At 45.9% G+C, this 144,179-nt stretch overlaps 1 protein-coding gene and 1 pseudogene across 2 annotated transcripts; both read right to left on the bottom strand.

The window, feature by feature from the left end:
• Window positions 1-85,816: 85,816 nt before the first annotated feature.
• On the bottom strand, window positions 85,817-121,519 carry INTS14 (integrator complex subunit 14). Of its 2 annotated transcripts, XM_063925594.1 has the most exons (13): window positions 121,408-121,519; window positions 120,633-120,765; window positions 114,750-115,010; window positions 105,144-105,251; window positions 104,803-104,958; window positions 104,108-104,226; window positions 103,782-103,924; window positions 103,206-103,298; window positions 102,981-103,125; window positions 102,726-102,859; window positions 89,247-89,365; window positions 86,843-86,908; window positions 85,817-86,405 (listed from the first exon to the last, which is right to left on the bottom strand). In XM_063925594.1, the coding sequence occupies exons 3-13, from the start codon at window positions 114,969-114,971 to the stop codon at window positions 86,154-86,156; spliced, it is 1,557 nt and encodes a 518-aa protein (XP_063781664.1). In that variant the 5' UTR covers window positions 114,972-115,010; window positions 120,633-120,765; window positions 121,408-121,519; the 3' UTR covers window positions 85,817-86,153. The 2 variants fall into 2 exon arrangements, with proteins under 2 accessions (XP_063781664.1, XP_063781665.1); XM_063925595.1 differs by lacking the exon at window positions 120,633-120,765.
• Window positions 121,520-131,019: 9,500 nt separating this feature from the next.
• LOC134937228 (5S ribosomal RNA) lies at window positions 131,020-131,138 on the bottom strand (annotated as a pseudogene).
• Window positions 131,139-144,179: the final 13,041 nt, after the last annotated feature.

Genomic DNA, 144,179 nt, shown 5'->3' with positions numbered 1-144,179 from the left:
TGTTGGTGCCTCTGGATCAAGATCCACTCTACACCCCGATGTTTCCCTGTGGAAACCTGTGTACCCTGCTGCAGAAAAAAAAGTACATGGACAGAGAGGACAGTGACAGTATTAACTACCATATACTTTCAAGATAATTAGAATTGGGAAGCCAATATTGTCACCTGAGACCCGGTAACCAAGTATGGTGCCACCTTTATGAATAAGTTTGCCAAACTACTGACCTGCTGAGCGTTTACAGACATTGCCTTCCTGGCTATAATTCAAGGGGTCAGGTTAATGTTCCAGTCACAGAGTTCCAGTTTATTATATCTGGGTTGTGGCAGTAATCGGATACCTGCGTCAGCCTTGATGTTGTGACACAAGCTTTTTTGTGTGGTTTTTTTTTCTTAAAGTGTGTCCATCAGGCTATCTTGCATGCCTGAAAGCAGGTCCACAGGATCTGCAACAATTATACCCAGTAGTGTTTACTCCACTAGTGTCTGGTGGACCACTGTCCTTTCTTGTACAAGGACATTATAAAAACTTTAGCACCCGTTGCGTAAAGATACAAGGGCCAAACATTTGAGACCCTGGATTTATTTCACTTTTTTGCAGGGTTACACTTTTATTCATCATTCTTTTGTCATCTGATTCCATCACAAGATCTAAATTAAGTACTTAAGAAATTGCATTCTGAGCACTTTCAGCCACTAATTATATTCCCTTATCTCTTTCTTGGAAGGTGACATTTATCCTGACCTTTACCTCAACTTGGACATTCTCAGAGCCAACAGTACTTTCTCAACTTCCGCTGCTCCTATTAAACTACCAAAGAAGACTCTCTCCTACATTGCCAGGCTACAGTACCCTGTCTTTGATAGATGCTGCGGGTGTGAACGGTACAATTGGACTTGATGAATACCCAAAACAGAGTTGTGGCCCTCTGACTGGGTTTCCAATGTATGGGCTGGAAGTTATGAAGGAACTAAAGCAGAGAGCGAGACTGGTCGCCGTGGGGTGATCTTGAGCATAGAATAGGACAGAACTAGACAGGCGTGGTTAGGTCAGAGGAATAGCCAAGGTCAAAGCATTGAAGTTACTAGAAGTGGTATCAAGGGAGCAGGAGAAGAGAAGAGTCAGACAAATTGGATCAAACACTGAGCATCACACTAGAAATTCAGACTTAGAACATAGAGCCCAGAACTCCAGGGAGGAGATTTTAAACAGAGCGTCATGTGCATCCCTATGGGAGCCACTCTGCACCAGCACCAAGAGCAGAGAGAGACGCAGGCTGCCCCTGCAACAGCCAGGAATGGAGAACTGACAGCAGAGGGGAATGGACACCAGCACCCACCTGCTACAGCCACTCAGAGAGACCCAGCACCGCCCAGCCCGTTAAGAAAGAGAGCCGGGCTCAGACGCTGTGACATACCCTACATGTATACATCAATAAAATGTTTTTCAGCATTCTAATTATCTTTGTTTATTTTTCTGTCCTAAGGGTCTAATGAAGGTCAAAACTACTTCCAACAAGTCCAGTTCATGCTGGGCACAGTATCAAATGGCCCTAAATGGTAGCTGGCAAGTCCATTCCCTCCTAGGCATTTAGTCTCTGCAGAGCAGCTCTACACAGCTGGTACCTGGTCTTCTGTACATGTATAATAAGTTTTACTGTTAACACAAGTAAAAAAATGGGCTTTTTAAAGTCAAAACTGAAGTACTTTGCACCATGGGATGTAGATAGGAAGGAGGCAGCCCACAAAGAAATTTAGTGTGCAGATTGTGCCTGCTCCTGTAAGAGTGCCCTCTCCACCCTATGGCATTCCAGTGTCCTCCAGCACTTAAAGACTTGAATTGCACTTCTTCAAATGTCCACAGTAGTTCTGATCTACCATCTCTAGAAAATATCCGCACTCATAAACAGATTGATAAGAATTGGGATGGATGGATGGATGGATTTGTTTTCCTTTGTAAACTGAACTGTAAATTGGCAGAATCTGCTTGGTTGCGAAATGCTAGGGAACATATATTCTATTTCACCTGCTCCATAATGTCTGCAGAAATTCTAATTAAATATTAGCTGTCAATAAAATGTTTTGAATTCCCAGTTACTGTCTAGTATTTGGGGAATGTCGATATCCTGACAACAGGAAAAAAAGTCTAATACTCTCCTGTTGTTAAGGAAAACTTGTTGAGAGCTCTTTGTTGAGTACTAAGGACCAAGTGCCGAACGAATAACTATGCAAGTAGATTCCAACATAATTATTGCAGGACTGTGCGTGTCCAACCTGTCCTCTTACTGTACAAGAGCATTCCACTGAGTAAGTGGAGACACATACCCCATCCTGCCCGCCCCCTTCATTACACACCTCTCGTAGAGTAAAACGTTACACTGTCCATACCAATCAATCAAGGAATCATAAAGGCTGATATTAAAGTAACAAACATCCACTTGATTTGGCTTTTTCAATGGGCATACTACTGAAACATTATTTAACTAAAAATCATTACATGTTTTATAAAGCTCTCATACTCGCTAAACAGAAGTATCCTAAGTCTGACAGAAACCTTTGTTCAAATATTACAGCTGATAGAGAAATTGATTTAAAAAAAAACCAAAACACTTGGCTCTGTCATGCAATCTAGGGGACACTTGTTTGTGGGCTGCAACCTCCCCATATACATGTCATAGTGCTAAGTTTGTGTTTTTGTGTCCAAACACTGGGCACCATTTGCTGAGGACTGTCAGTACTTTCATTTTCCTTTTAATTTCAGCAGCTTTGTTTAGCTACTGTGGAGTTGTGTAGTGAACTTTGCTGGTGGGGGCAGTTTAGGAGCACCGCACCTATCTCCTAGGCTCTTGAAGAGGAGGTCAACATTCCAGTGAGTGAATGAGGTGCTACATGCTACTTCGCACTGATCTTGGGTGCCAGGACCGCAGCTACTTACAGGCGGCCAACAGACAAACAGGGCAACTGCGCTGTAGTGCTTCAGCTGCTAAATCTACTTTAAAAAAAAAAAGTTTTGTATTTCCTGATCTTGTCCTTCTTTTAGTCTACACTCACTTTGTCTATTTTGTTCTGAGAATTGGTGCCACTTGTGTTTCTTTTCTATTCTTATTTATTTTATGTCTGAAATGAAATCTTCCTCCAGGCCGATGATAGAATAGTTGGTGTCCGGATAAACTAAGAACAAACTGGTTAAGAAGGCTCTAAACTAGAGATGAGCGGGTTCGGTTTTACTCGGTTCTCAAAACGGCATCTTATTGGCTCACGGATGTCACGTGTTTGGATAGCCCATAAGAAAAATTCGGATAAAACCGAACTGGCGTTAATTCTGGCGTTACATCCGAACCCGCTCATCTCTTCTCTAAACCAGTTGGCTGCTGCATGGCCTGCGTCACAAGGCACCCCGTCTGGAGAGGCGTTAGCCAATATAGAGGAACCCATCTGGGTGAAGAATATTATATAATTTTAAATCATTATGATGTCTGGCGCTTGATATGTTATAATTATGTGCTGTATGAAATATGTGTTGAATCTATCTCTGTGGCATGTCTGTGAAAATGCGTATGTTACCATATATTGCTGTGCTTGCTGCACGTATTAGCAAGCTTAGCGACTGATATGTGTGGAGTCTGTATGTTCTCTCTATGTAATATTTTTGACTTCGACAACACACACACACACTCAAAACTTACTGACACAGATATCACTTACTGACAGACACTACTTATTGACACACACACACACACACACACACACACACACACACACACACACACACACACACACACACACACACACACCTTACTGACACAGACATCACTTAAATGGGAGGAGAGGAGACCCCAGGGACTGGTGTGTGCTGCAACTCACCAGGTTTTGCATGACCCCTCCATTCTGGGTCTGACATCCACGGACCCAGCTCTCCTAAAAGACAGCAGCCTCCTCCCCCAGACCCTTCTCTTTCATGAGGACTGACTGACGGTAAGCATAAGAATTTATTTTGAATGGGCAAGGGAGTGGAGCCTCGGTTGGTAAGGGGGTGGGGCCTAAGATGGGTCTGGGGCAGAGCTTTGTAGATTCAGGTGATGGCGGGTAGTGCAGTTTCAGTCCGTGCCTGCGTGTGGTGGTCAGCACATTGTCTGCTTTGTGGTGAGGCTGAATGGGCTGCCTGGAGAAGTGAGTAAGCTGCTGTGTGTGGTGACAGGAAATTTTTTTTTCCTGTCAACACTGGCTACACAAGCAGACAAACAATTTGGAAGCTGCTCAATCATGCCTGGAGATAATTATATATCAGGTGCTGGAAGGGGGAGGGGTCACAGACAAACAAACAAAGAGGAAGGGGGGTGCAAATCCCCACCCCCAAATTCCCTTCCGCACACTGAAAATTACCTGTAACCATCCCTGAATCTATCTGGTAATAAAATTCAGAGAATTCGTCACAAATGTTTGCAAACACATGTTTAGCTGCTGGCCACTTCACGGCTTCTCTGATACAGCAGTCCTAACTACTTGATAGCAGTGCCCACATTGGGCCATGTAATTTGTCACAGTACGCCTCATAATAAAGGCCATTACTAAAACAGTTCCAGACTGAGAGCTAACTTACCAGGGAGCCACCCCCAGGATCTCCCATTGGCACTACAAGGAACAGCATGCCTTCCAAATGCTGCTCCCATTCAATGCCTCATGCACACAAGCAGACAAACAATTTGGAAGCTGCTCAATCATACCTGGAGATAATTATATATCAGGTGCTGGAAGGGGGAGGGGTCACAGACAAACAAACAAAGAGGAAGGGGGGTGCAAATCCCCACCCCAAATTCCCTTCCGCACACTGAAAATTACCTGTAACCATCCCTGAATCTATCTGGTAATAAAATTCAGAGAATTCGTCACAAATGTTTGCAAACACATGTTTAGCTGCTGGCCACTTCACGGCTTCTCTGATACAGCAGTCCTAACTACTTGATAGCAGTGCCCACATTGGGCCATGTAATTTGTCACAGTACGCCTCATAATAGAGGCCATTACTAAAACAGTTCCAGACTGAGAGCTAACTTACCAGGGAGCCACCCCCAGGATCTCCCATTGGCACTACAAGGAACAGCATGCCTTCCAAATGCTGCTCCCATTCAATGCCTCATGCACACAAGCAGACAAACCATTTGGAAGCTGCTCAATCATACCTGTAGATAATTATATATCAGGTGCTGGAAGGGGGAGGGGTCACAGACAAACAAACAAAGAGGAAGGGGGGTGCAAATCCCCACCCCCAAATTCTCTTCCGCACACTGAAAATTACCTGGAACCATCCCTGAATCTATCTGGTAATAAAATTCAGAGAATTCGTCACAAATGTTTGCAAACACATGTTTAGCTGCTGGCCACTTCACGGCTTCTCTGATACAGCAGTCCTAACTACTTGATAGCAGTGCCCACATTGGGCCATGTAATTTGTCACAGTACGTTTCATAATAAAGGCCATTACTAAAACAGTTCCAGACTGAGAGCTAACTTACCAGGGAGCCACCCCCAGGATCTCCCATTGGCACTACAAGGAACAGCATGCCTTCCAAATGCTGCTCCCATTCAATGCCTCATGCACACAAGCAGACAAACAATTTGGAAGCTGCTCAATCATACCTGGAGATAATTATATATCAGGTGCTGGAAGGGGGAGGGGTCACAGACAAACAAACAAAGAGGAAGGGGGGTGCAAATCCCCACCCCAAATTCCCTTCCGCACACTGAAAATTACCTGTAACCATCGCTGAATCTATCTGGTAATAAAATTCAGAGAATTCGTCACAAATGTTTGCAAACACATGTTTAGCTGCTGGCCACTTCACGGCTTCTCTGATACAGCAGTCCTAACTACTTGATAGCAGTGCCCACATTGGGCCATGTAATTTGTCACAGTACGCCTCATAATAAAGGCCATTACTAAAACAGTTCCAGACTGAGAGCTAACTTACCAGGGAGCCACCCACAGGATCTCCCATTGGCACTACAAGGAACAGCATGCCTTCCAAATGCTGCTCCCATTCAATGCCTCATGCACACAAGCAGACAAACCATTTGGAAGCTGCTCAATCATACCTGGAGATCAGGGACGTGCGGTGAGCTAAATGGCTCAGGAGGCACTGGCTAACCCCAGAGCCAGAATTCCATGCAATATATGAACCGAAGGGTACATCTGGGCATTATACAAAGGTACAGCAGTATAAACCCCTAGAAATTTGGTGAGGTTTGATCAGAGATGTGCAGAAAAGATAAGCAGGTGAGGCACTGCCTCACCTGCCATAGACTTTTTACTCCAGAGTTTGGGCTATAAAAATTATTAGAATAATGCAAAGAAGATATTTCAAACAAATTATTAGTATTTTTCATATACTTTGTTCAGACAAAATTCTGGTTTAAACGTAAGTATGACAGGAAAGTCTCTGCCTCACCTGCCTCACCCCACTGCACGTCACTTCTGGAGATAATTATATATCAGGTGCTGGAAGGGGGAGGGGTCACAGACAAACAAACAAAGAGGAAGGGGGGTGCAAATCCCCACCCCCAAATTCCCTTCCGCACACTGAAAATTACCTGTAACCATCCCTGAATCTATCTGGCAATAAAATTCAGAGAATTCGTCACAAATGTTTGCAAACACGTTTAGCTGCTGGCCACTTCACGGCTTCTCTGATACAGCAGTCCTAACTACTTGATAGCAGTGCCCACATTGGGCCATGTAATTTGTCACAGTTCGCCTCATAATAAAGGCCATTACTCAAACAGTTCCAGACTGAGAGCTAACTTACCAGGGAGCCACCCCCAGGATCTTTAGTAATGGCCTTTATTATGAGGTGGCCAGCAGCTAAACATGTGTTTGCAAACATTTGTGACGAATTCTCTAAATTTTATTACCAGATAGATTCAGGGATGGTTACAGGTAATTTTCAGTGTGCGGAAGGGAATTTGGGGTGGGGATTTGCACCCCCCTTCCTCTTTGTTTGTTTGTCTGTGACCCCTCCCCCTTCCAGCACCTGATATATAATTATCTCCAGGTATGATTGAGCAGCTTCCAAATTGTTTGTCTGCTTGTGTGCATGAGGCATTGAATGGGGGCAGCATTTGGAAGGCATGCTGTTCCTTGTAGTGCTAATGGGAGATCCTGGGGGTGGCTCCCTGGTAAGTTAGCTCTCAGTCTGGAACTGTTTTAGTAATGGCCTTTATTATGAGGTGTACTGTGACAAATTACATGGCCCAATGTGGGCACTGCTATCAAGTAGTTAGGACTGCTGTATCAGAGAAGCCGTGAAGTGGCCAGCAGCTAAACATGTGTTTGCAAACATTTGTGATGAATTCTCTGAATTTTATTACCAGATAGATTCAGGGATGGTTACAGGTAATTTTCAGTGTGCGGAAGGGAATTTGGGGGTGGGGATTTGCACCCCCCTTCCTCTTTGTTTGTAACACTGGCTACACTGCAGAGACCCTGTGGGCCTATTTTCAATGGGGGGCCTGGAGCTGCAGCTCCATCCACCCCATTGTTAATCCACCCTGCATAATGTGACTGTAACACAGTAGAATATACTTATATAGATAAATACTGTGTAAACTATATTATAAGACCCAGATGCACCTAGCCCAGGGTACAGAATATAGTGAAAGTTACTGTACATTTGGGACACACTGAGAGTGAAACCACACAGCAGATACAGGCACATAGTCACAGGCAATGCAGAAATTATCACAATAAAGCTGCACTGGACTATAATATATTTGTATATATCACAGCGCGGTCAGTGACCGGAGGATATATCAGAATACTCGTACAATATATTCTGTAAGGTACATTTTTTCTCAACTAACGCTGTCTCAAGACATGTAGGATACTCAAGTGATTGCAAAGTCTCAGCACTGTATACAGGCGGCTTTACAAGGGAGACCTTGCCCTGCAATCCCGGAGACCTGCTGTAGCTATGCTGTGAAGATGGCACCCAGCGTCTCAGTCAGGGAGTGAGGGAGAGTGTGAGGCAGCTCCAAGGCGGGAAATCTGCGTGGAGATGGCGCCCTGGGCCGGGGCTACAGGTCAAGTGACGCCTCCCCAATGCTGGACTTCCACCCCAGGTACTACTGAGCCTTATTAAATGGGGCGCTAGTATACCCGACCTGTGCTCCAATGCCCTGGTGGTTTAGTGGGGTCCCTGCCCAGTGATAGTGTCCACACCAGCGCCGCGGTCCGTCTCCCCAGACCGCGGATGGAACGGGATTTAGTGGCGGGTCCTACCGGGGTACCCTCTTACCTTCTCCCCGTAGCAGACACACGAACCAGGAGAGCAGTCTGCGACTCTGTGCCTAAGCCGTGACACCTCCGTCGCAAGTACGCGGGAACCAGGCCAGCGGGAGTATGCAACTCCGCTTGGGAGGTGATGTAGCTGCAGCGCTGAATATCACTCTGACATACAGCGCTGACAGACCAGCCAGAGAAGTAAGGAAATCTTCTTAGGAAAGCTTTTCTGGGTTGCCCAGTGCAGCCCTCCTGTCAGGTGACCTGCTGCTGCAGGCACCAACTCGAAACTGAGCTCTCAGTGCCTGGAGGCGAGGTTAAAGAGGAGACCCCTATGTATCCTGGGAAAGCTAAAGCTTTAACCTGTTGGTGCCTCTGGATCAAGATCCACTCTACACCCCGATGTTTCCCTGTGGAAACCTGTGTACCCTGCTGCAGAAAAAAAAGTACATGGACAGAGAGGACAGTGACAGTATTAACTACCATATACTTTCAAGATAATTAGAATTGGGAAGCCAATATTGTCACCTGAGACCCGGTAACCAAGTATGGTGCCACCTTTATGAATAAGTTTGCCAAACTACTGACCTGCTGAGCGTTTACAGACATTGCCTTCCTGGCTATAATTCAAGGGGTCAGGTTAATATTCCAGTCACAGAGTTCCAGTTTATTATATCTGGGTTGTGGCAGTAATCGGATACCTGCGTCAGCCTTGATGTTGTGACACAAGCTTTTTTGTGTGGTTTTTTTTCTTAAAGTGTGTCCATCAGACTATCTTGCATGCCTGAAAGCAGGTCCACAGGATCTGCAACAATTATACCCAGTAGTGTTTACTCCACTAGTGTCTGGTGGACCACTGTCCTTTCTTGTACAAGGACATTATAAAAACTTTAGCACCCGTTGCGTAAAGATACAAGGGCCAAACATTTGAGACCCTGGATTTATTTCACTTTTTTGCAGGGTTACACTTTTATTCATCATTCTTTTGTCATCTGATTCCATCACAAGATCTAAATTAAGTACTTAAGAAATTGCATTCTGAGCACTTTCAGCCACTAATTATATTCCCTTATCTCTTTCTTGGAAGGTGACATTTATCCTGACCTTTACCTCAACTTGGACATTCTCAGAGCCAACAGTACTTTCTCAACTTCCGCTGCTCCTATTAAACTACCAAAGAAGACTCTCTCCTACATTGCCAGGCTACAGTACCCTGTCTTTGATAGATGCTGCGGGTGCGAACGGTACAATTGGACTTGATGAATACCCAAAACAGAGTTGTGGCCCTCTGACTGGGTTTCCAATGTATGGGCTGGAAGTTATGAAGGAACTAAAGCAGAGAGCGAGACTGGTCGCCGTGGGGTGATCTTGAGCATAGAATAGGACAGAACTAGACAGGCGTGGTTAGGTCAGAGGAATAGCCAAGGTCAAAGCATTGAAGTTACTAGAAGTGGTATCAAGGGAGCAGGAGAAGAGAAGAGTCAGACAAATTGGATCAAACACTGAGCATCACACTAGAAATTCAGACTTAGAACATGGAGCCCAGAACTCCAGGGAGGAGATTTTAAACAGAGCGTCATGTGCATCCCTATGGGAGCCACTCTGCACCAGCACCAAGAGCAGAGAGAGACGCAGGCTGCCCCTGCAACAGCCAGGAATGGAGAACTGACAGCAGAGGGGAATGGACACCAGCACCCACCTGCTACAGCCACTCAGAGAGACCCAGCACCGCCCAGCCCGTTAAGAAAGAGCCGGGCTCAGACGCTGTGACATACCCTACATGTATACATCAGTAAAATGTTTTTCAGCATTCTAATTATCTTTGTTTATTTTTCTGTCCTAAGGGTCTAATGAAGGTCAAAACTACTTCCAACAAGTCCAGTTCATGCTGGGCACAGTATCAAATGGCCCTAAATGGTAGCTGGCAAGTCCATTCCCTCCTAGGCATTTAGTCTCTGCAGAGCAGCTCTACACAGCTGGTACCTGGTCTTCTGTACATGTATAATAAGTTTTACTGTTAACACAAGTTAAAAAATGGGCTTTTTAAAGTCAAAACTGAAGTACTTTGCACCATGGGATGTAGATAGGAAGGAGGCAGCCCACAAAGAAATTTAGTGTGCAGATTGTGCCTGCTCCTGTAAGAGTGCCCTCTCCACCCTATGGCATTCCAGTGTCCTCCAGCACTTAAAGACTTGAATTGCACTTCTTCAAATGTCCACAGTAGTTCTGATCTACCATCTCTAGAAAATATCCGCACTCATAAACAGATTGATAAGAATTGTGATGGATGGATGGATGGATTTGTTTTCCTTTGTAAACTGAACTGTAAATTGGCAGAATCTGCTTGGTTGCGAAATGCTAGGGAACATATATTCTATTTCACCTGCTCCATAATGTCTGCAGAAATTCTAATTAAATATTAGCTGTCAATAAAATGTTTTGAATTCCCAGTTACTGTCTAGTATTTGGGGAATGTCGATATCCTGACAACAGGAAAAAAAGTCTAATACTCTCCTGTTGTTAAGGAAAACTTGTTGAGAGCTCTTTGTTGAGTACTAAGTACCAAGTGCCGAACGAATAACTATGCAAGTAGATTCCAACATAATTATTGCAGGACTGTGCGTGTCCAACCTGTCCTCTTACTGTACAAGAGCATTCCACTGAGTAAGTGGAGACACATACCCCATCCTGCCCGCCCCCTTCATTACACACCTCTCGTAGAGTAAAACGTTACACTGTCCATACCAATCAATCAAGGAATCATAAAGGCTGATATTAAAGTAACAAACATCCACTTGATTTGGCTTTTTCAATGGGCATACTACTGAAACATTATTTAACTAAAAATCATTACATGTTTTATAAAGCTCTCATACTCGCTAAACAGAAGTATCCTAAGTCTGACAGAAACCTTTGTTCAAATATTACAGCTGATAGAGAAATTGATTTAAAAAAAACCCAAAACACTTGGCTCTGTCATGCAATCTAGGGGACACTTGTTTGTGGGCTGCAACCTCCCCATATACATGTCATAGTGCTAAGTTTGTGTTTTTGTGTCCAAACACTGGGCACCATTTGCTGAGGACTGTCAGTACTTTCATTTTCCTTTTAATTTCAGCAGCTTTGTTTAGCTACTGTGGAGTTGTGTAGTGAACTTTGCTGGTGGGGGCAGTTTAGGAGCACCGCACCTATCTCCTAGGCTCTTGAAGAGGAGGTCAACATTCCAGTGAGTGAATGAGGTGCTACATGCTACTTCGCACTGATCTTGGGTGCCAGGACCGCAGCTACTTACAGGCGGCCAACAGACAAACAGGGCAACTGCGCTGTAGTGCTTCAGCTGCTAAATCTACTTTAAAAAAAAAAAGTTTTGTATTTCCTGATCTTGTCCTTCTTTTAGTCTACACTCACTTTGTCTATTTTGTTCTGAGAATTGGTGCCACTTGTGTTTCTTTTCTATTCTTATTTATTTTATGTCTGAAAAGAAATCTTCCTCCAGGCCGATGATAGAATAGTTGGTGTCAGGATAAACTAAGAACAAACTGGTTAAGAAGGCTCTAAACTAGAGATGAGCGGGTTCGGTTTTACTCGGTTCTCAAAACGGCATCTTATTGGCTCACGGATGTCACGTGTTTGGATAGCCCATAAGAAAAATTCGGATAAAACCGAACTGGCGTTAATTCTGGCGTTACATCCGAACCCGCTCATCTCTTCTCTAAACCAGTTGGCTGCTGCATGGCCTGCGTCACAATGCACCCCGTCTGTGGAGGCGTTAGCCAATATAGAGGAACCCATCTGGGTGAAGATATTGGGGTGCTCCATCGCGGAACTTGCTCAGGACAGGTCAGACTGTCAAGCACCTGTGAATGACCTGTACTTCCCCCATCCCCTTCCCTGTTGCAGCCCCACTTCTCATATTTTACCCCTGTACCACAATTCACAGGCATCAGGCTTCCTCCTGAGTAAGTTCCATGTAGCAGATGATGCTTTGGTGCTGGACAGGCTTAGAGAGGATTGTTGTCAGGCCATCCTCGCAAATGTCAGAGCTCTATGGGCGTCCAGTTTCCAGAGGAATCTGATTTGGAGGCGGGAAAGGTTGGCAGAGACTCAGATCTTGAGGAACAGCTACATGTAAAGGAGATTCCACCAACTAAGAAGGGGTAGAGGATTTGGTTTTGGAAATCCGCCCGTGTTGTATTTCCAGGATCCAGAGGACAGTATTGTCGGCCCTTTCATGTCTCCCTAGAAGTATTCAAGAATCATCACCACAAGGTTATTTTGCAGATAATCGTGGTGGCTACCAAGGAGGTGTCCCTCTCCAAAGCTTGATGAAAAGCAGTCAGCATTATGGGACTCTTCCCCTCTTGGACTAGTAGGTGGTGGGGGCCCATCTGCTGTGCAGCTGCAATCAGTGGGCAGCATCACACACCAGGGTCCCACAGTCTGCGTTACCGGGTCCGGTAGTGTCACACCAAAGCCATCAAATGTCCCTCCTGGCCACAGATGGCATTCCTCAGAAATCTATTTGCCAACCAGCATGGTGGTGGGCATTCTCTCTAGATTCATTCCTTGCATTTGCTGAGCATGAGCACTGGCATCTTGGTTTCAATCACTTGACTGCATTAACCAACTGAAATCCAGCAACATTGGTCACCAGCTCCACTCAGCTTACTTACATTCAGAGTGCACTATTTAAACCTGGACTTCCACTGAGATCATTGCCAGAACAACTCTTCCCTGATGATCAGACTCCTGTTGCTATACAGCATTCAGAGACTCAGTCATTAGTCTGCTTTCATTGTGCACAGCACTCAGCTTCAAACATCATCTGCAGCCTGCTTCATTTGTTCAAAGCACTCAATTGCTATACTATCTGCAGTCTCCCTCCATGATGCATAGCACCAACTCCTATACCAGCAGCAGCCTGCTTCGACTGTACTATGTATAGTCCAGCTCTCTTGCATATTGGCATGGTCGTATTTGCGGCACTCCCCCTAGTATCACTCAGTCTGCTATCACTTCAGAATATCCAGATACCAATCTTTGCTCAGTATTCTATATATCATACATACCTCTTGCTCCCGTGACTTGCATACTATGCATCATCAGGCCCTCATGCTTCATACATTCTCCCACTCGTAATAGTTGGCCCCAGGGGTTCCAATCGAACCACCAAAACTCCAGTGATACGACAGGTGGTTACTTCCTTAGATCAGTGGGTGGGTGGCATACACAAAATTAGGTTATTTCCTGGACCTCTTCTGTCCTACACCTATGTGTTTTTCTTAATGCTGCTTCCATGGAATGACACCCAACATGTTGCTTTTCAAGTATCAATCTAATCCCTTCTAATGTCTGGGATGATTGTTCCTGTTCGTCAGAACAAGCAGGGCTATCCCCAGCCCTGCTTGTTCTGACGAACAGGAACAATGTTGTTGGTTTCAAAACAGGTACTCTCACCTGTTGTTGGTTCCAAAACCGCACTTATCCTTTCGACGCAACTTGAATCTCAAGACTCTCAACTTCATCTTGAATTTGGCAACTTGCAGATGTAAGTCAATCCGTAGTGTCAACAATTCCATGGAGCGGAACGTGTTCCTTGCTTCCACGGTTATAAAAGATGCATCCTTGCATACCCAAATCTGGAAGGAGCGTCATAGCTTTCTCAAATGTGATGTGGGCAATGCCAATTACTAGATCTGGGCTCTCCTCTTCAGTCTAGCCACAGTGCCAAGGTCATGATGGTGCATTTAAGGTCCATGGGAGTGATGATCATGCCATATTGGACGTTATCCTCATCAAGGGATAGTATCTTCCTTTGAAGCCATTCTGTTCACACACTCCCACTCATGGACTTTCCTGATGCAACTTCTCTCACCATTCTCAAACTAGTCCTACTTTGAGAATCAAGTAATAGTTGGCCCCAGTTGCCACGGACGATCTGTCAGTCCCTGTTCTGGTGGCTCAGCAGAAATAACCTGGAACAGGATAGATTTCTATCAAACTGGAAGTGGACCATATTGACCACAGATACCTATCTACAGGGCTGAGGCAAGGTAATGCTGGGTCCTTGTCTACAGGTGTTTTGGATTTAGGCACATGCAAGACTTATTTTATTTATTAACAATATCTTATATAACAAAACTGGGTAATAACAAACAGTCATACAGGTAGGAAGGCCCTGCTCGCAAGCTTACAATCTATAGGGAAATAGGCATGGATACACAAGGATAGGTGCTATCTATTGCATAGTTGTCCACCAGATTGCAAAGGTTCTTGGTGGGCTGTATGATATGGTTACACAGCAATGATGAACCGGGTCAGGAGGAAGGGAAAGTGAAGAATGAAAACACATGTGAGGATATGTGTGGACTGTGCAGAGTGGATGCAATTTGATAGGAAAGTTTATGAAACTTATGTGGGCGGTTTTGGAATTTGATACGCTTGCCTGAAGAGGTGAGTTTTCAGGGAACGCTTGAAGGTTTGGAGACTAGAGTAGAGTCTTATTGTGCATGGTAGGGCATTCCACAGAGTGGATGCAGCCTGAAGAAAGCCCTGCAATTGTGAGTGGGAGCGAGTAATGAGTGTGGATGAGAGACGCAGATCTTGTGAAGAGCGACAAGGTCGGGTTGGGAGATATTTTGCGATAAGTGAAGTGATGTACATTGGTGTAGTTTGGTTAATGGCCCTGTGTGTGAGTAAAAGTATTTTATATTGAATACGGCAGGATACAGGTAACCAATGGAGGGACTGACAGAGTGGATCTGAAGACGATGAACGTCTAGCGAGGAAGATTAGCTTCGCAGCTGCATTTAGAATGTATTGTAGTGGTGAGAGTCTCGTTTTGGGAAGACCAGTTAGGAGACTATTGCAATAATCATTGTGGGAGATAATGAGAGCATGGATTAGAGTTTTAGCAGTGTCTTGTGTAAGGTATGGTCATATTTTGGATATGTTTTTTAGATGCATGTAACATGATTTTGAGACAGATTGAATGTACGGAACAAAGGACAGATCAGAGTCAAGGATGACACCTAGGCAGCGAGCTTGTGGGGTAGGGTTGATTGTTGAGTTTTCAACAGTGATATAGATATCAGGTTGGTACCTACTATTGGCTGGTGAAAATATAATTAACTCTGTTTGTGAAATAATAGGTTTGAAGTGGCAAGGTGTCATCCAAGATGAAATGGCAGAAAGGGATTCAGTGACACGGCCTAGTACAGATAGAGACAAATCAGGGGAGGATAGGTAGATTTGAGTATCATCTGCGTGCAGATGATACTGAAATCCAAAAGAGCTGATTAGTTTACCAAGAGATGAGGTATAGATTGAGAAAAGCAGAGGACCTAAGACTGAGCTTTGTGGTACTCCAACTGAAAGAGGTAGCGAAGAGGAGGTAGATTCAGAGAAGCGAACACTGAAGGAGCGATTAGATAGGTAGGATAGGAACTAAGAAAGGGCTGTGTCTTTAAGACCTAGGGATTGTAATGTTTGTACGAGAAGAGAGTGGTCAACAGTGTCAAAGGCAGCAGATAGAGCTAGAAGAATAAGAAGTTAATGGCCTGTAGACTTCGTAGTGATCAAATCATTAACCACTTTAGTCAGTGCTGTCTCTGTGTAGTGTTGGAAACGGAAGCCTGACTGAAGTGGGTCCAGTAAGTTGTGAGAGTTAAGAAAGTGTGCGAGTCGAGTGTAGGCACGGGCAGTTATAGGTAAAACAGTGCCCAAAGGAGAAAGGACATACTTGAGAGAAGGAACATAACAACGAGTGGTGAGATTTATACACCAGCACACCACTAATATAAAACAACCAGCAACGGCTGGTAGCAAAACAGCAACAGCTAAACAGGTAATCTGAAAAGAGAACCTGCAGAAAAGTCAACGTACTGAGGTGGGCGCCCAATATCCCTTATGGACTACGAGAAAAGGATTTACCAGTAGGTAATTAAAAACCTATTTTCTCCAGCATCCATAAGAAATATTGGGGAGACTTCGTACGATGGGGATGTCCCAAAGCTTCCAGATCGGGTGGGAATGTGCGGAGACTTCTGCAGCACCGCCTGCCCAAACTGGGTATCCTCTTTGGCCAGGATATCAAACTTGTAGAATTTTACAAAGGTGTTCTTCCCCGACCAGGTAGCAGCTCGACATAGTTGCAAGGCCGAGACTCCACGGGCAGCCGCCCAGGAAGAGCCCACCGATCTTGTAGAGTGGGCCTTCAGAGACTTAGGAACAGGTAAGGCTGCCGACACATAGGCCTGCTTTATAGCAACATAGAAAATAGAGAGCGCAAACAGACTAAAGTATCACCGGATAATATATTTAATATTTAAACTAAAAACTTCCACAGACAGATGAAACACTTAGGGGGTCATTCCGAGTTGTTCGCTCGCAAGCTGCTTTTAGCAGCTTTGCACACGCTAAGCCGCCGCCTACTGGGAGTGAATCTTAGCTTATCAAAATTGCGAACGAAAGATTAGCAAAATTGTGAATAGACACTTCTTAGCAGTTTCTGAGTAGCTCCAAACTTACTCGGCATCTGCGATCAGTTCAGTGCTTGTCGTTCCTGGTTTGACGTCACAAACACACCCAGCGTTCGCCCAGACACTCCTCTGTTTCTCCAGCCACTCCCGCGTTTTTCCCAGAAACGGTAGCGTTTTTTCACACACTCCCATAAAACGGCCAGTTTCCGCCCAGAAACACCCACTTCCTGTCAATCACATTACGATCACCAGAACGAAGAAAAAACCTCGTAATGCCGTGAGTAAAATACCTAACTGCATAGCAAATTTACTTGGCGCAGTCGCAGTGCGGACATTGCGCATGCGCAGTAGCGACTAATCGCTCCGTTGCGAGAAAAAAATAACGAGCGAGCAACTCGGAATGACCCCCTTAGTGTTTGACACATTTATCACCAGTTAAATTAATTAGCAAAATACACAATAAAAAATAACCAATAAAAAACATTACAATATTATATTTGATTGAACGAAGTCCTCCAGGTTATAATTCATCTAATTGTTCCATAGAACTGAATATAACCAAATACAAAAAGTACCCATTTGGTTGTAATGTTTCTTTTGTTTGATGTTAGAACAAAAAGTTCCTCAAATAAAAAGTAAACAGTAAAAGTAAAAGTTGTAACAAATAGTTATATTTCTCCAGAAAATATTTTTTACTCCATACTCCGTACACAGGTATTTAGCATGATCAATTTAAATTTGTTGAGGATACTTGCCCTTCAATCAGTAGAGAAACCAAAGTGCTGGCACCTTAAGACGCTGGGATGTGACACTGGTGACCGGGGCATCTTTTATTGTTCGATCCTCTTACACACTTTTAAACAATGTATTGAGCTTTGAACTGCCGCTGTGTGTGTAACCGTCTTGAGGGAGCGTCTGGAGTAACTGCGGCTTACCGCTTCCAGAGAAGTCCAGACAGGCAGCACTGATGGTAGCCATGAATGGCTAGCTGTGCCGCTTGTGCTCGCTGGTTTAAATATATCTTTAATAGCCATGGTCTCCGTCTTGCAGGGAAAACCAATGCAGGTGGCTCCAGGCTGAGCAGAATGGACAGCTCGATGATGAAGTAATGTCTGTAGGACAAGTCCAAGTCCTGACGCGTTTCTCGACCGATAGGGACTGGTCGTTTCTTCAGAGGAAAAATAACTTTTTCCATAAATATTAAATATATTATCCAGTGATACTTTAGTCTGTTTGCGCTCTCTATTTTTTCTGTTGTTGTACTGTTACAGGGTTTGCTAATACCCTGTTTCTGTGAGAACAGCGAACAGCATATCAACATAGGTTTTTTACAGGCGCTTTTATTCCCAGTGGACTGTTGGATAGCAAGCTGAAGCCAATGAGCAATGGACTGCTTTAAAAGCAGGGCAACCCTTTTTCTGTACATCATAAAGGGGAGAGATTCTACACTGCACTTGGACTCTGCGTCCGCTATCGAATGACGCAACCACAAGGCCCTGCGCGCTGACACTGCCATGGCTGAGGTCCTAGCATTGATATTGCCTATTTCCTTGAGAGTGTCACACAGGATGCGTGCAGTGTCCTGAATGTGCTTCAGGAGAGTTACCGTAGTGAATTTGAGTAGCCCATGTATGAATGGCATGGGTCATCCAGCAACCTGCTATGACTGGCCTTTGCGATATACCTGCTACTGTGTAGACTTTAATGTAGTCTATATATTTCCGTCCCCAGGGTTCTTCATGGTAAAGGTGCCCGGGGCAGGCAGCACTACCTTTTTAGACAGTTGAGAGACTGATACATCAACCCCCGGGGGTTCTTCCCAGAATTTCCTACCTTCAGGAGCAAATGGGAATGTGAACAAAAATCTTTTTGACACTTGATATTTTTTGTCTGGATTTTTCCAGGCAAACTTAAATAGGTCATCTAACTCTGCAGAATCAGGGAAAGTGACATTAGGCTTGTTCTGTGTAAAGAAAAATGACTGCTGTGGTGCAGCGTCCTCTAGAGGGAGTTTTAACACATCCCGTATAGCCAGAATGAGGGGTTCAATACCCTGAGCAGAAGTGGAATCCCCACTAACGGGATCCAAGTCCTCCCATCCTCCTGTATTTCTTCATCTGAGTCAGAGAGTAAGGCAGGTAAACCACAAAAGCTGAGTTAGAGGGGAAGGGGGGGGGGGGGTTGTGTAACATCAGCCCTGACAGCCAGGTCTGCAACAGGCTGCTGTAGTAGCTGAGTTTTTTGAGCATTAGCAGTGAGTTGTGGTGACATATCAGACATCATATTTTTAATGGCACCTAGCCAGGAAGGCTCTTGACTCTCTCCCCCAGCCCCCTCACTAAGTTGTGAATATTGACTGCATTGTTCACATGATACAGAATCAGTTTATAAGGGAGAGAGTCTGGTGTGGCATACACTGCACAGTTTGTGCTTACCCATGTTCACAGTAAATCACAGTTACATACACACAGACAGTAATACTCAGCAAGCCTGCCCCTACTGTATGTGAGAGGGAGATAGAAAGAGAGAGAGGAGACCAGCACACCCCAGCTACACAGCCCCAGTGAGGCAGTCAGCTTGTTATATCACAGTGAAAACCTATGATTACTGTCCTTTATTTGACACAGATTGTGTACAATAGCGGCTCTCCCACTTTGCTACATCCTGTACCAGTTTTCCAGAGTGTCTTGAGTGTCAGGAGGAGCTGTGTGTGCTTGCTGCTGCTGCTGCTGCAGTAAGCATAGGAAGGCGCCAAAATGCCGCTGGTCCCGCTCTGAAGTAGCTCCGCCCCCCAATGGCGCCGGAGCTACAGAGTTTATTTATACTGCCAATGTCTCCCAAAGTGCTTAAAAATATCACACAACTGCTAGTTTAAACCATTGCTAGCCAGTTTACACAGGGGGCTATAGCGGGTCCCCCCAGGAGGGTCCTGTATTCCTCCCGTGTGTTAGCCGCACTTTGAAACAGGGGACCCCCCTAGGGGGGCCCAAAGTTTGTACTCACCACTGTCGTCACCTTCAGGCAAATGTTAGGGGTGTGCGGCGTGCTGCGATTGCGACAGCTAAGGCGCAGTGCCCCGCTGAACAACCAACCTCTCAGGACGGCAGTCTTGCAGCAGGGAAATGGCTCTGACACCTCGCAAGGACGGTGACCGATCCCCCCCAACTCCCGCGGTGAAGGTATGCTGTTGCCCAAACAGCATACTGAAAATAACAAAGATTTAAAATAAACAGAAGAAAACTCTCTGGAGCTGCAGAGATGTGCATCCTCTCCTAAGGGCACTTTTTACTAAACTGCCTGTGGGAGGGGGCATAGAGGGGAGGAGCCAGCACACCCGGTGAAGAAATTGAAAGTGCACCGGCTCCTTTAGTCTATACCCCATTGTACTAAGTCTCCCCAATATCCCTTATGGATGCTAGAGAAACTTTGATGTTCTGACGGACGTCATGAGATCTATCTCCGGTAACCCCCATTGTCTACCAGAGTTTGTAAGACCTTGGGATGTAAAGGCCTTTCATGCATGAATGGCGTGTCTACTGAGAAACTCCGCTTCCCAGTTTAGGACTCCAGGAATGAATACGGCGGACAAGGCTGGATAATGAAGTTCTGTCCACCTTAACGTGTGACTTACCTTCTTCATGGTGTTTTTGTCTGATAATTCCTCCCTGATGGTTTAGGTACGCTTCTGCCATTGCATTGTCCGAGCGGATTTGAACTGGTTTCCCCTGAAGGATGTTCTTTGCCTGAATAAATGCCAAATATATGGCCCGAAGTTACAATATATTTATTGTCAGGTAACTTTCTTCCTTGGTCCTCTGCCCCTGGAAACAACTCCTTCCTGACACTGCTCCCCAGCCCTGAGGCTGGCATCTGTTGTCAGAGTTTCCCAATCTGATATCCAAAAGGAGTCTCCCTTTGTCCAGATAGGACGTCTGTAGCCACCAGGCTATTGACCTCCTTACTTCCAGAGGAAAGACCATAATCTGCGCTCTTATTGTCTGATGAAAACCATTCCACTTGGAAAAGATCAGGTGTTGCAGATGTCTCGAGTGGAACTGAGTATACTTCATGATGCCGAATATCTACACTATCAATCCCATCACACGCATTGCCGCGTAAATGACTATTTGACTGTTGCAACTCTTGAATGAATTTAGGATATTTTGTTCAGAGGTAAAATTACTCTCTGAATACCTGATTTCAACACAGCCAAGTGAGTCATCCATTGTGACGGAACCAGAGACAACTTTGCCCAATTTATGAGCCAATCGTGTCACTGCAAACAAGCTATTGTCTGTTGCAAACGACACTGAAGCCATTCCTGAGACTGTGCCAGGATTATTAAGTCGTTAAAGTATGGAAAAATCCTTATCCCCTGCTGACGGAGATAAGATGCCCTTACCACCATCATTTTGATGAATACTCTGGGAGCTGTGGCCAGTTCAAATGTTAGGACCTGAACTGAAAAATGCTGCTGGAGGATAGCCACTTAATATAGCGCTGCTATAACAGTGCTATAAGCACATGTAGGTAAGCCTCCATAAAATCCTCCAGCTCCATGGCCAAAATAATGGAACGTTAAGTCTCCATATGAACCCGAGGCACCCCAACGTATTAGTTCAGCACTTTGAGATTGAGTATGGGCCGGAACGACCCACTTGGCTTCTGGACTAGAACCAGGCTGTAAATAGGATTTTAGTTACCTACCGGTAAATCCTTTTCTCGTAGTCCGTAGAGGATGCTGGGGTCCACATTAGTACCATGGGGTATAGACGGGTCCACCAGGATCCATTGGCACTTTAAGAGTTTGAGAGTGTGGGCTGGCTCCTCCCTCTATGCCCCTCCTACCAGACTCAGTCTAGAAACTGTGCCCGAGGAGACGGACATCTTCGAGAGAAGGATTATACACAGATAGTGGTGAGATTCATACCAGCTCACACATACAAGGCACGTCAAGCCAACGAAGCTTGAACACTCAGCAACTGCTGAAACATTACTTACCAAGTAACAATGCAGTACTCAACTAAAACGAAGTTGTACTGAACCAAATAACGTTTGCAGGAAAATGAAGCGCTGGGCGGGTGCCCAGCATCCTCTACAGACTACGAGAAAATAATTTACCGGTAGGTAACCAAAATCCTATTTTCTCTTATGTCCTAGAGAATGCTGGGGTCCACATTAGTACCATGGGGATGTACCAAAGCTCCCAGAACGGGAGGGAGAGCACGGAGGCTCCTGCAAAACTGATTTACTGAACTTCAGATCATCAGAGGCCAAAGTATCGAACTTGTAGAACTTTGCAAACGTGTTCGACCCAGACCAAGTTGCAGCTCAGCAAAGTTGTAACGCCGTGACACCCCGGGCAGCCGCCCAGGAAGACCCCACCTTACGAGTAGAGTGGGGCCTTAACAGATTTTGGGCACGGCAGTTCTGCCGTAGAATAAGCGTGCTGGATAGTGAACCTAATCCATCGAGAAATAGTCTGCTTAGAAGCAGGACACCCAATTTTCTTGGGATCATATAGGACAAACCGAGAGTCCGACTTTCTGTGACGAGAAGTTCTCTTCACATATATCTTCAGAGCCCTTACAACATCCAAGGACTTTGATGTATATGAGGAGTCAGTAGCCACTGGCACCACAATAGGTTGGTTGATATGAAATGCTGACACAACCTTTGGAAGAAACTGCTGACGTGTCCGGAGCTCAGCTCTATCTTCGTGGAAGATCAAGTAAGGGCTTTTACAGGATAAAGCCCCCAATTCGGACACACGTCTAGGCCAACAACGTGACTGCCTTCCATGTAAGAAATTTGACCTCACCCTCCTGTAGAGGCTCAAACCAATCCGACTGGAGGAACTGCAACACCATATTAAGGTCCCAAGGCACCGTAGGCGGTACAAAGGGAGGTTTGATGTGCAGAACTCCCTTCAAAACATTCTGAACCTCAGGGAGGGCAGCCAATTGTTTCTGAAAGAAAATGGACAGGGCCGAAATCTGGACCTTTCACAGACCCTAACCTCAGGCCCATATCCACACCTGCTTGCAGGAAAAGGAGAAAACGTCTGAGTTGAAACTCCACCGTAGGAAACTTCTTAAATTCACACCAAGAGACATATTTCTTCCAAATACGATGGTAATGTTTAGACGTTACCCCTTTCCTAGCCTGTATCAGGGTAGGAATGACCTTCTTCGGAATTCCCTTCCGAGCAAGTATCAGGCGCTCAACTTCCATGCCGTCAAACGTAGCCGTGGTAAGTCTTGATAGGCAAACAGCCCCTGTTGCAGCAGGTCCTCCCGAAGAGGAAAAGGCCTCGGATCTTCTTGCAGTAGATTCAGAAGGTCCGCGTACCAAGCCCTTCTAGGCCAGTCTGGGGCAATAAGGATCGCTTGAACCCTTGTTCTCCTTATGGATTCTTGGGATGAGTGGGAGTGGTGGAAACATGTACACTGACTGGAACACCCACAGAGACACCAGGGCGTCCACTGCCACTGCCTGTGGGTCCCTCGACCTGGAACAATAACGCAGAAGCTTCTGGTTGAGACGAGAGGCCATCATATCTATTTGGGGTAATCCCCAAAGACGTGTTATTTCCTTGAACACCTCCGGATGGAGACCCCACTCCCCTGGATGTAGATCATGTCTGCTGAGGAAGTCTGCCTCCCAGTTGTCTACTCCCGGAATGAAGATGGCTGATAGCGCCAACGCGTGCTTCTCTGTCCAGAGGAGTATTCTTGTCACCTCTGACATTGCCGCTCTGCTCTTTGTTCCGCCTTGTCGGTTTATGTAAGCCAGGGTTGTTACGTTGTCCGACTGCACTTGAATGGCCCGACTTCTTAGAAGAGGGGCCGCCTGAAGACCGTTGTAGACGGCTCTTAGTTCGAGGATGTTGATGGGCAGGCCGGCATCCAGGCTTGACCACTGTCCTTGGAAGGTCACTCCTTGAGTGACTGCTCCCCAGCCCCGAAGGCTCGCATTCGTGGTTAGAAGGACCCAGTCCTGAATTCCGAACCTGCGGCCCACCAGAAGGTGAGGCAATTGGAGCCACCAAAGGAGTGAAATCCTGGCCTTTGGCGACAGACGAATTCTCTGGTGCATGTGGAGATGAGATCCTGACCACTTGTACAGGAGATCCAGTTGGAAGGTCCGAGCGTGGTACCTCCCGTACTGGAGAGCCTCATAAGAGGCCACCATCTTTCCCAATAGGCGAATGCATTGATGAACCGACACCCGGGCTGGCTTCAGGACATCCCGGACCATAGCTTGTATCACCAACGCCTTTTCCTGCGGAAGAAACACCTTCTGCACTTCTGTATCCAGGATCATTCCCAGAAAGGACAACCTCTGGGTTGGTTCCAAATGTGACTTTGGAAGGTTCAGAATCCAACCATGACTCCTGAGGAGGCGTGTTGTGAGAACAATGGATTGCAGCAGCTTCTCCCTGGACGATGCCTTTATCAGCAGATCGTCCAGATATGGAATGATGTTCACACCCTGTTTGCTGCGGAGAACCATAATTTCTGCCATCACCTTGGTAAACACCCTTGGTGCTGTGGATAGGGCGAATGGCAGGGCCTGGAACTGGAAATGACAGTCCAGCAATGAAAAACGTAGATAAGCCTGATGTGGCAGCCAGATCGGAATGTAGAGGTACACATCCTTGATAACCAGTGATACCAGGAATTTCCCCTCTTCCAGACCTGATATCACCGCCCTGAGAGACTCCATCTTGAACTTGAACTCCTTTAGAATGGGGTTCATGGATTTTAGGTTCAGAATGGGCCTGACCGAACCATCCGGTTTTGGTACCACAAAAAGGTTTGAATAGTAACCTTTGTCCTGCATGTGAGGTGGTACTGGCACAATGACCTGTGCCTCCACCAGTTTTTGGACAGCGTCTTGTAGTACAGTGCTGTCTGCCAACAGAGCTGGCAAGCCTGATTTGAAAAAGCGATGAGGAGGGAGACTTTGAAATTCCAGCCTGTATCCCTGGGATGCAATATCTATCACCCAGGGATCCAGACTGAAGTGTCTGAGTCTCATTCCCACTGGCCCCACCTCCAGGCCACACGGTCCACTGTCATGCAGAGGACTTTGGCGTACCTGAAGCAGGCTTTTGATCCTGGGAACCTGCAGCTGCAGGTTTCTTGGACTTAACTCGACCTCCCTTAAAGAAGGTATTGGACGTTCTGGCCTTTCTAGGCTTGTTAGGCCGAAAGGACTGAGTTGCAGATGAAGAGAAGGATTTCTTCGGAGCATGTGCTGCTGAGGGAAGAAACAGAGACTTACCCACTGTAGCCGTGGATAGCCACGCGTCTAGAGCTTCCCCAAAGAGAGCCTGACCTGTATAGGGTAGGGACTCCACACTTTTTCTGGATTCCGCGTCGGCCGACCACTGGCGCAGCCACAGTCCCCGACGAGCTGAAACAGACATAGAAGATATTCCCGCAGTCATGGAACCCAGGTCTTTCATGGATTCTACCATAAAACCTGCTGAATCATGTATATTGCGTAAATATAATGCAACATCATCCCTATCCATCGTATCCAAATCCTCAAGTAAGGTAGCTGATCACTTTACTATTGCCTTTGCAATCCATGCGGTAGCAATAGTGGGACGTAATATGGTCCCTGAAGCAGTGTACATTGATTTAAGCGTGTTATCAATTTTTCTATCAGCCGGCTCCTTTAAGGCGGTAGATCCTGGAACAGGCAAAACCACCTTCTTTGAGAGTCTGGACACAGATGCGTCAACAATCGGCGGGTTTTCCCATTTTTTCCTATCCTCCTCAGGGAAAGGAAACGCCACCTGGACCCTTTTAGGGACCTGGAATTTTTTTCAGGGTTTACCCATGCTTTCTTTTTCATCCACTAGGGGTCACTGGAGTACTCTAGGGATATGGACGGTTCCACAGGAATTAGGCACTGAATAGTTAAACTTTGACTATACCTCCCCTCCATATCCCAGAGTACCTCAGTGTTTTTTCGGTGCTCACCGAGACTAGGCTTGTGGAAGTTGATCCACAATTACTGAATTTTTTTATTATTTTTTTTGGAATCCCTTTCCCCCTTCCAAGAAGGCGAGGGTCTGGGATAGGAAAGCTGCTGAAGCAGCTGTGGGTGTCGGACCTCTCTAGAAGAGCTCCCTCACTACCACGTGCAGGTCACCTGCAGTAAAAGGCTGACAGTGCTTACAGAGAAGCCCCGTCATTGCCCTCACCACAGGGTCCAGGTATGTTGAACGGGGCGGTCAGCTCACGCTGCCGCCCTGCTGTGTGGGACACTGTGTGTGTGTGTGTGGCCGCTGGCCGCTGCCTTCAGCCGCCCGCCGCCGCTTCCAGCGCTGCTGTTTATGCTGTGTCCCCTGCCGCTCTGAGCCGCGCCGGCCACGTTGATTTATGCATAGGCCGCTCCACAGCTCTATGCAGCGCGCTCCCCGGCCCTCGATGCCGCTTCCGGCTCCCTCTCCACCATAGCCCGGCTCCATGTATACACGGAGCACGGGGGGGGGGGGGGGCACACAAATGTGAGTAACTTTGATGCCACAGTGATGTTCCCTGCACACAGAAATGTCAGGGTCACTGGATAAAATCTCATGATTCAACTCTTGTTGATAAAAGAAGTATGTTTACTAGAATACAGCAGCGCTGCATATGTATTACAATGGGCTATTAAGTCTTTGTTAAACAGGATACATGTTGCTCATATATGTGCAGGGTTGAATGCAACATAGTATGTTTATTAAATCTGCTTACATAATTATAAGTCTGCATATTTAACCATTTTTCCTGTTGTTTTTCCAGAATTTCCTGTATTACATCTCTCCTCCATTGAAGGCGCAGGGGTGTTAAGGGGAATTTGGAACCAGGCATATTGCTGACGTGTACTGCACTTGGACAGATATATATTTGTAAAGACACCTTAGTGCTATTTACTGAGTCGCGCAAGTTGTATTTTGTATTGTCTGTCGGTATAATGAGTAAGACACCAGCAAAGACTATTATTCTTATCATAACTGTTTATAATGATATTATCCCAAAGACTGCAAATTTGAATCATGGCTGTGGTCAGCCAAATACTGGCTTTGTTCACTGTTGTAAAGTAAGATGTGTTATACAATTGGTCAGCACATGGTGATTATAAAACAGTATCTGTGGAGCACTGCAAGCATTGTGAGTTCAGGCTCACCTGCAGCAGCTTTGCTTAATTCACTTAGCCACACCACAATTGGATACGCCCGATCTCATCTGATCTTGGAGGCTGAGCAGTGTTGGGCCTGGTTAGCCACCTGGGAATACAAGGTGCTGTAGGTATTTTTAAATCTACAGCCACACCACACTGGATTCGGGACCCATTAACTAAGCTGCGGTTAAGCAGCAGACTTCTCAGGTCTTTAAGCCTGTGAGTGGTCACATTTAGTTTCAGACTTCTAAGAATTATTATACTTCTGAATCAGGATATATCTGGATATATGTATATGGGTATATAATATATATGTGTGTATGTATGCATCTATGAAATATATATATATATTTATAAGGTCTGAGTATGTGTGAATATACATGGTTGTATATGTGTATATATGTATATATATAATATGCTGACATTAAAAATCTATTTTGGCAAGACTACAGTGGCGCAATTGGTCGGCACACAGTGCTTATTAAACAGTATCTGTTGAGCACTGCAAACATTGTGAGTTCAGGCCTCACCTCCCCAGATCCCCAGTGGCCTAATGGATAGGACACTGCCCTCCTAAACCAGGGATTGTGGGTTCAGGTACCATCTGGATTGCAAGTCACTACAGCAACCATTTCATCACCAGAGTTGATGTTTAAACAGCAGCTTTTGCTTATTATTTTTACAGGTGGCTCTGTAGCCAAGGGGTTAGGCTTCCCGCCCACAGTGAACATTGTGATTGCATGGACACTGGTTCAGATCCTGGTTTAACAGGTGTAATATATATATATATATATATATAATAAAAAATAAAAAAAAACATGGTAGGACACCATTTATTTATTTTTTACGTTACTTCCTGGGTCTTTGCTGGAGGTTGCTGCCCTACAACACTCAGCCTCTGGGGGAGCGGGGGGTTGTTAGGAATTTAATTTATTAATTGTTTTTGACAGCATGTCTCTACAGGAAGATTCACTATTGCTGGAAACCACATGCACGGTAATGCAGGCTTATACACAGATTACTTCCGTGGTGTACTTACTGGTCGGGGTACATGATCACTAAGTCGAATGCATAATCAAACAAGCAGCTTCGCTGCAGAGTCGGTCACACAGTGTGTCGGACAAATTCGACTGCGCAGACAGACCCTTACCGGTCCTCTTTGGGGGGAATGCGGGCGCATGTACTGCCTGAGAGGGAAAAATTTACTGTTTCAGCTAGATTGTTGCGGTCGATTCGCCGCCAGCCCTCATAGCACCAGGCCAGTACGTCAGGTTCTCAGCGAAGGCTGAACAATTTCCAATGAGAGACAATTGCAATTATTGGGCGTTTAACTACCTATCGGAGTGTACCCTACACAGCAGTAGGGCTGTTGCTTCGCCCTGCTTTGGTAAAGGTTTGAGGTAACAAGGCTGTAGTGGCAGGGCGCTCCAGTTCAGGTTTGCCCTAAATAAAGACCACCTTACACTTATTGCTGCCTACAGCTTCTGTGAAGTTGGCAGTTGGTTCTTGCGTCTCAGCTTCGTTAGTGGCGCACAACGTCCACTTTGGCTACGTTCCAAACGAGAATAGATCGCAGACCGAGTGGGGGGGGAAATCTGATTTCCTACCATTGTCTACGCGAATTCCTGAATGATTCCGTCTCAACGATTTCAAGCCTCGCACAGTCTCGGTTCATTTGTACATTCGCCTATTAGACACAATTGTGGCGGCTTTTGAAGCGCTTCAGTTCGGAAGACTTCACTCACGTCCTTTTTAACTGGATGTACTCGCAATGGTTGGCTGTGGCCTAACGAGTACAGTGTCTGCCTGCAATGCATGCCAAAAACAATGGTCGGGCTCGCTTCTGCAGATTCACCGCAGCGTGAAGTGGTCTCCAAGGGCCAGGGTGTCTCTACTCTGGTGGCTCAAAGTACATTATCTAACCGCAGGGAAACGGTTCGGCGCCTGGAATTGGATAATTCTCACGGCGGACGTGAGTCTCAGAGGTTGGGGAGCTGTAGTTCAAAATTTTCAGCTCCAGGGTCTCTGGGCGGATCACGAAAGATTGCTGCCTATAAATGTCCTGGAACTCCGGGCAATTTACAATGCGCTACGACAAGCAGTGCACATGCTGCAGGCTCAGGCTGTTCAGGTGCAGTCAGACAATGCGACGGTGGTCGCATACATCAACAAACAAGGAGGAACGAAAAGCCGCATGGCAATGCGGGAAGTAGTTCGAGTCCTCAATTGGGCCGAGGTGATTTTGTTGGCAGTATTCATTCCGGGAGTGGACAACTGAGATGCGGATTATCTCAGCTGCCGGGATTTTTATCCAGGATGTGCATTAAATCCAGAAGTGTTTCACATGCTGGTCCAGAAGTAGGGTTACCCGCAAGTGGACCTGATGGCATCTCGCCACAATTATCAAATGCCCCAGTACGTGTCCAGAACGAGAGATCCAAAGGCAGTGGCGGTGGATGCTCTCACAATCAAGTGGCCATACAGTCTCGTGTATCTGTTTCCACCGTTTTCCGCTGCTCCCTCTGTTGCTAATACGGATCAAAAGAGAGTCCGTCACAGTCATACTAGTGGCGCCTCATTGGCCTCGGAGAGCTTGGTTTTCGGATCTCCGCGGTCTACTCGCGGACGTTACTTGGCAGCTCCCACTGCGTCCGGACCTGTTACAACAGGGTCCGTTCTTTTTCTCCGATTTAGCGCGGCTGCGTTTGATGGAGTGGCTGTTGAGACAGCCCTCTTAAAAAGAGAGGGCATTCCAGAATATGTTATACCAACCATGTTACGAGCTAGGAAGCCTGTTACGGCAGCTCATTATTACAGAATTTGGCGTGCCTATATAGGTTGGTATGAAGTTCGGAAGTTTCCGACATCATCTTTCAAGTTATCCCGTCTTTTGTTATGTCTACAGATGGGGTTAGATGGAGGTCGGCGTTTATCCACACTAAAGGTGCAGATATCTGCGTTGTCAATTTATTTTCAAAGAAGATTGGCTCTATTGCCGTCGGTACACACCTTTATGCAGGGTGTCCTCAAAGTACAGCCTCCATTTCACTCCACTTACTGCGCCATGGGACTTGAATCTGGGTTTAGATTTCTTATAGTCTTTTTGTTTCGAACCCTTACAACAAGTGGATATTAAGTTTCTCACTTGGGAAACAATTTCTCTCCTAGCCTTAGCTTCGGCAGGGCGGGTTTCAGTTTTGGGTGCCTTGTCATGCAAGCCACCGTATTTAGTGTTTCATAATGACAGAACGGAATTTTAGACGAATCCCGCTTTCCTGCCAAAAGTAGGGTCCTCTTTTCACATCAATCATCCAATAGTAGTTCCTGTGTTAACAGGAGATTCTGGAATTTTGGTTGTGGTACGCACATTACGAGTTTATGTATTCCGAATGTCTACAGTTCCTAAGACGTATACGTTGTTATTCTCTATGATGCGGCCAAGATGGGTTGGCCACCTTCTAAGCAGACCCTATCCAGATGGATAAAACTGACCATACGTCAGGCTTACCTTCATGTTAGGTTACAGCCGCCTACATCAGTAACAGCTCATTCCACACGTTCTCCGGGAATGTCATGGGCAGCTGGTCGTGGAGTTCTACGACACAGCTTTGCAGTGCAGCTACATGGTCTTCAGTGCACATGTTTGTGCGCTTTTACAGGTTTGATACTTTTGCGGCATCAGCATCTAGCTTTGGCCGTCTAGTGTTACAAGTGCCAGACCGCTCTCCCGCCCAGGGGGGAAACTTTGGTACGTCCCTAGAGTACTCCAGTGACCCCTAGTGGATGAAAAAGAAAATAGGATTTTGGTACTTACCAGGTAAATCCTTTTCTTTGAATCCATAGGGGGCACTGGACGCCCACCCAGAGCAGTTGTTTACTTGGTTGTGGTAAGTGCAGGGAATTTTATGGTAACACACTCTTACCGACTGTTTCAAATTAGAAATTCTATCGGGTTGGTGTCAACTGTTAGTTGTCAGTTTCGTTTTGTGTCAACTTTATTGTTGTCCGTTTTTGGTTATATGTATTTCTCCATTGTCAACCTCTATAGCTCCAGTTCGGCTCAGTAAAAAAACACTGAGGTACTCTGGGATATGGAGGGGAGGTATAGTCAAAGTTTAACTATTCAGTGCCTAGTTCCTGTGGAACCGTCCATATCCCTAGAGTACTCCAGTGCCCCCTATGGATTCAAAGAAAAGGATTTACCTGGTAAGTACCAAAATCCTATTTTTTCAAATATAGCATTCAATTCCTTTGACGAAGGGAAGGTTAGCGAGGCTTTTTTTTTGTTCCAGTGAAAAATGCCTCCTCAACCTGCTCAGGTGTGGTATCATTAACATTCAACACATCCCTGATAGGCTCTATCAACAATTGCACCCCTTTTGCAAGAGATGCGGACCCCCACAACACATCCCCATCACCGTCTGTGGTCTCAGAATCGGTATCCGTGTCATCTTGTGTGACATGCACAAGCGCACGTTTGTGGGGGTATATAGCAGGGCGTCCTGAGGTACCAGAAACCGGCCATACTGCCATAGAGCTCTGTAATACCTGGGTTGCAGATTCATTACTTGCAACCCTGTCAGAAATCTGAGAAATCCAAGATTTGATAGAGGCAAACCACTCAGGCTCCCTTGCTGGTATCTGTGCTAAACCAGTGCTACCCTGATTACATGGAATGGGATCATCTTGGAAGGATAAATCCTTTGCAGCATATGACACAGTGTCCCTGGACATGGCTAAAGGAGACCACCAAACACTCCACACACACACACACACACACACACACACACACACACACACACACACACACACACACACACACGCATGTGAGGGCAGACAGAGTTTCCCCCCCAAGAATGGCAAGAGAGACACAGAGATTGGAGCCAACCCACACACAGCGCTTTTAGCAAAGCCCTGTGTCAGCGCTGATTGTGCACCTTAATAGGACACACAGTCTAATTACAGCCTCACCCCCCCCTTCTACAACCCCCTGGTACCGTGTACAGATAGCTGGAGTTGCTGTGGAGGGACCTGTTCTTCCTTCAGCGCTGTGCAGGCAGGAAAATGGCGCTGAAACGCTGCTGGGTCCGCTCTGAGGAGAAGCTCCGCCCCCTTAGTGGCGCTGTCTTCCCACTCTTCATGGATTATACTGGCCTGAGGAATTAGTGCTGGCTGAGATCCGAGGACCCTGACAGGCTTCTGGAGCAGTGTAGGGGGTAAGCGCTGGCCCAGGGCGCCCGCACCATGTACCGCTGAGCCTTCCCCTCCCCACTGCCGCCATCTTCACACCGGCCCACCGCTTGCTAGGGAGGTCGGTGTCTCACTCACCACTTCTTCTGCTCTGTAAGGGGTTGGCGACATGCTGCTGGGGCGAGCAGTCCCCTGTGGCAGAGAACGATCAGACTCCTCTGGAGCTCAGTGTCCAGTCAGCGGAGACAGTGGCTCAGACCCCGCAGGGCGGACACTGCTCCCCCCTTAGTCCCTCGCTGCAGGGAGGCTGTTGGCAGCAGCCTCCTTGTAAAATAAAAAACTCTAAGTTAAACTTTACTAGAAAAGCTCTGTAGCGCTCCCCTAGCTGTGACCGGCTCCTCCGGGCACATTTTCTAAACTGAGTCTGGTAGGAGGGGCATAGAGGGAGGAGCCAGCCCACACTCTCAAACTCTTAAAGTGCCAATGGCTCCTGGTGGACCCATCTATACCCCATGGTACTAATGTGGACCCCAGCATCCTCTAGGACATAAGAGAATTAACCCTTTCCTCGTTGTGCAGGAGGAACTGGAATTATCACTCCTGACTAAAGCAACTGCTGAACTGCCTCTTGCAAAGCCTTGGCCTTCATTTCCACTGAAGATGGGCTGGTACAAAAAACCTTTGAGGAGGGTGTTTCTTAAAAGCAAATGCATAACCGTGAAATACCACTTCTTGCACCCAGGCATCTGTGGTAGACTGCTACCAAATCTGTGCAATCTGAAGAAGTCGTCTTCCCACCCTGGTGGAGGCCCGCACCATCAGGCTGATGGCTTATCTTCTGATTTGGAGCCGGTCCTCCGGTAGTCCAATGCTTTTTAGTCTTACTAGACCTGTTGGATTGGAACTGTTTGCCATCAACCTTTTTGTGTGGAAGGAAACTTCACTTTCTTGGGAGTCTGCTTCTGACTCCAAAATACTGTTAAATGCTTTACCAAAAAGAATATCTCCAGCAAAAAAACTAAGACTCCAGAACCTTCCTGGATTCTGAGTCAGCTTTCCATGTATGTAGCCAAACCGCTCTGCAAGCTGCTACTGCTGAAGCTGATGCTCGAGAGTCAATTGTACCCATATCCAAGGCCGCTTCCATAAACATTGTCGCCTGTCTGTGTACAATATGGGATTTTTGCTCTCCAGATTTAATTGAAAGGTCCATCCAGGCTGAAGCCATGGCTGGTCTTATGATTGCCCAAGACAAGGAAAAAATGTTTTTTTTAGAAAACCATCGACTCTCCTATCCGTGACATCATTTATTTTTGATGTTGAAGGCAGAGGTAATGTAGATTTTCGCACTAATCTAATGACATGTGTATCTACTTTGGGAGCCACCTCCCTTTTTAAACAGTCCCCAGCCAGAAGAGGATAATTGGAATTCCTTGGAGTTCTAACTTCTTACTGGGTGTAACCCAAACCTCTTGCATAATTTCAGTCAGCTGATCTGACCCAGGAAACACAGTCCTAACTGTTTTGGGACGTTTAAACACAGGTGCCATACTTTTTAACAAAGGCTCTGCTGCCTCTTCTAAGGATAGAATAGCTTCCATAGTACTAATTAGCTCAGGTATGTCCACTGAGCTGAGGCCTTCCTTCTCGTCTGTATGCAAACCCGAAGTGCGATGAGTCCTCATCCTACGACGAGTCCTCATCTGAAACGTGTAGACTGTGAAGATGTTGTATCATGTCTATGTGGTTTACTTACCACTGGCCTTTCAGCCTGCTTTTTGTTGAGAGGCTGCCAATTCCTGTGCTAGATGTGATAAACTTGCTAGAAGGGTATAAATCTGCACAGGATATAGTATAATAATATAGTATTCTCTGTTAAATTATTATATAGCCAACATTAAGCCTACTAAACATAATAGATTCAGCAATAAGTTGGTGGTGCTCCCAAAAGATTGTTCAAAAAACTATAGAGAGGGGTGTGGTCTTTAGAGAAAAAGACAAAAGCATCTATGTATCTTTTCCTGTGCCCTGGAAAAGATACATAGTTGTTTTTGTCTTTTTCTCTAAAGACCACACCCCTCTGGATGTGATAAACCCCAGGAGCAATGTTGCATGTAAGGGTTAAAAAGGTAACCTATCCCTGGTATAGGAGCTGGCATTATCCGCTCAGCTATACTGCATAATGTCTGTGCAAAAGTAGCCCCAGGGGGTTCAACCTGAACTTTTGCTTGCCTCAGATTATTTAAGAGGCTTCGGTGAATGCTAAAACAATTTGCACATAATCCATTTTGAACCAGATCCTGAGAGGTTAACCCAGCTTTGCAAGACAAATATGAAATGAGTGTTGGTGCTGCTGTGGAAAGTGTATTGTTCTCACCCTTGCCGCTATTAGACATGCTAAATTATTGTACAGTTACTACACAATTTGTGACTGTAATCACTTTAAAATTTGTTAAAAAGTGACACACAATCCGACCCTACCCTGCTTTGCACCAGCATTGAGGATCGGAAAACACAAAAACTGACAGAATTATAGTAAACTCAGCAATCACACCAGCAATCAGTCACAGGTTATACATTAGTATAATAAGCAATATGAGCACATAATCAACTACAAATACATTTCAAGTATGTAGGAGAAACCTATTACTGCATTACCTTATATAGGAGTTTTAACCATATTCAGTCGCACAGCGAAAGAAAACAGCAGCAATAGTTTACAGACTCATATGCATCAAGCACTTATCTAACTATTCGTACTCAAAGGTAGATTGAGACTTAGGGGGTCATTCCGAGTTGATCGCTAGCTGCATTCATTCGCTGTGCAGCGATGAGGAAAAAAACCCGGCACTTCTGCACATGCGGTGCAATGGGCACGCGCGACGTACTATTACAACGAATGATGTAGTTTCACACAGGGTCTAGCGAAGCTTTTCAGTCGCACTGGTGGCCGCAGAGTGATTGACATGAAGAGGGCGTTTCTGGGTGTCAACTGATTGTTTTTTTTTTTTAAACGCAGGCGTGCCAGGAAAAACACAGGCGTGGCTGGGCGAACGCAAGGCGTGTTTGTGACGTCAAAACAGAAACTGAATAGTTGTGATCGCAAGCGCTGAGTAGGTTTTGAGCTACTCTGAAACTGCACAAAAAAACTTTGTAGCCGCTCTGCGATCCTTTCATTCGCACTTCAGTGGGAGGCGGCATAGCGTTTGCACAGCTGCAAAAAACTGCTAGCGAGCGATCAACTCGGAATTACCACCTTAGTGCTGTATTACCCGGCTCAGGAGAGTGGGATACAGGGAGACTTCACCCTGCTTCCAGGATCGATCAGTATGCTAGCGAACACTGAGTGGATCCAGACGCTTATAGTGTACACACTCGCCCTGTGAACCTACAGTGAACACAGACGCCCAAGTGAACACTGACGCACCAGTCACACAGCCGCCTATGCTGCGACTGAGTCCTTTTAGATACACAGCGTCTCACGACAGAAGCGGGAACTCAGTTCATGGCGGGAAACTCGGAGGAAACTGGTCATGTACTGGGGGGAGGGACGACCAAGGGAGCGTCTGACTCCCCACTGCTGACATCAACCCTAGGGATCGCGGCCTCATACTACCCCTGGAGCCTATGATCCCTACGGCTTAGCGCTGGTGCACCCTAGGTGGCAGCCGCATCAGCGACTGTTTGGTAGTCTCCTCCCAAAACAGTGCGGCTGTGTCTGTGTTCCCGCTCTAAGCGGAACCGATGCCTTACTTTCTCCCCGTGCTCCGGCCACAGCCTGGTAACGTCTGCTGGACTTGCTAGTACATCCTACACAGACGCCCGCCTATACAGCACTGTACACGTGGGTAAGCGTTGTTGCGACCCGCCGGGGAGTTGCTGGAGCGACTCTTTCTAAGGTACGTTTAAGACGCTTTTTAGACAAGATCGATCAAAAAAAATAATAAGACTACATAAATAAAATAAAAAGCTTATGGCTGCTAAAAACCAGCAGCCCATTGACCATGGTCCGGCTCCTGCCGCACCAAACAAAAAACTGATTTGCCTGAGACAGGAGGCGGGGATATATGGACGTGGCCCATTGCATGCTGGGAGGCCGGAAGCTTTGACCCATTGGTGCAAATACGCTGTCACGTCATCATATCCCAATGTTATCCTGTGGACCCTGCTGGAGAAATACCAGTAGAGAGAGATTACAGATGTTAGTAATGTAGGGATGAGCACCGGAGACAGAGCTTTACTTATTTGTGAGGGTAAAGGATCAAGAGAGGTAGTAGAGAAGCAGGATGAGAAGAGTGATGATACTTCATCTTCATTTGTGGGATCAAATGAAGAGAGAGTGTCAGAGGGTTCAGGTAAAGAACTGAGCAGGTCACTGGCTGACCAAGAGCATGCCATTTCATCTTGGATCTTATCAATCTAATAAACATCCTAAAGATACGTAAAATGAAATCTGTTCCCTTTTCCCTATGCTTAATCAGAACCTGTCTCACTGTGGGTGACCAACTGCACCAATTAGTACTCAACACAAAAACAAAACGAGTAAGCCACAGCACTGGGTCTAAAGGTGGGTACACACTATTAGATATATCTGCAGATCAATTGATCTGCAGATATATCTATGTACGGATCGGGCAGTGTGCTGTACATACACACAGCCCGATCCGTCGGGGGACTGACGTCATGAACTGGGCGGCCGGCCGCTCGCGCCCGCCCAGTTCACCTGTCAATCACCGCCGGCCGCCGCAGCATGTGTACGGGCGGTCGGACGACCGCCCCGTACACATACAGCGACGGGCCAATATATCGTTAGATATATTGGCTGTCGGCTGTGCTGCGCGGCCGAAGCGATACGTCTGTGAACGACGGAGTTCACAGACGTATCGCCCGTACACACTGGCCGACGGTCCCGCGATGTATCGGCCGTTCAAGAGAACGGCCGATACATCGACCAGTGTGTACGGGCCTTTAGATACTAAATAATTCAATTTGACTCAAAATGTAAGTTCAATGAGTCTCCATTTATTGTATACATGCCAGTCCTGCTGGTAATTAACGGACATCACGTCTGGTAACTTGTCCCTTAAAAATACACTTACTTAATGTATCTTTAACACAGCTCTGGTCACCAATGACGTCAGGTTCCCCTCTCCGTGCATATATCAGAGATTTCACGCTTCTCTACAGATTCTCTCAGAGATGTTGTAAAGGTAAAGAAGGGGAGAGTCAAGAGGCATAAAAAATTTAAAACAATACATTAAAAGTGAGCAGTGAAATAAGGGTGGATCGTACCCTCCCGTTGAAGAGGCTGCGCACTGTGTCCGAGACAGTCCCGGGCTGTCTCAGAAGGTTGGTCCGGCAGCAGCCTCAGGCTTAGGGGCCGGCACTGATCTCCACGTCCTTCTTAACACACTCCACACTGCAGCATCAACGCGTCTTGAGACATCTTGAGAAAGGAGGTCTTCCACTGAAACGCGTCTGTGACCAGAGCTGTGTTAAAGATACCCTTCAGTCAATGTGACAAGATACTTTAATGTAAGTTTATTTTTTAGGGACAAGTTACGAGATGTGATGCCCACTAATTACCGGCAGGACTGACACGTATACAATAAATGGAGACTCATTTAACTTACAATTTGAGTAAAATTCAATTAGTTAACATCTAAGACCCAGCGCTGCAGCTCACTGGTTTTGTTTTTGTGTTGAATCCTAGAGATAAGTTCTGTTCATGTGGCTTTCAGACAAACTCAGTTCTACCTTTGCAGTAGGCCACTCAAAATCCAATTGGCTGGCATACATGAACCACCAAGGAGGGAGGTGCAGATTCATGGAAATGGAATAAAGAGCAAAGAGCTTTCACTTGGCAGAAAGAAACAGGACGGTGATATCAGAGAATTAGAGAATGGAAAAGCGGATTTCATAACAGTGCACATTTATGCTGGAGAATGGTCCCTTCATTAAAAGGTCTTCGACAAACTTGACAATGTCTTCTGGAGGTGAATTTGATGGCCTCCCACCAGAACCACAAGGCCTTACTATATGGAACATCCATGAGATCCTGGTAGATGCAGTGACCGGCCTATTGAAGTTTGGCTTGGTGTAACTGTTCCTGACAATTCCACAGCTTCTTTGCTTGTTAAAAAAGGTGACAGCCAAAAGAGTTAAAGTGATAATGGTGGTCCTAAACTGGCCAAAGAAGTCGTATTATGCAGACACCCTCAGCACGGTTACAGATTGCCTCCATCTGACCAGATCTGCTCAATCAGGATCCATTTTTCCATCAGCACTTTGCTCAGTTGACTTTGATGGCATGGCTATTGAAACTATGATCCTCTGAGCTAAGGGCTGTTCTAATCTGGTAATTTAAACCATGATTAAGACCAGGAAAATTTATCTACTGCAAATTGCAATTGCATTTGAAAGATTTACAGCTCTTGGTGTGAATGGAAGCCCATTCAGCTTAGCTTGTCTGCTGTCATTCTTGGTAGACTGCTTATGCAGTAGTTGGAACTTCTCTCCCTCTCCATTATTTCTCTGACGTCCTAGTGGATGCTGGGGACTCCGTAAGGACCATGGGGAATAGCGGGCTCCGCAGGAGACTGGGCACTCTAAAGAAAGATTCAGTACTATCTGGTGTGCACTGGCTCCTCCCTCTATGCCCCTCCTCCAGACCTCAGTTAGAATCTGTGCCCGGACAGAGCTGGGTGCTTTTAGTGAGCTCTCCTGAGCTTGCTAATAAAAAAGTATTTTAGTTAGGTTTTTTATTTTCAGAGAGCTTCTGCTGGCAACAGACTCTCTACTACGAGGGACTGAGGGGAGAGAAGTGAGGAAGATAGATGTATATAGCTTAAGCATGTCAGCCATTTTGTTAAGTAGCAGCCATGATATAGTGAAGTAGAAGTATGCTTTTCTGAGTTAATCATAATAATGCTGACATTTCATAGTTAGTACATTCTGTGTGAAGCAAGGTCGTAGCTTTAATTCTTGAAAACATGTTATTAGACAGTCTCTGTGTGTTTAGACTTCTCTGAAGGACACATAGGGGGATGTCACCCTGAGAGGAGTTATGAGAAGAGATGCAGTTTGTTTTGAAATATGATGTGTATCAAGTGTTCATGCAAGTAGCTTTTTCTCTATATAATGTCATGCTAAATAAAGTGAAGGGAGTCTCATTTTGCTGGACATAACTGACGTGTGGTGTCGGCTTTTTGGGATTCCCAATCGATTGGTAAACAAAGGGTAACAACAGACAATTGAAGGAAATTGATAAGAGGAGGCTTATCTCCAACAGTAACATGAGCGCTCGTCCGGGATTTGAACCCCGGACCTTCTCAGCTGTCAGGTAGCTGAAGGATAGTAAGCATAGTGCTCATTATTACAGTGCTTTATTATTGTTATTTAAAATACTAAAAGTTTTGTGATGCAGTTTTTGGTACAGGTGGAAAAATGAGTTAGACATGGCAGCTCCAAACATATTGATTGAGAACATTACATACCATGGTGTCAGTCAAATGTGTTGGGAATTGTAAACAAGTTGCCAGATATGAGGGAATAGAATCCCGCTGCATTCTTTTAGTAAATACGTGTATGATATATGTGTATGTATATATATATATATATATATATATATATATATATATATATATAGACCCTGTTAAGTAAATTTAGAACAGGTTTTAAAAGCACGGCAGCAGGTTTCTTATCAGCCATATGTTAGGCAGCACACACAAGATGATAGAATATGAGGGTGTGCAACTCCTGTGTCGGCAACAGTGTACTCAGTCACCACTGGCAGTTTGATAAAAGTGACTTTACCCACAGAAGACACAAGGGTTTCAAGAGCTGCTTTTATGCACAACCAGATTCCTCTACGTTTACTTACAGATCAGGCCATTGCAACGACTGGATTGGGAGGTTAAGCCCTACCCCTGCAAGAAAGCAAAGATGTAACCTGAAATACAAGCTGCTATAAAAGTCTATCTCTCACAGGAAAAGTAAGACAAAGAGGAACAACAGCTCCCAGCATGAACATCATTATGTTGAACACCAGCCTGGGTGGACTTGGACTAAGAAGATGACATGCCAGCAGCAGTGAGAAAGAATATGCAAGTAAAGAAAGGACAAAGTATGAAGAATAATGAATGAATCATAAAGAGAGGTGATTGGAAAAAGAAAAGTTGAGAAACAATATGAAGGTCGCATGAAAGTTTAGAGACTAAAGGAAGTCTGCTTTAAGAAGGACAAAGAAAGACATCTGACAAGTGGTCAGTACTACATGGCAAGATTACAGAGATAATGCCATGATTTAAAGCAACAGAAGCTCCGGGGTTTAAAGCAAATAATAAGGAACAAGACAGAAAAAGTTCCAGAAGACAAATGAATGATGCTTCTTCTGCCAATATGAAGCACAAGCTTCTTCAGGTACTCCCCAGTAAACATAATGTCTCCAGAGGAAACAGCAGAAGGTATGATTACAGTCACCTTGCCCACTGGAGAAATACGTTTGTGCCTAATGAATACTGTAGCCAGCACACGCAGAAGACGGCAGAGGGAGATACCACAAGAACTGATGATATCAGAAATTCTTAAAAGGACAGGAGATGCAAGAACTACAGTCACCAATACCAGCCCAGTTCTTGACCTCGGAGTACATGTCCAGTGACTTTGCTGGAGCACAATGTACTAAAGCTTATCCAAGGAGAATACAGTACACACCAGCAGAAGTTTAACTTTCCAGCAACTTATCAAAGGAAAGAACAAAAAGCCATTTAGAAGCAAGTTAGAACAGAAGTTCAGTATTGACTCATTCCTGCAGTACCAGTTGTAGAAGAAAGTAAGCAATACTACTGGACCAGGATAGCCCTGTGGAGGGGCTATATCACCAAGTGATTTATCCACAAAACACACAGCTAAATACAGGATGTGAATGAACTGCTGATTGCCACCACTACTAAAAGAAGTACCAAGAAGGGGCAGTGTCCTTAGTGAAGTTTCTGGAAGAACAAGACTGCAGAGCCTCAGAAGGAGAAATTGCAGCTAGTCAAGCAAGTGGTAATCTTCCTAGGACACCCAAGGTACCCGACATCTAACAAAAGTGAGAAAGAAAAGATTCATACTGCAAGCTAAGATGCCAACTAGTGTCAAGCAAGTCAGATGATCATTCCTGGGCCTAGTAGGACACTACAGAACATGGATACCTCTAGCACCAGTCTACATGCAAGCATTGTATGACAACACTGAAAGGGAGGAGGGTCCGCATCCTACATACAGCAACAGATGAATGAAGCTATTGAACAATTGGAAACAGCAGTTGCCTCATCTCAAGCCCTAGAACTACCTGACTATTAAAGAAGGAGGCCATACATAGAAGTCCTTATGCAAAATTATGGACTGAGGTGAAGACCAGTGGCCTACAACTCAAGCAAGCTTGACAGCAGTAATCAAAGAGCACCTACCGGCATCAGAGCAGTGATAGCAGCAACAGTCCTAGAAGAGTACAAGAGCACAGACACAGTGCTGAATCAGTAGTCCAAGAAGAGGACAAGAGCACAGGCATAGTGCTGAATCATGAACTTATCATCCAGGGTCCACATGCGGGTACAGAGAAGCTTCAACAAGCAAGAACCAAACACCTGTCAGCGGCAAGGCTGACCATGTATGAAGTAGCACTGCCAAAGTGCGACAAGTAACCATCAGAAGATGTATTACCCTCAACTCTGCAACCCTTTTCCAGCATTAATCAGTAAAGGTGTTGAATCTCAAGATTCAAAAGGAGGGAAAAACAGATTATCTACTGATGAATGGGAAAGCAAGAAGTTGATGATAAGGACCAGGAAGGTGGTCCAGAAGAGCAAGATACAGGCAGATCATCATGGATGCATGACCAGAGGGATGGTCCAGAAGAGGAAGAGAATAATTCTAGCAATCAAAAACTTTCCTTTTCCTTGTGTGGCGTTAATGGAATAAGTACCTCAACTTGCCATATGTTACATACACAGCCCTACCTGATGCTCAGCAAGAGCTATACGTGGATGGATCAAGGTACCATGAGGATGGAATTCCTTATACAGGAGTAAGTGACCACTGAACATGGAGTTGTGGATTCAGGATCCTTACCACCCCAGTACAAGAGTGTGGGCCAGATATGGAAAAGCAGAGGCTTCAAGAAGGCAACTGGCGAAGACATATGACATGCTTCACTGATCAGACACCAGTCCAGAGCTCTGCAAGGGCCACAAAAAAGGTTGCAGTAATGAAGATCCAGGCACATGCAAGAAATGACACTCCTGAAACAAGAGGCAACAATCTGGCAAGATGCTGAAGCCAAGAGGGCAGCAGGAAAGGCAAGTCTATCCAGTAACCATTCCAGTGCCAGACTAGAAACGCTGATTGAATTTTAGAACCAAGCAGGAGAGGGTGAGAAAGTAGCCTGTGGATAAAGAAAGCAACCAAACAACCAACCAACCAACCAACCAACCAACCAACCGGTAAAGGTAGCCATCTACACCATACAGACAGAAGTAACAGAAAGAAGCAAGGCCTCAAATGCCTGATCTACAGGATTTGAAGAAATTTCAGGAACAAGCAGGTCCTGAAGAAAAAGCAGCATGGCAAAGAAGAAGAGCCAGACAAGAAGAAGACACTGGCTTATGAAAATTAGAAGAGAAGTTATACTTACCCAGAAGCTTATATCCACATAGGTGTTAAGTCAGCCATGGACTCACACACCTGGGAGAGGATCAAATGGAAAATTTAGTTAATGGAAGATGGATAGCTCCAGGATGTTATCCAGCCACAACCAAGTTTGTACAAGCCTACTAGATATGTAGGCCTACTGGAAATGTCCAATCCCGGACAGAAGGTCAAGTCAATCCTTGGAGCAATCCCAAAAAAGTTATTTTCCATTTCAAAGACTGCAAATTGACTATATCTAACTGCCAAAGATGTATTGGTAGCCACAGACATTTTAAGTTATTTGCCAATGGCAAAGAGCCACAGCAAAATCAATAGCTAGAAAAATAGTTTCAGAAGTTATGTGCAAATATGGAATACCAGAAGTTATAGTAGCAGATAGCGGTATTTATTTCATTAAAGAAATAATGTAGTACATAAGGTATGATTTGGGAATACAACAGGCATTCCATGTATCCCCCACAGGTTAGTGGGTGTGTGTCAGGAATCGACTCACCACAGCCACATCTGTCTGTCGGTGCGGACTCCGTCCGGGGTCCCTACGTTCTGCTGTCGTCCGCTCCTCTGCCGCCAGACGTCATCCTGGGCCTAGGAACGCTCCTGTAACAGCGGGCGTGTGAGCACGCCGCGTTCCCGCCGGGCCGCGGCATGGGCGCCGCCATGACAGTCTCCATCGGTCAGAGTACGGCGGCCAATCCGGAGCTTGGCCGCACCTCCTTTTCCCACTCCAACCAATGTCTGCACACCAGGGGGTATATCAGGAGCTGCAGGGTGAGCCTGTGGTTGTCCTGAACTTTGTGTCACTCCAGCGACCCATGTGCCTGGATTCCTCCGTGTTCCTGGTTACATTCCTGGATCCTCCGTGTTCCTGGTTACCTTCCTACATCTCCGTGGAACTACAAGCATCAGCAACCCCTGCATCTGTATTTGGCTCCACACCTAACTACAACCGCAGTGTGCTTCAGCCTCTGCAGTAGAGACTCTCTCCAGGTGCATTCCATCACCTCACCTGTGAAGCAGCTTGCTAGCTGCCTGTGCTTAACAAACTGCTCTGTGAACTTCCACCTGAGTCTCCTGCATCTGCTACCAGGTTTGCTACACATTTATTACCATCTCTGCTGGCTCCACGTTTTAAACCATTCTGGTTCTCACACCAGTGAACTTATCCATCATTACCATTTCCTCCATAGACTCTCAGCTTCCAAGCTGCACCATTTCCATTGCATACTTTGTATTGTTTATTCCTGCACGTTATTCTGCTGCCTTATTGTGTGAACTTTTATGTTAATAAAACACTATTGCGCTGATGCGCAGAAACCCAATCCAGCCTCCTCACTTCTTCCATCCTACCTCCACTGACCCACTAGCGCCCCCTCCGGGGACACAAGCAAAACCGAACCTGACAGTAAGTTCAGGAACGATGGACTCGGACGGTGGTCAGAGTGTGGGATCAGGGGCCTTACAAAATCTGGTCTCCCGCTTGGATGGTCAAGAGGCTGTGCAGCAGCAGATGTTCCAGTTTCTGCAAGGGATGTCCTCCCGGATTGATACACTACAGCAAACCCTGCCTAGTGTACTTGCTACTCCAGTTCCAGTTACCCCAGCACCTGCAAGTGCTGTGAGTTCTTCTACGCCGGCTGCATCAGCTCCAGTGTCACGCTTGCACCTGCCCGTGCCTAGCAAATATGATGGCAGTCCGAAGTTATGTCGCGGGTTCCTTAACCAATGTGAAATCCAGTTTGAATTATTATCACACAATTTCCCCACGTCAAGATCCAAGGTTGCCTACATTATCTCACTGCTCTCTGGTTCTGCCTTGAGTTGGGTGTCTCCTCTGTGGGAACGTGCTGACCCTCTGATGAACAACTACGCTGAATTCGTGTCAACCTTCAGACGTATCTTTGACGAGCCAGGTCCTGCAACATCAGCCTCTGCAGACCTTATTCAGCTTCGTCAAGGTACCCGGAGTATGGGACAATATGTCATCCAGTTCCAGACGTTAGCCGCAGAGATTCAGTGGAATAATCAAGCCCTGGTAGCAGCCTTCTGACATGGACTTTCAGATCGGATCAAGGATGAACTGGCAACCCGCGATGTCCCTGAGCAATTGCCTGAACTGATTTCTCTATGCATCAAGTTGGACTCTCGCATCCGCGAACGCAACAGTGAGCGTGCTCGTAGTGAGCCGCGCAAGTCAAGAATGGTACCTTCAGTACAATTTCAGCCTCCACCTTCTGATGAGCCTATGCAAATCAATAGGTCCCGCCTAACTCCTGAGGAGCGGTCAAGAAGACTCCGTGAGAGATTGTGTCTTTATTGTGCGGCTGCAGGTCACCAGATCAATTCTTGTACAGTGCGTTCGGGAAACGCCAGATCCTGACTTGTAAAGGAGGAGTCAAGTTGGGATCTTCTAGACAAGCTCCTTCAAACCAAGACCTCATTCTTCCTGTGACTTTAGAGACTACAGATGGTCTTCAGTCTGCATCTGCGTTAGTGGACTGTGGAGCCGCAGGAAACTTCTTCACTCAAGCTGCGGTAGATAAGTTTCGTTTGCCTATCTGCGAACTCTCATATCCAGTCTACATCACTGCAGTAGATGGTAGCCGAATCTCCAAGGGGAATATCTCTCACCAAACCAGACCAGTGGTTCTGGGAGTCGGGTTCCTGCATTCTGAATTAATAAAGTTTTTAGTTATTCCTCAGGCAACCCAGGAGATCGTGTTGGGAATGCCCTGGCTCCAACTACATAATCCGCAGATTGATTGGTCTACGTTACAACTCACTTCCTGGGGTTCACATTGTCGCCAGTCCTGCTTAGCCCAAGTTTGTCCTATCAAGTTTTCTGAAGTCAAAACCCAGTCAAATCTTCCTGCGGCTTACCAAGATTTCTCTGACGTCTTCAGTGAAAAGGCCACTGATGTTCTGCCGCCCCATAGAGAGTGGGATTGCCCCATTGACCTCATTCCCGGCAAGAAACCACCAAGGGGGCGTACCTATCCGTTATCCGTTCCTGAAACTGAGGCGATGAGCGACTACATCAGGGAGAACTTACAGAAAGGATTTATCCGTCCCTCATCTTCACCCGCTGGTGCGGGCTTCTTCTTTGTTAAAAAAAAGATGGAGGATTACGTCCATGCATTGACTACCGGGGTCTCAATGACATTACCATCAAAAACAGTTATCCATTACCACTCATCACTGAATTGTTTGATAGAGTTAAGGGAGCCCGCATCTTCACCAAGTTAGATCTCCGCGGTGCCTACAACCTCATCAGAATCCGTAGTGGTGACGAATGGAAGACAGCTTTTAATACTCGAGATGGTCATTACGAGTACCTGGTAATGCCATTCGGGTTGAGCAATGCCCCAGCAGTATTCCAGCACTTTGTTAACTAAATCTTCCGTGACGTTCTGTACAAATACCTCGTAGTTTACCTGGATGATATCCTCATCTTCTCCCAAGATCTCTCTTCTCATCGTCTGCAAGTCCGTGAGGTCCTCCGACGTCTTCGTGAGAACCGTCTCTACGGCAAATTATCCAAGTGTACCTTCGAAGTTCCCTCCATACCCTTCCTGGGGTATATAATTTCCGGATCGGATCTCCAGATGGACCCGACAAAGTTGGAAGCCATTGCCAATTGGTCCATTCCAAGTAGTCTCAAGTCTATTCAGCGATTCCTGGGATTCGCCAATTATTATAGGAAGTTTATCCGAGGATTTTCAACTCTCATCGCTCCTATTACCAACTTAACTCGGAAAGGGGCAGATCATTCCAACTGGTCAGACGAAGCTTTAGCGGCATTTCAAAAGATCAAGCTGGCCTTTATGTCTGCTCCAGTTCTGTCTCAACCGGATGTAAACAAACCATTCGAGTTGGAGGTGGATGCCTCCACAGTAGGAGTTGGAGCTGTTCTCTCCCAGAAGGGAACTGATGGGAAGATTCACCCTTGTGGATTTTATTCTCGTAAATTCCTCCCTGCAGAAGCTAACTATTCCATTGGAGATCAAGAACTACTAGCGATCAAGCTGGCCCTTGAGGAATGGAGGTATCTCCTGGAAGGGGCCAAATTTCCGTTCAACATCTATACGGATCATAAAAATCTGCTTTATTTGAAGGCAGCCCAGTGCCTCAATCCTCGCCAGTCCCGGTGGGCTATGTTCTTCTCTCGTTTTAACTTTAAGCTTCATTTCCGCCCAGGTTCTCAGAATATCAAGGCAGACGCTTTATCCCGATCTATGGAGTCCGAAGAGGAGACGTCCGACTCGGTTCCGCATTCCATCCTGAGTCCAGTGGTATTTGCTTCGTCTCAAGTTTCTCCTGCTCCACCTCCTGGTAAGACTTTTGTTTCCCCAGAACTCCGTTCCAAGTTGCTGTCTTGGGCTCATCAGTCCAAATTCACTGGGCATCCTGGTGTCCTGAAAACTTTCAAGTTCCTCTCTGAGACATACTGGTGGCCGAAGATGAAAGTTGACATCAAAGATTTCGTGGTATCCTGCCCGAAGTGTGCGCAGCACAAGTCTCCTCGACAATCTCCAGCAGGTCAGTTACAACCATTATCTGTTCCCAGCCGTCCCTGGTCACACTTGTCCATGGATTTCATCTCTGACCTTCCCTCTTCTCAAGGATTCAATACCATCTGGGTTGTGGTTGACAGGTTTACCAAAATGGCCCATTTTGTACCACTCCAGGGTCTTCCTTCCGCACCAAAGCTTGCCCAAATCTTCCTACGGGAGATTTTCCGCTTACATGGACTACCCACTGAAATTATATCTGACCGTGGAGTTCAGTTTGTGGCAAGATTTTGGAGAGCCCTTTGTTCTGCCATGCAAGTCAACCTCAAGTTTTCGTCAGCCTACCACCCTCAGACGAATGGGCAGACGGAGAGGGTAAACCAAGAGTTAGAAACCTTTTTAAGACTTTATGTTTCGTCTTCTCAAGATGACTGGTTGGACTTGCTCCCATGGGCTGAATTTGCCCACAATTTCCGCTACCATACTGCTACAGAAACAACTCCGTTCTTTACTGTATATGGACAACATCCCCGTGTTCCAGATTTTCAAGAACTTCCTCACATTGATGTTCCTGCTGCCACTGCTGTCTTGAGTCAGTTCTCTTCAACCTGGAGGAAGATTCATGCTTCTCTCAAGAAGGCTTCTAGCCGGTATAAGTTCTTTGCTGACCGCAAAAGACGTGCAGTTCCTAGCCTGAAACCTGGTGACAAGGTTTGGCTTTCCACCCGGAACCTCCGTCTTAGAGTCCCGTCGATGAAATTTGCACCACGTTTCATCGGTCCCTTTTCCATCGAAAGAGTCATCAGTCCTGTGGCCTACAAGCTCAAGTTACCACCTTCTCTACGAATACCTAATGCCTTTCATGTCTCTCTCCTCAGACCGTTAGTCCTGAATCGCTTCCAAAGAGCTCTTCCAGTCGGCCCCAAAGTGCGAACTCAGCGGGGCGTGGAGTTCGAGATAGAGAAGATTCTGGATTCCCGTTGCCGGTACGGTCGTCTACAATACCTTATCGACTGGTCCGGTTATGGTCCTGAGGAGAGAAGTTGGGTGAATTCGTCAGATGTCCATGCTCCAAGGTTGGTCCGTGTCTTCCACAGAACTCATCCTTCCAAGCCACGTGGGTGTTCAGTGCCCACCCATAAAGGAGGGGGTACTGTCAGGAATCGACTCACCACAGCCACATCTGTCTGTCGGTGCGGACTCCGTCCGGGGTCCCTACGTTCTGCTGTCGTCCGCTCCTCTGCCGCCAGACGTCATCCTGGGCCTAGGAACGCTCCTGTAACAGGGGGCGTGTGAGCACGCCGCGTTCCCGCCGGGCAGCGGCATGGGCGCCGCCATGACAGTCTCCATCGGTTAGAGTACGGCGGCCAATCCGGAGCTTGGCCGCACCTCCTTTTCCCACTCCAACCAATGTCTGCACACCAGGGGGTATATTAGGAGCTGCAGGGTGAGCCTGTGGTTGTCCTGAACTTTGTGTCACTCCTGCGACCCATGTGCCTGGATTCCTCCGTGTTCCTGGTTACCTTCCTGGATCCTCCGTGTTCCTGGTTACCTACCTGTTCCTCCGTGTTCCTGGTTACCTTCCTACATCTCCGTGGAACTACAAGCATCAGCAACCCCTGCATCTGTATTTGGCTCCACACCTAACTACAACCGCAGTGTGCTTCAGCCTCTGCAGTAGAGACTCTCTCCAGGTGCATTCCATCACCTCACCTGTGAAGCAGCTTGCTAGCTGCCTGTGCTTAACGAACTGCTCTATGAACTTCCACCTGAGTCTCCTGCATCTGCTACCAGGTTTGCTACACATTTATTACCATCTCTGCTGGCTCCACGTTTTAAACCATTCTGGTTCTCACACCAGTGAACTTATCCATCATTACCATTTCCTCCATAGACTCTCAGCTTCCAAGCTGCACCATTTCCATTGCATACTTTTTATTGTTTATTCCTGCACGTTATTCTGCTGCCTTATTGTGTGAACTTTTATGTTAATAAAACACCATTGCGCTGATGCGCAGAAACCCAATCCAGCCTCCTCACTTCTTCCATCCTACCTCCACTGACCCACTAGCGCCCCCTCCGGGGACACAAGCAAAACCAAACCTGACAGTGTGTCACAGAAACCACCGGGGGATGCTAAAGTCTTTATTTTTAGTACTGGTTAATATTAGAACCATATTCAGTAAAATCATAGGTTATTCACCTTATGAAATATTGTTTGATAGCATGCCTAAGATAAAATGTTATTATCCGTAAGGGTTACAGCATACATATGGTAATTTGACTGCATATGTTAAAAAAGTCTTACTGAAGAAACTGACACTTCTGTATTTTCTAGTTTGCCTTTCTCCCAGATTCAGGAGCAAATCTGAATCCCCACAAGCTTTAACCAGGAGATCGGGTGTATCTGGAAAGACATGTGAAAAAGTCATTTGAGCCCAGATTTGATGGTCCATATCGAGTGTTGCTGACCACGCCCACTTCTGTGTCAATTAAGGAAAGAGAGACTTGGGTTCCACTGCAATTTTGCTCGTTAAGTTTGAACAATGAAATACACAAACATGCAGAGGCTAATTGGGCCTAAACTAGACAGACCACTATGGGTCATTATATTGGGAACTTCAGTAGTCATTGTTGTCATAATATACTCTATATCTCTCATAGGAGAGGACAGGGACTGGCATGTCCGCCAATCCAAAGTTACGTACCAGTGTTCAGTATATAAGTATATACTTTTTATATATGTAGTATATGTAGTATGTGCTTCTTATATATATGTATATAAGAAGTGTGTTTTCACACTAGAGTTTGTGTTAAGTCAAGTTAAAGTAAAGATCATGAAATCTCTAGAAGTTCAAAGATACCAGTTAATTAAGAAATGCTGGGCTCACATGGGCCCACATCTGGAAAAGGAGGGGAATGGACATCTGTCCCCACTACATAACCGTATAATAGGTTTTAATTTGTTTAAAGCAAATACATACTACTAAAATAGTGTAATATTTTTTAGAATATGTATGAAGAGAACTCCAAGAATGTGTTGTATATTATTACTAATGAAACAAATAGTGCGCAAGAAGTGGTTTAGAGAAATGTTCTGCTCAAACCCAGCTAATTGATTTAGCGGGATCAAAGAGTAGATTGTTGGAATAGTGATGTTTTTATTAAAATTGTTGGCTTAGCAATTTGCATATATCTGTATTTTAAGATGCTATTTTGTTTCCTTTCCTTTCAGCTTGAAAGAAATCTGTAAACTCAAAGATGTGAATCCTCCGAGTGTTAACAAAACTACAGAAGAGCTTGGCAAGAAGGAGCCGTGAACAGTCTACCTTAATGGATATGATGTGAACGGTTCTTTACCTTCCGTGGGATAGAGTGACAAGCACGATCCTATGGGAACATAGCCTTTAGCACCATTATAGCTAGACTGTTTGCTTAGTCTTTTTAGGCAGAGTTTATGTGATGCCTTGTAGCTCAACTGTAATGTCATCTTGTTATCAGCGGTAATGTCATTTTATTATGAAAGGAGGGACTGAGGAAGATAGATGTATATAGCTTAAGCTTTAACCAGGAGATCGGGTGTATCTGGAAAGACATGTGAAAAAGTCATTTGAGCCCAGATTTGATGGTCCATATCGAGTGTTGCTGACCACGCCCACTTCTGTGTCAATTAAGGAAAGAGAGACTTGGGTTCCACTGCAATTTTGCTCGTTAAGTTTGAACAATGAAATACACAAGCATGCAGAAGCTAATTGGGCCTAAACTAGACAGACCACTATGGGTCATTATATTGGGAACTTTAGTAGTCATTGTTGTCATAATATACTCTATATCTCTCATAGGAGAGGACAGGGACTGGCATGTCCGCCAATCCAAAGTTACGTACCAGTGTTCAGTATATAAGTATATACTTTTTATATATGTAGTATATGTAGTATGTGCTTCTTATATATATGTATATAAGAAGTGTGTTTTCACACTAGAGTTTGTGTTAAGTCAAGTTAAAGTAAAAATCATGAAATCTCTAGAAGTTCAAAGATACCAGTTAATTAAGAAATGCTGGGCTCACATGGGCCCACATCTGGAAAAGGAGGGGAATGGACATCTGTCCCCACTACATAACCGTATAATAGGTTTTAATTTGTTTAAAGCAAATACATACTACTAAAATAGTGTAATATTTTTTAGAATATGTATGAAGAGAACTCCAAGAATGTGTTGTATATTATTACTAATGAAACAAATAGTGCGCAAGAAGTGGGTTAGAGAAATGTTCTGCTCAAACCCAGCTAATTGATTTAGCGGGATCAAAGAGTAGATTGTTGGAATAGTGATGTTTTTATTAAAATTGTTGGCTTAGCAATTTGCATATATCTGTATTTTAAGATGCTATTTTGTTTCCTTTCCTTTCAGCTTGAAAGAAATCTGTAAACTCAAAGATGTGAATCCTCCGAGTGTTAACAAAACTACAGAAGAGCTTGGCAAGAAGGAGCCGTGAACAGTCTACCTTAATGGATATGATGTGAACGATTCTTTACCTTCCGTGGGATAGAGTGACAAGCACGATCCTATGGGAACATAGCCTTTAGCACCATTATAGCTAGACTGTTTGCTTAGTCTTTTTAGGCAGAGTTTATGTGATGCCTTGTAGCTCAACTGTAATGTCATCTTGTTATCAGCGGTAATGTCATTTTATTATGAAAGGAGGGACTGAGGAAGATAGATGTATATAGCTTAAGCATGTCAGCCATTTTGTTAAGTAGCAGCCATGATATAGTGAAGTAGAAGTATGCTTTTCTGAGTTAATCATAATAATGCTGACATTTCATAGTTAGTACATTCTGTGTGAAGCAAGGTCGTAGCTATAATTCTTGAAAACATGTTATTAGACAGTCTCTGTGTGTTTAGACTTCTCTGAAGGACACATAGGGGGATGTCACCCTGAGAGGAGTTATGAGAAGAGATGCAGTTTGTTTTGAAATATGACGTGTATCAAGTGTTCATGCAAGTAGCTTTTTCTCTATATAATGTCATGCTAAATAAAGTGAAGGGAGTCTCATTTTGCTGGACATAACTGACGTGTGGTGTCGGCTTCCTGGGATTCCCAATCGATTGGTAAACAAAGGGTAACAACAGACAATTGAAGGAAATTGATAAGAGGAGGCTTATCTCCAACAGAAGCAAACCTACTAACTGCGGCTAGGTTTCGCTTCTTAGGCTACTGGACACCATTAGCTCCAGAGGGATCGAACACAGGACCTGACCTTGTCGTCCGTTCCCAGAGCCGCCCCGCCGTCCCCCTCGCAGAGCCAGAAGACAGAAGCCGGCAGAAGCGGAGAAGACATCGAAATCGGCGGCAGAAGACTCCTGTCTTCACATGAGGTAGCGCACAGCACTGCAGCTGTGCGCCATTGCGCCCACACTAACCCACACACTCCGGTCACTGTAGGGTGCAGGGCGCAGGGGGGGGCGCCCTGGGCAGCAATTGTTACCTCCTGGCGAATGCTGCATATAGACAGTGGCACACTGTTATATGTATGAGCCCCCGCCATTTATTTTACAAGAAATCGCGGGACAGAAGCCCGCCGCTGAGGGGGCGGGGCCTTCTTCCTCAGCACTCACCAGCGCCATTTTCCTTCCACAGCTCCGCTGAGAGGAAGCTCCCCAGGCTCTCCCCTGCAGAATCACGGTAGAAGGGTAAAAAAGAGAGGGGGGGCACATAAATTTAGGCGCATAAATCATAATACAGCAGCTACTGGGTAAACACTAAGTTACTGTGTAATCCCTGGGTTATATAGCGCTGGGGTGTGTGCTGGCAAACTCTCTCTCTGTCTCTCCAAAAGGCCTTGTGGGGGTCCTGTCCTCATTTAGAGCTTCTCCTGTGTGTGTGGTGTGTCAGTACGCGTGTGTCGACATGTTTGACGAAGAGGGCTATGTGGAGGCAGAGCAAGTGCAGTTGACTGACGTGTCGCCGCCGACGGTGCCGACACCTGATTGGATGGATATGTGAAAGGTGTTAAATGATAATGTAAACTCCTTACATAAAAGGTTGGATAAAGCTGATACCTCGGACCAGTCAGGGTCTCAACCCATGCCTGATCCTACAGCGCAGAGGCCCTCAGGGTCTCAAAAGCGCCCACTATCCAAAATGGTTGACACACATGTCGACATGGATTCTGACTCCAGTGTCGACGACGATGATGATGCAAAATTGCAACCAAAAATGACAAAAGCTATACGTTACATGATTATAGCGATGAAGGATATTTTACACATATCAGTCCCTGACAAGAGGGTTTATATGTATGGGGAGAAAAAGCAAGAGGTGACTTTTCCCCCTTCACATGAGTTAAATGAGTTATGTGAAAGAGCGTGGGATTCCCCAGATAAGAAAGTCCTGATTTCCAAAAGGTTACTTATGGCATACCCTTTCCCACCAGAGGACAGGGAGCGCTGGGAATCCTCCCCTAGGGTAGATAAAGCTCTGACACGCTTATCTAAGAAGGTGGCCCTGCCGTCGCAGGATACGGCCACCCTAAAGGATCCTGCAGATAGAAAGCAGGAAAGTATCCTGAAATCTGTTTATACACATTCAGGGACTCTACTGAGGCCGGCAATTGCGTCGGCGTGGATGTGTAGTGCTGTAGCAGCGTAGACAGATAATATATCTGAGGAAATGGATACCTTAGACAGGGATACCATTATGCTGACCCTGGGGCATATAAAAGACACTGTCCTATATATGAGGGATGCCCAGAGGGACATTTGCCTACTGGGCTCTAGAATTAATGCAATGTCAATTTCTGCCAGGAGGGTCCTGTGGACTCGGCAGTGGACAGGTGATGCCGACTACAAAAAACACATGGAGGTGTTACCTTACAAGGGTGAGGAATTGTTTGGGGACGGTCTCTCGGACCTGGTTTCCACAGCTACTGCTGGGAAGTCAACCTTTTTTCCATAAATTCCCTCACAACCGAAGAAAGCACCGTATTACCAAATGCAGTCCTTTCGCGCACAAAGAAGCAAGAAGTTTAGAGGTGCTTCCTTTCTTGCTAGAGGCAGGGGCAGAGGAAAAAAGCTGCACCTTACAGCTAGTTCCCAGGAACAGAAGTCCTCCCCGGCTTCCACTAAATCCACCGCATGACGCTGGGGCTCCACAGGTGGAGCCAGGAGCGGTGGGGGCGCATCTCCGATATATCAGCCACCAGTGCGTTCGCTCACAGGTGGATCCCTGGGCTATACAGATTGTGTCTCAGGGATACAAGCTGGAATTCGAGGTGATGCCCTCTCAACGTTACCTAAAATCGGCCCTGCCAGCTTCCCCCATAGAAAGGGAAGTAGTGGTAGCGGCAATTCACAAGCTATTTCTCCAGCAGGTGGTGGTAAAGGTTCCCCTTCCTCAACAGGATACTATTCCACAATGTTTGTGGTACCGAAACCTGACGGTTCGGTCAGACCTATATTAAATTTAAAGTCCCTGAACATTTATCTGAAAAGATTCAAGTTCAAAATGGAATCGCTCAGAGCGGTCATTGCAAGCCTGGAAGAGGGGGATTTTATGGTGTCTCTGGACTTCAAGGATGCTTACTTGCATGTCCCCATTTATCCGCCTCATCAGGAGTACCTCAGATTTGTGGTACAGGACTGTCATTACCAATTCCAGACGTTGCCGTTTGGTCTGTCCACGGCACCGAGAATATTTACCAAGGTAATGGCAGAAATGATGGTGATCCTGAGAAAGCAAGGAGTCACAGTTATCCCATACTTGGACGATCGTCTCATAAAGGCGAGGTCGAGGGAGCAGTTGCAGATCAGCATAGCGCACTCACAGGAAGTGTTGCAACAGCATGGCTGGATTCTGAATATCCCAAAGTCGCAGCTGATTCCTACGACGCGTCTGCCCTTTCTGGGCATGATTCTGGACACAGACCAGAAGAAGGTGTTTCTCCCGACGGAGAAGGCTCAAGAGCTTGTGACTCTAGTCAGAGACCTCTTAAAACCGAAACAGGTGACGGTGCATCACTGCACGCGAGTCCTGGGAAAGATGGTGGCATCGTACGAAGCCATTCCCTTCGGCAGGTTCCATGCGAGGATCTTTTAATGGGATCTGTTGGACAAATGGTCCGGATCGCATCTTCAGATGCATCGGCTGATCACCCTGTCCCCCAGGGCCAGGGTGTCTCTTCTGTGGTGGCTACAGAGTGCTCACCTTCTCGAGGGCCGCAGATTCGGCATACAGGACTGGGTACTGGTGACCACGGATGCGAGCCTCCGAGGGTGGGGGGCAGTCACTCAGGGAAGAAACTTTCAAGGGTTGTGGTCAAGTCAGGAAACTTGTCTGCACATAAATATCCTGGAACTAAGGGCCATATTCAACACCCTGAGTCAAGCGGAGCCCCTGCTTCGCAACCAACCGGTGCTGATTCAGTCAGACAACATCACCGCGGTGGCTCATGTAAACCGCCAGGGCGGCACAAGAAGCAGAGTCGCGATGGCGGAGGCCACCAGGATTCTTCGGTGGGCAGAGAATCACGTACAAGCACTGTCAGCAGTGTTCATTCCGGGGGTGGACAACTGGGAAGCCGACTTCCTCAGCAGGCACGACCTTCACCCGGGAGAGTGGGGACTTCATCACGAAGTCTTCATTCAGATTACAAATCGATGGGAACTGCCACAAGTAGACATGATGGCGTCCCGTCTCAACAAAAAGCTGCAACGGTATTGCGCCAGGTCAAGAGACCCTCAGGCGATAGCTGTGGACGCCCTGGTAACACCGTGGGTGTTCCAGTCGGTCTATGTGTTCCCTCCTCTTCCTCTCATACCCAAGGTACTGAGAATCGTAAGAAGAAGAGGAGTGAGAACAATACTCATTGTTCCGGATTGGCCAAGAAGACCTTGGTACCCGGAATTGCAAGAAATGCTCACAGAGGACCCATGGCCTCTGCCTCTCAGACAGGACCTGTTGCAACAGGGGCCCTGCCTGTTCCAAGACTTACTGCGGCTGCGTTTGACGGCATGGCGGTTGAACGCCGGATCCTAGCGGAAAAAGGCATTCCGGAGGAAGTTATTCCTACGCTGATAAAGGCTAGGAAGGACGTGACAGCAAAGCATTATCACCGCATATGGCGAAAATATGTTGCTTGGTGTGAGGCCAGGAAGGCCCCTACAGAGGAATTCCAAATGGGCAGATTTCTGCACTTTTTACAGTCTGGAGTGACTATGGGCTTGAAGTTGGGATCCATAAAGGTCCAGATTTCGGCCCTGTCCATTTTCTTTCAAAATGAACTGGCGTCTCTTCCTGAAGTTCAGACGTTTGTTAAGGGAGTGCTACATATTCAGCCCCCTTTTGTGCCACCAGTGGCACCTTGGGATCTCAACGTGTTGGGTTTCCTAAAATCCCACTGGTTTGAACCACTTAAGACCGTGGAGCTAAAGTATCTCACGTGGAAGGTGGTCATGCTGTTGGCATTGGCTTCGGCTAGGCGTGTGTCAGAATTGGGGGCCTTGTCATGTAAAAGCCCCTATCTGGTTTTTCATATGGACAGGGCAGAATTGCGGAATCGTCCCCAATTTCTGCCAAAGGTGGTGTCATCTTTTCATTTGAACCAACCTATTGTGGTACCTGCGGCTACTCGTGACTTGGAGGATTCCAGGTTACTAGATGTAGTCAGGGCTTTGAAGATTTATGTAGCCCGAACGGCTGGAGTCAGGAAAACTGACTCGCTGTTTATCCTATATGCCCCCAACAAGTTGGGTGCTCCTGCTTCAAAGCAAACCGTTGCCCGCTGGATCTGTAACACGATTCAGGGGGCTCATTCTGCGGCTGGATTGCCGCATCTAAAATCAATGAAAGCCCATTCCACAAGGAAGGTGGGCTCTTCTTGGGCGGCTGCCCGAGGGGTCTCGGCATTACAGCTTTGCCGAGCTGCTACTTGGTCGGGTTCAAACACATTTGCAAAATTCTACAAGTTTGATACCCTGGCTGAGGAGGACCTTGAGTTTGCCCATTCGGTGCTGCAGAGTCATCCGCACTCTCCCGCCCGTTTGGGAGCTTTGGTATAATCCCCATGGTCCTTACGGAGTCCCCAGCATCCACTAGGATGTCAGAGAAAATAAGATTTTACTTACCGGTAAATCTATTTCTCGTAGTCCGTAGTGGATGCTGGGCGCCCTGTCCCAAGTGCGGACTTTCTGCAATACGTGTACATAGTTATTGCTTAATAATGGGTTATGTTATGTTGGCATCCATTGTTGATGCCATGTTATTGTTCATACTGTTGACTGGATAAGTGTATCACAAGTTATACGGTGTGATTGGTGTGGCTGGTATGAGTCTTACCCGAGATTCCAAAATCCTTTCCTTATAATGTCTGCTCTTCCGGGCACAGTTTCCTTAACTGAGGTCTGGAGGAGGGGCATAGAGGGAGGAGCCAGTGCACACCAGATAGTACTGAATCTTTCTTTAGAGTGCCCAGTCTCCTGCGGAGCCCGCTATTCCCCATGGTCCTTACGGAGTCCCCAGCATCCACTACGGACTACGAGAATTTTTTTTACCGGTAAGTAAAATCTTATTTTTTCCAACTGGTGGTTCACCGGGATCTCAACGTGGTCCTTTCAGCGCTCAAGATGCCACCTTCAAACCTCTAATATTTAGTGGATCTGAATGTTCCTGCTAGTTATTTTTTCTGCCAGACAGATCTAGAAGTTAGTGGCATTTTCATGTAGGTCCCATTTACTTGTTTTTCATTAAGAAAGGGTGGTTCTGTGCCCTGCCCCTCTTTTCAATCAAAGATCATTATAGGTTTCCATCTGAACCAGGATATTGCAATTCTGGCTCTCAACCAATACACATTTTCTGGCAGTGGAGATTTTCTGTGTTTTCTTGATGTTATCTGAGCCCTGTGGCTCTATATGATAGATCTGGAAGACAGATAGCTTCTTGGTACTCTATGATGGACACAAACAATGTTGGCCAGGAACCAAATAATTGCAGGCCAGATGGACCATGGCAACCATCTGACAAGAATACCTTACAGAGAAGGCCCCAATTCATGATTGCTTGGTTGACCCTTTTTACCAGATCAGCTGGTGTCTCTTGGGTGGCATGACCCAGTGCCTCTCTGGAGAAGTTACGCAAAGAAGCCATCAGGTCTTCAATCCATACTTTCAATAGATTCTACAAAATGTGTATTTTTGTAGCCAGAGATGCTAGATTTGGGCAAAAAGTTGTGTGTGTAGCCATAGCTGAGCATATCCTCCCTTAGGGAGCATCTTTGGAACTGCGCCAAAGTGACAAAGAAAAATAGGATTTTAAATACCTACCAATAAATCCTTTTCTCGTAGTCCATAAGGGATATTGGGGACACATCAGAACGATGGGTATAGACGGGGTCCAATGGAGCCAGTGCACTTTAAATTTCTTCAACTGGGTGTGCTGGCTCCTCCCCTCTATGCCCCCCCCTACCCCACACAGGCAGTTATAGGTAAAATAGTGCCCGAAGGAGAAATTACATACTTGAGAGAAGGAACATAACGAGAAGTGTGGTGATATTTATACACCGGCACACCATAACATAACTGGGCCAGCAACATCTGGCAACATAAACAGCAACAGCTGAACAGGTAACACCTAACAGAGAACATGCAGAAAATTACCGCACAGAGGTGGGCGCCCAATATCCCTTATGGACTATGAGAAAAGGATTTACCGGTAGGTATTTAAAATCCTATTTTTTCTAGCATCCATAAGGGATATTGGGGACACGTTAGTATGAAGGGGATGTCCCAAAGCTTCCAGAATGGGTGGGAACGGGCAGAGGTATCTGCAGCACCGCCTTCCCAAACTGGGTATCCTCTTTGGCCAGTGTATCAAACTTGTAGAACTTCACAAAGGTTTTCTTCCATGACCAGGTAGCGGCTCGGCAAGGCAGAGACTCCATGGGCAGCCACCCAGGAAGAGCCCACCGATCTAGTACAGTGGACCTTTAGAGACTTATGAACAGGTAAGGGTGCCGACACATACGCCTGTTGGATAGTAAGCCTAATCCAACGAGTAATGGACTGCTTTGAAGCAGGGCAACCCTTCTTCTGCGCATCATATAGCACGAACAAGGAATCAGTCTTTCTGATCCAAGCTGTTCGCTTGACATAGATCATCAAGGCACTTACAGCATCCAATGCCTCCAGAGGAGCAGAAGCGACGGAACAGGACGGAACCACAATAGATGAAATGCGTAAACAACCTTCGGCAGGAACTGCTGTCTAGTCCGGAGCTCTGCTCTGTCCTCGTAAAAGACCAAATATGGACTTTTATACGCTAAGGCCCCCAATTCTGAGACACGTCTAGCAGAAGCCAGGGCTAGGAACATCACCGTCTTCTATGTGAGGTACTTGTCTTCTACTGTCAGAGGTTCAAACCAGGAGGACTGTAGAAATCGTAATACCACATCCAAATCCCAAGGAGCCATAGGCGGCACAGATGGAGGTTGGATGTGACGCACCCCTTGCAAGAAGGTCTGAACTTCAGGCAGTATAGCCAACTTCTTTTGGAAGAAGATTGAAAGAGACGAAATTTTAACCTTAATGGATCCCAGATGTAAGCCTTGATCCACTCCAGCCTGCAGGAAACAAAGAAATCTTCTCAAGTGAAAATCGGCAGATGGATATGTGCGTTCCTCGCACCAGGAGACGTATCTCCACCAGATATTATGATAGTGTTTTGACGTCACAGGTTTTCTGGCTTGCACCATAGTGGCAATTACCTTTTTGGAAAGTCCCTTGTGAGCTAGGATGTTCTGCTCAACTTCCATGCCGTCAAACAAAGCCACCGTAAGTCCAGGTAGATGAACGGCCCTTGTTGAAGATCTCTTCTGAGCAGCAGAGGCCAAGGGTCTTCGATGGACATGTCCAGAAGATCCGCGTACCACGTTCTCTGGGGCAAGCAGAATTGCTTGTACTCCTTGATGCCGGGTCCTCTTGAGCACCTTTGGGATCAACAGAATCGGAGGAAATATGTGGAACAGCTGGTAAGGCCAAGGCGACGTCAGTGCATCCACTGCGCACGCCTGGGGGTCTCTGGTTCGTGAGCAAATAGGAGCGAAGTTTCTTGATGAGGCGAGACGCCAGCATGTCGATCTGGGGGCAACCCCACCGGTCGATGATCTGTTGAAACACTTGAGGCTGTAAGCCCCACTCCCCTGGGTGGAGAACGTGGCGACTCAGGAAGTCCGCTTCCCAATTATCTACTCCCGGAAAGAAGATTGCAGACAGTGCTAGTGCATTTCTTTCCCCCCAGAGGAGTATTCTTGATACTTCTAGCATGCAGGCCCTGCTTTTTGTCCCTCCTTGTCGATTGATGTACTCACAGCCGTGGCGTTGTCCGACTGTACCTGGATTGCTTGATCCAGAAGCAGAAGGGAGGCCTGAATCAGGGCATTGTAGATAGCCCGAAGATCCAGGATGTTGATCGGCAGTAGGGCCTCTTGGGCAGACCACCTGCCCTGAAACTGCACCCCTTGGGTAACAGCCCCCCATCCTCTCAGACTTGCATCCGTCGTGAGGAGAATCCAATCCTGAAGTCCAAAGCGTCGACCTTCCTGGATATTGGAAGACTGCAGCCACCACAGGAGTGAAATCCTGGCCCGGGGTGACACTTAAATCATCCGGTGCATCTGAAGATGGGAACCAGACCACTTGTTCAGGATGTCCAGTTGAAAGGGTCTGGCATGCAACCGTCCATACTGGATGGCCTCCAACGAGGCTACCATCTTTCCCAACAATCTTATGCAAAGATGAATGGAGACTCGAGTTGGGCGGAGAACCATGCAAACCATTTCCTGGAGAGTTCTCACTTTGTCCTCTGGGAGGAACACTTTCTGTGCTACAGTATCCAATAGCATTCCCAGAAACAGGAGCTGCTGAGACGGCTCTAGGTGGGACTTCTGTAAATTGAGGATCCACCCGTGGTGTGACAGGTGTATAGTGCAATCTATATGGAGCAGTAGGCGCTCCCTGGAACTCACTTTTATCAGGAGATCATCCAGGTAAGGGACCACGTTGACCCCCTGGACCCTGAGCTGGAACATCATTTCCGCCATCACCTTCGTGAACACCCTCGGAGCTGTAGATAGGCCAAAGGGTAACGCCTGGAACTGGTAGTGATCGTTCAGCAGGGCAAACCTCAGATAGGCCTGATGAGGAGGCCAAATTGGGATATGGAGGTAGGTGTCTTTGATATCCAGGGACACTACGAATTCCTGATGTTCCAGGCCTGCGATCACTGCTCTCAAAGATTCCATCTTGAATTTGAAAACCTTTAGGTAAGGATTCAAGGACTTCAGATTAAAAATTGGCCTCACAGATCCATCTGGTTTTGGCACAATGAACAGACTGGAATAGTAACCTTGTCCTTGCTGTTGCAGAGGTACTGGAACAATGACTTGGGACTGGACCAACTTGGTGATGGCCTGTAGTAGCGTAACACGCATATTTTCCAAAGCTGGTAAGCTTGATCTGAAAAATCGTTGGGGAGGAGCACCGTCGAACTCCAGCTTGTAACCCTGAGAAGTAAGGTCCCTTACCCAGGCGTCCTGGCAGGAACTTTCCCAGTTGTGGCTGACGTAACCGGGCTCCCACCTTGAAATCCTCCTGGGGTGGGCAGGCACCGTCATGCTGAGGACTTTGCGGAAGCTGAACTGGTGCTCTGTTCTTGAGAGCCGGCAACGGCTGGTTTCTTAGGTTTACCCCTGGTGCCTCTAGCTGCATTTGATGCACACCTGGCCCTAGATCGAAATCTGGTGGACCGAAAGTACTGAGTAGATGGTCCCGGGTAGGTACGTCTAGCAGGCGGAGCCCCTGAGGGAAGAAAATAGGATTTTAATACCTACCAGTAAAGCCTTTAGTCTTAGTCCGTAGAGGATGCTGGGGACACTTCAAGAACCATGGGGTATAGACGGGATCCGCAGGAGACATGGGCAATTTAAGACTTTCAAATGGTGTGACCTGGCTCCTCCCTCTATGCCCCTCCTCCAGACTCCAGTTTAAGGAACTGTGCCCAGGGAGACGGACATGGTGAGCATTTTACCAGCTCACACCTTAAGCATGCCGCAGAACGTGGCATTCAACAGAACACAAGCCAACGGCATGAAGAATATGCAGCAATATGCTGACAAAAATCGTAACACAACCTGTGTGTAACCACAACCAATAACTGCAGATACAGTATGCACTGGGACGGGCACCCAGCATCCTCTACGGACTAAAAGAAAAGGATTTACCGGTAGGTATTAAAATCCTATTTTCTCATACGTCCTTGAGGATGCTGGGGACACTTCAAGAACCATGGGGTTATACCAAAGCTCTAAAACGGGCGGGAGAGTGTGGATGACTCTGCAGTACTGAATGACCAAACGTGAGGTCAACCTCGGCCAAGGTATTAAAACTGTAACACTTAGCCCAATTGTTTGCTAAATAGCTGCTCGGCAAAGATGCAATGCCAAAACTCTCCGGTCAACCGCCACGGACGAGCCCACCTTTCTAGCAGAATGGGCCTTCACCTATTTCGGTAACGGCAAACCTGCCGTGAGATGAGCATCCTGAATTGTATGACAAATCCAGCGCGCAACGGTCTATTTGGAAGCAGGACCCCCACTCTTGCTGGGAGCAAACCGGACAAACAGAGCCTGTGTTCCTAATTGGAGCTGTCCTGGTGACATAAATGTTCAAAACTCTGACCACATGCAGAGATATTGATTCAGCGAAGACATCCGTAGCCACAGGCACCCAATAGGTTGGTACATGTGGAAAGAAGGAACCACCTTCGGTAGAAATTGTTGACGAGTTTCCAACTCTGCTCTATCTTCATGGAAGATCAAATAAGGTCTCTAGTGAGACCAGACCGCTAACTCAGACACTCGCCTTGCGTATGCCAAGGCCAACCTGACGACCCCTGAACAAGGGAGGAATTTCACTCCGCCTTACGTAAAGGTTCAAACCCATGTGATTGAAGGAACTGCAACACCCCATTAAGATTCCCTGGTGCCACTGGGGCACAAAAAGAGGTTGGATGTGCAACACTCCCTTCACGACAGTCTGAACTTCTGACAAGGAGTCCAATTGATTCTGAAAGAAAACCGATAAGATAAGGCCGATTTTAATAGTTGCAAACTCTGCCATAGGAGTCTTCTTGGATTCACACCAAGAAACTTATTTCCTCCAAAAACGGTAGTAATGTTTAGACATTACCCCTTTTCTAGTCCGAATACGTGTGGGAACTACTTACGTGGGAATACCCTTACGGACTAGGATCTGGCGTTCAACCGCCATGTCATCAAACGTAGCCGCGGTCAGTCCTAATACACGCATGGCCCCTGTCGCAACAGGTCCTCGCGCAAAGGAAAAGGCCAGGGATCTCCTATGAGTAATTCCTGAGCTCTGGATACCAAGCTCTCCTTGGCCAGTCTGGGACCATGAAGCTTGGCCGAATTTCCTTTGTATGAACCCAGAACTTTTGGAACGAGAGAAAACGTAGGTAATACATATACCGACTGAAAACACCCACGGTGTCACCAGTGTATTCACTGTTCCTGTTTGAGGGTCCCTTGACCTGGAACTCTGAAGCTTCTTGTTGAGACGAGATGCCATCATTCCTACTTGAGGAAATCCCAACGACATGTCACCCCTTCGAAGACTACTTGGAGGAGGTCTCCCCACTCCTGGATGGAGACCGTCTGCTGAGGAGGTCTGCTTCTCAGTCGTTCACTCCTGGAACGAACATCGCTGACAAAGCGCTTGTATGTTTCTCCGTCCAGTGGAAAATCCTTGTGGCTTTTGCCATTGCTGTTCTGCTTTTCGTTTGTAGAAAATCGTTGTAATCGGCGCTTAATTCTAGACCGGTTATGTGGTGACAAGTTTCCTAACTTGACCATCTTCCTTGGAAGTTTTTCCCCTGAGTGACCGCCCCCCCCAGCCTCGGATGCTTGCATCAGTGGTCACTAGGATCCAGTCCTGGATCTCGAACCTGCGCCCCTCAAGGAGGTGAGAACTGTGCAGCCACAACAGGAGTGAGATTCCGGTCTTGGAAGACAGGATTATACTCTGGTGTATGTGTAGGTGGGAACCGGACCACTTGTCCAACAGGTCCCTCTGGAACACCCTGGCATGGAAACTGCCAAATCGAGTGGCCTCGTAGGCTGCCACCATCTTTTCCAGCAACCGAATGTATTGATGAAATGACACTCTTGCTGGACTCGGAATTTGTTTGACCAGACTCTGTATCTCCAGAGCCTTTTCCACTGGAAGAAAAAAACTCTTTGTAGTTCTGTGTCTAGTATTATTCCCAAAACAGACAATCGCGTCGTTGGGACCAACAGTGATTCTGGCAAGTTCAGGAGCTAACCCTGTTATTGAAGAACTGACAGGGAGAGTGTAATGTTTTGCACCAACTGGTTCCTTGAACTCGCCGTTATCAGGGGATCGTCCCAGTACGGGATAATTGTGACTCGGTACTAGCGACGGAGAACCATCATTACCACTATCAACCTGGTGAAAATCCTTGGAGCTGTGGACAGACCAACGGCAACGTATGAAATTGGTAATGACACCCCTGAATTGCAAACTTCAGGCAAGCCTAATGCGGAGAATAATGTAATTAGGCCTTCTTTGTGTCTACTGAGATCCTGAAAAAAACTCCTTTTTCCAGATTGGAGATCACTGCCCTGAGAGATTCCATCTTGGATTTGAATTTCTTTAAGTAGAAAATGAGGGATTTCAGATTTAGGATTGGCCTGACCGAGCCGTCTGGCTTCGGGACCACGAAGAGGCTTGAATAAAAACCTTCTCCCTGTTGTGCCAGGGGAAAACCAGGTCAATGACCTGATCCTGATACAACCTTTATATTGTGTTGCATACTACCTCCCCGTCTGGAGGAGAATCGGTAATTTGAAAAATTGGTGAGGGGAAACGTCTGGAAACTCCAGTATTCACCCTTGGGACACTATTTGTAAAACCCACGGGTCCAGGTCCGTTCCAGTACTGACTGAAGAGTATTTTAGACGTGGTCCCACCGGTGTGGGCTCCCGCAAGGAAGTCCCAGCGTCATGCGGTGGATGTGACAGAACAGAGGATGATGTCTGCTCCTGTGATCTTGAAGAGGCTGCTGACCTCTTCCCTTTCCTCCTTCCTCTATCTGCAAAGAAAAGGGGGATCTGTATCTATTATGCCGAAATGACTGCATCCGACAATGATGCGTCATCATCCGTTGTGAGGGAACATCTGGCAAGAAGGTAGACTTACCAGCGGCATCTGCCGAGATCAAACTAATTAGGCCGTCACCAAACCAGGCTTTATCTTCACAGGAAAGAAAACTCCATTTCTTCTCTGAGTCAGCACCAGCATTCCATTGGTGAATCCACAACGCCCTCCTATCCGAGACCGCCATGGAATTGGCCCGCGAACCCAAGAGTCCTATATCCCTTGTAGTCGCACGGCAGTATGCTGCAGTGTCCTAGATATGACCCAACTTAAGGAGTATCCCATCTCTCCCCAGGGTATCTATATCGGATGACAAGGTAACCGACCATTTCTGAATAGTACTACTCCCCCATGCACATGCAATAGCAGGTATAATTAACGTACGTGTGGACACATAACTAGAATGTAACGTAGCTTCCTGCATACGATCCTTTGTGACAGGGCCCCGTGCAGAACAGGGGGTAACACCCACTTTATCCTCTCCACGGCGGGAAAAGAATAAACACTCGGAAATTTCTCAAGGATTTGAAATCATCTCGTCAGGGCTGACCCCGACTTTTTTCAACAGAGCGCTCAGCACCTGAGAAGGAGGAACTTTACCTTAGCATTCATTATAAATTTCTATAAATATATATATATATATATATATATATATATATCACAAAACAAAAGGTAACCCTTTTTTTGCGCTGTACCACTTGTCTCTAACCAACAAGAAATACCCTCTGTCAGATAAGGTATCTATAATAGGTATGGGATAGGAAAAGGATCTTGTGGGAGCCAATCAGCCTTCAGAATAACAATATTATAAAAAATAATTTTTTATTTATACACAAACAAAAGGTGTTTATAACCTAAAAGTTTGTCCTAGGTACAAATATATAAAAATCCAATAAAACAATTAAACAATCTTATACATAGATAATTTTAGTTGGTGTGAGGAATTTACAGTCAGGTGATCAGTCAGAACTTGTAGGAGACGTGCATCCAACCAGGTGCTTGTATTATAGCTTTGTTAGCTCAATAGTGTAAACCCAACGCGTTTCGTCCGTTAGGACTTCATCAGGGGTTGATAATCTAAATAGTTACAGAGGGAAATAAGTCACAATCTTCATGGCCAACTTTTTAAACAAAAAACTCAAATAGTCATAACGAGTATTCTATTGAAATCAAGTATGGATGAACATACATACCAGCTTTCATGATAAAATGATTTACCACTGATTAAGACAGATTTAAATTCTTAATGTTACATCCAATCACAAGTTCTTTTCGAAAGATTTGGTATCTGAAACATTACCGTTATAATAATTAATATACATTATATCCATATAAACATATACATATATATATATATATATATATATATACACACACATATATACATACATACACATATACATATCCCATAGGGAGGGAAAAAGAGTCAGAAATGATGAACTTTATAACTGATCTCAAATTTGTATGTAATATGTAGAGTAAATCATCAATACTATTACTCCAATTCAATTAGAAGGAATAATACATAAATGGAGGTCTTAAGAGGAAAAGGCAATCAGACGTTATTGGGAAACTTATTATGACAGCACCAAACAAAAGATCCAAAAAAAAACCATATAAATGGTATAATTTAGCAATACATACCTAAATAAACTTCATCAAAACAGAAAATGTACAATTAGGTTGAAGTCAGAAGTAGTATTTATCCCTAAAAAGGATAAGGATGAAACTGTATTTCTTATATAGCTCATAAATAATATAGCTCATAAATAATATATGTATATTATACATCATTGTGGCTTTTTTATATAGGCCGTTTAAACAGAGAAAAAGAAGCCAACAACATCATTCAGAAGAAATTTATAGATCTAAGGGTACAACTTAATCACTTTAAACATAGGAGACCATGCTGATATCAATTCATTAAACTCCTCAATATTAATGATTCTATAAGGAATCCTTTAAACAATTTACTATATAACTAGTTAAACTATAATGTTATCAATGGGAGGGAATTAAATTGGTGTAGGGCCGTATCCAATTATGGGTCTAATTTACAACCGTTATTCTATCCTGTCACTACTTTTAACAGATAAATGGACCGAGCTTATAATATTATTAACATGTGACTCTCTAATAAGAGCCTAATTAATCTAGTTCTTACCTAATCAAGGAGAATAGAATCCTACAATCCAACTCTGCTCCAAAAAAATCACCACAATGGGAGTCTTTAGAAATTTCCAATCCTGAACCGCACTATTCCCTACAATTAAGGAATCAGTGATTGGGGATTATATATTGGTAAACATTTAATAGCCCGTATAAGTAATTAAGTTGTCAATTTCCTTAATTAGCTAGGAGATCATAAGAACTTCCATAGCTAAATTACAACTAGTAATAAATCTAATTTTTAAGAAGAACTTACTTTTTCACTGGAACAGGCACAACCTCACAGGATCACAACTATAAATGAGGGACAGTCCAAGGCATCTTTTATACCTCCCCTAACCTTACATCACTTCCTGTCAATTAATTGGGAACAACTAACCTTACAAAAACGGATAGCTATTTTGATCTCATATCACATTGCTAATTTTATCTCATACATATGTTAATATTAGTTTGAACAACACCACCTTTGTAGGAATGGCAAAAAACCCCTGGAACGCGCTTTGCGTTCCATTTGCGGCACCGCGTGCGTGTCACGGCCACTAACTTCCGGTTCCGGCGGAAGTACGTCAATATGCGTGTCACCGCCTCAACTGCGTGTCACGGACCCGCACTTCCGGTTCCGGCTATAAGCCGTGAACCGCTAATCTGTCCTAAGTTATTATACTATGAAAATGCCTAATTTAACATCAGAATTTCACATTAATATATATTAGTTGCAAATACTAATCTAATTTAGTTTAAGTGAAAAAACATTAAGATAAATTAAATTAAAATGTGATGGTGTATAACAATGAAATTAGCTTATCACTAATTATTATTTTTAATTTATATATATTAAATTTTAAAGACTAACTCAATTACACGTATACTTACACAAAGAAGGGAGTGATAATTTTTATTCTTAATATTATTATTATTATTGAGTGAACATATTAATTCATATTATCAAATATTAGTGTATGGGTGGTTTTATGAGCCCAAAACAAGAAAAAGGAAGATAGACGGCTCATAATCAATAATTAATATTAATTGTGTCATTACACATGTTATTTATAAATTAATTATTTGAATTCTATTAATAAAGAAATTCAATACCTATATATTTGTTGTGATTAGTTTTGTTAAGTGTCATATACATAGTTCATAATGCATTTTAGAAATTTCATAGTGGACTGAATGACGGCATAAATTACGCCGTCTATCTGATACACTTGACAATAGTTAGAAAAATATATAATTGGGATTCTTCTCACTAATTTTCAAAAAAACGCGAGCTGTAGCCCACAAAAATATATTTAAACTAACATCAACATGGTTTCCCATTTACAATTTACTCCATATGGTTGCCCCATCTTATCCTGCATAAAGGTAGTATATCATCATGCTTAATTTATATGGATAATACTAAACCATCCATTTATACAATATAAGGCTCCCAAACTTTCTTTCCACATAATGCTCAAATCATCTCAAAGTTACGTTTCTTTTATTGACTTAGTGTAACAAAATGAGATCCCTAGTTGAGTAGGACTAACTATAAGTATAGCTGGGCCCTCTTTATTTCTTAAACTATTTTAAGAGAAATTATCCTTGCGGAAAAAGGAGTATCAATCAGGTCTTATCCGTTTGAACTTGAACTACTACAAAAAAGACACAATATCAATTTCCTCATTGAGGCCACCAGGAGTCAAGGTGTTCAACGAATAGATCCAAAAAGTCTCCTGCTTAGATAGGGTTAGATCTCTACTTTTCCCTCTAGGATCCAGTGGTATATGTTCTAGAATAGTAAAAGAAAAATTATCCTTAGTTACAGCTGAATTATGTTTTTCTGTAAAGTGTCTGGGGAGGCTATGAGAAGTCAATTTGTTTTTCACATTCCTCATATTCCTCAAATTTCTCAAGGATTTGAAATCATCTCGTCAGGGCTGACCCCGACTTTTTTCAACAGAGCGCTCAGCACCTGAGAAGGAGGAACTTTACCTTAGCATTCATTATAAATTTCTATAAATATATATATATATATATATATATATATATATAGTAGAAAACAAGAAGACTGCGGCACTCCAAATGCAAAAAAATGTATTAGTTTAAAATATCATGACAGCACTGCATCAGGCAACGTTTCGGTACTCGCAGGTACAGTTTTCAAGCCACATGCTGTCTAGCTGAAACACAACAAACAGAAAAGACAAAAGTCACTTACCTAAATACCCCCAAGGGGTCTGAGGGAAATATATTCTATGAATATGACATCCTCCATAAATATTACTACATCTGTGTCTGGGCCACAGCTTTATGCAACCTTACTATACATATATACATATAGGTATAGCCCTTTCTGAGATGCATCACATTATCATGCAGAATTTTTTTTTTTTTTTTTTTAGTCAGATATTGGTGGTGCCGACAGGGTCACCCACACACTTCTGTGTCCCCATATAGTTTTCTCTTGGGAAAAACATCTACCGACATGTTGACACTTTTTTTCATGTACCATGTACCCTCAGGAGTCGGCGGTGCCGACAGGGTCACTACCACAGCCGTTTGTGGCAGAGCACTCAGCCTCAGACATGCCGACATACGTGTAGCAAACACCCACCGACATTACACTGGTTATAAGGGAAGGACCCCAGTAAATTCTGTCAGGGAACACAGAAGGAGTTTACTAGCTCACCACCCAGCGCTTAATCCCTTACATATTGTGCTTTATTATTAACTTATCATGCACCAATCAACTGTGCCCCCCCCCTCTGTTTTTCACCCTGTTATGTACAGTAGTGTTTTGGAAGGACCAGCGTCTCTGTGGAGAGAAAATGGCGCTGATGTGAGCTGTGAGGGCTAAGCCCCGCCCCCTCAATGGCGCGCTTCAGCCCCGCTATTTGTTTAATATATTTATACTGGCAGGGGTTGGATATAGTGCCTAGGCACTCATATTAGTGTTTGCCAGTCTCTCTCTGAGGATTTATATGCAGCCCAGGGCGTCCCCCCCCCCAAGCCCCCCCCCCCCCCCCCCGCGCCCTGCACCCTACAGTGCCACTGTGTGTGGAAGCATGGCGCGCAGCGCGCCCGCTGTGCGGTACCTCAAAGCCGTCACTGAAGTCTTCTGATCTTCTTCTACTCACCTATCTTCTGACCTCTGGCTCTGTAAGGGGGGTGACGGCGGGCTCTGGGAGTGAACCCCTAGGCGTACCTAGTGTTCCAAACCCTCAGGAGCTAATGGTGTCCTGTAGCCAAGAAGCAGAGCCTTTAAACTCATCAGAAGTAGGTCTGACTTCTCTCCCCTAAGTCCCACGATGCAGGGAGACTGTTGCCAGCAGTTCTCCCTGAAAATAACAAACCTTACATAAGTCTTTTCCGAGAAACTCAGTAGAGCTCCTCAGTGTGCATTCAGTCTGCCTGGGCACAGATCTAAACTGGAGTCTGGAGGAGGGGCATAGTGGGAGGAGCCAGGTCACACCATTTGAAAGTCTTAAAGTGCCCATGTCTCCTGCGGATCCCGTCTATACCCCATGGTTCTTGAAGTGTCCCCAGCATCCTCTAGGACGTATGAGAAACGTGGATTTCCCACCAGTAGCTTTGGAGATCCATGTGTCCAATTCGCCTCCAAAGAACCATTTGCCTGTAAAAGGGAAGAGATTCCACATTGCGTTTGGAGTCAGCGTCTGCAATCCATTGACGCAACCAAATGGCTCTGCGTGCTGACACAGCCATAGAAGTGGTTATAGCATTAATATTGCCAATCTCTTTTAGGGAGTCACAGAGGACTTTTGCCGTGTCCTGAATGTGTTTTAGGAAAGTCACCGTAGTAACTAGGGTCATGTCACCCGAGAGACCCTCCTGAATTTGAGTAGCCCAGGAGTGAATTGCATGTGTCATCCAGCAACCTGCAATGACTGGTCTTTGAGATACACCTGCAGAAATGTATATAGGCCCTCATTCCGAGTTGATCGCTCGCAAGGCGAATTTAGCAGAGTTGCTCACGCTAAGCCTACGCCTACTGGGAGTGTATCTTAGCTTCTTAAAATTGCGACCGATGTATTCGCAATATTGCGATTACAAACTACTTAGCAGTTTCAGAGTAGCTTCAGACTTACTCGGTATCTGCGATCAGTTCAGTGCTTGTCGTTCCTGGTTTGACGTCATAAACACACCCAGCGTTCGCCCAGACACTCCCCCGTTTCTCCGGCCACTCCTGCGTTTTTTCCGGAAACGGTAGCGTTTTTATCCACACGCCCCTAAAACGCCGTGTTTCCGCCCAGTAACACCCATTTCCTGTCAATCACACTACGATCGCCGGAGCGAAGAAAAAGCCGTGAGTAAAAATACTATCTTCATGGTAAAATTACTTGGCGCAGTCGCAGTGCGATTATTGCGCATGCGTACTAAGCGGAATTTCACTGCGATGCGATGAAAATTACCGAGCGAACGACTCGGAATGAGGGCCATAGATTTCAGTGTGGCCTCAATTTTCCTATGCCCCGGGTCCTTTACAGTAAAGGAGCCCGGAGCCAGGAGTATCGCCTTCTTAGAGAGGCGAGAGACTGAGACGTCTACAGCCGGAGATTCTTCACAGAACTTTCTACCCTCAGGTACAAAGGGGAATGTATGCGAAAACTGTTTTGACACCTGATATTTCTTATCTGGATTCTTCCAGGCTAGCTTAAATAAATCATCTAATTCTTTAGAATCAGGAAATGTGACAGTCAGTTTGTCTTGAGGGAGGAAAAAATAGGATTTTAATTACCTACCGGTAAATCCTTTTCTTGTAGTCCGTAGAGGATGCTGGGGTCAAATTTAGTACCATGGGGTATAGACGAGTCCACTAGGAGCCACTGGCACTTTAAGAGATTAACAGTGTGGGCTGGCCCCTCCCTCTATACCCCTCCTACCAGACTCAGTCTAAAAACTATGCCCGAGGAGACGGACATACTTCGAGAGAAGGAAATACACAGATAGTGGTGAGATTTACACCAGCTCACATATAACAAAAGGAAAGCCAAGTTAACCAGCAAGAAACTATTCAGCAAAGGCTGAACCAACAATACTTAACCAAGTAACAATGCAGGAACACAAAACACTGGGTGGGCGCCCAGCATCCTCTAAGGCCTACGAGAAAAGGATTTACCGGTAGGTAATTAAAATCCTATTTTCTCTTGCGTCCTAGAGGATGCTGGTGTCCAATTTAGTACCATGGGGATGTACCAAAGCTCCCAGTACGGAAGGGAGAGTGCTGAGGTTCCTGCAGGACAGATTGAACAAACTTAAGGTCCTCAGTGGCCAAAAGTATCCAACTTGTAGAACTTAGCAAACGTGTTCGACCCTGACCAAGTAGGTGCTCGGCAAAGCTGTAAAGCCGAGACACCCCGGGCAGCCGTCCAGGAAGAACCCACCTTACGAGTAGAGTGGGCCTGAACAGATCTTGGAATCAGCAATCATGCCGTAGAATAAGCATGCTGGATAGTAAGCCTGATCCAGCGAGAAATCGTCTGCTTAGAAGCAGGACACCCAATCTTGTTGGGATCATAAAGGACAAATAGTGCGTCTGACTTCCTGTGACGAGAAGTTCTCTTCACATATATATCTTCAAAGCCCTCACCACATCCAAGGACTTTGAGGTAATGGAGGTGTCAGTAGCCACCGGCACCACAATAGGTTGGTTGATATGAAAAGCTGACACAACCTTTGGAAGAAATTGCTGACGCGTTCTGAGTTCAGCTCTATCCTCATGGAAAATCAAGTAGGGGCTCTTGTGCGACAATGCCCCCAATTCTGACACACGCCTTGCAGATGCCAATGCCAACAGTGTGACCGCCTTCCAAGTAAGAAACTTTACGTCCACCTCCTGTGAAGGTTCGAACTAATCCGATTGCAGGAACTGCAGCACCACACTAAGATCCCAAGGTGCTGTAGGAGGCACAAAGGGTGGTTGGATGTGCAGAATTCCTTTCAAGAATGTCTGAACCTCAGGGAGAGCAGCCAATTGTTTCTGGAAGAAAATGGACAAGGCCGAAATCTGGACTTTTATGTAGCCCAAGCGTAGGCCCACATCCACACCTGCTTGCAGAAAGAGGAGAAAACGTCCCAATCGAAACTCCACCGTTGGAAACTTCTTAGGTTCACACCAAGACACATACTTCTTTCAAATCCAATGGTAATGCTTAGTCATTACACCCTTTCTAGCTTGGATCAGAGTAGGAATGACCTTGTTTGGAATGCCCTTCCGAACTAAGATCTGGCGTTCAACCGCCATGTCATCAAACGTAGCTGCGGTAAGTCATGATAGGCGAACCCCCTGTAGTAGAAGGTCCTCGCGAAGAGGAAGAGGCCTTGGATCCTCCATCAGTAATTCCAGAAGATCCGTGTACCAAGCCCATCTTGGCCAGTGCGGAGCAATGAGGATCGCCTGAACTCTCGTAGTTTTCATTAGTTTTAGAATCCTTGGGATGAGTGGAAAAGGAGGGAACACATACACGGACTGGAACACCCACAGAGTTACCAGGGCATCCATCGCCACTGCTTGCGGGTCCCGTGACCTGGAACAGTACCTCCAAAGCTTCTTGTTGATGCAAGAGGCCATCATATCTATCTGAGGTACGCCCCAACGGCCTGTTATCTCTGCGAACACCTACAGGTGAGGCCCCATTCTCCTAGGTGGAGATCAAGTCTGCTGAGGAAGTCCACTTCCCAGTTGTCCACTCCCGGAATGAAGATCGCTGACAACGCCACCGCGTGCCTTTCTGCCCAGAGGAGGATTCTTGTTACCTCTGATATTGCAGCTCTGCTCTTTGTTCCACCTTGCCTGTTTATGTAGGACACCGCTGTGACGTTGTCCGACTGAACCTGAATGGCTTGATCTTTCAGAAGATATGCCGCTTGTAGAAGGCCGTTGTATATGGCCCTTCGTTACAGAACGTTTATTGGAAGGAGAGACTCCTGACTTGACCACCTTCTTTGGAAGTTTCCCCCCGGGTGACTGCTCCCTAACCTCTGAGACTTGCATCCGTAGTTAGAAAAATCCAATTCTGAATCCCGAACCTGCGTCCCTCGAGTAGGTGAGAAGTTTGGAGCCACCAGAGGAGTGAAATTCTGGCTTTTGGCGACAGGCGTATCCGCAGGTGCATGTGGAGATGCAATCCTGACCACTTGTCCAGAAGATCCACCTGGAAGAACCGTGCATGGAATCTTCCGTACTGTAGAGCCTCGCAGGAGGCTACCATCTTTCCCAGAAGGCGAATGCACTGATGAACAGATACCCGGGCTGGCCTCAGGACATCCCGGATCATTGAGTCGATCACCAATGCTTTCTCCACCGGTAGAAACACCCTCTGCACTTCCGTGTCGAGAATCATCCCCAGGAAGGGCAGTCTTCTTGATGGTTCCAAATGTGACTTTGGAAGGTTCAGGATCCACCCGGGATCTCAAAGTAGTTAAGTTGAGAGAGCAATACTCTGCAACAGTCTCTCCCTGGATGATGCCTTTATCAGCAGATCATCCAGATATGGAATTATGTTCACTCCCTGTTTGCGGAGAAGGAGCATCATCACCGCCATGACCTTGGTGAACACCCTCGGTGCTGTGGAGAGGCCAAATGGTAATGTCTGGAACTGATAGTGACAGTCCTGTAGTACAAACCACAGACAGGCCTGGTGAGGCGGCCAGATCGGAATGTGAAGGTATGCATCCTTGATATCCAGGGACACCAGGAATTCCCCCTCTTCCAGACCTGAGATCACCATTCTCAGAGACTCCATCTTGAATTGGAACACCCTTAAGTAGGGGTTCAATGACTACAGGTTCAATATAGGTCTCACCGAACCGTCAGTCTTCCGGTACCACAAACAGGTTTGAGTAATAACCCTTTTTCTCTTACGTCCTAGAGGATGCTGGGGACTCCAAAAGGTCCATGGGGTATAGACGGGAACCGCAGGAGCTTGGGCACACTAAAAAGACTTTGACTGGGTGTGAACTGGCTCTCCCTCTATTTTTATTTTCAGGGAGACCTGCTGGCTACAGGCTCCCTGCATCGTGGGACTGAGGGGAGAGAAGTCATACCTACTTCTTCTTAGTTCAAGGGTCCTGCTTCTTAGGCTACTGGACATCATTAGCTCCAGAGGGTTCGATCACTTGGTTCGCCTAGCTGCTTGTTCCCGGAGCCGCGCCGTCACCCCCCTCACAGAAGCCAGAAGAAAGAAGCCGGGTGAGTATTAGAAGAACCAAAGACTTCAGTGACGGCAGAAGACTTCAGTAACGGAGGTACAGCGCAGCGGTAGCGCTGCGCTCCATGCTCCCACACACTTCACCAAGGGCACTCACAGGGTGCAGGGCGCTAGGGGGGAGCGCCCTGGGCAGCAGTTACTGAGGTTTTGGCTGGCAAAAAAGGGTATACAGTGTCCGATCACTGTATAGAGTACCCCCGCCAGTTTACAGATTCAAATTTTAGCGGGCTTCAGCGCGCCGGGAAGGGGACGGGGCTTAGCCGCACATTGCTCACCAGCGCCATTTTCTCCTATCTCTACAGCGCTGCAGAAACGCTGCCCGGACCTCCAAGCTCCCGCAAGTACACGGGGAGGAAAAACGGGGGGGGGGGGGGGGGGGGGGGCACATAAAATTGGTGTTTTTCAATTTATATTATTGCCGGCGCTGAGCATATTACTAGCTTCGGTAAGTGTATGGGCGCTGGGGGTGTGAGCTGGCATACTCTCTGTGTTCTCCCTAAGGGCTTCTCTGTGGGTCTGTCCCCAGGTTTGTGGACTGTGTGAGTGTGTCGGCACGAGGTGTCGACATGTCTGAGCCTGGGTGTTCCTCCCCGGAGGAAGTTATGGGGGCTGCAGAAAAAGATTTAAGTATGTGTCTGTTGGCATAGCCGACGACTGATTGGATGACTATGCTGAGTACACTGAATACAAATGTGGCTTTATTGTCAAAGAGACTAGATAAATCTGATTCTCAGACACAAACATGGAGACAGTCGGTGCAGGACGCATTGTCTCAGGTACAAACAGTCTCAGGGTCACAGAAGCATGCTTTTACCAGATGGCAGATACAGGTACCGACACGGACTCTGACTCCGATGTCGATTTAAATGAGGCTTCTTTGCATCCACGGGTTGTCAAGAGTATTCAGTACATGATTACAGCCATTAAAGATGTTTTACGTATATCTGAGGAACCTGCCGTTCCTGACACAAGAGTTTGTTTATTTAAGGGGAAAAGACCTGAGGTAAAATTTCCTCCCTCTCATGAAATGAATGCGCTTTGTGAAAAGGCTTGGGAGTCGCCTGAAAAAGGAGCCGTTTTCATTGTGCTCACCCCTTTTGTACGGGGCGTTTTTTAATAAAATACAAACTTTTTCATGTGGACATATCGTGAATCATATTCTTTTTGATTTTGGAATTTTTTCACACATGAAGAAAATCAGTGCTAATTACCAACACGTTTGACCATCGAAAGAAACCCAGATGTGTTTGAATATAATCTTTATTTCCGTGAGTAGGGTACGCCTTACATTCAACTTGCAGAGCATGAAAAATACCTTTATGTGTTTCAACTACCCCCTTTCTGTGTGAGTGAGATACGCTTATTTCTCTGGCAAAGAGGGTTCATCACCTAAACCTGTGATTTCTAACATAGAGGTGGATAGAAAAGATACCTTGATAGGCTTTTTTCTCTCGTTTGGAAAGTGAGTTGGGGTACGCCTCATCGATGGATGAATATTGCCCTTGCTGTGTTAAATATTTATGACATTGAGAGAGACTCATTCATTGTTTAAACATTACTACACATTATATATATATATATATATATATATATATATACACACCATTTTTTTCCATGTTAACATCGATCTGAGGGGAAAACAATTGCTTCAGAAAAGGGAAGACGTCCGTCCACACAGTGATTTGAAGCTCCACCTTTCCTGCACATTTCAGGGACGTGTTTCTGAGTATATCTATATATACATAACATTTTTGTGCCTGTATTATAAAGCGCCTGTTATTCTGGGTCCCACACATTTGTATTTAAAATTGTGCTATCTGAACTTTTTGGTGAGGTTCTGTTGTGGTGAACCGGCCTACGGGCTGCTCTTCTTTGCGCCATTTGCTAGGGATTCACAACCTTCCAGTTTTGTTTTTGTAATCATACGTATATGTATTTTGTCAGGAACAGCAGGGTCCCTAGTGACATTAATGTGTTCTGAATGTGTATGAACATGTACTGAATGCCATTGTTGTGGATCTAACCAGGAAACATTATGGTCGACATAAAACATAGTATTCGTCGACAACAGGGAGTAGTAACCGGGCAAAATAACATTCTTACGACCCCGAGGGGTCGGAGGAAAAAAATATATACATAATGTTAATATCCCTCCACCACAAATACTACCACGTCTGTGCTAAAGCTACAGCTCAATGTATCTGTGCTATATATATATATATATATATATATATATATATAGGCATATTTTTACATTATCATGTTACATTTACACCCAGTAATAGAGTTGGTGCCAACAGGGTCACCCACATACGACTGTGTCTTCCCATACAGTGTCTACTTTGGAAAAGCTCACCACTACCGATATACCGACACTTCTTCTACAGAATGAAGTACCAGCAGGAGTCGGCAACGTCGACAAAAGGACCCCATAGCTGTTTGTGGCAGAGCCCATACACATGTCGACACGCGTGTACTACATCGCTATAATGGGTAGAATCCTGACAGGGAAAACACAGAAACTTTTTTACAACTCATTAATCACACGCTCATTTATACATATATAGTGCTTATATGAGCCCATAGTGCACTAAGCAACTGTGCCCCCCTCCGTTTTACACTGTTAGTGTTTTTTCACAGCATTTAGGCGGGCCAGCGTCTCTGTGAGGAGAAAATGGCGCTGTATCGAGTTGTGAGGGCTAAGCCACACCCCCTGTTCGGCGCGCTTCAGCCCCGCTTATTTTTCACAGTTTTTTACTGGCAGGGGTCTGTATACAGTGCCTATGCACTGTATACTTCTTTGCCAGGACATTATATGAGGTATAATTGCTGCCCAGGGCGCCCCCCCTGCACCCGTGTAGTGGCGCTTGTGTGTGAGAGCAATGGCGCGCTGCGCGGTACCTCAGAGACTCTGAAGTCTTCTGCCGTCACTGAAGTCTTCTGTTCTTCTAATGCTCACCCGGCTTCTTTCTTCTGGCTCTGTGAGGGGGGTGACGGCGCGGCTCCGGGAACGAGCAGCTAGGTGAACCAAGTGATCAGACCCCAAAGCTACACAAGATCTGCTATAAGCGCCTAATCAGAAAGTTTTCAAAACGACATCACAAGCGCTGCCAAAAAAGCACCGTGTATATGCTTTAGAAATGCCAAAAAACAAAGAGAAAAGATTGGCTGCGCTTATAATGTAGTAAAAAAAACCTTTGTTAATGGAGAGCTGACAAACGTAATAATAATGAATAAAAATTTTTTATTAAAATATTAGTATACCAATGGAATTATGAACACAATATTTTTTAAGAACTTATGCATATAAATCTGCTCTGAGCTGACCCTATGTATTGAGCAGCAATTAACAATGTTCACACAATAGATTAGTAATTAGTAATAGCATTAAAAATAACATAACATATGTGACATTCATATAACTATTCACTGAAATTGTATCATTCACAAGAGTATAAGACTGCACACTATCTAAAAGTACAGAGGCAGCATGTACTTTAGAATTCAGAAAAGTCCCGGCAGCAGGTGTTTTAATAGAGGAAGATAATGTAATTACCTCTCCTGGGCTGTTAATGCTGGGCGTCCCCGGTATCATCCACTATAGCCCTTTCTGTGAAAGGAAGATAAATTTGAGCAAGTTGCTCTAATGGGGGCTGTTCCCATATAATAAAGGGTATCTGTATATTGACCGGCTTTTTCCTGGGTTCTCCCGGGGGCTGGTAAAATCCTTTAAAGATGCCCACTCACATGCAAGGAGGAGTATGCCGTCCAGTGCCGTTATTGATGCTGCTGACAAGATACCTGTAGGCGCCGTGCATCGGCGTGAGCCAAACTTTCCAGGTGTGTTGAAGCAAGTCCTCTTGCTAGAACCGGAGCGTCCGGAAGCGGTAACCACCGCTAGCAGCAGAATGAAGGCGCTCAGTGAGAAGCGCTAGCCGGAGCAGTTCGCGGCGGATACGTGCAGTCCCTGTATAGACGGGTCAGCAAACAGAGAAGTGATGGGAGGAGCCTAACGTGTTTCGTGACGAAACACGTTAGGCTCCTCCCATCACTTCTCTGTTTGCTGACCCGTCTATACAGGGACTGCACGTATCCGCCGCGAACTGCTCCGGCTAGCGCTTCTCACTGAGCGCCTTCATTCTGCTGCTAGCGGTGGTTACCGCTTCCGGACGCTCCGGTTCTAGCAAGAGGACTTGCTTCAACACACCTGGAAAGTTTGGCTCACGCCGATGCACGGCGCCTACAGGTATCTTGTCAGCAGCATCAATAACGGCACTGGACGGCATACTCCTCCTTGCAAGTGAGTGGGCATCTTTAAAGGATTTTACCAGCCCCCGGGAGAACCCAGGAAAAAGCCGGTCAATATACAGATACCCTTTATTATATGGGAACAGCCCCCATTAGAGCAACTTGCTCAAATTTATCTTCCTTTCACAGAAAGGGCTATAGTGGATGATACCGGGGACGCCTGGCATTAACAGCCCAGGAGAGGTAATTACATTATCTTCCTCTATTAAAACACCTGCTGCCGGGACTTTTCTGAATTCTAAAGTACATGCTGCCTCTGTACTTTTAGATAGTGTGCAGTCTTATACTCTTGTGAATGATACAATTTCAGTGAATAGTTATATGAATGTCACATATGTTATGTTATTTTTAATGCTATTACTAATTACTACTCTATTGTGTGAACATTGTTAATTGCTGCTCAATACATAGGGTCAGCTCAGAGCAGATTTATATGCATAAGTTCTTAAAAAATATTGTGTTCATAATTCCATTGGTATACTAATATTTGAATAAAAAATTTTTATTCATTATTATTACGTTTGTCAGCTCTCCATTAACAAGTGATCAGACCCCCTGGAGGTAATGGTGTCCAGTAGCCTAAGAAGCAGAGCCCTTGAACTCAGAAGAAGTAGGTCTGACTTCTCTCCCCTCACTCCCACGAGGCAGAGAGCCTGTAGCCAGCAGGTCTCCCTGAAAATAAAAAAAACCTAACAAAGTATTTTCAGAGAAACTCAGGAGAGCTCCCCTAGTGTGTGTCCAGTCTCTCTGGGCACAGAGTCTAACTGGAGTCTGGAGGAGGGGCATAGAGGGAGGAGCCAGTTCACACCCATTCAAAGTCTTATAGCATGCACATGTCTCCTGTGGATCCCGTCTATACCCCATGGTCCTTTTGGAGTCCCCAGCATCCTCTAGGACGTAGGAGAAAAACAAGTCAATGTCACTCCTATCCATTTCTCTAGTAACGTGCCTGACCACTTTACTATAGCTTTAGAAATCCACGGACACGCAATAGTGGGCCTCAAGCACACGCCTGTAAGTGTATAGTGATTTGAGCGTAGTCTCAATCTTGCGGTCAACCGACTCCTTTAAGGCGGTTGAACCGGGAACAGGTAAAACCACCTTTTTAGACAACCTAGATACAGAAGCATCTACTATAGGTGGGTTTTCCCCACTTTTTTTTCTGTCCTCTTCAGGGAAAGGAAAAGCTATGAGAATTCTCTTAGGGATTTGGAATTTTTTCTCTGGGTTTTCAAACAAGGAGTTTAACTCCTTAGAGGCAGGGAAGGTAAAGGAGGATTTCTTATTTACTGTAAAATAAGATTCCTCTTCTTGTTCAGGTACCTTCTCAGAAATATGCAAAACATCCCTAATTGCTTCAATCATTAATTGCACCCACTTAGCAAGGGATGCATCCCCCCCACTGCATATCTTCATCACCGTCCCCTGTATCAGAGTCGGCATTATCTGGGCAAGCGTACATTTTTGTGGGTATGGAGGTGGGTTTTTAGATGAAGTAGTGGGTGCTGAATGCGTCTTAGGACTGCAATATGCTTTCTCAGCCTTCTGGTTCCGAACCCCCATGGGTGGATTCTTTAAGGGGAATGATATCCCACATTTCAACTAGGATGTCACATACTGAAAGGGAGACGCAGTTTTTGAGAAAATCTGTGGAGGGCTTGACGCATTCAGCACCCACTACTTCATCTAAAAACCCACCTCCATACCCACAAAAATGTACGCTTGCCCAGATAATGTGCCCCTAAGCCCCATGAAGCAGGGAGGCTGTTGCCAGCATCCTCCCTGTAAAACAACAAACAATAAATTTTAATAAAAAAATAAAACTAAGAAAATTCCTAGGAGCTCCCCTAGCTATGACCGGTTCCTCCGGGCACATTTTCTAAACTGAGTCTGGTAGGAGGGGCATAGAGGGAGGGGCCAGCCCACACTGTTAAACTCTTAAAGTGCCCATGGCTCCTAGTGGACCCATCTATACCCCTTGGTACTAAATTGGACCCCAGCATCCTCTAGTACGTAAGAGAAACGACTGCTGATTTGCAGCGTCCTCTAGGGGGAGCTTTAGCACATCACTTATAGCTAAAATGAGGGGTTCAGTACCCTGTGTAGGAGTGGAATCCCCACCTAAAGGGTCCATACCGTCCCCATCATCCTGTAGCTCATCATCAGAATCTGATAGAAGTGCAGGTAAAGCACGATTTTGCGCACTTGTATTAAACAGGGGGGATGGGGAACATCAGCCCTGGCAGATAGATCTGCTACTGCTTTTTGTAGTTCTTGTGTTTTGTTGGCATTTGCAGTAAGCTGAGATGACATATCAGACATCATAGTTTTGATAGCCCCCAGCCAGGTGGGCTTGTGACTCTCCCCCACATTGTCCTCAGCATTTTGTGAGCACTGACTACACGGGTGTAGTATGGCTGACCGGCGGTCTCCTGTCCGCCGGTCAGCTTACCGACGCCGGGATCCCGGCAGCATACCGACGCCGGGATCCCGGCGAAGAGAGGCGAGTGCAGCAAGCCCCTTGCGGGCTCGCTGCGCTCGCCACGCTGCGGGCTCGGTGGCGGCCTGCGGTCGCCACGGGTTCTATTCCCACTCTATGGGTGTCGTGGACACCCACGAGTGGAAATAGTCCCTGTTGGTCGGCATGCCGACCATCGGGAAAGTGAGCCGTCGGGCTCGTGGAGGAGGTCATGTGACTGTCGGTCAGCTGACCGGCGGTCACATGAATACCACCCGACTACACTACTCACATGATATGGAACAAGATGAAAGAGGGGAGAATCTGACATTACATACACTGCATAACTTTTGTTTTACCATAATGAAAACACAGAATACACACAGAACACAGACTGATTACAATGCAAGCCTGCCCTATTGCATGCGAGAGGATACGCAGAGGAAGAGAGGACACCAGCACACCCAACGCTGCAGAGCCACAGTGAGGCTGTCAGCGTTTTTATATAACAGTGAGAACTGCTTATACAATGTAATTCCCTCCGAGGAATAATACCTGTGCACAATTTAGCGGCTCTCCCCCTAATCAACTCCCTGTACCAGTGATCCAGCGTGTGACAGTCTGGAGGAGCTGTGTGAGGCTGCTGCTGCTTATGCAGAGGAAGGTGCCAAAATGGCACTAAGCCCGCTCTGATGTAGCTCCGCCCCCCGTAATGGCGCCGGAGCTACATATATATTATATATATATATATATATATATATATATATATATATATACACATACACAGGTTGAGTATCCTTTATCCAAAATGCTTGGGACCAGAGGTATTTTGGATATCGGATTTTTCTGTATTTTGGAATAATTAGATACCATAAAGAGATATCATGGTGATGGGACCTAAGTCTAAGCACAGAATGCATTTATGTTACATATACACCTTATACACACAGCCTGAAGGTGATTTTAGCCAATATTTTTTATAACTTTGTGCATTAAACAAAGTGTGTGTACATTCACACAATTCATTTATGTTTCATATACACCTTATACACACAGCCTGAAGGTCATTTAATACAATATTATTAATAACTTTGTGTATTAAACAAAGTTTGTGTACATTGAGCCATCAAAAAACAAAGGTTTTACTATCTCACTCTAACTCAAAAAATATCGGAATATTTGGATATGGGATACTCAACCTGTATTTATACTGGCCCTGTCTCCTAACCATGATGTTTAGTACAGCCATCGCTAGCAAGTCTCACGCAGGGGCTATAGCGAGTACCCCCCAGGAGGGACCCATATGCCTCACCCGCGCTTCTGCCGCACCAAGAACCGGGGGACCCCCCTAGCGGGGTCCCCGGTGTGCACTCACCACCGACGATCACCTTCAGGCAGTGTTAGGGGTGTGCGGCGTGCTGCGGTAGCGACAGCCAAGGCGCAGTGCCCGGATGAACAAACAACCTCTCACCGCCTCCTCCCCTAACTCCAATGGCACAAGTATGCTGTTGCCCAAACAGCATACCGAAATAAACAAAAGTTTCATATAAAATGAAGAAAAACTCTGGAGCTGCAGAGATGTGCATCCTCTCCTGAGGGAACTTTTTTTCTAAACTGACTGTGGGAGGGGGCATAGAGGGGAGGAGCCAGCACACCCAGTGGAAAAATTTAAAGTGCACTGGCTCCTTTGGGGTTCCGGTATGAATGGTCGACCATGTTATGGTCGACAGTCATTAGGTCGACCACTATTGGTCGACATTGACATGGTCGACACATGAAAATGGTTGACACATGAAAAGGCCGACATGAGTTTTTTTACTTTTTTTTGGTGTCGTTTTTTGCGTAAAGTGACGCAATCGCTTCGCTCGCCATGCTTCGGGCATGGTGCCTTCGCTCCGCTAGGCACAGATTACCGTTCCAATCATACTCCACGTGGATTGTAAAGTATGGAAAAGTTCCCCAAAAGGAAAAAAAAGAAAAAAAAATCGCATGTCGACCTTTTCATGTGTCGACCATATGTCCATGTCAATGTCGACCAATAGTGTTCGACCTAATGACTGTCGACCATAACATGGTCGACCATGTGAACGGATACCCTCCTTTGGGTACCCATCGTACTAATGTGTCCCCAATATCCCTTATGGATGCTAGAGAAATGGGAGGTAAACATTTGCATCTTACAAACAATCTATAAAATATCTGATTTTCTCTTTCAGAGACTTTTGATTTCAAGTTTATTATGTGAAAACTGTAGTTTAAAAAGATATTCATAGAAGAAAAGTATTAAAAGGGCATTGTACTGATGATCATATATACAACAAGTAGGCATACCTGTAATAAAAAGTAGAACAGAAATGACAGATTTTACTATGAAAAAAGAAATACTATCTGCATGATATTAAAAATAAAATCTCTACATGTTCCATTTTTAAAACTTCTCAGCAGTTTTTTTTTAATTGAATATGTGACTAGACATTGTTCTAATAAATCTAGCCCAATCTACCACTACAATGTAAAGACTTGTTTACGTACATCTTGCTACAAAATCTTCTGCTGTTTAATGACGCCTTTGCCGTTCACCTGCTTAGACGTATACGCCACAATGCGTGCTTAGGTAACAAGCAAATTATGTAACCATTGTCTGTGTCATCAGTGCTATAACGGACCAGTATGCTGAGCAGGAAGTGTAGCAATTCTGCAGTCTTTCTGACCACCGAAGTGCCCGTTCCACTGACCCACCCACCATCCAAAACTAGGAAGTACAGTAATTGCATCTCTACAGCAGCATTACACTAGCTTTGTTAATCACTGGTATGCTTAGTACACGTTTTAAAGTTGTCACTTTTTCAACTGCAGAGTGCTCACAATATTGTGAAATGTAGTATCCAAACTTTGATAAATTATAAAGTGGTACTACTCAGGAGAAATCATCATTTAGGAGCCAGTTAAGGGAGTTTATATGTTAATAAGAAAGCACACCAACCTGGAGAAAGACTGCCGTGTTCAGTAGCTAGATCTGAGCTTAGGGCAATAGAAACATTCTATAGACCCTGCAATAAACGAACAAGTAAAATACTCTACAAGTTTGTTAAGGGGAAAGTGATAAATAATAATTATTTCTTTATCTCACATGGTTTCCACGTCTTATGTGCATTTGTACTTGGAATTCTGAATTCCCGAATAACATTTGATTATCTAAACTTTATTTATCAGATCTCTTCTGTACTCCTTTACCCAATTCACAGTCCATTAAAATTTGTTGGTAAATCTGAGCAAAATGTCTGGTTGAATTATTCTGACAAAGTTTGTGAAGCCTGGAGTTCTGTCTTCCTACGTGCTGCTAGGAAACACTACACTTGTCACGCCAACTGAAGTTGCAGTGTGGCGCTAAGTCTCCAAGAAAGTGCCCAAAGAGGTGCCGTCACATCCTGTCGGAGCCACGCCCAGAAAAGTCAGTTTGCAGAGGCATAATGTTCTGTTCGTACGCTGAATGTTCAGAACTCCCGTTGCTGGCAAGTTTGAGTTGAGCTGCTGCATGCGAGAGCTGGAAGGCAGCTTCAGGGTGTGCGGTGTCTGGAAGTAGAGTACATTCCCTTTCCAACATATCGGATACTCCCTTTAGTAAGTCCAGGAACCCGAATGCAAGGGCTGCCTTTCTGAGACGGTTTAATTCCTGGGAGAGATAAAACAAGAGAGGAATGCCACATATTTCATGTGCCAGACAAGACTCAGAACTATCAGAGCATAGGACAGTTCTAATGACCCAGTACATGTGCACACCCAAAGAGCAGCATTTCATAACACGGTCACAGGAAGAATAGGTTACATTAGGTACAAGCAACCTTTAGCTCAACAATATAGTGGAACAACAAGTCCCAGAATACACTCATCAGCCTCTGATTTACTGAGCAGGAATAAATATTAATGATATCAGGCATTAGGTATTTGCAGGGTGGATGGGGAAAGAGTTAATTTCCTTCAGTTTGTTTGGAGCCTTTGGGTTCCCCTTTTGACAGTGTTGACAGTGTGACAGAAAATGACCAGGGAAACAATCTGACATCCTGTTCTACAAGGAATCAAAGCACAATAATATTGTCTGTTGTGTCTTACTTTGTAGAATGTCTGAGTTTTCTCCGGGAGTTTCCTGGAATTCCTCAATATCTTCTGCACATCCGTCTATAGCAGAAGAAAGCAAAGCAAACACATGGATGTATGAATTTCATTTAATAGAAAAGGTGCATTTAATTAATTCAACATTTGGAGGAAATTCAGATAACTACGTTGTTCTTTGGGGACACAGCTCCTTAAACTATCTAAGGCTTAATGTGTGACTTCCCCGCTTGCCTCCTTTCTCCTCGTCACACACAAACCTGTTTTACTATCCATCCACAAGATCTGAGAACAGCAGATATCTACAGAACATTCTGATGATCTGAATAAAAACGGCTATGAAACTATATAACACACTACAAAACCTAAGCGAAAGAGGCACATACAGATAGGTAAAGATAACAATATGGGTTCTCTGGAACATTATAGACATATGAGGGTGCATAAAGCCACTCATAGTTGGAACAGGTGATGAAAAATTGCCAGTTTTAGAAATATGCTCTTCTATTATAGGTTTGGTTGTCCCAACCAGAATTTATTCTTAAATATTAATCATAACTGCTCCATCGAAGTACTAGTAGGGGGGTAATTCCCCCAAGTCTCCAGGACAGAAGCAGTGATAGAATTAGTGGATGGCTACTGACCATGACAATCAACAAATCTGGAACTACTACTCTTTTTTGTCATTGCTTTTTAAACGCACTGGCTTAAACAAATCTCCACCTGATCCAAATACAGGCAGGTTTTTGTGGGTCGGGAGCATTGTCCTAATAGAAGGGATCAGAGAAGAGGGATTCCCGCTGATGTACTAGAGTGAAGAAATAGGGGTTGGAGGGATTCCTTAATACTGGTCACTACTGGCTGTGAGTCATTAAAGGCATTCTCACTGAAGGGCAGAGAGATAAACCAATCAGCTCCTGTCATTTTTCAAACACAGCCTGGAACATGGTAGTTCGCAGCTGATTGGCTGATACCTTATCTCTCTCCATTTCATCACTCTTCGAGGCTTAGTACATACATTACTGGACTACCACAGCTGTCTACTTTATACAATCCTTTTGGTTAAACTACTTATGCTGGGCATACACGGTCAGATAAAATGCCTGTCAGACAGACAGGCATTTTATCTGACCCTGCCAATATCCGGGACTTTCGCTGCAAGATCTCTCACACTGCATGTCAAGTGATATTGGTGCCCCTCCCCCGGGGAGGAGGAGACAGTTCCCCGCTCCTTCCCATGTGAAAGAACAGGGGAATGTCGGCCACAGCAGGGTATACACTGCCTGATCGGTTGACTGGATACACGCGGATATCAGGCGGATTGGCCAGATAATTGTAGCGTGTATGCCATGCATAAATTATTAAATGTTTTTGCCTCTTCATATCTGATCAATATATACATATATGCTGGAGATTCTCCTGATTTACCTAAAATAATGGTAATTTTACATTGTGTTTCGCAGCTGTGGCTTAATGGAGTATTTCTAATTCTATGGGCAAAAAAAGACCAAAATGTAACCAGCTAATTCTCCTGAGTATAGGGATACAAAATGTATACTTCTGTTTCTGGACACGGCTATTGTGTCACACTATGTACAAGGCTATACATTTTTGTTCTAGCAGCTTTTTACCCTGTTAAGGTACTGACTGCACATGAATGTAAAACAACTGTGTGCAGAAGTCCTAAAGGTAGAAGTGAATGGATATAAAATTGGGGTGATGGCCCCCTCTTTGTAGATAAATCCACATGCATTGTGATATTCGTGCATTGGGTGACACCAAAACAACATATACCAATGCGTGACAATATTGCAGCACTGCAAAGCAGTCTATTTAATTCCCCTTTGTTATTAGCATATGATTTTGAGGGGCAGGTCTGCATTGGGTGGATTTGTTCCACATCTTACACACACCTGTAGTTGTGACATTATGCCTGTTGACATAATAGCTATCAAAGTACGTGGAATAATGTGCCCCCTAGGTACATTATAAAAACCATATGATTAGCCAAATGCTTTTTAAGAGGGCACAGCAATGGACACAACTGCAAAGGCTGTCAATCAAGAAGGTAAGCCCTCATAAGTCCTCTCTTTAAATGCAGTATAAAAATGGCAGCCTAGGACTTATTCAGCTCTGAGAATAATATGTATACAAAGTATATTCCAGTATGCATTAAAGACTGCAGTCTCTAAATATGGAAGAACTATTAAAGTAGATAAGAACACAAGGTGGCCATTTGTATATCCCTGTAACAATTCTGAGGTTAGTTTTGCCCTAAATTGTAGTTGGATTAGTTGCTTTTCTCTTGTACTACGAGTGTCTGAAAGTTTTTGGATTTTTTAAATAAACACACTACTGGGTCTGTATGTGAATCTGACTGGCAACAGGATATCACAAGAGTTACCTGCAGCCCGCTAGTTTTAATCCATACGGTCACATTCTGTGCATAGCTTCTCTTGGACTTGGGCTGCAGTGGGAATGGGCTCTTATTGTCTTCCTCCCCATATGGGTTCTCCTTGGCATCTAGAGAAAAAGATACATAAGAGAGCCATGGTTATCATACTGCATGTTTCACATACTAAATAGCAAGTAAACTCGTGGTTTAGTGGCGTTATTAGAGGAAATACCAGGATGAATGTTGGTGCACACAAACAAAAGACAAGTGAGGGTATCCAGTAATGGTAGCTGCCATCTGTGTGTTATGAATCACCCCTGCTACAATTAGAAAATAGGATTTTGGTACCTACCAGGTAAATCCTTTTCTTTGAATCCATAGGGGGCACTGGAGTACTCTTGGGATATGGACGGCTTCCACCGGAAGAAGGCACTGAATAAATTAATTTTGAGACTACTCCTCCCCTCCATATCCTGCAGCACTTCAGTGTTTTTTACTGAGCCGAACAGGATCGATAGAGAGATTGACAAAAGGAGAATTACATATAGTCTCACAGACAACAATAAAGTTGACACAACGTAACAGACAACTAAACAGTTGACACCATAACTGATTAACCCTTGTTAAATTTAAACCAGTCGTGAAAGTGTGTTACCATAAGAACCACTGGACTCCTAAAACAGGTAAACTGCTCTGGGTGGGCGTCCAGTGCCCCCTATGGATTCAAAGAAAAGGATTTACCTGGTAGGTACCAAAATCCTATTTTCTTTTTCATCCACTAGGGGTCACTGGAGTACTCTTGGGATGTACCAAAGTCTCCTCCGTGGCGGGAGAGCTGTTTGGCACCTGTAACACTAAACGGCCAAAGCTAGATGCTGCTGCCGCGAACGTATCAAACTTGTAAAAGCGCACAAACGTGTGCACTGACGACCAAGTAGCCGCACGGCAAAGCTGTGTCGTAGAAGCCCCACGACTCGCTGCCCAGGACGTCCCCACAGAACGTGTGGAATGAGCTGTTACTGAAGTAGGTGGCTGTAACTTAGCATAAAGGTAAGCCTGACGTATAGTCAGTTTGATCCATCTGGATAAGGTCTGCTTAGAGGCTGGCCAACCCCTCTTAGCTGCGTCATAGAGAACAAACAACGTATCTGTCTTACGCACAGTAGACGTTCGGGAAACATAGATGCGCAATGCGCGAACCACATCCAACGTTCCAGAATCTCCTGTTAACACAGGAACTACTATTGGTTGATTGATGTGAAAAGACGACACTACCTTTGGTAGAAAAACGGGATTCGTCCGAAGTTCCGCTCTGTCATCATGAAAAATTAAATACGGTGACTTGCATGACAAGGCACCCAAATCTGAAACACGCTTAGCCGAAGCTAAGGCTAAAAGAAAAATCGTTTTCCAAGTGAGAAATTTAATATCCACTTGTTGTAAGGGTTCAAAGTAATCGGACTGTAAAAAATCTAAAACCAGATTCAAGTCCCATGGTGCTGTAGGTGGAATGAAAGGAGGCTGTATCCTCTTTACACCCTGTAGAAACGTATGTATTGACTGCAACGAGGCCAATTTCCTTTGAAAATAAATTGACAACGCAGATACCTGCACCTTTAGTGTGGAAAGACGTAGTCCTCCATCTAACCCCATTTGTAAAAATAACAAAAGACGGGATAATTTAAAAGACGATGTCGGAAATTTCCGAGCTTCACACCAACCTATATAAGTACGCCAAATTCTATAATAATGAGCTGCCGTAACCGGCTTCCTAGCTCGTACCATGGTTGGTATAACAGACTCAGGAATGCCCTCTTTCCTTAAGATGGCCTTTTCAACAGCCACCCCGTCAAACGCAGCCGCGCTAAATCGGGGTAAAGGAACGGACCCTGTTGTAACAGGTCCGGACGTAGTGGGAGTGGCCACGGATCGTCTGCGAGTAACCCGAGGAGATCCGAGAACCAAGCCCTCCGAGGCCAATGAGGCGCTATTAGAATGACTGTGACGAACCCTCTCTTGATCCGTTTTAGCACCAACGGGAGCAGCGGAAACGGTGGAAACAGATACACAAGGCTGTATGGCCACGTGGCTGTGAGAGCATCCACCGCCACTGCCCCTGGATCTCTTGTTCTGGACACATATCTTGACACCTGATGATTGTGGCGGGATGCCATTAGATCCACCTGAGGGTAACCCCACTTCTGGATCAACATCTGAAATACTTCTGGATTTAATGCCCACTCTCCTGGATGAAAATCCCGACGACTGAGAAAATCTGCCTCCCAGTTGTCCACTCCAGGAATGAACACTGCCGATAATATCACCTGGTGATATTCGGCCCATCTGAGGATCCGAGCTACTTCCCGCATAGCCATGCGGCTTCTCGTTCCTCCTTGTTTGTTTATATATGCGACTGCCGTCGCGTTGTCTGACTGCACCTGAACAGTCTGAAAACGAAACATGTACACCGCTTGTCTTAGAGCATTGTAAATCGCCCTGAGTTCCAGAACATTTATGGATAGCGATCTTTCGTGATCCGCCCAGAGGCCCTGGAGCCGATAACTCTGAACTACAGCTCCCCAACCTCTGAGACTTGCGTCTGTTGTCAGAATTATCCAATTCGCGACGCCGAATCGTCTCCCTGCAGATAGATTGTGTATTTTTAACCACCAGAGAAGAGACACCCTGACTTGTGGTGACAACCTCACCCTGTGGTGCAGCTGCAGATGTGATCCCGACCACTGTGCTAACACCTCCAGTTGAAACGGACGTGAGTGAAATCTTCCGAACTGAAGTGCTTCGAAAGCCGCCACCATTGTGCCTAGAAGGCGAATGCACAAATGTACTGAGACTGTGCGTGGCTTGAGCACTAATTGCACCAGATGACGAATGCCCTGTACTTTCTGTTGTGGCAGGTAAACCCTTTGTTTTACTGTATCGAGAATCATCCCTAGGAATTGAAGTCGTTGACACGGAATTAGATGTGATTTCTTTAAACTGACTATCCAACCGTGCTGAACTAGTACATTGTACGTTAGTAAGGCATGTTGGAGAAGCAATTGTTGAGACGGAGCCTTTATGAGTAGATCGTCTAAATACGGAACAATTATTACCCCTAGGGACCTGAGATGAGCTGTCATCACGGACATTACCTTGGTGAATACCCGAGGCGCTGATGAGAGGCCAAACGGTAGAGCCTGAAATTGGTAATGGTCTCGCCTTATCGCAAACCTTAAGAAACTCTGGTGAGGTGGCCAAATCGGAATGTGCAAATACGCATCCTTGAGATCTAGTGCAATCATGAATTCCTGTGGCTCTAACCCTGCAATTACTGACCTGAGAGATTCCATCTTGAATCTGTGGTAAGTGACGTAATGATTGAGACCTTTTAGGTTCAATATTGGCCTGACTGAGCCATCTGGTTTTGGTACCAGAAACAGACTGGAATAATAACCCTGCCCCTGTTCCTGCACAGGAACCGGAATTATCACTGCAGCATTCAGCAGAGACTGAATGGCAACCTGCAGAACTGCTTTCTTGTCGTCCGACACAGGCAGTCCTGTCGTGAAAAATCTTCCTGTCGGAAGATAATCGAACTCTATTTTGTAACCCTCTAATACTAAATTGCGGATCCACCCATCTGTGGACGTCTGCAGCCACGCCCCTGAAAACTCTGAAGGCGTGCTCCCACAATTGGAGATCCGAGATGGGCTGGGAGCCCGTCATGCCACTGGTTTGTTAGTGGTCTTGGTGTCTTGACGACGTGTATTGGATTGTCGGGCACTACGTCCCCGACCTCTTCTGCCCGGCGTGACTGCTCCTCCCTGCCCACGAAAGGGCTGAGTTCTAAAGGATTTGAACGCCGGACCAGAATATTTCCGTTTAGGTATAGTTGTAGGCGATGGAAGAAAAACAGACTTCCCTCCAGTAGCCTCAGAAATCCATTTGTCCAATTCAGGACCAAAAAGTTTCTCGCCCTCATAAGGCAATGCCTCTATACCTTTTTTAACCTCCGTCTCCGCCTGCCACGAACGCAGCCAAAGTGCTCGTCGTACTGTGACTAGCGATGAGGACAGGCGAGAAGTAAGCTGACAGACGTCAGTAGAAGCTGTACATAGATATTCAGCAGCTTCCCAGATTTGATCCGCGAGAAGTATAAGATGATCATCTTGCAGAGCCGATTTGAGCTCTTTTATCCATACCATTAAAGCCTTAGTAACCCAAATGCCAACCAACCCAGGTCTTAACAGCACTCCAGTTGCTGTGTACATGGACCTTAGCATAGCCTCTATTTTACGATCTGCAGGGTCTTTAAGCGTAGTAGCAGTTGGAACTGGTATGGTTAACTTCCTCGTAAGTTTAGATACGGATGAATCCACCAAAGGTGGGTTCTCCCATGTAGCTGTCATGGCCTCTGGAAACGGGTAACTCGATTTAAATCTACGAGGAATAGAAAACCGTTTGTCCGGATTTTTCCGTGACTCCAGTAACATTTTATTAAGAGATTCCGAGATAGGGAAACACATCGGAGATCTCTGTCGTTTAGTAAAGACTACCTCATCATTCGTCAGTGGCTCCTCAGTTTCCGTAAACTCCAGCGACTGACGAACTGCTCTGATGAGATTGTCAATACCTGGGCTGTCAAAGTCGTCACCTTCTGACTGTTGTTCTATTTCGCCCTCCTCGTACTCCTGTTCAGTGAGATCTAGTATCCCAGAGACAGGAAAATTAGTAGGAAAAGGAAATTTATCTTTTCCACTCAAGGTGGACTTATGACCAGTTTGAGACTCCCCAGGTAACTCAAATGGTCTCATCTTAAACTCAGATCTTGCCGCCTCTCTTTCTTCACGAGAGGCGGCCAGTTCTGATTGTAAACCAACTAATACATCTGCAAGTAAAGCCCATGGCGGGTCCTGAGATGCTGGCTTTACTTCTGGAATGGAAATCGTATTTATGGCTGTATTAACAACACATGCTGTACATGTGGTGGATCCATCAGGCAACACACTCTTACAGACATGACATGACAAATGTTTCTTAGATTTTGCTGGTGTCTTACTCATTATGAAGACAGACAATACAAACTCCACACAGACAGACTGCACGACTCAGTAATAACACCAAAGTTCCTGGTATATATCTAGGCAAGTGCAGTGCCTGCCAGAAATACGAAAACTGACCCCAAAATTCCTCTAGTACCACTCTTAGCCGAGATGTAAAAATAGGAAACCTGGAACAGACAGGAGAACATTTAAACATATTAAGCATTTCTTGACACTGCCAAATACTGTTAAAGTCTCCCCCCCCACTCCCACGACCTCCGTGTACAGCACCGGGTCTGGGCCTGTGGAAGTTTTGCAAAGGGCCGTGTGAGCGGCCTGCCTGTAGACCCCGGACAACGGAACTCCTCGGCTGCTGCGGGCGGATGGCGGAAGCAGAGAGCGTGCTGCATAGAGCCGTGGAGCGGCCTATGCACACGTGCTCCCGCCCGCCACACACAGCATAGCGGCGTGTCTGTGTAGCCAAGCAGCGCTGCTGCTGCGCAGGGAGCAGCGGTCTCTTAGGCTGCTGGGAGCCGGAGAGTGAGAGCGCGCCGCATGGACCGTGAAGCGGCCCCTGTACACGCGCTCCGGGCAGCGGTGAGTACCCAACAATCCCCAACAGTGGAGCGGCAGCAAGCGCTGACCGCCCCAACCCAACATACCTGGACCGTGACAAAAGTCTATGACGGGGCCTTCATCCAAGCTCCGTCCAGCTTTCCTGCAGGCAGCCTGCAAGTGGAGTGAGGGAGCTCTTTACAGAGAGGTCCGACACTCACGGCTACTCAGCCGCTTCCACTGTCCCTGACCCACGCCTGTTAGAAGGGGGGAAAGGACGTGGAAATTGAAGGAAAAAAAAAACTTAGAAAAAATTCCAATACTTTGTGGACGAGCTCCACTATGCCTTCTAACTGTGTCGAGCACAGAAAAAACACTGGAGTGCTGCAGGATATGGAGGGGAGGAGTAGTCTCAAAATTAATTTATTCAGTGCCTTCTTCCGGTGGAAGCCGTCCATATCCCAAGAGTACTCCAGTGACCCCTAGTGGATGAAAAAGAAATTAACATACCATAGACTGCATATTACTGAACTAAATAATATACCTGATAGAAATAACAAACAATAGTAAAATGGTCTAATGTGATCTACCAATTCCATCACTGTGCTATAAAGGCGCATCAAACACCTTAATGAGTTATGATGGGATGTAGTTTAAAAGGACACTACTTAGGACAGCCCTGTTGTTAATACCACACTATCTGTATTTGTAGTCAGGCACAGATCTCATTTTTAAACTGTAAATTTAGAAAGGACACAACATCTGCTAGTCATTACGAGTGAGGACCCCTCTTACAAATACTTTTAGTATGCATACACTTTTATTCCAATCTATTATTCCTAAAAGATTTGTTTATGATACTTTTATTTATTATATGTACATGTTATTCTATTTTCCAAAAGGTATAAAAAGCATATTACACATTTTACCACTAACGTCAATTTATATAAGAAAACTACCGGTAAATCCTTTTGTCGTAGTCCATAAGGGATATTGGGGGAAACTTAGTACGATGGAGTATAGACGGGGTCCAAAGGAGCCAGTGCACTGTAAATTTTCTTCACTGGGTGTGCTGGCTCCTCCCCTCTATGCCCCCTCCCACAGGCAGTTATAGGTAAAAACTTGACCGAAGGAAAAAGGACATGCTTGAGAGAAGGAAATATGTCAAAAAAGAGTGGGGAGATTTTAAACCAGCACACCACTAACATACAACTACCAGCAACGGCTGGAAACAACAACAGCAACAGCTGAACAGGTAACCACAGAAAAGAGAACCTGCAGAAAAGTCACCGCACTGAGGCGGGTGCCCAATATCCCTTATGGACTACGAGAAAAGGATTTACCAGTAGGTAATTAAAATCCTATTTTCTCTAGCATCCATAAGGGATATTGTGGGAGACTTAAGCCCTCACTCCGAGTTGATCGCTCGCTAGCTACTTTTCGCAGCCGTGCAAACGCATAGTCGCTGCCCACGGGGGGAGTGTATTTTCGCTTTGCAGGAGTGCGAACGCCTGTGCAGCAGAGCGTCTGCAAACACATTTTGTGCAGAACAAGACCAGCCCTGTAGTTACTTATTCTGTGCGATGATTGCTGCAACGAATAACACGGTAATGACGTCAGCAAACGCCCGGCCACGCCTGCGTTTTTCCAAACACTCCCAGAAAACGGTCAGTTGACACCCAGAAACTCCCACTTCCTGTCAATCTCCTTGCGATCGGCTGTGCGACTGAAAGCATTGCTAGAACTGGTGCAAAACCACAATGCTCTTTGTACCCGTACACCGAGCGATGGCATTGCGGTGCATACGCATGCGCAGTTTTGCCGGTTTTTATTACTGATCGCTACGCAGCGACCAACTCGGAAGTAGGGCCTTAGCTTTGGGACGTCCCCATCGTACTAACAGAACGGGCGGGAACATGCAGAGAATGCTGCAGCACCGCCTGGCCAAACTGGGTATCCTCTTTGGTCAGGGTACCAAACTTGACAAAAGCGTTCTGCCCCGACCAGGTAGCGGCTCGGCATAGTTGCAAAGCCGAGACTCCACGGCTAGCCGCCTAGGAAGACTCCACCGATCTTGTAGAGTGGGCCTTCAGAGACTTAGGAACAGATAAGGCTGCCGACACATAGGCCTGTTGGATAGTAAGCCTAATCCAACAAGCAATGGACTGCTTTAAAGCAGGACAAACCTTTTTCTGTGCATCATAGAGCACGAACAAGGAATCAGTCTTTCTGATCCGAGCCGTTCGCTTGACATAGATTTTCAAGGCACGCACAGCATCCAATGCCTCTGGAGGAGCAGAAGAACCAGAACCTGACAAAACCACAATAGGCTGATTCAGGCGAAACGCGGAGACAACCTTCGGCAGGAACTGCTGTCTAGTCCGGAGCTCCACTCTGTCCTCGTAAAAGACCAAATATGGACTTTTATGCGATAAGGCCCCCCCAATTCTGAGACACGTCTAGCAGAAGCCAGGGCCAGTAACATCACAGTCTTCCATGTGAGGTACTTGTCTTCTACCGTCATCAGAGGTTCAAACCAGGAGGACTGTAGAAATGTCAACACTACATTCAAATCCCAGGGCGCCGTAGGCAGCACAAAGGGAGGCTGTATGTGGAGTACCCCTTGCAAGAAGGTCTGAACTTCTGGCAACACTGCTAATTTCTTCTGGAAGAAAAAGGAGAGCGCTAAAATCTGGACCTTAAGTGAACCCAGACGTAAGCCCTTATCCACACCAGCCTGCAGGAAACGCAAGTAGCGTCCCAAGCAGCTGGGTACGTGCGTTCCTCGCACCAAGAAACATATCTCCGCCAATATTGACTCCCTGGACTCGGAGCTGGAACAATATCTCCGCCATCACCTTCATGAAAACCCTCGGAGCTGTGGACAGGCCGAAGGGTAGTGCCTGGAATTGGTAGTGATTGTCCAGCAGGGCAAGACTCAGGTACGCCTGATGAGGCGGCCAAATCGGAATATGGAGATAGGCGTCCTTGACATTCAAGGAAACCATGAATTCCTGGTCTTACAGGCCCGCAATCACTGCTCGCAAGGATTCCAATTTGAACTTGAACACCTTCAGGTAAGGGTTCAAGTACTTTAGATTCAAAATGGGCTTTACCGAACGGTCTGGTTTCGGCACCAGAAATAGGTTGGAGTAAGTCACCCAGACGCGGCTGAAGTGACGCAGTCGAGCTCCCACCTCGAGATCACCTCAGGGTGGGTGGGAACAGTCATGCTGAGGCCTTAGTGGAAGCAGAACTGGTGGTCTGTTCCTGAGAGCTGGTGCTGGCAGGTTTTTTGACTTACCTCTGGTGCCTCTAGCAGCACTGGAGGCACCTCTGGCCTTAGATCGAAATCTATTAGACCAAAAGGACTGAACAGACGGCCCCGGGTAGGAGCATCTCGCCGGCGGAACCCCAGAGGAGAGAAACATGGACTTCCCAACCGTAACTTTGGAAATCCATGTATCCAACTCAACCCCAAAGAGCCATTCTCCTGAAAAGGGGAGGGTTTCCAACTGCATTTGGATTCCGCGTCCGCTATCAACTGACAGATCCACAAGGCCCTGCGCGCCGACACTGCCATGGCAGAAGTCGTGTCATTAATATTACCCATCTCCTTAAGCGAATCACACAGGACGCGTGTAGTATCCTGAATGTGTCTAAGGAGAGTCACCATGGTGACCAGAGGCACAGCCCCGGATAGGCCTTCCTGAATTTGAGTGGCCCAGGAATGAATGGCATGGGTCATCTAGCAACCTGCAATGACCGGTCTTTGTGAGACATCCGCTGCCCTGTAAATAGATTTGAGCGTAGCTTCTATTTTCCTATACCCAGGATCCTTTATGGTAAAGGAGCCCGGGGCAGGCAGCACCGCCTTTTTGGACAGGCGAGAGACTGACACATCAACCCCTGGGGGTTCCTTCCAAATTTTCTTACCTTTAGGAGCAAATGGGAAAGTGCGCAAAAACTTTTGTGACACTTGAAATTTAATATCTGGATTTTTCCAGGCCAGCCTGAATAGGTCATCTAACTCTGCAGAAACAGGGAAAGTGACATTAGGCTTGTTTTGTGTAAAGAAAAACGACTGCTGTGAAGCAGTGTCCTCTAGAGGGAGCTTTAACATGTCCCTATAGCCAGAATTAGGAGTTCAATACCCAGAGCAGAATCAGGATCCCCACTAACGGGGTCCAAGTCCTCCCCATCCTCCTGTACATCGTCATCTGTGTCAGATAGTACAGCAGGCACACCATGCTTTTGTGGACCTGCATGAGAGATGGAGGGCTGTGTAACATCTGCCCAAGCAGCTAAATCTGCAACAGCTTGTTGTAGAAGCTGAGTTTTCTGCACATTAGCAGTGAGTTGTGAGGACATATCAGACATCTTACTTTAAGAGACCCTAGCCATGTGGGCTCTGAACACTCTCCCCCAGCCTCTTCACTGATTTGTGAAGATTGGCTGCATTTGTCACATGAAATAGAATCAGATGACAAGGGAGAGAATCTGGTGTGGCATACACTGCACAGTTTTTGTTTACCCAGGTTTCACAGTAAACATAATTACATACACACAGACAGTAATATTAGCAAGTCTGCCCTACGGTATGTGAGAGGAGACACAGAGAGAGAAGGACACCAGCACACCCTTAAACTGCACAGCCCCAGTGAGGCTGTCAGCTTACTATATCACAGTAAACACTTATGTAGCCTATACACTTGTGAGATATCAGGTATAATCCTTCGATTTCGACCGCATCTGAGAGATGAATCGAAGGATTGTATGCACATTTAAGGTACCATGCGACGCGATGCGCGGGCACGCTGCTCGAATGTCGCGTCTCATTATATTATGTGCTGCACTTAATATTTATTGCATCGCAGTGCGATCGCATGTGTTTTTTTAAACACATGCAATATATCGCACTGCGATGTGCGATGGGCACCCGCTGGGAGCGTCCAGAGGCCGCTCGTACTCGGCGGCGACGTGCCCATCACGTGATTACCATGTGATCTATCGCATGGTAATCACTTTGGCAGTTTAGGTGCAATTTTATTGCACCTGGACTGCCGGTGCGATGCCCCGCGATGTCACATCGCGGGGCTTCGTACAAGTGTATGGGCACCATAAGAATTGTGTCCCACAAAGGACCCAGATAGTGAACAATAGCAGCTCTCCCCCTTTGCTACACCCTGTACCAGTTTTCCAGCGTGTCTTGTGAGGCAGGAAGCGCTGTGAGTGCTGTCTGTGGCTGCATTAAGCAGAGGAAGGTGCCAAAATGCCTCTGGTCCCGCTCTGAGGTAACTCCGCACCCCTCCCAATGGCGCCGGAGCTACGGTGAATATTTATACTGGCAATGTCTCCGTTTTGCTTAAAAACATCACACAAGTGCTATTCAAGCGGTTTATAGCCAGTCTACATGGGGGGCTCTAGCGGGTTCCCCCCAGGAGGGTCCCCTGTGCCGTACCCACGTTCAGCCGCACTTTGAATGGCGGGAACCCCTAGCAGAGAACCCCGGTTTGTACTCACCACAGATGTCACCTTTAGGCAGTGTTAGGGGTGTGCGGCGTGCTGCGGCTGTGACAGCCAAGGCACAGTGCCCCGCTGAACAACCACCCCTCAGGACGGTGGTCTTACAGCGGGGAAGCGGCTCTGCACCTCGCAAGGCCGGTGACCGCCCCCCCCCCCTCCCTATCTCCCATGGTGCAGGTATGCTGTTGCCCAAACAGCATACTGAAAATATCAAACAAGAAAAATAAATTAAAGAAAACTCTGGAGTTCAGAGATGTGCATCCACTCCTGAGGGCACTTTTTTCTAAACTGCCTGTGGGAGGGGGCATAGAGGGGAGGAGCCAGCACACCCAGTGAAGAAAATTTAAAATGCACTGGCTCCTTTGGACCCAGTCTATACCCCATCGTACTGTGGGGGTCATTCCGAGTTTTTTGCTAGCTGCTTTCGTTCGCTGCGCAGCGATCAGGCAAAAAACGGCACTTCTGCGCATGCGTATGCGGCGCAATGCGCACGCGCGTCGTACTATTACAACGAACGATGTAGTTTCACACAAGGTCTAGCGAAGCTGGCCGCAGAGTGATTGACATGAAGTGGGTGTTTCTGGGTGTCAACTGACCGTTTTCAGGGAGTGTTTGAAAAAACGCAGGCGTGCCAGGAAAAACGCAGGCATGGCTTGGCGAACGCAGGGCGTGTTCGTGATGTCATAACAGAAACTGAATAGTCTGAAGTGATGGCAAGCGCTGAGTAGGTCTGAAGCTACTCTGACACTGCACAAAATTATTTTGTAGCCGCTCTGCGATCCTTTCGTTGGCACTTCTGCGAAGCTAAAATACACTCCCTAGTGGGCGGCGGCATAGCGTTTGCACGGCTGCTAAAAACTGCTAGCGAGCGATCAACTCGGAATGACCACCTAAGTCTCCTCCAATATCCCTTATATATGCTAGAGAAATAAGTCATAACTTGGAGCTGGGCGGTAGAACCACAGGTTAAACAACAATATGAACGGGGAGCCCAAGTATTAAGAGATAATTCTTGTTGGTTTAAGGGAGTACTTCTGTTACTATAATGCAGTTTCACCGACTCCCTAAAACTTGTATGTCATCAACAGAGGGCACAGGACTAAGCAGGTGCAACCCTAATCACCAAAGGATGTAGGTGTGTGTATTTAGAGTTAAGGCAAGAGACAATGAGAATGCTTTAGTTTAATAATGCTTAATAGGAAGATACGGTCATTGTAAAGTGCAGGATTGAATCTATCAATGCATAGACTTTACAGTACTAGACAGCCTAACCAAAAGGAATCATAACCTCTGAAACATGCAGGTGAAGAGGGATTATATGTACCCACACAGGAGGGTATAATTTGCCATCTTATTAGTACTTCATAACTGATACCATATGTTGGGGTCAACTCAACTAGGGGCCAAGGGGGAGAGTTGCCGTTACAACGGCGGATATACACTGGCAACAACACTAGAACTCACCCTCCTTGTGGCCCAACCTCACCTTGGATTCACTGATTTTGGTGAACAGCCATATGGGCCGCACTTACTTGCGGGGGTGAGAACATCGCCGAAAATTGAATTGACCCATAAAAGTGCATTCACAGCAATGTGTATTGCATACAAAAAAAACAAAACAGAAAAATGTTACATTAAAGAAACAATGCAGTGACCTTTATCGGCTGCAGAAATGCTCCAAGGTGGGTGTGTTATATATAGCTTAGAAATACTGTACAGTTTGTGTTACAATGGGGCTTAGAAAACTGCCCAATATAGAGAACCCAGAACTATTCAACCAAAGGGTTGATATTACCTTAATGATAAAAAAGGGCCGACTAGGTGGGCCACATGGTTCTTATCTGCCGTAAAATTCCATGTTTCTATGTTTAATTATACTGACAAACCCATTTCAGGAAGAAAGTCAGGGGGTAATTCCGAGTTGATCGCAGCATCAAATTTGTTAGCAGTTGGGCAAAACCATTTGCACTGCAGGTGCGGCAGATATAACATATACAGAGAGTTAGATTTGGGTGGGGTGTGTTCAAACTGAAATCTAAATTGCAGTGTAAAAATAAAGCAGACAGTATTTACCCTGCACAGAAACAAAATAACCCACCCAAATCTAACTCTCTCTGCAAATGTTATATCTGCCCCCCCTGCAGTGCACATGGTTTTACCCAACTGCTAACAAATTTGATGCTGTGATCAACTTGGAATTACCCCCTCTGTGCGATGGAAGATTGGGAAGAGTTGTAAAACAATGTACTTAGCCTCGCAATCTGGCTCGCTAAACACAGCATGGAAGATGGACGATTTTGCTAGAACACTTAGAAGGTCTAGCTAAAGACATAAGTTATTGCTTCCTTTTTGTTCCAAATTATACCTGATATGGGCCCGAGCTGAGAGGTTTTCCCCAACCAAGGTAATGGTTCAACACCGGGTTCAAACAAAGACATCATCAAATTAGATTTCTTCTTGCTGTCAGCTTGAGAATAGAGCATGCCGTGCCAGTCTGGCCTAAAAAGAAAATGGAAGAAAGAAATCGGCATCTTCTGTCAGGCGCTCCAGAAAACAATCCTTCACCTATAAGGAAACTAATGTACAACATACAGGTATTATGGTAAAAGGGTTTACTTACCCCAGTTGTACTAAGGCCACCATGCCCTCCACCTTCAGGCTTCCATGGAGCAGGACACAGAAATTTGGTATCTTGCCGGCAATCTGACTGGCAGAATTTTCATCCTCTATGTCATCGGTGAGACCAGCCCCAATATCATCTCCCTCTGAAAAGGCAGGAGACCATTAGTGATCATTATATCAGACACACAACTCTGGCTGACACACCCCACACCCCCTTGCTCACCTTTATTTAGAGCGATGGGTAGAACCAGATGACGGGACAACACCGGAGGACTAGAGATGTCAGCAATGTCAATAAACCCCACAACCTCCAGTTCTGAAAGACACAGCTAGCTTGAGCATATAGCAAACAATACACAGGCTTATACCCGTAGTATCCTAAAACGAACCCTACGTATAAATAAGTTGGGCCCTCCTGTCTTGTGGAGGTTTTTGTTGTGCTCAGCTTTCTCATTTCAGTACATCTCACATATATCTAATAAGATGATAAAGTGAGATCATCCTCGGCACGGACAGTGGTAACATGACTGGACAAGCAGTGTTTATATAAACTTGGCTGGATTTTTATAATGTTGTTTTTGCATGGAAAGCACTCAATCCTGACAAAGGTTCAGCCACTGCCTAATAAACGTATATTCTGTCACCTATAGCCTGGAAAGTAATGCCAATCAGCAGTGTTTGCAGTATCTTCAGCAAGTGACATAAGATTTCGGTTTTAAACAGCAACATGAATCGTACTCCATGTATGCATTTATTATAATACTGCTAGCTACCGGTGTGCCCAAGTTATGCTGGTTACCTGTGCTAATGAATTTAGGAATCGGGTCTATCTCTTCGTCTACGACAAACGGTTCGGGTCTGGGGAACACCTGGACATCGGAGGAGAGGTTCCCACACTTGAGTACGGCGTGGAACGGTGTGTAGGCAACATCAATGAGTTTTCTGCATCATATGGAAATGCCATTAAGCTGACTGAGCCCAAAACAATTTAGAAAGCGGAATTTCTAAAGCTATAAATCCAGTAGCAGCCACATGATCTGATCATAATCCTCCAATACAAATAATCTCTTGCAAACTGGCCATCTCCAAGAATAAATTAACGCTGACAAAGCCAGACTTGCTTACCCAAACATAGACTGGACATTCTTCAGGCACAAAGGTCCATCAATTGTAAAGATTTGGCCTTCTCCATTATTCAGGTCAATGAGCCTTTCCAGAGAGTCCAAGGAATCAGAGTTCTGCAGCTGAGGGCATAACAGGTAATCTTACTAGTATTAGATAAAATGAACCAGTTGTCTACACACAGTGGAGTATTTAAATAGTTAAGATAAAAAAATCATGGTCGAACACACATCGTTAATAAGTACTTCACTTAAAAAAATTATAATCCTTCTTTTATATGTATGCTCTTTATTGGGTGTGGATCATTGGGTCGACCCAAAAAAGTTGGCATGTACTAGGTTCACATGAAAAAAGGTTGATGTGGACAAAAGGTCGACACAGAAAGGTCGTCATGAGTTTTTAATTATTTTTTGGGTGTCGTTTACATGACCGGGTACCCCAATTAGTGCACTGCGTCCCCTTGCATGTTTACTATTCTCAATCGTAGCCCATATGCATGGTAAAGTATGAAAAAAAAAAAAAAATTTAAACTCTCGTCGACCGTATGCTGTCGACCTTATGTCTATGTCGACCATTAGTGGTTGACCGATTGATTGTTGCCCTATCATCCAGATCTCCTCTTTATTAATGTTTCTACATGTAGTTTCCTAGCATTGCCTTGCAGTTCATCACATACATGCAGCCTACTGTGGTCTCACCTCTTCTAGATTTGCCATACACATTATGTAAAGTTTGGAGGGGAAAGGGAACGGCAGGGGGAACCGGTTGCTGTCACTGCGCTGGTTCATCGTTGAGAGAGAGTGGTGCAGGGAACCCTTTCCAATGCCTAGGCATCCATCCGTAACCAGCACAACCTAATCAGAGAAAGCATGTGTAGTGAGTACTGTACTGTGCCACATACTGTACAGAAGTAAAACAAATAGTAGTAGGATCATAAACCCAAATGGTAAGGACTATTCCACTTATTAAGAATGATCTTCTTTCCTTATATGATGACGTTCGTGTCTCTACTGTCTGGTAGCAGACTAGTCATATTTACCTGGCAAGGAACAGAGGCTCCCCATTCCTGTTGGACGACACTGGCCACTCCTTGCAGTGCCGACTCTAGAAATGTTTTGTCATAATCATCCATGTTGCTTAGAGCTTCCTGAGTGACAAAAGAAGGAGAAAGAGAATGAAAAGTAAATATATATGTGCTGTAACAAAAGAAAGGCTTATATACTGATATGAAATATACAATCTGGAGACAACCGCACCCTTTGATGAATTTGTAGATGAGAGCCCGACCACTGTGCAAACAGATTAAGCTGAAAAGGACGTGAATATGGAGATAGGCGTCCTTGATATCCAAGGAGATCATAAATTCCCGGTCCTCCAGACCCATAATCCCTGCTTGCAGGGATTCCATTTTGAACTTGAACACCGTCAAATACGGATTCAAAGACTTTAGATTCAAAATCAAAATGGGCCTCACCAAACTGTCCGGTTTCAGCACCACAAAAAGGTTTGAGTAAAACCCCTTGCCGCATTGCGGCAGCGGTACTGGAACAATGACATGGGACTGGACCAACTTTTGGATAGCCAGTTCCAATGTAACTTGTATATCTTCCAAAGCTGGTAAACTTGATTTAAAAAATCGTTGGGGGGGGGTGTTGTACTGTCAAACTCCAGCTTGTAGCCCTGGGATACGCGCTTTCTGACCCAGGCAACCCAGACGTGGCTGAAGCTCCCACCTCGAGATCCCCTCGGCGTGGGTGTGCACCGTCATGCTGAGGCCTTAGTGGAAGCAGAACCGGTGGACTGTTCCTGAGAACTGGTGCTTGCAGGTTTTCTGGACTTACCTCTGGTGCCTCTGACCGCATTGAAGGCACCTCTGGCCTTCGAGCGAAATCTGAGACCGAAAGGACTGGACAGACGGCCCCGGATAAGAGCGTCTAGCCGGCAGGGCCCCAGAGAGCAGAAATATGGATTTTCCAGCCGTAACTTTGGAAATACAGGTATCCAACTCTACCCAAAAAAGCCATTCCCCAGAAAAGGGGAGAGATTCCACACTACGTTTGAATTCTGCGTCCGCAATCCACTGACGCAACCACAAGGCCCTGCGTGCCGACACTACCATGGCAGACGTCCTAGCATTAATATTGCCCATCTCATTGAGCGAGAGACTGAGACATCAACCCCAGGGGGTTCCTCCCACAATTTTCTACCTTCAGGAGGAAATGAGAGAGTGCGCAAAAACTTTTTGGACACTTGGAATTTTTTCTCTGGATTTTTCCAGGCCTGTCTGAATAAGTCATCTAACTCTGGAGAATCAGGGAAAGTGACATTTGGCTGATTTTGCACAAAGAAAAACGATTGCTGAGATGCAGCGTCCTCTAGGGGCAGCTTTAACACCTCCCTTATAGCTAAAATGAGGGGTTCAATACCCTGGGCAGAATCAGGATCCCTACTACCAGGATCCGGGTCAACCCCATTATCCGTTATATCATCATCTGTATCAGACAGCAGTGCAGGTAGACCACGCTTCTGGGGACCTGCATGGGAGAGGGGGGCTGTGCATCAGCCCCAGCAGCTAAATCTGCCAAAGCCTGTTGCAGTAGCTGAGTTTTCTGCACATTTGCAGTGAGTTGAGAGGACATATCAGACATCATGGTTTTAAGAGACGCTAACCAGTGGGGCTCTTCACTAAGTTGGGACGATTGACTACATTTATCACAGGAGAGAAAGGCCCTCATTCCAAGTTGTTCGCTCGCTAGCTGCTTTTAGCAGCCATGCAAACGCTAAGCCGCCGCCCTCTGGGAGTGTATCTCAGCTTAGCAGAAGTGCGAACGAAAGGATCGCACAGCGGCTACAAAATAATTTTGTGCAGTTTCTGAGTAGCTCGAGACCTACTCCTAGCTTGCGATCACTGCAGACTATTTAGTTCCTGTTTTGACGTCACGAACACGCCCTGCGTTCGCTCACTCACGCCTACGTTTCCCCAGCCACTCCTGCGTTTTTATCTGACACGCCTGCGTTTTTACACACACTCCCCGAAAACGGTCAGTTACCTCCCCTCCCAGAAACACCCACTTCCTGTCAATCACTCTGCGGCCAGCAGTGCGATTGAAAAGCGTCGCTAGACCTTGTGTGAAACTGCAACGGCCGTTGTGAAAGTACGTCGCGCGTAGCATTGCGCCGCATGCACAGAAATGCCTTTTTTTGCCTGATCGCTGCGCAGCGACCGAAAACAGCTAGCGAACAACTCGGAAATGACCACCATTGTCATTAGATAATGGAGAGAATCTGGTGTGACAGATACTGCACATACACACAGACAGTAATAATGCAAGCCTGCCCTACTGTATGTTAGAGGAGACACAGAGGAGAGAGGACCTCAGCACACGCTGAGTTGCACAGCCCCAGTGAGGCTCTCGGCTCTGTAATTCACAGTAAACACTATCAAATACAGTCCTAATCAGACACAGGACAGTGTACACAAGCGGCTCTCCCCCTTTTGCTACACCCTGTACCAGTTTCCAGAGTGTCTGTGAGGCAGGAAGTGCTGAGTGTGTGCTGCTGATGGCTTCTGTAAGCAGAGGAAGGTGCAAAAAACGCTCTGGTCCCGCTCTGAGGAAGCTCCGCCCCCCCCAATGGCGCCGGAGCTAAGCATATTATTTATACTGGCAAAGTCTCCAAACCTCACACAAGTGCTCAGTTCTGCATTTTTATGCCAGTTTACACACGGGGGATCTTAGTGGACCCCCAGGGAGGGTCCCGTACGCCGCGCCCATGGTCTGCTGCACTTTGAAACCGGAGACTCCTCTAGCGGGGCTCCCAGTGTGTACTCACCACCGATGTCACCTTCAGGCAGCGTTAGGGGTGTGCGGTGTGCTGCGACTACGATAGCCACGCGCAGTGCCCCGCTGAACAAAAAGCCCTGGTCCTGCAGCGGGGAAGCGGCTCTGTACCTCGTAAGGCCGGTGACCGTCCCCCCTCTAACTCCCACGGCGCAGGTATTCTGTTGCCCAGACAGCATACCGAATAAAAATAAAAGTTTTAAAATTAAATTGAAGAAAACTCTCTGGAGCTGCAGAGATGTGCATCCTCTCCTGAGGGCACTTTTTTCTAAAACTGCCTGTGGGAGGGGGTATAGAGGGGAGGAGCCAGCACACCCAGCTGAAGAAATTGGAAATGCACTGGCTCCTTTGGACCCCGTCTATACCCCCCATCATACTAGTTCTCCCCAATATCCCTTATGGATGCTAGAGAAACAAGGAATTCAAATCCACCAAACCGCCAAAGCATCACAATCCATGACTGCAAAGTTAAGCACAAGATGGCTCAAGAAAGAATTGAGGCCATACAGTAGAAGCTGCACACATTTACTAAACATTACAGATGACGTTGAGACCAAAAGCTTGCTTTTGGTCAAGAGATTAGCGTCTATACATGGTCCTACCCTAATTGCGGTCTGTCTAGGTAGAGCAGTCTTAAGACTATATGGAATGCTAAACTGATTTCAACCAGTAATAGGGTTTCCTTGTGTCTCCTCCCATCAGGGACATTTAAAGCTCTCTGTATCCAACCACACTTATGGACAGCCAGCTACATCTCTCAGGTAGTCATGCCATGGAAAATAAGATTTTACTCACCGGTAAATCTATTTCTCGTAGTCCATAGTGGATGCTGGGGACTTCGTAAGGACCATGGGGAATAGACGGGCTCCGCAGGAGACTGGGCACTCTAAAGAAAGATTTAGTACTACCTGGTGTGCACTGGCTCCTCCCTCTATGCCCCTCCTCCAGACCTCAGTTAAGGAAACTGTGCCCGGAAGAGCTGACATTACAAGGAAAGGATTTTGGAATCCAGGGTAAGACTCATACCAGCCACACCAATCACACCGTATAACTCGTGATAAACTTACCCAGTTAACAGTATGAACAACAACAGAGCATCAAACAACAGATGCCAACATAACATAACCCTTTTATTAAGCAATAACTATATACACGTATTGCAGAAAGTCCGCACTTGGGACGGGCGCCCAGCATCCACTACGAACTATGAGAAATAGATTTACCGGTGAGTAAAATCTTATTTTCTCTAACGTCCTAGTGGATGCTGGGGACTCCGTAAGGACCATGGGGATTATACCAAAGCTCCCAAACGGGCGGGAGAGTGCAGATGACTCTGCAGCACCGAATGGGCAAACACAAGGTCCTCCTCAGCCAGGGTATCAAACTTATAGAACCTTGCAAAGGTGTTTGAACCTGACCAAGTAGCTGCTCGGCAAAGCTGTAATGCAGAGACCCCTCGGGCAGCCGCCCAAGAAGAGCCCACTTTCCTTGTGGAATGGGCTTTCACCGATTTTGGATGCGGCAAACCAGCCGCAGAATGAGCCTGCTGAATCGTGTTACAGATCCAGCGAGCAATAGTCTGCTTTGAAGCAGGAGCACCCAGCTTGTTGGATGCATACAGGATAAACAGCGAGTCAGTTTTCCTGACTCCAGCCGTCCTGGCTACATAAATCTTCAAAGTCCTGACTACATCAAGCAACTTGGAGTCCTCCAAGTCACGAGTAGCCGCAGGCACCACAATAGGTTGGTTCAAATGAAAAGATGACCCCACTTTCGGCAGAAATTGCAGACGAGTCCGTAATTCTACCCTGTCCATATGGAAAACCAGATAGGGGCTTTTACATGACAAAGCCGCCAATTCTGACACACGCCTAGCCGAAGCTAAGGCCAATAGCACCTGAGGGTCTCTTGACCTGGCGCAATACCTTTTTAGCTTTTTGTTGAGACGGGACGCCATCATGTCCACCTGTGGCAGTTCCCATCGATTTGCAATCTGCTGACAGTGCTAGTACGTGATTCTCCGCCCAACGAAGAATCCTGGTGGCTTCTGCCATTGCCACCCTGCTTCTTGTGCCGCCCTGGCGGTTTACATGGGCCACCGCAGTGATGTTGTCTGACTGAATCAGCACTGGTTGGTTTCGAAGCAGAGGCTCCGCTTGACTCAGGGCGCTGTATACGGCCCTTAGTTCCAGGATATTGATGTGCAGACAAGTCTCCTGACTTGACCACAGCCCCTGGAAGTTTCTTCCCTGAGTGACTGCCCCTCATCCTCGGAGGCTTGCATCCGTGGTCACCAGGACCCAGTCCTGTATGCCGAACTTGCGGCCCTCGAGGAGGTGAGCACTCTGCAGCCACCACAGAAGAGACACCCTGGCCCTGGGGGACAGGGTGATCAGCCGATGCATCTGAAGATGCGATCCGGACCACTTGTCCAACAGATGCCACTGAAAGATCCTCGCATGGAACATGCCGAAGGGAATGGCTTCGTATGACGCCACCATCTTTCCCAGGACTCGCGTGCAGTGATGCACCGATACCTGTTTTGGTTTTAGGAGGTCTCTGACCAGAGTCACGAGCTCCTGAGCCTTTTCCTCCGGGAGAAACACCTTTTTCTGGCTTGTGTCCAGAATCATGCCCAGGAAGGGCAGACGCGTCGTAGGAATCAGCTGCGACTTTGGAATATTCAGAATCCAGCCGTGCTGTCGCAACACTTCCTGAGAGTGTGCTACGCTGATTAGCAACCGCTCCCTGGACCTCGCCTTTATGAGGAGATCGTCCAAGTATGGGATCATTGTAACCCCCTGCTTCCGAAGGAGCACCATCATTTCCGCTTTCACCTTGGTAAATATTCTCGGTGCCGTGGACAGGCCAAACGGCAACGTCTGGAATTGGTAATGACAGTACCACAAACCTGAGGTACTCCTGATGAGGTGAATAAATGGGGACATGCAAGTACGCATCCTTGATGTCCAGAGACACCATAAAATCCCCTTCCTCCAGGCTTGCAATGACCGCTCTGAGCGATTCCATCTTGAACTTGAATTTCTTCAGATAAATGTTCAGGGATTTTAAATTCAAAAATGGGTCTGACCGAACCGTCCGGTTTCGGTACCACAAGCATAGTGGAATAGTAACCCATTCCCTGTTGAAGGAGGGGAACCTTCACTACCACCTGCTGGAGATATAGCTTGTAAATTGCTGCCAACACTACCTCCCTTTCCATGGGGGAAGCTGGTTAGGCCGATTTTAGGTAACGGTGAGGGGGCGTCACCTCGAATTCCAGCTTGTATCCGTGAGACACAATTTGTATAGCCCAAGGATCCACCCGTGAGCGAACCCACCGGTGGCTGAAATTTCGGAGACGCGCCCCCACCGCTCCTGGCTCCGGCTGTGGAGCCTAAGCGTCATGCGGTGGATTTAGTGGAAGCCGGGGAGGACTTTTGTTCCTGGGAACTAGCTGCATGGTGCAGCTTTTTTCCTCTACCCCTGCCTCTGGCAAGAAAGGATGCACCTCTGACTTTCTAGCTTTTTTGTGAACGAAAGGACTGCATTCGGTAATATGGTGCTTTCTTTGGCTGTGAGGGAATATATGGCAAGAAATTTGACTTCCCAGCCGTAGCTGTGGAAACTAGGTCCGAGAGACCGTCCCCAAACAATTCCTCACCCTTATAAGGTAACACCTCCATGTGGTTTTTAGAGTCGGCATCACCTGTCCATTGCCGAGTCCATAGGACCCTTCTGGCAGAAATCGACATTGCGTTTATTCTAGAGCCCAGCAGGCAAATGTCCCTCTGGGCATCCCGCATATATAGGACAGCGTCTTTGATATGCCCTAGGGTCAGTAAAATAGTCTCCCTGTCCAGGGTATCTATCTCCTCAGACAGAGTATCTGTCCATGCTGCTACAGCACTACACATCCAGGCCGAAGAAATTGCTGGCCTCAGAAGAGTACCAGAATGTGTATAAACAGACTTCAGGATACCTTCCTGCTTCCTATCCGCAGGATCCTTTAGGGCGGCCGTATCCTGTGACGGCAGGGCCACCTTCTAAGATAAGCGTGTCAACGCTTTGTCTACCCTAGGGGAGGATTCCCAGCGTAACCTATCCGTTGGCGGGAAAGGATACGCCATAAGTAATCTTTTGGAAACCAGTACTTTCCTATCAGGGGAATCCCACGCTTTTTCACATAATTCATTTAATTCATGTGAAGGGGGAAAGGTCACTTCTTGTTTTTTCTCCCCAAACATATAAACCCTCTTGTCAGGGACAGGGTTTTCCTCCGATATGTGCAATACATCCTTCATTGCTATAATCATGTATCGGATGGCTTTAGTCATTTTAGGCTGCAACTTTGCATCATCGTCACTGGAGTCAGAATCCGTGTCGACATCTGTGTCAACCAACTGGGATAGTGGGCGCTTTTGAGACCCTGACAGCCTCTGAGCTGTAGAATCAGACATGGGTTGAGACCCTGACTGATTATCCAACCTTTTATGCAAGGAGCTTACGTGATCATTTAACACTTTTCACATATCCATCCAATCAGGTGTCGGCGGCGACACCACATTCACTTGCACTTGTTCTGCCTCCACGTAACCGTCCTCATCAAACATGTCGACACAAACGTACCGACACACCGCACACACACAGGGAATGCTCTAATTGAGGACAGGACCCCCACAAGGCCTTTTGGGGAGACAGAGAGAGAGAGTATGCCAGCACACACCCCAGCGCTATATAACCCAAGGATTACACAGTAACTTAGTGTTTACCCAGTAGCTGCTGTTTATGATAATTTGCGCCTAAATTTATGTGCCCCCCCTCTCTTTTTACCCTTTTTCTACCTTGATACTGCAGGGGAGAGCCTGGGGAGCTTCCTCTCAGCTGAGCTGTGGAGAGAAAATGGCGCCGGTTAGTGCTGAGGAAGAAGGCCCCGCCCCCTCAGCGGCGGGCTTCTGTCCCGGGTCTGTGTAAATAAAATGGCGGGGGCTTATACATATATACAGTGCCCAGCTGTATATATGTGTCTTTTTGCCAAGAGGTATCCTAATTGCTGCCCAGGGCGCCCCCCCCTGCGCCCTGCAGTGACCGGAGTGTGTGGGTAGTGTGGGCGCAATGGCGCACAGCTGCAGTGCTGTGCGCTACCTCATGTGAAGACAGGAGTCTTCTGCCGCCGATTTCGATGTCTTCTTGCTTCCGCCGGCTTCTGTCTTCTGGCTCTGCGAGGGGGACGGCGGCGCGGCTCCGGGAACGGACGACCAAGGTTAAGATCCTGTGTTCGAACCCTCTGGAGCTAATGGTGTCCAGTAGCCTAAGAAGCGCAACCTAGCCGCAGTTAGTAGGTTTGCTTCTCTCCCCTCAGTCCCTCGTAGCAGAGAGTCTGTTGCCAGCACTAGCTCTCTGAAAATAAAAAACCTAACTAAAATACTTTCTTATTAGCAAGCTCAGGAGAGCTCACTAAAAGCACCCAGCTCTGGCCGGGCACAGATTCTAACGGAGGTCTGGAGGAGGGGCATAGAGGGAGGAGCCAGTGCACACCAGGTAGTACTAAATCTTTCTTTAGAGTGCCCAGTCTCCTGCGGAGCCCGTCTATTCCCCATGGTCCTTACGGAGTCCCCAGCATCCACTAGGACGTTAGAGAAAACTGCAATTTTTCTTTAACAAATGTATTATATGAGCAGCACAGACGGTCTAATGGTTAGTAGCATTACGGTCTCACAGCACTAAGGGTTCGATTCCCACCATTGCCCTAACTGTGTGGAGTTTGTATATTCTCCCTGTGCTTGCATGGGTTTCCTCCACAATCCAGAAGTATACTGGTAGGTTAATAGGCACCCAACAAAAATTAACCCTAGTGTGAATGTGCGTACATGTGGTAGGGAATATAGATTGTAAGCTCCACTGGGGCAGGGACTGATGTGAATAGTCAAATATTCTCTGTAAAGCGCTGCAAAATAAGTATGCGCTATATAAATAACACATATATATATATATATATATATATATATATATATATATATATATATATATATATATATATATATATATATATATATATATATATCTCAAAGGGTCCGGCACTCCAATTACACATGCAGAGTTCCCTGGTGCCTTCACTTTCCAAATGGTAAATGTAGTAGAAGCAATGTGCGGCACTCAGGTTTAAAGGAACAAAAGTCACCACTGTCCGTATATTTCAACGTTTCAATTTTACTTAGAAAATAATCCGTACATAATTGGCAGCATTACTGCAATTGTACAAAAAAAAAAAAAATCCATGCTCTGAAACAGTCTCTCTTATTTAGATTTACTAGAACGCTCCACTGGAACATTACTGTTTATTTACCTCCATATAAACATGTACTGTGTCTAAAGGTGCATATACACTGTGAGATTCCGGCTAACCCTGATTCTCACTATGCGAAAGGGGCTAGGTCGGCATCGCAAGCACAAAATGAGTGTGCTTGCGATATTGGCTATGTGCGATTTGGCTAAGTGTCAATTTTTCTACGAGATAGTCAAAATTGACTTACCTGCACAGTATATCTAGGCTTGCGATGCCAACCGTGCAGGACTGCGCATCGGCATCGCACGGTGACTTTCACCTTGCGATCTGCACTAACTTTTCTTACGATTTTGACTATATAGTCAAAATCGTAAGAAAATATCTCACCGTGTGTACACACCATTACACAAACTTATACATAACAAACTGTACACATAACAAAACAAATATAAAAGAAGTCTTCTACTCAAATAAACATTTGGTAATTTATGTGTTCGCACACCACAGCCTCATCTTGTACCTGCAGTGTGTTGTAATCTCTGGTGAAAGGCACCGTTAATTCCCACAAAGAAGAGAAAACCACCAATGCAGTGAACTCCAGCTTGTAGTTAGTAGCCATATGTTCAAAGAGCATGGTGAGGCCATGTGCTGCCAGGTGCTTGCGCTGAAACTCTTCTGTCCCCTCCACAGTGACCGGCCTGGTCATCGACAGGGATACATCCATCACCACCACGGTGGGCATTGTGACGGATTAGGCTTCTAAACAAAGTAGGCAGGAACCCTGCAACATACAAAAAATAAGAATTTACTCACCGGTAATTCTATTTCTCGTAGTCCGTAGTGGATGCTGGGAACTCCGTAAGGACCATGGGGGATAGCGGGCTCCGAAGGAGGCTGGGCACTCTAGAAAGATTTATGACTACCTGGTGTGCACTGGCTCCTCCCACCATGACCGTCCTCCAAGCCTCAGTTAGGACACTGTGCCCGGACGAGCAGACATAATAAGGAAGGATTTAGAATCCCGGGTAAGACTCTTACCAGTCACACCAATCACACCGTACAACTCGTGATACTATATCCAGTTTGACAGTATGAAAACAACTGAGCCTCTCAACAGATGGCTTAACAATAACCCTTTAGTTAACAATAACTATTTACAAGTATTGCAGACAATCCGCACTTGGGATGGGCGCCCAGCATCCACTACGGACTACGAGAAATAGAATTACCGGTGAGTAAATTCTTATTTTCTCTAACGTCCTAGTGGATGCTGGGAACTCCGTAAGGACTATGGGGATTATACCAAAGCTCCCAAACGGGCGGGAGAGTGCGGTTGACTCTGCAGCACCGAATGAGAGAACTCCAGGTCCTCCTCAGCCAGGGTATCAAATTTGTAGAATTTTGCACACGTGTTTGCCCCTGACCAAGTAGCTGCTCGGCAAAGTTGTAAAGCCGAGACCCCTCGGGCAGCCGCCCAAGATGAGCCCACCTTCCTTGTGGAATGGGCATTTACAGATTTTGGCTGTGGTATGCCTGCCACAGAATGTGCAAGCTGAATTGTACTACAAATCCAGCGAGCCATAGACTGCTTAGAAGCAGGAGCACCCAGCTTGTTGGGTGCATACAGGATAAACAGCGAGTCAGAGTTTCTGACTCCAGCCGACCTGGAAACATATATTTTCAGGGCCCTGACAACGTCTAGCAACTTGGAGTCCTCCAATTCACTAGTAGACCACAATAGGCTGGTTCAGGTGAAACGCTGACACCACCTTAGGAAGAAATTGGGGACGAGTCCTCAATTCTGCCCTATCCATATGGAAAATCAGATAAGGGCTTTTACATGATAAAGCCGCCAATTCTGACACTCGCCTGGCTGAAGCCAAGGCCAATAACATGACCACTTTCCACGTGAGATATTTTAGATCCACGGTTTTTAGTGGCTCAAACCAATGTGATTTTAAGAAAACTCAACACCACGTTGAGATCCCAAGGTGCCACAGGGGGCACAAACGGGGGCTGAATATGCAGCACTCCTTTCACAATGCCTGAACTTCAGGTACTGAAGCTAATTCTTTTTGAAAGAAAATCGACAGAGCCGAGATCTGTACTTTAATGGAGCCTAGACTTAGGCCCATATTCACTCCTGCTTGCAGGAAATGTAGAAATCGACCTAGTGGAAATTCCTCTGTTGGGGCCTTTTTGGCCTCGCACCATGCAACATATTCCCGCCACATGCGGTGATAATGCTTTGCCGTAACATCTTTTCTGGCTTTAATAAGCGCAGGAATTACTTCTTCCGGAATACCCATTTCCTTCAGGATCCGGCGCTCAATCGCCATGCCGTCAAACGCAGCCGCGGTAAGTCTTGGAACAGACAGGGCCCCTGCTGAAGCAGGTCCTGTCTGAGCGGCAGAGGCCATGGGTCCTCTGATACAATTTCCTGAAGTTCCGGGTACCAAGCCCTTCTTGGCCAATCCGGAACCACGAGTATCGTTCTTACTCCTCGCCATCTTATTATTCTCAGTACCTTTGGTATGAGAGGCAGAGTAGGGAACACATAAACCGACTGGTACACCCACGGTGTCACTAGAGCGTCCACAGCTATCGCCTGAGGGTCCCTTGACCTGGCGCAATATCTCTTTAGCATTTTTGTTGAGGCGGGACGCCATCATGTCCACCTGTGGCCTTTCCCAACGGTTTACCAACAGCAGGAAGACTTCTGGATGAAGTCCCCACTCTCCCGGGTGTAGGTCGTGTCTGCTGAGGAAGTCTGCTTCCCAGTTGTCCACTCCCGGAATGAACACTGCTGACAGTGCTAGTACGTGATTTTCCGCCCATCGGAGAATCCTTGTGGCTTCTGCCATTGCCATCCTGCTTCTTGTGCCGCCCTGTCGGGTCACATGGGCGACTGCAGTGATGTTGTCTGACTGTATCAGTACCGGCTGGTTTTGAAGCAGGGGTCTTGCCTGACTTAGGGCATTGTAAATGGCCCTCAGTTCCAGAATTTATATGTAGGGAAGTCTCCTGACTTGACCATAGGCCCTGGAAGTTTCTTCCCTGCGTGACTGCTCCCCAGCCTTGAAGGCTGGCATCCGTGGTCACCAGGACCCAGTCCTGTATGCCGAAACTGCGGCCCTCTAGAAGATGAGCACCCTGCATCCACCACAGTAGAGACACCCTGGTCCTTGGAGACAGGGTTATCATTTGATGCATTTGAAGATGCGATCCCGACCACTTATCTAAGAGGTCTCACGGGAAGGTCCTCGCATGGAACCTGCCGAATGGAATTGCTTCGTATGAAGCCACCATTTTTCCCAGGACTCGTGTGCAACGATGCACCGATACCCTTTTTGGTTTTAGGAGGTCTCTGACTAGAGATGACAGCTCCTTGGCTTTCTCCTGCGGGAGAAACACTTTTTTCTGTTGTGTGTCCAAAATCATCCCCAGGAACAGTAAGCGAGTGGAAGGAACCAGCTGTGACTTTGGAATGTTCAGAATCCAGCCATGCTGTTGTAGCACCTCCTGAGATAGTGCTACTCCGACCAGTAACTGCTCCCTGGACCTTGCCTTTATAAGGAGATCATCCAAGTATGGGATAAATAAAAACTCCCTTTTTTGAAGGAGTATCATCATTTCTGCCATTACCTTGGTAAACACCCTCGGTGCCGTGGACAGTCCAAACGGTAGTGTCTGGAATTGGTAATGGCAATCCTGTACCACAATCTGAGGTACTCCTGGTGAGGAAGGTAAATAGGGACATGCAGGTAAGCATCCTTGATGTCCAGGGATACCATGTAATCCCCCTCGTCCAGGCTTGCAATAACCGCCCTGAGCGATTCCATCTTGAACTTTGTTATGTAAGTGTTCAAGGATTTCCATTTTAAAATGGGTCTCACCGAACCGGCTGGTTTCGGTACCACAAACAGTGTGGAATAGTAACCCCGTCCTTGTTGAAGTAGGGGCACCTTGACTATCACCTGCTGGGAATACAGCTTGTGAATTGCCTCTAGCACAGCCTCCCTGCCTGAGGGAGTTGTCGGCAAGGCAGATTTGAGTAAACGGCGGGGGGGAGACGCCTCGACTTCCAGCTTGTACCCCTGAGATACTACTTGAAGGATCCAGGGATCCACCTGTGAGCGAGCCCACTGATCGCTGAAATTTTTGAGGCGGCCCCCCCACCGTACCTGGCTACACCTGGGGAGCCCCCGCGTCATGCGGTGGACTCAGAGGAAGCAGGGGAAGAATTTTGATTCTGGGGACTGGCTGCTGGTGCAGCTTTTTCCCCTCTTCCCTCGTTTGACCCGCCTGCTTTTTTGAAGCCGAAAGGACTGTACCTGATAATACAGTACGTTTCTTAGGCTGTGAGGAAACCTGAGGTAAAATATTTTCATCCCAGCTGTTGCTGTGGATACGAGGTCCCAGAGACCATCCCCAACCAATTCCTCACCCTTATAAGGCTCTATGTGCCTTTTAAAGTCAGCATCACCTGTCCAGTGTCGGGTCTCCAATACCCTCCTGACAGAATGGACATTGCAATAATTCAGGATGCCAGCCGGCAAAATATTCCTCTGTGCATCCCTCATATATAAGACGACGTCTTATGTTCGCAAAATAGTATCCCTGTTTGAAAGGGGTACAGACCACGCTGCAGCAGTCTGCAGGTCTCAGTCTAGTACCTGAGTGTGTAATTACAGACTTCAGGATAACCTCCTGCTATTTATCAGCAGGTACCTTCAAAGTGGCCGTATCCTAAGACGGCAGTGCCACCTTGACAAACGTGTGAGCGCCTTATCCACCCTAGGGGATATCTCCCAGCGTAACTTATCCTCTGGCGGGAAAGGGTACGCCATCAGTAACTTGTTAGAAATTACCAGTTTTTTATCGGGGAAACCCACGCTTTTTCACACTTCATTCACTCATTTGATGGGGGAACAAAACACTGCCTGCTTTTTCTCCCCACACATAAAACCCTTTGTTTTTAGTGGTACTTGGGTTAATGTCAGAAATGTGTAACACATTTTATATTGCCGGGATCATGTAACGGATGTTCCTAGTGGATTGTGTATATGTCTCAACCTCGTCGACACTGGAGTCAGACTCCGTGTCGACATCTGTGTCTGCCATCTGAGGGAGCGTTGATGGCCTTTGAGACGTCTGGGCAGGCACGGGCTGAGAAGCCGGCTGTCCCATAGCTGTTACGTCATCCAGCCTTTTATGTAAGGAGTTGACACTGTCGGTTAATACCTTCCACCTATCCATCCACTCTGGTGTCGGCCCACAGGGGCGACATCGCATTTATCGGCATCTGCTCCACCTCCACATAAGTCTCCTCATCAAACATGTCAACACAGCCGTACCGACACACCGCACACACACAAGGAATGCTCCAATGAGGACAGGACCCACAAAAGCCCTTTGGGGGGACAGAGTGAGAGTATGCCAGCACACACCAGAGCGCTATATAATGCAGGGACTAACCGAGTTATGTCCCCTATAGCTGCTTTTATATAATTTATACTGCGCCTAAATTTAGTGCCCCCCCTCTCTGTTTTAACCCTGTTCTGTAGTGTAGACTGCAGGGGAGAGCCAGGGAGCTTCCCTCCAACGGAGCTGTGAGGGAAAAATGGCGCCAGTGTGCTGAGGAGATAGGCTCCGCCCCTTTTTCGCTTACTTTTCTCCCGCATTTTTATGGAATCTGGCAGGGGTTAATATACATCCATATAGCCCTGGGGGTTATATGTGATGTAATTTTGCCAGCCAAGGTGTTTATATTGCTGCTCAGGGCGCCCCCCCCAGCGCCCTGCACCCATCAGTGACCGGAGTGTGTGGTGTGCATGAGGAGCAATGGCGCACAGCTGCAGTGCTGTGCGCTACCTTGGTGAAGACTGATGTCTTCTGCCGCCGTTTTTCCGGACCGCTTCTGGCTCTGTAAGGGGGACGGCGGCGCGGCTCCGGGACCGAACACCAAGGACTGGGCCTGCGGTCGATCCCTCTGGAGCTAATGGTGTCCAGTAGCCTAAGAAGCCCAATCCGGCTGCAAGCAGGCGAGTTCGCTTCTTCTCCCCTTAGTCCCTCGCTGCAGTGAGCCTGTTGCCAGCAGGTCTCACTGAAAATAAAAAACCTAAATCTATACTTTCTTTCTAAGGGCTCAGGAGAGCCCCTAGTGTGCATCCAACCTCGGCCGGGCACAAGATCTAACTGGGGCTTGGAGGAGGGTCATAGTGGGAGGAGCCAGTGCACACCAGGTAGTCATAAATCTTTCTAGAGTGCCCAGCCTCCTTCGGAGCCCGCTATCCCCCATGGTCCTTACGGAGTTCCCAGCATCCACTAGGACGTTAGAGAAATAACAATTCAATAATAGCCAGATAACTTTGCATTTACAATAATAAACAACTTTACAAACCTCATAGTTTAATGAATTTATTCACATCCAGCAATACAGCAAGCAGAACAATGTTATCAGCACAGGCTCCTCAATAAATGGTACATTATCACATATATGGCTGGCTCTGCTTCTATACATGTTCATTTCATTACTAAAGAATAATAGAGAAAAGGTTACGATCAATTTAGACACATTAGTGAACTGTCCTATACGGAGTATTACTGTGGATGGGGGATTATCAGTATATAATAATCTATATATTCTGCTAATTAAATACACAAGAGGCAGTCTGTGGGACTACGAATCCCAGCATACCCTGCCAGCCTCTGGCTAGGAGGGTCACCCTGGAATTTGTAGCTGGTCAGGTTGTGTCTATACGGGGCTAACTTTTAAAAGACTGTATTAATGAGAATCTCCGAATTGGGAATAATCCAATATATACAGTCGCGGTTTACAGTGGATTTTTTAAAATATCATGGACAGATAAAAACATTTATTGATGTATACACAAAAATATAAGATCCACCTCTCTGAGAAATTAAGTATGACGTAATATTGTATTAGTGTATTGTTTTTAATTATGTGCTAACTATATAGCAATCTGTCTGGTCATTATTGATTTTTTTTATTAATTATTTAAATTGAGTTGCTGGAGTTATTTGAATTTTTGCCATGCTGCTTCTTAAACAGCGCAGGGAGAAATCCATTCTCTTACTAATGAATGTTGTTGTATGTCACATTCACAACTGTATGTGGCTATTTGTATTGTGTACTTCATATTATTATTACTTGCCTGAGCTGGTATAAACAGCGAAATCCCTCTGTCTCCTCTGAATCCTCCGCAGCTCGGTGTGTCTGTGTAAGGGCGGAAGTTATCTACTGCCCTCTCCTGTTGTCACTTCCTGGTCCTGATCACGAAGGGAACATAGATACAACCATTTGCTGTTTGAGTGACTATGCTCTGATTGGCTCGCTGAGTCAGTGAGAGCCAATCAGAGCTAGCAGTCGGTCCTGTTGCCTAGCAGCAGCCTAGAGAGGGGAGGGAGTGAGGGGACTGAGCAGGCTCATGTCTGAAACAGAGAGAGAGAGAGTCAGACAGCCTCTACAGAACCTAGGAAGTTTCCTTGTTACAGTACAAACACAACAGTCAGAGGAGGCATAGCTATTAGAAACTAGAATAAAAAGCCACCATCGAAACACCATCAAATTATTACCATTCGATGGTGACAAACATTGGAAGGGCACCATTAAATTCTACAAACACTACCATCGGAAGAAAAACATTGATGGTTCGGAAACATCGGTCATCGATGTCCATCCCTACACAAAGGTTCCTCAACACGCAGGCGCTGCTGGCTGTCTCCCGATCCCGTATGAATTTGCATTTGCAGCACAGCAACATCCTGACTGTACTTTGAGAGAGATATTAATAAGCACATACAGTGTCGGACTGGAGCATGAAGGGCCCACCGGGGGTATGCAGTGGTAGGGGCCCATGATTAGAGGTGTGGCCAGCCTCCAAAGGGGTGTGGCCAGCCACCACAGAGGTTTGGCTAACCATTATAGAGTACCTGGTCTGGACTCCTTGATAATTTATATAGTAATTAATGCTAGTGCATGTATGGTAATGTGCCAGATTAATGACAGCAATGTACTGTAGAGAATACATCATAGTCCTGTGCAGTATAAGGTAACATGTATAATATATAATTCAACTGCACAGTCTAGAACAGGCATTCCCAACCACGGTCCTCAAGGCACACTAATGGGCCCTACTCACTGGCCGAGGTGCCCGACGGCCGATACGGCCGACGAGCGACCCGGCGGCGGGGGGGCAGTGACGGGGGGAGTGAAGCTTCTTCACTCCCCCCGTCACCCGGCTCCATAGACGTGCAGGCAAATATGGACGAGATCGTCCATATTGGCCTGCATGCACAGCCGACAGGAGACCAGCGATGAACGAGCGCGGGGACGCGCATCGTTCATCGCTTAAGTCTCCACACTGAAAGATATGAACGAGATCTCGTTCATTTATGAACGAGATCGTTCATATCTTTCAAAATATCGGCCAGTGTGTAGGGCCTATAACAGTGCAGGATTTAGTGATATCCAGGCTTCAGCACAGGTGACTTAATTAGTAGCTCAGTCATTTTGATTTAACCATCTGTGCTGAAGCCTGGATATCACTAAAAAGAAAGAAAAATATATACAGCGCTGCTTGACACAATATAGTCTAAAATTGTATATATTTAATATAAGAATTGATAATTAAAAATACTTTCGTTACAAATAAAAAATTGACACTCTAAAATGTAATATGTCTCATAAATGACTCGGGTGGACTTAAGAATCTAGTATGCTGACAATAGATGAACTAAGCACTCTTTAGTATAATGAAACCAGCACAAGCACAGTCATAATGATGGACCAGATGTATATTAGTTCATCCAATTGGATGTAGTTACCAAGTCTGTGTTCCGTTTGAAAAAAGTGCTGGTTTCATTATACTAAAGAGTGCTTAGTTCATCTATTGTCAGCATGCCCTGGGTCCCGCGCGGGCTTCCCACCCTTGTAAGGATGTGTCGATGGTCTCATCCCAAGCACTGCATATGGCGCAGAGCCTTCGACTAAGAAAACTAACAGTCAAATTGGAAAGGAAACCCATGAGGTTGAAATTGCTTGTGTGCAGGGGCAGTGGAGTCAAATGCTGATGCCCTCTCCGGATTTCTCAAGCATACATAGGGGATACTGGAGCTGTTGATCACAGTGGGGTATAGATGGGGTCCGAGAGCCGGTGCACTTTAAATTTAATGTGTGAGTGTGTAACCCGCTGCATCCCCAGAACGGGCTGAAGCCGGGTAAGTAGCACCTGGGGATCCGGCTACCCGGATTTCTGGGGTTAGCGGCACGCACTCGCCACACTCAGCAGTAATACCGCCCACTGTCCCGACGCTTCATTAGCATTGGAGGAGGGCTGTACAGGGCGCCCTTTAATAGACGCCTCAGCACGAGTACGCTAGACGCGCTGGGGAAGGGGACACAGAGCACAGATTAAGTGCGGCTAGGCGGGGCGGAGTTCACTGCCGCATCTACTCTACACAGCCTGTGTTAAGAGTAAGACGGCGCTATTTTACTCTGAACACTGCTCCTGACTGAGGGGACATCACTACTCTGAGGTGCTGTACCAGAGGGGGCTAGTGTGGGGATCAGTGCCTGACAAATTTATATAACACTACCTAATAACGGTGTTTATCTAATTCTGCCTGGGCTATACTGATATCAGCATTAAGGGCAGGTGTGGCTCCTTCCCTTAAATGCTCTCTCCTTCAGACACTGCTTCAGTGGGCTGTGTCTGATTCATATATACTTTCTCTCTCTCTCTCTCTCTCTCTCTCTCTATATCTTCTGTGTGTTTGTCCTTGTGAGTATGGCTGGAAAAGGTGCCTCATGAAAGGCTTCACGGAAGCTATTCACCTGTAAAGGGTGTTCTTCTAAATTTACACAGACTTCAACGGAAAACTCATTATTATGTGATAAGTGTACTGAAGAGTCTGAGTTTCACATAGTCACGGAGACCCAGGCTTCGGCACCGGCATGGTTGTCGGTGCTTACTGGTGTTATGTCAGATCTGTCCTCAGAGCTGGCTGTGGCCAAGCGGGACAGACAGGAACAGCACCTACAGGTTTCTGAACCCGGCTGCGCTTTAGTACTTAAGACATCTGTGGACACATTAACCTCCTCCATAGGTACACAACACCTCACTCTGCTCAACCTGTGTCTAAAAAGCGTTTCCTACCCGCAGTATTACAATCTGATGCATCGGATGATGACAGAGAGAGGAGGGAGAATTTGAAGAAGCTGAGTTTGACACACAGGTTGAGGATTCTGATTCTTCCACGCAAGGCGTGGATGCATTAATTCAGACTGTTAGAGACGTGTTGAACCTCCCTGATAAAGAGTCAGAACTGTCACAGCCTTCATATTTTGGTAAAAACAAAAATCATTAGCTACCTTTCCTGTCTCTGAGGAATTAGATAGCCAATTTCAAGAGGCCCGGATACACCCTGACAAGAAGTTTCAGATACCGAAATGTATTTTTACTTCTTTCTCTTTTCCTGCAAATAATAGAAAGCATTGGGAGAATCCCCCTGCAGTGGATTCGTCCATATCCAGGTTATCTAAGTAGATTGTACTGCCAGTCGTGGGCGCCACGACACTGAAGAATCCTTCAGACAGTAAGTTGGAAAATACCTTGAACTATATATATATATGGCAGTAGGGGTGTCCCTCCGCCCTGTTATAGTGGGCTGTTGGGTCAATAGAGCCATAGAGGTATGGGCGCTAAAGCTTGCCTCTGGCATTGAAGGAGATCTACCTCAGGGAGAGTTGATCACTCTATCTCAACACATCCAGGAATCTGCTGTGTATCTGTTTTATGCCTTCAGAGAGATTGGCTTACTAACCTCCAGGATATCGGCTATGGTGGTTTCGGTATGCCGGGCATTGTGGCTCCGTCAGTGGTCTGCAGATGCCGAATCTAAAAGAGGGGTCGAAGGTCTCCCATATACAGGGGAGGCTTTGTTGGGAGATGAGCTGGATAAGTGGATTTCCAAAGCTACCGGCAGTAAATCCACTTATCTTCCCTCGGCTACTCCACCCCCACGTCGTACTTATTCGGGACCATCTTTCCAGTCCTTTCGATCCTCCAGGTTTCATGGTACATCCAGAAGTGGATCTCATGCCTCTTGAGGTACCAGAGGTCGAGGACGCCAAGTTAACGCCGCCATTCAATCTGAACAGAAGACGGCTGCCAAACCTATCGCATGATGGTCCTTCCCCCCACCAGGCAGACACCAAGATTGGTGCTCGACTCAGGGACTTCAATCAAGTCTGGGACAGCAACTGCCAGGACGCCTGGGTCAGGGATCTCATTCGATGCGGTTACAGGATAGACTTCGAGTCCAACCCCCCAAAGAGATTCTTCACTTCAGGTTTACCAGCTTTACAAGATAGACGGTTAATTCTCCAACAGGCAATTTACAAGCTTCTCATTCAAGGAGTGGTGATTCCAGTGCCACCTCACCAACACAAACAAGGCTTCTATTCAAATTTGTTTGTGGTGCCCGAGCCAGACGGCTCGGTCAGGCCCATCCTGAATCTGAAGTCCCTGAATCCATATCTACGGATTTTCAGATTCAAAATGGAATCGCTGAGGGCTGTCATTGCGGGGTTGGAGGAACAGGAGTTTTTGGTATCCTTGGATATCAAGGACACGTTGTCACGAACCGGTCTCTCACCTTTGCGGGTTCTGGGGTTCATCCGTTGCCAGTGCGGTTGCTCGCGGTGCTGTGCGCCCGTGTGGGGACGCGGTGTGATCAGTGGCACAGGTAATGTAGAGTCTGGGAACTGGGAGTGCGGAGACCAAATGGCCTAAGGCACTGCGATGTGTCTGCTGTATAGGAGGTGGCCATGTTGGAGACCAAATAGGTAATACAGAGCACTTGTGAAAACACCTGTGGGCAGGTGTAAGCTAATCCCGTGCTTGTGCTGCCTTTAAATAGGCTGGGATTATGTTACTCTGGGCCAGTGCTTTGTTGTATTAACGCTGTGCTCTAGCTCTGAGCTCTCTCCGTGCATTCCTGTGTGATTCCCGTGGTCCAGATATCGCCTCCGTTCCCAGAGGCCCGTCTGCAGCCTTCACTGCTAAAGATCCACCGGCTCCCCGCTGTGCTGTCAGTTAATCACGCACCTACTGGTAACAATTGGATTCCCAGAGTCTTGCATGAGGAAACCCTGTCTGCCTGCTTTCAACCATACAGAGTTTGGAGGATTCCACTAACTTCAGCTGTTCGTTTGTTCTGCTCTGCATTTAACCCGTTCATCACTTATATCATCTGCTACAGTCTCACAGTGATCTCCGGAACTCGCAAGTAACCCAATTTAGTACTTTTACTTTCTATGTTGCCATTACAAGGATAATTCTTCACAGTCTCTCAGTTACCTCTCAAAACTTCATTGCAAATCCTCACAGTTATTTTCTTCATGTCTGCATTACCCAGTTAAACACATTCTACAGTTCAGCATCAAAGCTTGTTTATATTTGGACAATTTAACATTTATTCTCCAGCCTGTTTTAAACGCAATTCCATGAACATTTCTTTTATTTTTTCTTTAAGATATATCCTGCATATTATTTCTATTATTCATGCAATACGTCAGTATACTATGGTGATTAATAACTTGCCATTTACCACTTTACTGAATTGTTATTTTCAATAAATATATGAAACTGAACTTTCTTCGTCCTCCCTGCTTTCTTCATACCCCAGCACCTACACCTGTGGTTGGTCCCGGGTTAACGGATTCACAAAAACACCCGGACCTGACAGTAAGCACTGGCCCCATGGATCCGTCAAGTGACCAATTCGCAGGAGGCGGTGCTACGTCAGATCTCCTTTCCCGTCTGGAAAACCAGGAGTCTATACAGACACAAATAGTGCAATTTATGCAAACTATGGCAGACCGTTTAGAGACTCTTCATACGGCTATTAAAACATCTCAAGTCCAGATTCCAACTCCGGTTGTCCCAGTTACCACTACAGCTTGTCCTGTGACGCTGCCTACGTCCCGCTTGCAGTTACCCTCTCCGAGTAAGTTTGACGGAACTCCAAAACTTTGCAGAGGATTCCTGAATCAATGCGAGATCCAGTTCGAACTGTTGTCCGCCAGTTTCCCATCAGCTCGTTCTAAGGTTGCATATATTATTGCCCTCCTCTCCGGTCAGGCTCTGGAGTGGGTATCACCATTATGGGAAAGAGGTGATCCTATCCTCTCTAATTACAAGGAGTTCGTATCATCTTTCCGGAGAATCTTTGACGAACCAGGCAGGACCACCTCAGCATCTTTGGAGATTCTCCGTCTACGTCAAGGTTTACGTCCTGTCAGTCAATATATTATTCAGTTTCGCACGTTGTCTTCAGAGTTAAACTGGAATGAGGAGGATCTGATCGCCGCGTTTTGGAATGGACTTTCAGAGAGAATCAAGGATGATTTAACTGGTGTAGAGAAGTCCTTTGTGGCGCTTCTAGTATGACGGTGGCTGCCCGCAAAGTACACTGGTACCCTATCCCAAAGGGTGTAAATGATAGAAAGATCTGTGGTTATGTGGACTAGATGGCGCTACCGTTCAAGTGGTGAAGGAGGAGAGAGCGAAAAAAAGCTTAAACTTAGCTTATAGTTGAGGTCTGAGATGTTCTGCTCCTGGTGACAAAACAGGATGCTCCAGTATACGTGTAGAGAAAAAATTGGAAAAAAAATTGGAAAAAAACAATGTGTAGTAGGGTTTTTTTTAGAACAAATGGTAAATATATTGTAAAAAGTTTGTTCACTTCTATCGTGAATGGTTAACCCAGGGTATGTATATTACGAATAATAGGAGGCTGATGAAAACACACCTTACTTACACAAGCAAAGGTGTGAGAAAACCTATAAAGGTTTCTTTCTTGGTATCCTCCCAAATATATAGACCAATACAGTGGAAGCGTCAATAGGTCAATTATGTACCTGGCACTCACAGTTAAAGCTGTTATGATCCTCATATAACGGTTTCTTTGACCGGCGATCGGGGCACGTAGATTCTCTCTCCCTGATGCGATGGTTTGATTGGACGCTCAGATATATGCGAAAGAATATAAAACACGATATGTGTAGTACTGTTATGATTTCATAAAATATTTCTGTGGAACGATATTTACGCTCACTTGCAGTGGTGCCAGTGAGCAAAATATGGTGTCTTTAAGTTAAGTGGGACACACCTGACTTACACAGAAAAAGGTGTTTTATAGGCTTATAAAGGTATCTTTTTCAACCATCACAGCTCTGGTTGAGCCGGTTGATGTCAGCGAATGTGAAGATGGACCAAGTGAGGTAAGAGGGGTATCAGCGTACCTGATACTCACAATTCGAATGGCTCAGATCCTCCCATAGCGGTTTCTTTTGGACATCGCTTCAACCGTATTTATAAAATATAGGTGTTTATTCGGTACAGAAAAATTAATTAAAATTATATAACAAAAATGTAAAATATATAGCATAGAGAACTATATTTCATGGGGGTAGGGAGAACTCTGAATGAAGTAGGAGCCAGGGGGGACCAGAAGTGGCCAACTTGGATCCCAAAAGATAAAAATTATGTGTTCAAAATTGGTATCCTGCCTTCCTTCAGAGTGCCGCACCCAGATCCACCAGTATAGTATCCCCTCTTGGCCAACGCGTTTCGGGTCTCTGAGGACCCTTTTTCAAGGCATGAGGGGAAAGCCCATCTAAGGGCTTTATATAGCAGTGTATGTGATCAATTAAGATGCACTTCCTGTTCCGGAATCCTAACCGGAAGTGCGTGATCCGTGACCGGAAGTGAGCGGTCCGCGACCGGAAGTACACCGACCGCAATGTTTGTTATAAATGTATATCTCTTGGAGTCATCGCTGGCTTCTTAAGTATATTTTGTCCACCTGTGGGGCTTGAAGAGTTTCTTTTTTTCTTTTTTTCATTCTGTTGGTCTGCTTGCCGGAAACGGAGGCATTCTGGGTGATGTAGTTTTCTAATGGTAGTAAGTGAGAGATGTACTTCCTGTTCCGGGATTTCGACCGGAAGTGATTGGTCCGTGACCGGAAGTACGTGGTCCGTGACCGAGGGTACACGGGCCGCGATATGAGTACTGTAAAATATGTTGTTTAAAGTTACTGTTGGCTCCTTTGATGTATTTCGACCGCCACTGATGCACTGAAGTTCTCTTTCTTACTTCCTTTCTTATTTTGATGTGAATGGGTGTCACCGGAACTGAAGCATTCTGGGTAGTGTAGTTTTCTTATTATTGGATGACTACAAAGCGGAAGTCATAACGTCCGGAAGCGGGTTTATGGAGAAACTTAGTTTAGTTCATGCAATATTCCCATTAAAGATGTCCAAAAGAATTAGAATGGGCATCTAAATAGAAAAAACTAAAATAAATAAATAAGGTAATATAATAAAGTAATATAATAATAAAACTTGTTTCTGATTAAAAATCATCGGAAGTACAAAGGTTACATATTTCTCTAATAATTCAGAGGAATGTTAGTAGGTACATTCTCCAATCCTCTTATGAGATTAATGACAGGGGGGAAAAGAACAACAAACAAACATATATTTGGTTACTCCAGGAATATTAAACAGTTTGACATTACAGTGCGTATTATGTAGATGCCTTTTAATGGGATGAAAGTGCTTGGAAGGAGGTGCATAGAAATGGAGTTTGTTTAAAGAAACCATTTTAACTCGAAGTCATGGTTTAAACCATTCGGAGTGAGAGTATTCAACGAGAATATTAATTTCATTTCGAGAATGGCTAAATTCTTCTCGATGTTCTTATCCTTCCATGTTGACTTGACATGCTTTAGTCCAACAAATTTGGTTATGTGTTTAGTAGAACAGTCATGTTTGTTTTTAAAGTGATTGGAAAGATGGTGGGTTTCAACTCCTTTTCTCACATTACGCAAATGTTCTCCTATTCTTGTCTTTAGCGGTCTGGTGGTCCTTCCAATGTAATTTAAGCCACATGTACACTTTATCATATAGATGACATTGGCAGTATTACAAGTTATGAAGTCTCTGATTTTGAAACGTGTCTCGTTGATGGTTATCTCGCAGTGTTTGCTTGTTGGGTCTTTTATATTTTTGCATCCAATACAAAGTCCACATCTGTGGAATCCCTTAGTTCTTGTGAGGTTACGGGTCTCACAAAATAGACGTGATTCCGCACCAGTTTTCTGAAGGTACAGAAAAATTAGTGATATCAATAATGATGGAGTACCAGAATAACATATAATATGTATGAATAATTCGTTATTTGATTAATAAGTCTGGTGGTGCACCCAGAGTCAGAAAAAGCTAAGAAGAAAGAGATTTACAGAAGACTCTTGTGTGGGTGCACTCTTGTTTATGTTAGTTAGTATAAAAGTATTAAAACATAACTTTTATTAACTCATTACTCTAAGAAAAGATCCACACTTATATAATCACCACAATCCCTAAAATTAGGAAAATGCAAGCACTGTTAGGAAATTGGAAATGTTCTGGTTAGTCTATTTTAGTAGACTTCAGGAGGGATGTAGACATTCAGGTTCTACATCCTGATCCTATCCCACCAGCACAAGCTGAGCTTGTATTAATGAGACCTCCAAGAGGCATTGAACCAAATTGATGTCGAAAGATATGGATCCCAATTGGTATTGACCAATTGGGATCTATTAGGAATGGGGGGAGACGGTACTTAGAGGAAACAACACAGATCAGAAGAATAAAATAAGAGAAATGATTCAGGGAGAATATGGTGATCCTGCTGTTGGCTAGGAGTCGAGGAGGTCACGAATTACAACACTGAGTATTCTCTGGGGGTCACCCTCTCAGATACTGACCCAGCCCACCACCGTTTAGCTTCCAAGATCGGACGAGATCGGGCTCTATCGGTGGGGTATGGTAGTAATTTCAAGGGCCTGCTATAGCCGACTCACCAATGAGAGTGCACCTAAGGAAGGTATAAAAGAGAAACAGAAAACGGGGCGGATCTGCTGTCTATGTTAGGCACAGGGTAACCTGTGGATCATGGATGAGAGTCCGTAGATATATACAGTTGGGAAGAAAAAGGGGAGAAAGGAAAAGAAAAGAGAAGAAAAAGGGAAAAAGGGAAAGCTGATTAGAGGTTGAGTCGAATGTCAGCTAGGTATAAGAGCAGAGTCAAAAACAACCATATGTGTAGCTTACAGCATAAATATTATATTGTTCAAGAAAGATATTGATGTAATAATCCTGCCTAGATCTCTGGACCATACAATATGGTATAAGGATGTTTAGAATATCTCACAATTTAGAGTATGTACAAAAATACTCCTGTTAACAGTATACCAGGTAAGGGGGGTAGACAGACCCCTGCTGATACTTCGTAGTTAGAAAAGAGTTAATTAATTGGCTACATAAAAAGAAGGTTATAAGGTGACATTGATATTTGTAATAGTAATTATAATGCTGTGACAATGAATTGGTAGAAAGTTGTTGGAAATAACAGTCACTGCCCAGATCCCTGGGATGCCCTAATTGGGGTGAAGAAAAATGCCAACTGCTGTATAGACTCAAAAGGAGAAAAAACAATGGAGAAAAAACCAAAAGAAAAAAAGGAAACAAAAGACAGGAAAAACGACAAAAACACAAAAGGGTACCGGTCCCTGCCCAGGTCCCTGGGACAGTCACTAGGTTGCAAAAATGCAAGATGTACTCCCCAGGTCCTCGGTTCCTATTATGGTGATTAGTATTGGAATGCTGTGGTAGGTAACGCTGACATGGGGTAGGTCATGCTGGAAAACGCGTTTCACCCGTCCTGCGGGCTTGTTCACTTCCAATGTTGCTGAGAGACTGACGATGGCGATGCCATTAACAAGCTACAGGACATCCGTTGGCAGGAAGGGATGTATATGGCCTCTGCGGATGTTACATCTCTCTATACTTGTATTAAACATGAACAAGGTTTAGAAGCAACATCGTGGTTCCTGGAGAAAACGGATCTTAAACAAGAAAGAAAGGACTTTGTCTTAGAAGCCATTGAATTCATCCTAAAAAATAATTATTTATTTTTCAACGGAGAGTTCTATTTGCAAAAAAATGGCACAGCGATGGGCACTAAATTTGCCCCAAGCTATGCCAACCTGTTCATGAGCTATTGGGAGAATAACACCATATACGGTGGCATAGCTTGGGGCGGGTCCCTTTCGCATTGGTACAGGTATATCGACGACGTACTTTTATTCTGGACTAGTACGGAAGAGGAACTACAAGAGTATTTCGAACAACTCAATGAGAACAACATAAACTTAAAGTTCACTCTTACCAGCAGTAAAGAGAAGATCAACTTCCTTGATCTAACTATCTATCAGGAAGACAATAAACTGAACACAATGACGTACCATAAGCCTACGGATGTAAATGCATACATCCCCAGAGATAGCCAACACCACAATTTATGGCTTAAAGGAGTCCCTAAAAGCCAATTTATGAGAGTACGAAGAAATTGCACGGAAAACCAAGTCTTTAAACAACAAACATTAGAAATGAAAAAAGACTTCATCAATAAAGGATATGATGAAGAAGACCTAGATAAAGCAATCTTGGCGGTAGAAACAATTGACCGCACAACTCTCTTACAGCCGAACAGAAAGGAGAGAGAAGATTTATCTTATGACCATTTAAAATGGGCATTTATAACGCAATATGATGCCCAACACAAACAAGTTGAAAAGATTATCACCAAAAACTGGTACCTCCTTACGAAAGATCCCATTTTAAAAACTATCATACCCAATAGACCGAAATTCATATATAGAAAATCGAGAAACCTAAAGAACCAACTCTTCAGAAGTGCTCTGCCTATACAGACCCGTAACCTCACAAGAACTAAGGGATTCCACAGATGTGGACTTTGTATTGGATGCAAAAATATAAAAGACCCAACAAGCAAACACTGCGAGATAACCATCAACGAGACACGTTTCAAAATCAGAGACTTCATAACTTGTAATACTGCCAATGTCATCTATATGATAGAGTGTACATGTGGCTTAAATTACATTGGAAGGACCACCAGACCGCTAAAGACAAGAATAGGAGAATACATCAAAGGAGCCAACAGTAACTTTAAACAACATATTTTACAGTACTCATATCGCGGCCCGTGTACCCTCGGTCACGGACCACGTACTTCCGGTCACGGACCATGCACTTCCGGTCGAAATCCCGGAACAGGAAGTACATCTCTCACTTACTACCATTAGAAAACTACATCACCCAGAATGCCTCCGTTTCCGGCAAGCAGACCAACAGAATGAAAAAAAGAAAAAAAGAAACTCTTCAAGCACCACAGGTGGACAAAATATACTTAAGAAGCCAGCGATGACTCCAAGAGATATACATTTATAACAAACATTGCGGTCCGTGTACTTCCGGTCGCGGACCGCTCACTTCCGGTCACGGATCACGCACTTCCGGTTAGGATTCCGGAACAGGAAGTGCATCTTAATTGATCACATACACTGCTATATAAAGCCCTTAGATGGGCTTTCCCCTCATGCCTTGAAAAAGGGTCCTCAGAGACCCGAAACGCGTTGGCCAAGAGGGGATACTATACTGGTGGATCTGGGTGCGGCACTCTGAAGGAAGGTAGGATACCAATTTTGAACACATAATTTTTATCTTTTGGGATCCAAGTTGGCCACTTCTGGTCCCCCCTGGCTCCTACTTCATTCAGAGTTCTCCACACCCCCATGAAATATAGTTCTCTATGCTATATATTTTACATTTTTGTTATATAATTTTAATTAATTTTTCTGTACCGAATAAACACCTATATTTTATAAATACGGTTGAAGCGATGTCCAAAAGAAACCGCTATGGGAGGATCTGAGCCATTCGAATTGTGAGTATCAGGTACGCTGATACCCCTCTTACCTCACTTGGTCCATCTTCACATTCGCTGACATCAACCGGCTCAACCAGAGCTGTGACGGTTGAAAAAGATACCTTTATAAGCCTATAAAACACCTTTTTCTGTGTAAGTCAGGTGTGTCCCACTTAACTTAAAGACACCATATTTTGCTCACCGGCACCACTGCAAGTGAGCGTAAATATCGTTCCACAGAAATATTTTATGAAATCATAACAGTACTACACATATCGTGTTTTATATTCTTTCGCATATATCTGAGCGTCCAATCAAACCATCGCATCAGGGAGAGAGAATCTACGTGCCCCGATCGCCGGTCAAAGAAACCGTTATATGAGGATCATAACAGCTTTAACTGTGAGTGCCAGGTACATAATTGACCTATTGACGCTTCCACTGTATTGGTCTATATATTTGGGAGGATACCAAGAAAGAAACCTTTATAGGTTTTCTCACACCTTTGCTTGTGTAAGTAAGGTGTGTTTTCATCAGCCTCCTATTATTCGTAATATACATACCCTGGGTTAACCATTCACGATAGAAGTGAACAAACTTTTTACAATATATTTACCATTTGTTCTAAAAAAAACCTACTACACATTGTTTTTTTCCAATTTTTTTTCCAATTTTTTCTCTACACGTATACTGGAGCATCCTGTTTTGTCACCAGGAGCAGAACATCTCAGACCTCAACTATAAGCTAAGTTTAAGCTTTTTTTCGCTCTCTCCTCCTTCACCACTTGAACGGTAGCGCCATCTAGTCCACATAACCAAGGATGATTTAACTATCCGGGATGTGCCAACTAAACTGGATGAATTGATTTCTCTCTGTAACAAACTTGACCTATGCTACAGGGAGCGAAGTTTAGAGAAATCCAGGGCAGAGCGATCCAGTCCACGTTATCATCCTAGGCCTCGACAAGATTCTTCATCACAGTCTCCGGTAACGACAGAAGAACCTATGCAGATTGGGCGCTCTCGCCTCACAGAGGAGGAACGACTTCATCGTCGACAGGGTAACCTCTGCATGTACTGTGGGTCCTCCGAACATTTAGTTAAATTCTGCAAACTCCGACCGGGAAACTCTCGCTCCTAGCTTATTCAAGAGAGGTTAAGCTAGGAGTTACTTTAGAATCACGTTCTGGGGAAGAGCCGACCTTGTCTATTCAATTAGAAGTTCCAAGTTCTACAGTGAAAGTTTCAGCTCTCCTAGATTCCGGGGCAGCCGAGAACTTCATCTCCTCAGCCTTTGTCTTACGGTTTAAAGTTCAAACCATGCCTCTGGAAGCAGCAGTTGCTGTTACAGCAGTGGATGGAAGTCGAATTCCAGATGGTATAATTACTCATCGAACCGTATGTCTCAAGATGAAAGTTGGTGTGCTCCATTCCGAATACATCTCCTTCTACGTGATTCCCAAAGCCTCTCAAGATGTGATACTTGGTTTACCTTGGCTGCAGAAACATAATCCTCTACTTAATTGGCAAATCATGGAAGTCCTTTCGTGGGGTAAATCTTGTACCAAGGACTGTTTAGCCTCAATTGTACCTCTCCGGTCAATTAGCCTTCCCGACCTACCTCCGGTGTATCAATCCTTTGCGGAAGTTTTCAGTAAACAAGCAGCAGACTCTCTACCTCCTCATCGCGAATGGGACTGCCCAATCGTCCTGGTTCTGGGTAAAACCCCTCCTAGGGGACGAATTTATCCACTATCCATCCCAGAGACGCAAGCTATGTCTGATTATATACAGGAAAATCTAACCAAAGGATTTATCAGACCATCTTCTTCACCTGCAGGAGCCGGATTCTTTTTAGTTAAGAAGAAGGACGGTGGGTTACAACCATGCATAGATTACCGTGGACTCAATGAGATCACTGTGAAAAACAAGTACCCATTACCCTTAATTCCAGAATTATTTGATCGGGTAAAGGGAGCTACTGTGTTTACAAAATTGGATCTCCGAGGGGCCTACAATTTAATCCGCATCTGGGCAGGGGACGAGTGGAAGACTGCTTTTAATACCCGGGATGGGCATTACGAATACCTTGTAATGCCTTTTGGTCTTTGTAATGCACCTGCAGTTTTTCAAAGCTATGTGAATGAACTTTTTCATGATCTTCTCTACAAGTGTCTAGTGTCACAACTGAGGGCCTGAGCTGACGGAAGGCAGCCTCAGTTGTAGGGGCTGAGATGTACCGGAACCTGGGAGGTTGTATCAGACCCCTGGACATGTAAGTAACATGAAGAGAAACCGCCCGAAGGCGTGACCACGACAACTTGAGTAAAAGTCAATGATATTTATTTATGACAAACTCCATGCATCACAGTAGCAGTAAAAGGTAACATAAAAATCAGCAGAGAAATAATAATACAGTTCCTGGGTACTACAGGGTGGCAGGGGCCACAGAGCTCTGGTGGTATGAGACAGTTCTTATTATCTGCAAGTTGGAAAGTCCTTACCAGGCTCAACTGTAGCAATGAGGAAAGCCCAGGGTCGTACCAGCTGGTGTTCCAGGGAAAGCTGGACTGCTGTAGATAAAATGCTGCTGTGGGTACTGGTTAGAACCAGACAGGTGTTGGCACGGAGTGGATACTGGCTGGAACCAGTTAAATAATAAATAAAGCTTGAGAGCGATGCAATGTAGATGAAATGTAGAATTTGAGAGCGGAGAAATAATAATACCGGTGGAGAGTGGTAAACTGCAGAAAGGACACCGGCCCTTTAAGAGAAGCTGTACACTGCTGGAAGCTGAGCTGGAAGCAGGTGATGTTGTAGCTGGAAACAGGTGAGTCCAGTATGGATCGGAGAGTCAGGCTACACCGCAGATGGAATGCTGGTGCGGGTCTCTATAGCAGAAGTCTGGAGACAGGAGCTGGAACCTGGAAGACATTCACAGAAGAGAGACAAACTGGAACTAGGTTTGACAACCAAAGCACTGACGCCTTCCTTGCTCAGGCACAACCTATTTATACCTGCAGCAAGGAAGGCGTTGGCTAGGCAATTATGCAAATTAATAATACTGACAACGGATTGGTAGGAATGATCAGCTGACAGAATCCAAGATGGCTGCGCCCATGCAGACACTTGGAGGGAAGTTTGGATTGTAATCCATGTGGTCTGGAAAACAGTAATGGCGGCGCCGGCCACCGGAGACAGGAGACGCCAGGCTGACAGATGCACATCCGACCACGCGGACACAGCGGAGGCCGCGGCTGACGTAATCGCCACTCTGAATGCAGAAGCTCAGGGACGGCGGCGGAGGCCGCGGGAGACGCCATGCCAGATGTATAAGGCGCTACTATGACTGCGTCCAGAGAGACAGGAGAGGATGCGGGAATGTGCACATCAGGATAACAGATGGGATCCGGTCCTGGAGCGCTGAGCCAGCCTTAGGAGGCATCTGATAGGTAAGAAATGGCGTCCAGATACCCGGATCGTGACATCTAGTAGTGTACCTGGATGATATCCTAATATTCTCTAAAGATCTAAAGTCTCATCGTCACCAAGTTAAAGAGGTACTGACACGTTTGAGAAAAAATCTACTTTATTGTAAGTTAGAGAAGTGCACCTTTGAAGTATCTTCCATACCGTTCCTTGGTTACATCATTTCTGGATCAGAGCTATGTATGGATCCCGGTAAGGTACAAGCTATCCGAGATTGGTCCACTCCTACAACTCTCAAGGGGATTCAGCGATTTCTTGGCTTTGCTAATTTCTATAGGAGATTCATTAAGAATTATTCTTCGTTAGCTGCTCCCATCACAGCCCTAACTCGCAAGGGAGCAAATCCTACGAACTGGTCTTCTGAAGCAATCAAAGCCTTCTCTGATTTAAAGCAAGCCTTTGGGTCAGCACCCATTCTTCGACAGCCTGATTTGAATTGTCCCTTTCTACTAGAGGTGGATGCATCTACAGAAGCAGTAGGAGCTGTGTTGTCACAAGTCTTTGAAGATAAAAAGGTCCATCCCTGCGGATATTTCTCCCGTAAGTTCCTCCCGGCAGAACGTAATTATGCAATCGGTGAGCAAGAATTACTTGCCATCAAGTTGGCATTTGAGGAGTGGAGATACCTTCTAGAAGGAGCACAACATCGCATTACAGTTTATACTGATCATAAGAATCTTCTATATCTGCAGTCAGCTCAGTGCTTGAATCCACGACAAGCTAGATGGGCGCTTTTCTTCACACGATTCAATTTCAAGCTCACCTATCGACCAGGGTCTCAGAACAAAAAGGCAGATGCCCTTTCTCGGTCCTTTGCTTCTTCTGAATCAAATGATGCTACCACGAATCAAGCCATTGTGAATCCTACGTCCTTTTTAATGACTCGAACCTCTCCAGTTCCTCCGCCTGGCAAGACCTTTGTCGCCACAAATCTTCGTAAACGGCTGCTTACCTGGGCTCACTCCTCTTCCTTCATGGGTCATCCTGGGGTTCTAAAGACTCTCAAATTTATTCAACAGTCTTATTGGTGGCCACGTCTCAAAGCCGATGTCCAAGAGTTTATAGCAGCATGTCCTAAATGTGCCCAACATAAGAGTCCAAGAAGTTCTCCACCAGGTTTATTACATCCATTATCCATACCCAAACAACCATGGACTCATATCTCAATGGATTTCGTGACCGATCTACCTCCATCAAAAGGGCGAAATACCATTTGGGTGATAGTGGATCGATTTTCGAAAATGGCACATTTCATTCCATTAACTGGGTTACCATCAGCCCCTTTATTAGCCAGATTGTTCATCTCTGAAATCTTCAAGTTGCATGGCCTTCCTCGAGAGATCATCTCTGATCGGGGAACACAGTTTGTGGCCAAGTTTTGGAGGTCGCTTTGTTCATCTTTAAATGTCAAGTTGAATTTTTCTTCTGCATATCATCCTCAGACAGATGGACAAACTGAGAGAGTCAACCAAGACCTTGAAACATTTCTCCGGCTATATATATCGTCCTCACAGGATGACTGGGTTGACTACCTTCCATTGGTAGAATTTGCTCATAATAATCTCTTCCATTCATCTTCAGAATCTACGCCCTTTTATATTAACTTCGGCTTTCATCCTCGTGTGCCAGAGTTCCATCCATTGCCAGCCCTAGAGGTTCCAGCAGCAGATCAAGAACTTCAACGTCTATCTAGAATCTGGAGTTGTGTGCGTAAGTCGTTGGTCAAAACTTCCGCTCGTTATAAATCTTTCACAGATAGAAAACGTAAAGCTGTACCGAATTACAAGGTGGGGGACCAAGTTTGGATTTCTACGCGCAATCTCAGGTTCAAAGTTCCTTCTAAGAAATTTGCTCCCAAGTTTATTGGTCCATTTCCCATTGTAAAGGTAGTCAATCCTGTGTCATACAAAGTCAAGTTGCCACCATCTTTGAGAATTCCTAACGCCTTTCATACATCTTTATTGAAGCCTTTGATTCTCAATAAGTTCCGTACTACCCAGTCCAAATCTCCTAAAGTTGACTCTGTGCAGGATGAGGAATTTGAAGTTAAAGAGATTGTAGACTCACGTTCCCGATATGGACGTTTACAGTTTTTGGTCGACTGGAAGGGTTACGGTCCGGAGGAGAGATCCTGGGTTTTCTCTGAAGATGTTCATGCTCCAAGACTGGTACAGAAATACTTCTCCAAAAATCCTGATAAGGTTCAAAGGTGTTCGGAGACCACCCGTAGAAGAGGGGGTACTGTCACGAACCGGTCTCTCACCTTTGCGGGTTCTGGGGTTCATCCGTTGCCAGTGCGGTTGCTCGCGGTGCTGTGCGCCCGTGTGGGGACGCGGTGTGATCAGTGGCACAGGTAATGTAGAGTCTGGGAACTGGGAGTGCGGGGACCAAATGGCCTAAGGCACTGCGATGTGTCTGCTGTATAGGAGGTGGCCATGTTGGAGACCAAATAGGTAATACTGAGCACTTGTGAAAACACCTGTGGGCAGGTGTAAGCCAATCCCGTGCTTGTGCTGCCTTTAAGTAGGCTGGGATTATGTTACTCTGGGCCAGTGCTTTGTTGTATCAACGCTGTGCTCTAGCTCTGAGCTCTCTCCGTGCATTCCTGTGTGATTCCCGTGGTCCAGATATCGCCTCCGTTCCCAGAGGCCCGTCTGCAGCCTTCACTGCTAAAGATCCACCGGCTCCCCGCTGTGCTGTCAGTTAATCACGCACCTACTGGTAACAATTGGATTCCCAGAGTCTTGCATGAGGAAACCCTGTCTGCCTGCTTTCAACCATACAGAGTTTGGAGGATTCCACTAACTTCAGCTGTTCGTTTGTTCTGCTCTGCATTTAACCCGTTCATCACTTATATCATCTGCTACAGTCTCACAGTGATCTCCGGAACTCGCAAGTAACCCAATTTAGTACTTTTACTTTCTATGTTGCCATTACAAGGATAATTCTTCACAGTCTCTCAGTTACCTCTCAAAACTTCATTGCAAATCCTCACAGTTATTTTCTTCATGTCTGCATTACCCAGTTAAACACATTCTACAGTTCAGCATCAAAGCTTGTTTATATTTGGACAATTTAACATTTATTCTCCAGCCTGTTTTAAACGCAATTCCATGAACATTTCTTTTATTTTTTCTTTAAGATATATCCTGCATATTATTTCTATTATTCATGCAATACGTCAGTATACTATGGTGATTAATAACTTGCCATTTACCACTTTACTGAATTGTTATTTTCAATAAATATATGAAACGGAACTTTCTTCGTCCTCCCTGCTTTCTTCATACCCCAGCACCTACTCCTGTGGTTGGTCCCGGGTTAACGGATTCACAAAAACACCCGGATCTGACACACGTACCTTCACATTCCAATCTGGCTTCCGCATCAGGCATACCTTCATTTTGCCCTCAAGGAGGACCGCTATCAGTTTCAGGCCCTTCCCTTCGAATTCTCGTCAGCTCCCAGGGTTTTCACCAAGGTAATGGCGGAAATGATGTCCCAGCTCCGCCTACAAGGAGTGAATGTGGTGCCTTACCTGGACGACCTGCTCAGAAAGGCGCCATCCAGAGAACAATTACTCAAAAGCATTGCTCTCACACAAAATCTGCTTATCCAACATGGGTGGATTCTCAACTTACAGAAGTATTAGTTGGAACCAACTCAAAGACTACAGTTTCTGGGGATGATCCTCGACACTGTGTCCCAAAGGATTTTCTTACCTCTGGACAAGGTGCAGGTGATTCAAGCTATGGTACAGTTGGTCCTGCAACCTCGTCAGGTCTCCATACATCTCTGCATCCATCTCCTGGGCAAGATGGTAGCTTCCTTCGAAGCCATTCAGTACGGAAGGTTCCATTCCCGCCCTTTTCAATTGGATCTACTCTCCAAATGGACGGGGTCACACCTACATATGCATCGGATTGTCCGGTTGTCCCCCCCCCCCCCGAGCTCGTCTGTCTCTTCTGTGGTGGTTACAGAGCACACACCTGTTGCAGGGTAGTCCTTCACCATATTGAACTGGGTTCTCCTGACCACAGACACAAGCCTCAGAGGTTGGGGAGCAGTGACGCAGGGCTCTCACTTCCAGGGCCACTGGCCCAGAGAGGAATCGGTTCTTCCAATCAACATTTTGGAGTTGAGGGCGATATTCATCGCTCTCTGTCAGGCTTTCCCTCTACTGCAGGGTCATCCCATTCAGGTACAGTCGGACAACGCCACGGCTGTGGTGTACATCATTTGCCAAGGCGGAACCAAGAGCAGAGCCTGTATGAGGGAAGTGTCCAAAATCCTGAATTGGGCAGAGACGTATGCTTCCGCAATCTCAGCGATCTTCATCCCGGTGTGAACTACTGGGAGGCGGATTACCTCAGCAGACAGGATCTGGACCCGGGAGTATGTGCCCTACGCCTATGCTTGGTGGGGAATTCCGGTGATCGATTTGATGGACTCTCGCCTCAACTTCAAACTCAACCAGTATTGTTCACGGACACAAGACCCAGGTCCCTTTCCTCATGATTCCTCACATCCTGAAGCGGATAAATTGGGAGGGGGTGCTAGCTATTCTCATAGCTTTGGATTGGCCTCGGAGGGCGTGGTGTGCCGACCTGATAGCCCTCCTCATCGACGATCCGTGGTCCCTCCCTGTACGAGACGATCTTTTTCAGCAAGGTCCTTGCGCTTATCCACACTTAAGTCGTCTACATTTGACGGCGTGGCTGTTGAGACGGCACTACTAGCCCGAAAAGGTATTCCATGATCGGTTATACCTACCATGCTTCACGCGAGAAAGGAAGTCACTTCCAGGCATTACCACCACATTTGGTAGGCTTACATGATCTGGTGTGAGGGTAAAGGATATCCTTCCACTATTTTCCGCTTGGGTCGTGTCTTACGTTTTCTGCAGACGGGTTTGGACGCGGGCTTACGGTTAGGGTCTCTTAAGGTACAGATATCGTCCCTGTCAATCTTCTTCCAACAACGATTGTCCCTTTTATCTGAGGTGCAAACATTTATGCAGGGTGTGGTACACCTACGGCCCCCGTTTACTGAACCCATTGGTCCTTGGTACTTGGCTCTTGTCCTGGATTTCCTCAAGAGTTCATCTTTTGAGCCATTACAGTCAGCTGACCTCAAATATCTCACCTGGAAAATGGCTATTCTTCTTGCCTCGGCCTCGGCTCAGAGTGGGGGGCTCTGTTTTGTAGCCCTCCTTACCTCATTTTTCATGCTGACAGGGCAGAATTGCGCACAAAACAGGCTTTTCTCCCTAAAGTAGTTTCCGCATTCCATATCAACCAACCTATTGTAGTCCCAGTTTTTTCTACTGCCTCTTCAGGTTGTCGGGCGCTGGATGTGGTGTGAGCTCTTCATATCTACGTGAAGCGCACTGAAAAAATTTGCAAGTATGACTCTCTTTTTGTCCTTTATGACACCAATAAGATTGGCTGGCCAGCCTCCAAGCAATCTATTGCTCGCTGGATCAAACTTACCATTCAACAGGCTTATTCTTGGAAGTCTCAGGGTCTGCCATCGTCTGTTACGGCACATTCTACACGCTCGGTGGGTTCTTCTTGGGCGGCTGCCCGGGAAGTTTCCACTTTGCAGTTATGCCGTGCTGCTACTTGGTCAGGCAGCAACACGTTTGTTAAGTTTTATAGGTTTGATACCTTGGCAGCGCCTAACTCTCAGTTTGGGCGTTCTGTTCTGCTGGATGCACAGCACCCTTCCACCCGGATTGGGAGCTCTGGGACGTCCCCACTGTGATCAACAGCTCCAGTATCCCCTATGGATGTTTGAGAAAATGGGATTTTGGTACTCACCAATAAATCCTTTTCTCTGAGTCCATAGGGTGTACTGGACGCCTGCCCGGTGCTGTTTACTACTGCAAACTGTTTGGTTGTGTGTTGCTTGTTTGCATCTGCTGTTCAGTCATACTGGTTTTCTGTTATACTGTTCTTCTTGTTCTCCTCTCCAGTCTTGTCCGTTCTTTTCGGGCACAGTTTTTCTGAACTGAGTCTGATAGGAGGGGCATAGAGGGGAGGAGCCAGCACACACACTCACACATTAAATTTAAATTGCACCGGCTCTTGGACCCCATCTATACCCCACTGTGATCAACAGCTCCAGTGTCCCCTATGGACTCCAAGAAAAATATTTATCGCTGAGTACCTAAATCCCATTTTCGCTAGCTAGGCTCCCATTCTCCGCCTCCTGACTGCTATGAGTGTTGACTGACTGGTATTACAGCAAACGTTGCCCCTTTTCCGAGGCGTCGTTACCAGATGCCCCTTCCAGGAGGGGTGGATAGGTGCTGAATACGCGTGCAACTCAATGCGCTTTATTTGCAAACCCACCCCTGTAAGGGGGGGAGGGGGTGTTGCCCGCTTGCTCGCGGGTAAACTGCGGGCGGGACTGCCTGCCTATCAGTCATCAACCCTCTCATAATTTTCTGTGTGCTGGAAAACCCCTCTTTGCCAACAACCCTCCTGCGGAAACAAGGCTCCGGAGCGCTTGGAGGCACCTAGCTGGCCTTTCTCGGCTGACTATCTTCTTCCCTTAATGGGAATCGAACCCAGCTCCCGTTGCCTTTTACA

The sequence above is a fragment of the Pseudophryne corroboree genome, chromosome 6 (assembly GCF_028390025.1).
Source record: "Pseudophryne corroboree isolate aPseCor3 chromosome 6, aPseCor3.hap2, whole genome shotgun sequence".
NCBI classification, from domain to species: Eukaryota; Metazoa; Chordata; class Amphibia; order Anura; family Myobatrachidae; genus Pseudophryne; species Pseudophryne corroboree.
The sequence above is the reverse complement of the archived record's forward strand: the minus strand, read 5'-3'. Positions and strand labels throughout refer to the sequence as shown.

Bases quoted from the DNA above. Each gene is read 5' to 3' on its own strand.
- INTS14 (XM_063925594.1), bottom strand. From the start codon at position 114,971: ATGCCCACCGTGGTGGTGATGGATGTATCCCTGTCGATGACCAGGCCG. The intron at 104,227-104,802 runs GTGAGACCACAG...TTATGCCCTCAG, and splicing joins GTATGGCAAATCTAGAAGAG to CTGCAGAACTCTGATTCCTT. The intron at 103,925-104,107 runs GTAAGCAAGTCT...CATATGATGCAG, and splicing joins AATGTCCAGTCTATGTTTGG to AAAACTCATTGATGTTGCCT.